This window comes from Polyodon spathula, chromosome 1, assembly GCF_017654505.1.
Source record: "Polyodon spathula isolate WHYD16114869_AA chromosome 1, ASM1765450v1, whole genome shotgun sequence".
NCBI lineage: Eukaryota > Metazoa > Chordata > Actinopteri > Acipenseriformes > Polyodontidae > Polyodon > Polyodon spathula.
This window is the reverse complement of record NC_054534.1, coordinates 17,187,042-17,331,220: the sequence shown is the minus strand read 5'-3', so window position 1 is coordinate 17,331,220 and position 144,179 is coordinate 17,187,042. Positions and strand designations below refer to the sequence as shown.

Below are 144,179 nucleotides of genomic sequence, written 5' to 3'. Positions count from 1 at the left end.
GCATAACTAATGAAGATTAAAGATTGTGACTATACTGATTCATCAGCATTCCAACTCGACTCATAAAAGTTTTTTCTTTTTACTTTTCACAGAACGATTCATCTCAACTGGGCGGGTTAATATTGGGCAATTAGAGTGCATCATTTTCCTAATTTGTAAAACAGTGCAGACTTTTAGATAACTTTACTGTTTTTTTTTTCAATGTAAACATCTGGGCCCGTAGACCCAGAGCCTGGACAGAGCTTCTAAGGATTTACTGTACAAGGTAAACATTCAACACTGAGCCTGCTGTTTCTAATGTAGTAGCTTCTTTTCCTCGGCCCTGGGTATGGGAACAACTTTGTTTCTACACTTAGGATATTAACTTAGAATCAGTACTCCTGAAAACACAATCATGGGTCAGTGTTCATCATTCTGCCTTTCAAAATTTGATTGACTTTTACTTTCATAAACACTGACAGGCAAAGACACAAGGGAAGGAGTATTTAAGTTGATCACCATGGGCACTATTTTTGTCCATACTGAACCGGTGGTATGTTTGGCGCAATTTGTTTTTGACAAGGAGAAAAACAATTTAAATGTAAGAAGGAATTTGAAATGTTAACTAAAAGTTTTTTTTTTTTTAATTGTTAATTGCTAGTTTGAGAACATTGACATTGCACTGGGGCAAACAGAACACAAAGTGGGCCCCATAACTTACATCACAGACACTAAACAGATGTTAATATCCTGTGTGCTGTTGAACTCCTTCACAATCTTGACCCTTTCTTTTGATTTTGTATTGCCATCTAGTCTCCATTATTCAATGCCTTCTGCCATTAAGTTTTTCTCTAGCACATCCAGGAGCTGTCGAAAGGAATATGCCAAGTAAATAAAAACTGTGAGATGGGGACAATATAATACTACAAATGTATTTTATCAGCAATCTACACTGTCAAAAGAACAACTGTAATTTAGATCTACCATAGTTTCCGCTAGCAGGATCTTACTTAATTTCTGTATTGTCACCTTAGAATTATTATTATTAGTACAAACTTCTTTGGGTTTGTATTCATTAAAAAAAAAAACAATATTGCAATAAACATGGAAACTCAAGCATGATATTTACCAATTTAAACAAGAACAAGACAGCACATTTTATTCTTGTATTGTGCGTCATTAAAGAGAGTCACTCTTTTTATGTGCTTCCAAACTGTGTCATTGCACATAGTCAAAATTGGTTCAGTCATTGCTAATGGACTCATATATATATATATATATATATATATATATATATATATATATATATATATATATATATATATATATATATATATAACATTTATTTTCACTTGTACAGACTGTGAAGAAGTTGCTCAGTTATACCATGACATGTGTTCAGATATTTTAATATATACATATATATTTCCTCACAAAAGCCCTTTCAGCTGGTATGCACATTTGCCAAGGTTTCCAGCACCTATGCTGAGCGGGATGAAATGAAGTGTTGTAGAAGAAATATATTTTGCACACCCTGGTCCACAGGGCCATTCTCCAGGTGGGACCTCACATCTCCCGCACAGGGTTCATTGTCTTCCAGCAGGGTGTGCTGCCAAATGTGCCGCCTATATACCCATAAAGTTGTTTAGCTTACAAATTACTTATTATAAAAGCACGAATTGAAAGAAAATAAGAATGAAAGATAAAAAACTATGAAAACTCAGCCGTGCTATCTCCTGTGTATGTTTCAGTTCAGTTGCTAAGCCCAGCACATCACACACATGCAAAGAGGGAACGCGGTCAACATCTGCGGATGCGATTGATGCTGCACTCTCAGTGAAGCAGGAATGATTTGGCAGCAAATCTGTATTTTCTCAGTGAAGGATAACTGAATTGGGGGTTAAAGGCAGCATCAATCATTGAGCGCTCACCTTAGTAGAGAGGGAGAAGAGAAGAACTTTGTCTTTGTTCTCCCTGCAGTGCTCCAGCAGTCGATGCAAAACCTGGGCAAGAAGCAGAGACTTTTATGAAATAAACATGGGGACTGATTTATCAAGGATTACACCAAAATGCAATCAGCACCATTTTTTTGAAAGAGAAAATAAAACTGTCAATGTTGCCAAAGAATAACAAAGAACTCTCCAAAGGTCCTTTAATTAATCTTCTTTAATTCTTAGATAAATCTGGCACATGGAGCTTTGTTTTGAAGCACGTGGAACTAAAAGGAATTAAACAGTTGTGATGGTAAAAACTAGAAGAAGCAACTTAGTTGAAGAAAACTGCAATTCAGTGTTTTTTTCTGAGTATATTCTTCCTATTTTTAGATTCATTCTATTATTCAGTTGATCAGTGTTTGTAAAGCACTGTGAGGTCTTGTGTGGGCAACATGCACTAAAATACATGTAAGCCTCAGGTTCAAAACTGAAAATAGTGAGAGAAAAAAAATGACACGGGTTGATCCATAAATAATGTTACAAGAAGCCAACAGAACATGCAATCACCCACAAGGTATTGGTTGTTTTACTGTAGTAATAGGAGACACAAATGAATCCTGCATATAGCTGGCATGTAATTGAATGAAATAATAAATAAATAAATAAATAATGCGATGGTTCACACATCTGTGGAATAATCTTACCCAAATAACCAGAGGATTGCATCTCTGCATTGCTCTGTTTATATACACCCCAGAATGTTTGCAGCTGTGTCCCTCAAGATGTTCCTCGGCAGGGGAAGCAAATAATCTTGGGTGGGTTTTATAATAGTGAGCCTGTTATTTCCATGAGAAGCATGTCCACATCTGGCAGTGGTGGCTTCAGCCCTCAGTGCTTAACCAATCCATTGCAGCAAAATGGGGAGTGTCTGTACACTGTCCAGAAACTGCAAACCTTTACTCACATAAACACCTTTACTCTTTTGTTAAGTTATACCATTTTAACTATAACACATGTAAAATGATTGTTTATCATAAAAATACATAAATCCATGATTTAAGTTGTTTTTTAATATGAATTTAAAAAAAAAGTTAAAATATTCCTGCATAATACAACCAGCATATGATTAAGTCAGCTATGATTCAGAAAAAAACTAGTTTCTGAATTCTGCTCAGTAGATACCCATGATTCAAACCCCTTGCTTCAAGTGTTATGCTTTTTTTTTTAGTGTGTTATGGGATTTTGGGGGAGCTCCCTAATAAAAGACGAATCTCAAAACAATAATAATATAATACAGTAATTGTTACAGCTGTATATAATGGTATTTAAAATTGGATTCATTTATCCGCTTTTTTACTCTGGTCCCATCGCAGACAGATATGCAAAGGATTACTAAGGTCTTTATTACATTCATAGGTTTTAATACATCTTTCTTAGTGTAATGAGTGTCTTAATAAAGATTTAACCGCATATATGCTTGTTTATTTTGTTTACTGTACTGTTGACTGGGGGACATTTTGAATGTCAGCTTATTGTGCGGGAATTTACACAGTCCATCACTTACTGAGGGCGAATCACATTAAAACAAACGTGGTGGTCACTGTATGCCATGAAAAACTATAATATAGAGCATGAACAGAAAATAGAATAAATGACTAGAAAAAGTAACCAATGTATTTGTTTTAAATTTATTTATTAAATTAGTGCCTAGTAAGCCTATAAATTACTAGCAATTACAAACATTGGTAGCGGTAGTTCAAAATCGCCATCAGGTTCCACTGCCTTATCCTGAAATACAAGAGAACTGTCTTCAGTGCAGTGACGTTATATGCCGCATTAAAATAAAAAATAGTATTTATTTTAATATAGTCCTTCACAAAATAACTAGTGCACCAATATGTTTTTAAAACTAAAATAAATCTACAATATACAGTATGATCTTATTGATGTAAGCATTTGCAGCATAAACAAGATACGTCATGGTTTTTCATAACATATCCTCTCTATATATTATTAATTTGTGTCGTTGTTCAAAAACAAAAACTGTATATGGCCTTGCTGTAACAACAGAGCAGGGGTGCCAAAACTTCCTGACCCTACGAGCCATATACCAACATTTTCATATTTCATCACAAAGACACAAACAATGCTAGTATTTTAAACACCCTTGAACTGCCTAGGAGCTGCTTGAGGCTCACGAGCTGTGGTTTGGCCACCTCTGCAAGCATGTCTGAAAACAAAGATTGATTCAGTACCAGCATATTAAAGTAACAGCCAAAGAATATTTATATAACTACAAAAGGCTCACAGCATACTGTAATATCAATGTCTGTTTTCAGTCATTTGTATCAAACATACCAGCTGGTGTGTATGATTTACTATACCTTCAATTTGTCACTATACTTGGGTCAGAAATAGTTTCAAAGGCAGCATGTTTGCTCTGTTGTACAAAGTCTGGAAATCTGTTGAATACTTGCATGCAGACATGGTTCACATAAACCTCCTTAAAAACAAACAAAAAAAAGACTGGTTTCTATAATGTTCTAGAAGAACACTGTAAATATTTGTCTCTTTTTAATTTCTGTAGTTGACCACATATTAATTTATTTAAACTGCCTATCCAAAGGTTAAAAACAATGAGACACTGACTGATACATTCATTGGACACCACCTGTAATGGAACTTTATTGAGACAATCTTAGAATTCAGCTGTGTACCAGCTAGGGGTGGGCATGTGTAAACTTTTATTTGAGTATTCGATTAGAAAATGACTAATCGTTTACTCTGTCTTGTTTTGCCACAAATATAAATGGTCTGAACAGACCATTAACCATGCTGAGCATGCTGCTGAAGATCAACGTATTATTATAAATAAATCATGACCTCTGTCCACGGCTGTAAATTACTCAAGCTTCTGACAGAAAATCAGGCGTTCTTAAAAGTGTAGGGTGATACCAACACTGCATCAATGAACGAGATTGCAACCAATGCAGTTTTTAAAAAATGTCAATGTCATTGTCATTAGAAAACATTTAATTAAAAAAAAAAAAAGTTTTGTTTGGGGAAATGTTACCAAAGTAGACACTAAAACAGTAAAATTCACAATTTGCAGTAAAATATTGAGCTATATAAACAGCATAGGGACAATAAGCCCCTATAATACAAACATGTGTCCACCAACTTGCAGAGAGAGGCCTAGTCGCAAGCCTGTTGACTGTGAGACAGAGTATGCTTTGCAGAAGCAGCAGAAGTACCACAAAATCACAATGAACCATTACAGCTTGCTCCACAAAATGCACTCCTCCAAGGAGCCAATAACAAACCCAATGAAATGATCACTAAAGATACAGTGACTACCAGCACTGTTGAAGGGTTAAAAATAGATAAATAAATAAAAATAATGTTTTGTAGTTTTAACTTGACTTTTAGTGAAACACATTCAAAGATCGAACTTCTACTCTGTGCCAGTACAGTACATTATTTATAAGGCTTCATTTACGCCAGGACCGGCAGGTATGTACCGCATTTATTAAGATGTGTTAATTAACGTGAACATTTATTTATATTTTATAGTTGTCCAATGAAGTTATCATTTATTGATTCCTTATAACCTGTATGTTATTATGTTGCCTTTAATTGCTATTTAGAAATGATGCATAAGTTGGGCTTTATGTATACTGTACTAGTATTACACTTCCTGTTAATAAAGAGCTACTTATTGAAGTAAATCAAATTGTAGAGATTATTTCTTTAGGTATTACTTCAACTTTGGTATTATGTAAGCATTATTTTTAGTTAGTGGCACGTTGCTGTAGAGTGTAACAGTGTCATCATTTAGTAAATGACGTGGATACGACTATTAAAATATAATAGTACAACAATAGTACAACTATAAAGACCCAATGTCACAGCATGTAGTCATTGACATGGTCAGGCCTTAAAGCAATGCTGCAGTGAAAAGGATTAATTTTTACTGGACAGCTTTGGTAGTGGAACTTGAATAAGAATTTTAGTAATGTCAATATCTAGAAGCATTAGGCATTTATCATTTGGACATCAAAAAGTCACAGGACCTCAATATTGCGGCCATCTTAGGTCAAAGAGAAGGGGGGAGCGGTTAGATATTGCAACAGAGGTTTCACAACACTGAAACAATGAAGTTGTCAGCTTCAATGGTTTGAGATATTAGCAGCAGCAGGTGCTGTGGTGGTACTTTGAAAAACTCATACAAGTGCCCCTTACAGGGATGCTTAATTAAGCAGAAGCCAATGAACACAAATAGTAAAGAGGCAACTCATTTGCTGGATACCAATGCAAACCATTGAGGGTTCCTTTTCTAGCAACAGCTGATTTTGTTGGAGCCATAACCCTGAAATTCTTTGCTATTTTAATTACTTCAATTTTGGATCAACATTCACAATCTCCAAGGAACATTTCTTTAAATAAATGTATTTAAGTACTGGCAACTAATAAGAGACTTGGTTCTCCTCAGGAACCAACAAGACAGTTTTCTTGCCAGCCTCCTGATAGCCTTCCTCCTCACTGCTAGGTTTATTTTAGTCACATCGTGCTTCTGCCCGTGCGCTACTGGATCAGAAACCTTTGCTTTAAAGAGATATAGGCTGCCCAAGCATCCTGGTATAGCCCTAGAAAATATAAAATAAATTTATTTCAGACAAGAAACGACAACTAAAAATTATGGTAAATAATGTATATTTTACGAATATACTGTATGTCAAACAGAAACAGACCATTTCTTAAAGTTCTAGGTGTAAACAAAGTTTTAAAGTGGACTAAGATGATTTATGCTAAAGTATGCAATTTATACAATAAATTTTGTCACTATGCATGCTTTTTCTTTCCAAACTGCAGAACACGTGTGAGACACTTACAAGTCCATTACGCACCACAGTTCTTCCATATTATTCTGAAGAATGGTTCCAGTCAATCCGACTCGAACGTTGCACTTTAGAGCTCTCATATCCTGTGTTATCTGAGAATTTGGATTTTTTATCTTATGAGCTTCATCAACAATGACAGCAGACCACTTGATGCTGCAGAAATAAAAATAATTCAGTCAGTAACACTGGATTTACAAGCTAATTTAACTTGAAGCAACACTAGGGCTACAAGAAACTCATATCATTTGATCCTGTCCATAATATTTCGTAAAAACCAAGGACAATATTGTAATAGGAATTTATTATTATAGTTATCAAAACACAAAAACAAAAATAAAACAACAAAAAAAACCATAAAAGTACTACAGCAAGTCTTTATTGTGTAGTTTAGTATTTTATAATGTTAAAGAATAACTCTTTACCACTGAACTAAAAACACCCAGGTGCTTATATGTCCTCTGGATATAAATCAGGTGCCACTATTTAATGTAAACGTCCCTTTGTACTTGTTATTTTGATTAACAAAGGCAAAGAGAAACTAATGCATATGTGATAAATACTCTTTAGATAGGTGGATAAAAAACAGGATACACTTGAAAGCTGCTAGACTAAAAAAAAACTTCTAGTGTTGTCATAATAATTCACATACATGTGTTTATAAAGGGTTGTGATGCCAACAACATGTAAAGAACTCTGAAATGGACACAGGTAACAGAATGGTTCCCATGTTTTAATTAGTTAATAGTTAATAGATGTACAACCTGTTAAAATCACTGAGGCAAAGGTGTAGAGTCTCGTAGGTTGTCAGGGCAAAGTCACACTTTCCTCTTTTCACGCAGGGAAATTCAGCTTCTTTCCTAGTGCCATGCAATATGGTACCTCTGAAATAACCCCTGGTGTCCAACTCATCTTTCCAGTTATATAGGACAGAGAGGGGCGCAACAATTCGAAATATCTGGAACACATAGACCGAAAAAAGCAGGAAATTAGAGAAGAAATTCTCAGATTTCATCAGACTGTATAATGTGTTTTACAGATGAGATGTATGGCCTAAAACAGCTTTCAACAAAACAAACAAACAAAAAAATCTCACTGATAGATTAGGAAATGTACATGTATAAATGTGTATGTACAACAGTTAGCATATTGTATACACATTAAAACATTCTGGTATCTTAAACAAACAAAAACAAAACACACACGGTTCTAAATCATAAATATGGCTTACCTTTTTGGCTTCAATTGGTCTAGATTCTTTTTTCTTGAGTAAGAATTCTGGCATGTTGTTCTCAATGTCCTCTCGAGTCCCTTTTTTATGCAGTACAGCTGCCAGAAAGGAAATATCCTGAAACCACAATGCAGGAAAGTCTGTTATACTGAAAAACATTGTCTTTAAAGGTCAATTTGTTTTAAGGTAAACAAAAAAAAAATTATCTGTAACCAAGTGGGCTACATACTATATTTGTGATTATTAAATGTATGTGTGATTTTCTCTAATGAGTTTGTTGCACACAATCATATTTATTGTGCTGTCCGACATAACTAATTTACAGAAAAAAACATCTTTAAAAAATGTGGGGTTTCAAAATAAATTTTAAACATACTGTATTACCCTCATTAGAATACATACTGACTTTACAGTGTAAAGATGCACATAGTGGTGAACCTGAAATAAATACATACTGTCACTGTGAATGGACCAGATGCAGTGGACGTAGATCTGTGCATATATTCTTACATGGTAGACTGGGTTTCACACCTGGGAATCGCTTTCAGCAGGATGTAAACCCAGTTCAGCTATTCTCAGCCCAGCTGTTCTTAGAAATAAGTCCATAAAACAAACATAAAGGCAATTGCAGCGTTGTAGTAGGCCTCAATGACGCACACCTTGTGCTTCCATATTGCTTAATGGCACAGTACTGACACTGCTCTCCTGTTGTTTTCTATGGTCGGCAACCGTTCTTTTATTACTCAGTACTAGAACTGCAGATAAAGCATGGCTGAAATAATTAAGCTGATTAAAGGCTTCACTGGGGCCCTCAAGTTCTACTCTCAAAAAGTTAACTCTTTGAATGAACTACAATGATTATTTCAGACAAACAGGTAAATAAATAACTTTAAAAAGCTGTAGTATAATAGTAAACATGTCGTTGCTGTGGCGTGTTCCTCAAGAAATCCCTAGTTCAAATAATGCTTTATTGACAGTTCCATTATTACCTACTCACACGCCATAGCAATGCCATCATCCCTTAATCGAATCACGACCAGCATATATGCATTGTACAGGGGATGTAATATACCATTATACTCTTATGGGTTACGCATGCCTTACCTGTACTGTTTTTCCAAGTCCCATATCATCTCCAAGAATGCAGCCTCTGCCTTTAACATAGTGACTGTAGATAAACATCACTCCTTCCCGCTGATAGTCTTGTAAGTATCTATTGATTGTGTATGGAATACATTCACCATGTTCAGATAACATACATGGCAGTGCAGGGCCTGGCGGTTTCCTGTCATGGAAAAATGGTTTCTCCAGATCTTCATAGTCAAATATGAAGCTTCTCTTGTGTGACTGAGGGCACTTGATCTTCTGAAGCTTTTTAACCGACACAGTCTCTTCATCAAACCCAACAAACTTCATGACAGCCACAGCTTTATCCTGTTCTTCTAAGACTAGCGTTTTTATTCTCGCTTCATTGAGCTTCCCATCACCCGAGGTATCTATTCCCTTCGCACCACCTCTCCTCTAGAAAGAAAAATACGTTTGAATGCAACAACTGGAAGCAGTACAGTAACAGGTACTGCCACTGTATTTTACAGTAGAATCAGTCAGTTACTTTCTTTAAAACATTACAACAACTCTCTAGGCTAGAAACTTTGGATTTTCCCATAAAATATCATAGCTTCCAAAGATTATGTTTAAATGTAGTACACATGTAAAAAAACAAAAAAATGGTGGTAGATACCTCTTGTTAAACTGAATGAAGTTTGTTTTGGAGATCGAAATATAAAATTCCAATGCTGGTCATGTACCAACGGAGTAATTATGATTTGTTTCCCACGACAAAGCTTAGTACAGCAATTGCACAACAGCAGCCCCCAAATACAGGGATAAAACAGTAGCTTTTTAAAAAGCAACTAATTCATAAGTTCAGTGTTAACTAAATGAGGAACATACGTCACCAGGGATGAGCAACGACATTTACCTATTCCGCTATTAGACTCGGATTGAGATTCTGACTTCGTCTGGGTCCGTTGATATAGTTTTACTACTCGACAGTTAATAATAGCGTGTTAAATAAAATCAAGCATGTAACAGACAAATCGTGTTTATATATATATATATATATATATATATATATATATATATATATATATATATATATATATATATATATATATATATATATATATATATATATATATATATATATATATATATATATATATATATATATATATGCGCGTGTGTGTGTGTGTCAGTTACGTTTTACCACCATTGTATTAAGAATAAAACCAATCCCTGTTTTAATATATATATATATATATATATATATATATATATATATATATATATATATATATATATATATATATATATATATACAAACAACACACACACACACACACACACACACACACACACACACACCACGTGTTGTGTCCTACTCTTGAACATCACTGAAACTTATTTGTTGCAGAATATTGTACTGCATCACTTTTGTAAATCAAATCCAAACATTTAACACGTTGCATTGTGTACAATTATTTATTTACCTTCATTGCAGAGTTGGAAAAGTCCTGCTTTCTATTGATGGCAAGACATCCCATTGAAGCAAGTACGCATGTCGCTGTTTTCCTTACTTTCGACAAAATGTTTCAACACATATTGGTTGTACGTTCACTGTGCACAAAAGTTATATATATATATTCACTATATATATATAGTATATATATATAGATATATATATATATCCCTTACGGAAATGTCCTGTAGGATCCTATAGTGGTACTATAGGACATTATGGGACTAAAAAGGTTTTTAGAGAAATACTAAAGGATTCTTTTAAAAAAAAATATCCTCCTATAGTACTCAAAAGGGTCTCCCTACAGTAGTACTATAGGACACTCTACAGGACTAAAAGGGTTTAAATAAATCTTATAGGATATTCTATAGGACTTGACCAATTTACTATAGGACTTTCTATAGGTTATTTCCGTAAGCGATTATTGAAATTAAATTACAAGAATGTTCTAAATAGTGTAATAAATATTGCAAAAACAAAACAAAACAAAAGGCCGGATGTGTTGTTGTACAATATCACTCACCTGTCATTGTTTTCCTTTCTAGTAAACGATGAGTTTTGCTGTGTTTTCTTGTAGCTATTTAGATGTTTTTTTTGTTTGTTTTTTGTATATCTTTAATGTTTTATGTTAATTAGAGAAGACATTATAATCGTTATCCCTTGGTCAACGAGAGATGCATCTACTTTGGCAATTTTTAAAAGGAGATTAAAAACACTTATAATATCGTTCACACTTGACTTGATCTTTTGTTAGGTTTTATTTTTTGTTTTATTCTTTTATTTAACAGTTTTTATTATACTTAATGTTTTATTGTACTTAAATGTGTGTCTTCTTAAGCGCCTTGAGATGGCTTGCAATGAAAGGCGCTCTATACATGATTTGATTTATGATGAGACGCTAAAACCATCTGTATACCCCATTGCACAATATTCTCTTATTTATATATTTTTTAAAAAGTATGTTAATAAATGCAAAGTTTCATTTAACATTTAACTTTCTACATGTGGTCACACTGATAATGTTTTCGTGACCCATCTATCTACCTTAATCTATCTATCTTTATCTAGCTATCTATCTATCTATATGCATTCTTTCTGAATAGCAGTGACAGTAGACTAAAACGATTGGGAAAATATAAGTTTATACATTTTTTGAAAATCGTACTGTATTTTATCATTCTAACTTTAACTGGGATCATGTATTTCAAATGATGTTTTACAAAGTGGTGGTTTTTAACAGTTAAACCACTTAAGCGAGTATGACCTACATCACAAGACAGACAGTTGTAGCAGCGAGTATTAACAACTTGTAATGGTGGTGTTGTATTTTAAAATGTGTCTGCATTATTGTGAAAACAACAAACAAACAAGTTCAGCACACGAAAGGGCCGTGATACTGTTGCTAGTAAGAGGTAATCAAATGGAGTTAAAGCCAATGCTATCACTTGCCTAATGTAGGTTGATAATAAACTGCTAGAGTGAGACACAAATCATTAAACTGTATGTGCTGCCAGAGGCACAACGATTTTAAAAGATAATTCTATACATACCTGTCAGTGAAGTTGAATGAATAGTTGCTTGCAAGCCCCTGGCAGTTCTTTAGTGGCTGCAATTGATGATATAATTATTCAAGGATTTATTTATTTATTTATTTATTTTAAAACACTGTTATTATTTGGTTGGGCATCTTTAATTAATTTAGAGAGGATCAGCGTGTTTTAAACACACCCTTTGCCATTCTAACGAGGCACCATTTAGTTCATGGCTGAATGATCAGCAACATTTCAACTACAAACAGTTTGTCTTTCAGATAAATACTGGGGTCAGAAATAGAAAGAATTAATATATACCGTCGTCCCTTTGAAAATATATTGCGTGTCTGATCTTCCCGCACACATACAGAAGATAAACTTATTAACACAGCAGGTCAGTGCAGATACTAAGACCGGACAGTTTAACAGCAGGATAACCTTTTTGGTGAGACATATGCGACAGCAACATGGTATGTTGTGAAAGATCAGAGTTCACAATACATCTTAACTCAAGTATTTTTCGTGTTTAGCACCCAGGTGGCCTCTCTAGTAGAGCTCTCAGATTCATGCCCAGTATCTTTCCCCTTAGTGGATGTAAGAAGTAGCCCATGTGGCATTTCTTAGTGGTGTATTTCCTACCTCTACTCCAGTGCTGAAGTAGAACAGGTTAATGGTTAAAGCTGGTGTACCAAATGTACTTGGAGTGGCTAGATATGATTCTGAAAGATTTAATGAGGCCATGGGTGTGTTTTAAACTTCAGCAATGTTAAATGCATTACTAAAATATAGCCTAATTTGTGGCAGCTTACTAACAGGGTTTGGCATTTAACTTTTGTTTACCCTAATCAGACCTTGTGGTTTGCATTGGAAACCCTTTGTCTCTTTAAACCTGCTTGAAACAAACAGTCATGCTCCTTATATAGCACTATAGTACTTCCAGTTTTATGGTACTGTACAGCTCTTTGTCATAGCTCTGAGAGTACAACAGAAATTAACAGGAGTAATATTGTTTTAACAGAAACTGTCAAAAAAAAAAGCTTTATTTACATAAAAGTATTGACTTCCATTTGAACTTAAGTCATATTCATACTGTCTGTGTGGTTCTGTTATTTAACAGTTTTAAAAAAAATGGAACATGTTTATATTCTTCTTTGTTTTATACTGAAGTTGTAAATTAAGTTCCCAGTAATGGATGCTTCAAGTCCCCTGCTGTCCCTGCTGATGTGAAATGGAAAATCATGGTGCACTTACTGACTTGTTTAGTAAAATATGGTATATTTTTTTTGATCAAACACTTTGAAAGAAAGAAATAAGTGCTAGTAATTTCTTTTGTTTACTCATATTTCATAGATAACAAAGCTGTTCAGTTTCTTCACCATGAGGAAACTGTAAAATGCAACAGAACACAAATGTATGTATATAGCATATGGCCTTAAAATTCTCACTTTTTATGTTGTCATTAAAAATATCAAACCCTACTATGTTGTAATGTCTGCCAGTTGAGTCATTGAGAAGGGCTTAATTAATAACAGCAATGGCTTTTCACAGCAACACTAGTGTAGCCCCCTTTTCCATTTCAAATTCAATGATCAGGTCTCCTTCTTCCAGGAAGTTTGTAGTAAAGATCTGCAGCTAGGACAGTTCAATATAATGACATAAAAGGAAAGTACATACTTACTAGCAACAAGTGCCAATGCAAAGCCATTTGAGGCTGGAGTCACATGACTGAGAATATGAGGCCCTTTTTATTGCTATAAAACTAGAGAAAGACAAGTTAGTTGTAGTTAGAAGGAAGTAATGCACTGTAGTTGTATACTGTTTAAATATGAGCATTATTTCATCTTGCACTTGTTGTTAAACTAGTCTGTTAGATCTACTATCTTGCCTATCATGACTAAAACAGACTTGCAACAGGGAGATACAGCTTTTAGATATTACAGAATACTTTCACTGACAGTCCTTAAAAATTAAGTGTCAAATAATTCCTAATAATGTAAAGTGATTTAAAAAACAGAAAAAAACCCTTTCCTTTTTAACAGCCGATTTATCAATATGCAAAACAGGGTGGACTTCAGATTCATCCATAACTTTAAAATCACTCAGTAATAAAATTAAGTAAAACAGACTAAGGTTTCACTGTTTTCTTAAAGTTTTACCATGTTGATAAAGATACCAAATTAAACAGTCAACTGTTCAATTAAAACTTGCAGGTACCAGTTAAGGAATTGTTTTCTTTTTGTCTGTGGCAGTTGTATGTTTTGGATGGAAAATGGTTTTAATCTCAATAAAATCCATGAGTGCATTAAGGAACAACTGTGCATCAAGAATGCGAAAATAAAGCCCCTATAAACCAGTCTCATCAGATGTTGATAACATGTACCCCACTCATTATGTCTCAGTACTGAACTTCAATACCATAGGGCTTTCAGCAGGCCTTATATTACCTTAATCCCCAGATTTCTGTTGAAATTAATAGCTCAGGAGTTTTTGACAACCATGAAAAATAACAACATTATTTAAAAAAGATAAGCCTTATTTACTATAGTGAAAAAAAAGAAAAAATGCAAACCACTTTTTTGTATATGCTTTTGTCAGTGGTGCAGAGATTAGCTTTGTTTTGCTTTTGCTGCCTTGGACACGTTTCAATAGAAACAAACTGTTATAGATGTTGATTTGATAAGTATTCGGTAAGTTGTCTTTCACCAAAAAACTTTCATCTTTCAATCTAACTTAGACAAAGTTTGGCTTCTCCTTTATGAATACATCTGTTGCAGCTGCTCGTTTTAACCCACTGTTTCTGAAAAACACATAAGGCTATCCTTTTATGTACCATATTGAGGTTTTGTTTTGGTGTGGTAAGAACATTAAAACAAAATGTATGCATGTCTACTATTTTAAAATGATGGGATTAAAGTTGATTTATTTTGAAGATATTTTCAGCAGTAATGGTTACCACAGAAGTTTGCTTAAAGTATTTATAAGAGTGTCTTGAATTTATGCATTGTCATATCCTGAAGCATCCCAATGGCTGAGTAAACAGTGGTCTGATTGTAGCCATGCAGTATACCCACAGCTCAGTTTAGTTTAAACAGGACATACCAATTTCAGCACAAAATGTCCACGTGCACCACCTCCTTCAACCCCAGTAGGCTACTGTAACAATGAAAGTTATCATTTATAAGAAAAGGTCATGTGCCAGTTTTTAATATTGCATCTATTTAAGGAAGCAGACTGCTAAATCCCATTTCATTCTAAAGGCGAAAAGAAATTGAAAGAAAAGAGAACATTTATACTAGCTGTGCTGACTTCTAGAAAACTATACTGTTCTGTCTTGAAATATTGTCTTTTAAAACAGGTATTAGTGTGAAACTGACCACAGGTCTATCGCCGCGTATATTGACCTGCTGCTCCATTCAATAGATAGAGTGAGACTTTCTTTCAAGTAAAGAAACATTTTTTACTATAACGAAATGTGGCTGATTTGTCATCAATTCAAGAACTTACACTGGTTGTTGAAATGGAAAAAAAGTGTGTTTTTTTCATCAGCTGCAGTTATATTTTTGTATTGCTTTTGTCATTCATATTTTGATAGTCTGCTTCTTGAGGGATGTTTAAATCTTCTTTCTAGACAAACCACAGATGTGACCTGTACCAGTGACCAGATGCACTTGCTTGTCATTTTACACATGATGTTCATTGACAATTTAATTTAAACATGGTTCAGATCATTGAGGTGGATTAAGTCAGCACTCATCTGCTGGACCCCAGATCAGACAGCTAGGAATTTATAAAAATGACCCTGAAAAATGATGTCGATTGTAAATCGAATATGGATAGAAAGTTTTGACAAATAGGTGAAAAAACCCTAGAAATACCTTCCTATTGATTATTGTTAGAAGTAATTTAAAGTTGCATACATTGACAAAAAGCATATCCCCGAAAAACAAGCTACATAAAGTTACAAAACTAGCAAGAATCAATTACATTTTTTAAAGAGGACTGGTTACAACAATGGGCGAAGGACCTAAATTAAAGGGATAGCATAAACTTTTGTTTGTACTTCAGATTCAAGTAAAATAAACATTTATAATGAACTACAGATTTCAAAACACTATTAAAAAATATTTATACATTTTGTTTAAACTGAACGTAAACGTTCTGATTGATCTGATTGGCTGCCATTAATTTACCATACCATGCTTAATACAAATTTGAACCAAACATAAACATAAACATAAAACTAATCCTTTATAAAAGAGGATCTATATTAAAAGAAACTAGTAAACTTATTTAACAAATGTTTAGAAAGAAAGTGAACATTATTAATTTTCATAACTTTTTAAAGAAATATTACCAACAAATCCTGATTTCAGGCAGTATTGTATATAACAATAATACAGTCACCACTCGGATCTATTTCTAAGTTACCCAGATACACATCAGTCACGTTTTACCACCCTTGTATTAAGAATAAAATCAATCACTGTTTTATATATATATATATATATATATATATATATATATATATATATATATATATATATATATATATATATATATATATATATATATGTGTGTGTGTGTGTGTGTGAGTAACATATTAATGGACTTACCCGTCACACGCAATTTCCGACTCTGTCACCAGTTTCTTGATACAAAGCCCATCTCTTCAATGTTACAGTATATTTGAATATCTGTCACAGCTCTCAGTTTTTGTTTTGTTTTTTTCTCTTGCATGCCAAATCAGTCTGTTTACATCCAAAAAAAAACCCTGGTAATGTAACAGTTAATCATTAAATAGTTCTAGATACTGTGATGTATTTTTTTAAATCTGTGATCTGTAGTTGTTTTTGTGCAATTTCATTTGCAAGTGAACTGACATTAAGGCCTTATCGAGAACTATATTCTGCAATTTTGAATACTGACTTTGCACTTTGTTTTAGTTCTGGAAGCTGTTTTTTTTTTTTTTTTAAATCTTTTTCTAAATTGCATTAGCTTTTACGTTTTATGCAATTCTGTCCAATGGATAACATTTGATTTCATTTTGCTGTTGGGATGTTAATGGAGAATTTTGCATACTGCTACAATACGTACCAGATTTAAAAGTATATACTGCATTACAGTCCACCTCTTGTCTCTTTTGGCAAGTGATATTTTCAGAATCATATCATTCTGAATTAAAATACTTCTTTGGTTGAAAATAAAGCCTACTTATTTTAAAACACAGTCCTTTCAGCTATGTATTTTTGACATTGTATCTTTTTTGTGTTCCCTGAAAAAACAGACAAGGGTTGGAACGGACCAAAACGAAACAATAAGATATGCGTCTCACTCGTTTAACCGTCACTGAAGTTAAGATTGCGGGTTGGATAGGCGAGTACTGCCTGTAATAATAATAATAATAATAATAATAATAATAATAAATAATAATAATAATAATAATAATAGATTCAATCTGTATGATCTAAACAGTGGCAGACCTAAATACTGGACCCTACCCGACCAAAAAAAAAAATGCACTGAGATGTTTAACCGTTTCCCTTAAGTTTTAATAATAATACAAAAACACCTCAAGTACTGTATTAATAATTTGTACTGACCTAGCAGCAATATATTAAATGATATATTAAAATGTGTATGTGCTACTTAAATAAATATAACACTTTTAATAGGGGAATGCTATTGCTTAGTTTTACTGTACTCTTTTAAAGTATACAACACTTTACAACTGTTCCGTACATACTAGCTGCTTTCAAAGAAGAAAAGATCATATTTGCCCTTTTTCTCCCTCCACAAACCAAATCAATCACTCAGGTCTAGTAATCTTGGTATCCTTAGGTGCCAACAAAAGTTAAAGCGTTGACAGGGTAGGATTTGTCTCTCATGAACTTCACCCTGTGAAAATGATTCAAAATCCTGAATGGTCTGGAATTCATGACGCTACTCAAACCTAAAAGCTATAAATCTAACACAGGAGCTCTACTCATTGTTTGTGTACAACAAACACATGTACAATCCTCCATATTGCGGACTACTGATGAAAACATGTCTATGACCTCAAAGTATGGAAATCCTGGCCACGCCACTGTTGTAAAAAATGGATAATGGTGAGCTCCTGTTTCAACTAAATGACAGCTCAGAATTTCCCAAGCCTTATTGAGCCTGAACTGCAGTATCGTCACTAGTGTACTTGGAAAACACATGGGACATCTCAGTACAAATGCTTACAATACCTAAACAACAACAGGAACAAAGTCCTCAGATCTTCAATTAAGAATGAAAAGGACAAGGGCAGACAATTTGCATCATCAGCCACATCAAAGCCATCGGAAAAGTCTTCTTCCCATGAAAAGGGAGACAACTGATGACACAAATTATTTGATCTAGTGAATGATGATGTTGCAGAGAGCTGACCTGAATTAAGATGCATCCTTTGTATTGCAGTGGGATGGAAACATTGAAAAAGTATTTACAACTCATTATACATTGACCCCATACAGAGACCTTTTGTTTTGCAGCCCAGGCGAAATAAGCATGTCAACCATGAAGTGTAACTGTAAGTTTCCTCTCTATTTATTAGAGGCTCGATGAGCCTCTTTTGGCTGCATTTGAAATTGTTGAAGCAGCAAAACAGAATGCAAACCCGGAGCGGAATGTGCTACTGTCCTTTCCCACATTTTATTAAAAGAAAAAAAATAACTCGGGAAAGTCCTGCTGGATTTATTTTTTTGTCTCTTTCCAAGAAGAGGTCCATTTAAATCCATGGGTGTATGGTTTATTCTAGGTACTGTCAAAAAGGCACCCCACCCCATTCCAATTCTTACATTTATATGTTTCAGTAGTTTTAGTAAACACCAATCACAAAATATTTTAGTACAAATATGTATTGAGAATACGGAGTATGTGATTTTACAGAGAAGTATGTTGTATATACACATTGATTTGGCATCAAACCTAACTTGGTTTGAGGGTTCGCTGCCTGGCTGACTGAACGAGGACAAAACATAGAAATTGTTTTTAAGAAAGGTGGAGATGGGGTGGTGGGTTACTATGAAATCGAAATGCAGCTGAGAGGTAAGTGAAGAGAGTACAATCTTAATTAGCTAATGTGTAAATTGAATGATTCAATTTGGTGACGCAAAGATTGGTGTCTGACCATCCTTCCAAACTTTCATTATACATTTATGCAATGTCTTAATGTCTATATGATGTTATTTCAAACACATTAAAATAAAAATATGTATAAAGGAGAAGGGGTACCCAGTGAGTGGGTGGTAATCCTGCAAGGAAGTGCGACAACAGGAGATCACAAGACAATGCTGTCCATTTTTTTCTTTAGCCATTTAAACAAAATAATCGGTGTAAAAACAGTAATATCTTTGTGGCAGTCCAGATGACCCCCTGCTGTAAGTAGTGTGTGTGGGGGGGAATGTGAGGTTGGAAGGGATGGGGCTAAATCTGTCCCTGCCAGCAATCACAGGTGTGGCCATTCCTCAGTTAGGTAATTGGTGCTAACTGGGGAGTGGCCACATGTATAAAATGAGCCAGAAAGCCTTTGCTGGGGAGAGGAGGGTTTGATTTTTGTAATGAAGGCTAATGCCCAGCCTACAAGTGATCTGTTCTTTTGTTTAAATCTTTTATTTTGGCCATCGTGCCCTGTTGGTTTGCTCCAGTTTTATTTTTGTTTGTTTAATAAAGAGTGGAACAGCACTTTTAAACTGCAGCTTTCTGTCTCTGGGTCTAATTCCTGCTGGCAGCCTGTTTGGGCCATGACGCTATCCTGTCACAATCTCATTGAGCTGTATCTTATTCAGAAAAATAAATAAATAAATAATGGTACAAATAGCTGAATATTTCTGTTGCATGCAAACTTCAGAAAACTAAACTAAAGGTAAACACACAGTACATGCAAGATCTAAGCTGAGCTTTCTGAGTTGTTGGCGGTGCAAGTTATACAAGAGCGATGAAATTATAACAATAGAATGCATGATACTTAATTATATGGTGCATTTAATGTGCCTGGATTATGCATATATTAATCTTCCTGTAACACCTTCATGAATATGGTAATGTGCCCTGGAATGCCTTGTTAATTAATATTTGCTGCATGCTCAGGATAGGGTCACATTAACAGAAATAAAATCTATCATAAAAAAAAACAAACATATTTTTGGCCAATTTATATAGCACCTGCCAATGCTGACTAATCTGTCTGTAAAGATTCTTATCGTGTTTCTCCATCAGATTAGATCACAATATAATGTATTGGTTTCAATAGAAAACCATAATTCATTTTGATTATTAATTGCTCAGTGTTTCCAGTACATTTAGGACTTTTGTACATGTACATTATTAATTTATCTTGTTATTTAACAGTAGGTGAACAGTTGGTGCAATACAGTATGTAGAGTGATGAGCATCTCATCCAAGTTTGTCCATGCACCATTTAGTACAGATTGGATTTTCCTTCCTTCCTGCAACCCTGTCTACAAAAGTATTGTTCAAAAGATTCAATTTATCAATTGAACTACACAAAGGACCTCACAAAATAAACAAAAAAAGTAGTATTCAGACTGACAGCTTTAACAAGTAAGAATGACCTCCAGCATTCATGTTTGTTCAGCAAAGATGGACCATCCTGCATTGAAGCCATTTTGAACATTTGCCAATTGTCTGCTTTGAAATAGCGGTAAAAGGGGACTTTGGAGAAAGAGTCACATGGACAGCAAAATGCAATGTTGCCGAGGAGTTTGAAACTGCAGTACAAATAAATGTGATGTGCTGACTGCAGGTCTTTGAGCTGCTGAGAATGGCTGTCTGGGACTAGGGAAGTGCCATCAAGATGGTTGAACAAGATGGCCTGAAGGTTACATGGTTTAATAAGCAATCTACTATTGTTCTAATATCTAGCCCATGTGATAGTAATCTTAATAGACACAGTCAAATAGTGGACTATTAGACAAACCCATAATATGAGTGAGAGATCATCAGAAATGTGGAGAAATAAAATGTAAAACGAATGCAGACAGAGATGATAAGAGGTTTAGAGATATTAAAACCTATTAACCAAATAGACCAATAGATTTGAATGCCAAACAGCAAAATTAATTAAACCAAATAGAGTAGCCAAGAAGGAAATAGCTACATTTAGAAACAGGTCTGATTATTTATACCTACAGAAACAGAGTAAAGAGAGAATATTTTGCCTCATTTTAAATTATGGGGAACTGTTAAGTTTTGATGAACCCAGAGCCCCAGACTACCCTGAGCGTGGCTTGAAGGGGATGAGAGGACAGAGAAGTGTACAATGAATCTACCCAACAAACTCCTGCGGACACTTGGAACAGGGAATTTCTTTATGTTGTTGGTGAAGAGGTGCTGGTTGCCTGTAATATGGTAGATTGCTGATGAGCTTGACCTAATAAACACATGGAAGGGGAAAAAAGAAGAATTAGGCAATTGATTAGAACCACTTCTGTGATTCAGAATCATGTCAGGCCTCCAACTAAATGAATTACAGTTTGTGACAGGATCGCCCTAAACCACATGAGAATCTGGGCTGAGACTAAGCACTCATATTCAAAGTACATGATTAATTAGCTTGTCTGCAACAAGCATGTAACAGTTCCGCAGCAAACTCGTCTCTTGGTAACCAAAACCAAAATAAATGGTGTTTTTCCCACTGACAAAATTTAGCTTCAATATTCAGAATGTAAATAGACACCAACTTAGTGAACATGCTCTCATTTGCTTATAATGACCACTGAAGAGGCTGCTTGGAAATGGTGTTTATAGACAGGTGTGGTTTATTTATTTATGCTGACGTAGGAAACGGTGGCTGGAGCACGCCTCCTCCAAAACATGCTCCTGCCAATCCTTCATTTTTTCCACTGCAGATCCACAGCGAGGCCACCAGACCTATAGTCCCGGACAACACAGATCTGGAGGCTCCACTGCAGAACCACAGATGCCCTAGCGACCACAGGGGTCACTGATGCACGGTGAGCTGTGGATTCCCCTGCCGACCTAAGCCTTCCCTACCTGGACAGCGCTGCCCCCTAAGAACTCCAGGGTTACGGTCGGCTTTGATATAGCCTGAATTCAAACTTGGCTATAGGGCACATCCTTCACTTCGTGTGGAGCGCCTTTACTGGATGCGCCACTCGGGAGCCCTACAGTTTTTATGTGCAGGTAGGAAAGGGATTCATCACAGGGGCTGGTATAGGTGGTGGTCCTAGACAGATCAGAGTTTATTCAATTGATCTAGACAGAGGTGCATCTAAATATCACCGTCATTCAAGTCACTAAAATACAACCTTCCTGATCTTTTTCATATGTTTATAGACAGAAATATACTAAAGATACTAACAGCGTATATGTGATTGATGTCACCAAAAAGCTGGATGGCTTAATAAATGTACAATGACAATGGCATTTAATTTAAACACAATTCAGTCTATATGCATTGGGCTGGATGCAGAAATGCAGCTGCTAAAAGTTTAGAGAGCAAAATAATCCCCAACCACTTCCACATCACACTTAAATTATTCCTTAAGATTTCTCTTGCTAGTAATTAGTTAATATTAAATCTTACCTCTGGCCTCACGAGAGGGGAAAACCAATTATCAAGAAGGGAAATAATGTGCAATGTTGACTTTTGTATAATAGGAGGTGATTGCCATAGTATTAAACATTTCATACTCACACATATGGGATCAGTTAGACTGCAGATTAATATTTATATTTGTTATTGTTTATGTCAATTAGCACACATACCAATGTGGTCTTTTTGACATTCCAATTATTATTATTTTTTTTTGTTAACTATGGCCCAGATTAAAGTATTTTAGGCGTGGAGTTTTGTAACGCTTTTTATAATGATTATCGGTGACTCAAACGCAATTGATTATTAACTAACCCATTTTCTCTTGAATTTGCATGAAATGCATTTAAAGTAAACATCCACTCATTGGTTATTCTACTCTTTAAAATGATGCAAAAATTTAGGTTAAAGGTCAAATCATGATCACTCCATGTGAACTTAACTTTAAATTCAAAAGGAAATCCTATTTTAGTTAATTATTGCACTCGATTTACCAACACTTATAGTTAAGTGTTACTCGAAAAATGTATCGACCAGAATCTACATTACTGGCATGGAATCAGTATTTTAAAGTTAGTATCTCGATGCCATGTAACAGTAATTTGTTTAATATTTAGTACCCAAGTTTAATATTAGATTAATTTGAAAGTTGACATATATGATACAACTGCATAACTTTATTAGTACCGTTATTAGATTGTATGTTAATGCGCAATATATAAAGCCCTCCTTTTTAAAAAAAAAAGCATGTTTAAATTATATTCCACACCAGCATGCCATAGCCTTGAAGTCAACATTATACTTTTATTTTAAAGGAACCAATGCTTTATGTGACATGCTTTATGTTGTTTATCTTGAGCTGGAAAGAATGTGTTCATATGAGCTCAGGACCAAGTTTTCATCTATATAGTCATCTCTATATAGATTTTTGGTTCTTGAAGCACAGGGTTTCCAATGTGTATACAGTCCTGTTGAAAACCCTGTTGGCTTTGGATTCATTCCTGTTTTTGCAATAGTTAAGGTACAGTACAACAGAAGAGCGCATTACTGTGAGTGCTGCACTAACCGTCCTTTATTTCACTGGGTTTAAGCAATAACTGCAGGTGTACAAGAAGAGTCTTCAGTGGAAAAAAAAGAAAAATAACCCTTTTTCTTCTTTCCTTCCTTTGGTCTGTAATGGATTTTTTTAAAGTCTAATAAAACACCCCAAGTCATTTTACCTGTCAGAACCCCCATTTGTTTGGCAGGAAATAGCACTGAGAGATATAATTACTTAACAAATATCGGTTTCACCTGGTACCATCATTTAGTTGAAAATAATCATTTTTGACATCCTGCAAACTGATACCTGTACTTTCAACACATGGGGTTGGTGCGAATTACAGGGTGCAGTGCACTGTTATTCTGGGGTTTGGTTTTAATGTACCTCCATGCCTCTGTATGCTCCTCCATGTGTAGTGAATGTTACCGTATTCTTTTAACAGGTGCTGAGAATGCAGAACTGCCCTGCATCTCAATGTGTGGTCTGCCTATTACAGAGTCCAATCCCACACACGAAGCTGCCTGTAAGGACCACTTATTGTATGAAATTAGCCTGCATTGTCTGTCCTATGTAAAGTAATACATAAATATACACTTTTGGCTTTGACACTATTCAAAATATGCCAGCTTGTCAAAAGCTTTTTGTTTACTATCACAAGCCTCACTAGTGACAGTAAAATTTGTGTTTGACAGAACCACAAAACAAACACAAAAAAAAGTGCACTTTGCAGGATGCATTATGTACAAAGAAAAAAAAAACATGTCAAATGAAACTCAGTAATAGAAACATTAGCTTCCTTGTGTGATAAAAGAGAATGTATTTGGTTCTACAATACACTGAAGTTGGAATGGTTCCAAGACAGTATAAGCAAAGGTCAGTTCTAAAAGAACCAGGACTGATTGAGAGAAAAACTAACGTGTGAATATTAAACAGTTTATTATTTTTCTTCTTTGCACTTAATTGTGTAACTACATTTGTACATAACTGAATATTTTACAGAAAATACAAGCAACGCCATCAATGTTCTGGGTGTGTTGTATTCATTCCTCAATTGAGTGAGGCAAGTGATTTGTTTACGGCCATCCTTATGAGTGGAATAACCACATAGCTCCTTAAATTTATCAACCCATTTGAAATAAAGGGACCAGCCATAACTTGGCTGCTTTTGTGATACCCACAAAAAAGGGACAAGTTGTTTACAAAAAAAAAATCAGCCCTGTAAAGATGTAATGTATAAATGCTTAAGTTAACAAGACACAATTGGGGCAAACTTGACACCCCCCCCCCCCCATTTAATAATAAATAAAATATAGATGTGTCACTGGGCCATGCTGTCTTCTCAAATTTCAGTTTTATTTAATTTCTCCAAACTTTGGATCATGTCGCTCTATAGCCCTTCTTTGTCATATGAGGTTATTACATATGTAAATCCAATAAATAAAAAAAGCATGGACATTTAAAAAAAAGAAATACAAGTGCTACAGAGTTTAAAGATTCACTAGTTCATCTCAATCTCTACAGGTATGCTGTTTCATGAAGAATTCATATGTTCAGATAGCTGTAAATATCCCATACCCCAATCAAGTTGCTGTTTCATACCAATAAAGTATTCCATGCACTATGCAATCATAAAAGCTACTTTTAACTCCTTCCACAAGTTCCAGTAGAGAGCTATATATTTAGAGGATGTAGCTAGCAGGGACATGTCTGAAAAAGCTTTAATTTTTATGTACCGGTATTCATGGACTTTGATATAGATATCAACAGAACTGTTCAAGGTGACATAGACTCCAACACGATGACACAATTTCACAGTAGGTGGGCTCAAAAAATAATATTTAGCAACAGGACCCCCAAAGGTCTTTTAGCTTGTAACAAAACTGGTAAACAAAGGCACTAGGGTCTATGTCCCGTAGCATTATATTTAGGAATAGTGTAAACCAAATGATGCCATGTGTGTGGTCTAAATACCTACAGGCCTTGTTTGGCTTGGAAATTATCAGTGTGCTTCCCAGAAATATAAAGCACAATAAATGAAGTGTTTGCCTTGACTTGCATAAGAAAGAAAGAAAGAAAGAAAGAAAGAAAGAAAGAAAGAAAGAAAGAAAGAAAGAAAGAAAACTCATTCATGTCTAGTAAGCAAACATTTAAACAAAGAGATAAGACGTTGCTTTTGCAACTATATTAGCTTTACAATAAGTAAGAGATGGAAAGATCTTTCTTTTCTTTTGCCCGACTTGTCTGATTATAATTTTCAAAGGGAACAAAGCTTACTGATCACGACACTGTTTATTTATTTTTTGGTTTATGAATGTTTCAATTAATGGTTACTGTTTTGTGTTTTCTCTTGTTAAGGCCATGCTCGGTTTTTCTTTTTATCCCATGTACATCCTTTATTTATTTATTATACCCTAACTTTGCCATTACCAGCACCCCTTCATGAATTTCCGTTGTTTGTAAAGTGTTGCTTGATTTATAGGGAAGAAACATACATCAGTTTGTTTCTCTCCCCATATAAACTTGTCTCTTCAAAGCAAGAGAGCCTTTTAGATGTATGGTGTTGGCTGGTCAAATTATTAAAACTATATATGCTTTGACCTCAAGGTTTCATCTGCTCATGTCATAGACAAAAACCCCTCAAAAGACCTCCTCAGGACCTTTCCTCACAGTCCCTATTAGTGATGCAGTGTATGCTTCAAAAAAGCCATAACACCCTGTAACAATTTTTTTTTTTTTTTTTTTTTGGGTTCCTGGATAGTAAGTGTTATTTCCTAATTGTTTATGGCTCAAACATATAGAAAATGGCTATTATTCCCCACAAACTTTGCTTTTGTGACCAGGACAGTGATATTTTGAAATGTACCTATTTTCCAGAACATTCCAGATAGATTCAGTGCTGAGTAAACCTGGAGTAACTTCTAGAACTTTCTAGAACTTTCCAGTAATATAAATAGTAATATAAATACAGGGGCCTTAAGCCCACCAGTTCAGTTTAGTTCCAGCTGCCTAAGTGGATACATATCTGCATTTTTCTGAGATGGCATCAAGAGGCTGCAATGGTGGCATTCCTGATGAGTTTCTAAGGCAGTTTTACCAAGTTTCTCTGCTATCTTTGCCTTTGGGACAGCAGGGACACCAAGGCGCACTACCACAGGCGGGACTGGCCACAGCGGACTGAGTTCTCTGTGGGAAGGAACAACGTCAAGTGGGAACCACTGGTGGACCCCCGGAAGGTGCTGATGCCACCACTGCACATCAAATTGGGCCTTATGAAACAATTTGTCAGAGCTCTAGCTCTAACCACAGATAAAGAAGATCCTGGAGTGCAATGAATTCCCCAAGAAGCTCACTAGTAAGGAGAAAGCGGCTTGGAACAGCTTTGTCACAGTGGTTGGGGGCTTCCTGGGCAATCACAAGGCCGAAAACTATATGGAGCTGGTTGAGACTCTGGTGAAGAACTACGGTACAATGTGCTGTAGGATGTCCCTCAAAGTCCATATCCTTGATGCTCATCTTGATAAATTCAAGGAGAACATGGGAGCGTACTCGGAGGAGCAAGGCGAGCGCTTCCACCAGGATATATTGGACTTTGAACGCCGCTACCAAGGACAGTATAACGAGAACATGATGGGAGACTACATTTGGGGGCTGATTCATGAAAGTGATTTACAGTATAATCGTAAATCCCAAAAAACTACTCACTTCTAAATCTTTTGTAGTCATTTTTGTATTACTTTAGTATAAATACATGTTAATTTGGATTCATATGTTGTTTTTTTCTGACTTTATGTGAACGAAAAGACATACATTTGCCCGTTTTCCCATTGGAAATAGTGATATTTTGAAATATCACTGTCCTGGTCACAAAAGCAAAGTTTGTGTGGAATAATAGCCATTTTTCTATACTTTTGAGGCATAAGCAATTAGGAAATAACACTTATTACCCAGGAACAAAAAAAAAAAAAAAAAATTTGTTACACGGTGTAATAAAACCTGTAGTTGTTCCAAGTGGTAAGAGAATTGAAAAAATAAAAATAAAAAACCAAACAGATAGATAGATACTGTAATTAAATATACAAAATGTACTATTTCAATTATTAAGTATCAATCAATCAATCAATTAATCTTTATTTTATATAACGCCTTTCATAGTGGACCACTATGACAAAGTGCTTTACAATATGCAGTAACAACAAGAAAATCTATATTAATTTAAATACGGAGAAATGCATAATACATGATACACAATAAAACAAAAACAAAAAAAAATGCATAATAGATTAAATGCAGTGTAAAGTGCATAATACTTGATAACATAATACATGAAATAATAGCAGCAACACAGCAGCTAATAGCAGATATCAGGCTTAAAGAGCATGGAAAGCAAGAGAGAACAGGTGGGTACATGTGTCTTGATATATTCCCTCTAAAATGTGTGCTGCTCTAGCAGCGGCAACAGAGGGTGCTTAGGGTTAGCATCGCATACTTAGGCTGTGTTCACACTGGGTCCGTTTAGAGGGTTTGGTTCGAACTTGGTACTGTTCGGTATGTTTGGTGTGAAGTGTGAACAACAAGATCTGCTTGGGAAACATACCGTACCAAGTCCACCTAAAGAGTAGTTCGCTTGCTAAACTTCAATGTGAACAATCATATTTTGGTTTGATTTTTTTGTTTCTCGAATTAAACTCAAGATAACCCTCGCAAAGTTTCGATCTTGCCAGTGACTTTTTGGTAATGAAACATGAATATAATTTCGAAACAAAGAAATGAAAACATCAGGTCTGGCAAGATTTTCTTTAATTTCAGATTAAATAATATACAATATACTGAAACTGTGATTATTTTCAGATGAGTGAGAAGGACAGCTGTTTACATGCAGTATATCAGATCTAACCTGAATCGTGGTGTGTGTGTGTCCTATTAAGCCAAACAACATGATTAACTGACATAAGCCATGGATTACAGCAGGCTTTTTATTTAGATCCTGCTATCTGACAGATCTTCATGTGGGGGTGGGGGTGGGATGTTGCACCTGTGTTTGCCTCTCACTCTGACCTGTGAGAGGTACTAGGTGGCATCTGTGATGCCCATCTGTTGTTAAAAATATCCCCATGCCTACTGTAGATGTGTCTGAAGTAGGCTGTACACACTCTTTTAATTTACCCCACATGCACACACACACATGATTCCATACACCCGGACAAACACACACAAAGGGATCCTAATAGAAGTTAATAATGCAGAATCTATTTTATGAATGCCAAGAATAAAGTAATTCAGCAGTTATTACATTTACTGCAATTTCTTATTTCCCTGTAGAAATTATGTCATGATTTTTGGATGGTGAGCCTTATTTCCTATTCTGCCTTGCATTGTTGGTGCTATCCTCTCTAATATGCTACAACAATACTTTTTATTCATACATTCCCCTCCACATGTATATTGTATAGCCTCCATTTCACTCAATTGGCTTTAACATCTTGTCTATTACCAGTTCCTAAAGAAATAAAACACAAACCCATGTGACCCTATACTGTAGAGGCAGTGACCATACATTTTTTTTTAGGCTACACAATGTTACCTTCATTTTTACCACCTTACATAAAGACCATTCGTCAATTGTTTTTTTTTTTTTTTTTTTTTAATTGTACTGTTATCAAGTAGTGACAAGGAATCTAATCAGTGAGTGTTGTAAATTATAATAATGACATCCTTAGATTCATTTTATGCACATACATCTTAGATACAGGACTCACTCTTTATGTTTCTATGTCCAAACCATTTTATAACCATGAATTACCAAACTCTGTAATAGTACTACACTGTGTAAAGCCCAGGTCTATTTTACCTTGAAAATCAGCAGGATATTTTCTGCTCTCTACAGAATGTATTCCATAGGTCAAGGTTGGCTCAGTTTATCATGAATAAAAAGTCAGCTGTAAAACGAAACAATCAATAATAAAGATAATACCCTCACTTCACTAGTTTTCTAGATGTTCATAAACTGCTCTCAGTCAAAGCTGTGGTTCATAAGATGACAACACCCTCCAAATCTAAAAAAAAAAAAAACTTGAGGCTATAATAATTTCTTACTTGTAACTCAGTTACAACAATATTTTACACAAATAAAGCATAGATTCTGCTTCTTAATGTAAGACGTATTTTAGAAAATGACTAAACTAGGAAGTCCACGGTTGGTTTAAATTAGATATCTTACACAAAATGTGAAAAATGGGCATGGTGCCTTTTTTCCCATGGCTGATTTCCTAATTGCCGGATGATATATTGTGTAGCTGAGTGACACATAGCAGGAATGCCTACAGTGACTGCTCTGGAAAGGTCACCGTGGAGTCAATCACTTAACGCTTAAGAGGGTCTCTCCATTAGCCTTAGTACAGCTGCAGCTTAAAACATGGAACTCCAATTACTTCTGGGTTCTATTTTATTGCTTTACACATTTTCTGAATATTAATGCAATTAGATTTGAATATATTCATTGTGTGTACATGGTTCATTCTTCTGTAAAGAACCTGAACCTGAATATGATGTTTCTTTTCAATAAAATAAACAAATACCATAAATTCACTCTTTGGTATTTTGTTGGTTCACAGTGGTGATTTGGAAGATTATGAAGACTGATGGTATACCACTAAACACAAATTTCACATTACTAACCTGACATTAAACATAAAAAAGAACGGTACACATACCCCCAAATCACACACACAAACTCTCCATCCTGCCCCCATAACGAAACCCCTCCTAATTATCATCTTTTCTGGATTCCTGCTCTACAGTTGATTAAAATATTTAAATAATTGTATATCAGAACCCAGAACTCTCAAAAGCTAGGGTAACTCATTATTTATACCTGATGCTTTACTTGTATCATAGGTAACTGAACATATAAAAACAGTATTTCTTATGCAATTACAACAGTCAGCAACTGGTTGAGAATGGCTACATTTACAAAGAAAGTTAACACACTATGATTGTCGTGCTATTAGCCCTAAAAAATATCTCTTGACCCTGTCCTTTTTTATTTTGACATAGGTTTACAACAAACTGCTCAGCGCCTCGCCAGTGTGTCATTTTATCATAAATAAAGAAGGGCTATGCTAATATCATTAGAAAGTACCAATAATTAAACATGCATTGCTTTAAAAAGGGTGTTTACAACGACTTTGTAAGATTTTAGAATGATTTTACAAAAATGTTCCAATTTTCCATAACGAATTGTGTCAAACTGGGTTTACAAAAGATGTAATGGGAGTGTTCTACTGGTCATGTCTGCTTTTTTATATCTCCAAGGATAGTTAAATGTAATTATTTGTTAAATGTTTCTATTAAGATTCCCTCATAGCACAAAGGGGATTGAATGTGCTGTGCTAATGTTATGTAAACCATGCTATTGCTACTATTAATTACATTAAGTTGATTCTTTAAACTATGCAAATGAATATGTGTTTTGCTTTTTGGTTACTCCAAATTGCGACTATCAGTATCATTAAACTGTAAATTCACACTGCTACGATTCTTAACTTCATAATCAATTAATTTGATTTTGATTTCCATTACATGAGGGTAGAAGTTAAAACTTCATGCTGATATTGGACTCAGCTCTCGCCAAGATAAGCACCAACTAAGACATAGCTTCTTTTATTGTAAACTAATGTGATCCATCTGTGTTTCCTTCCATCTGATGTTTCAGATGTCCTTCTGCCTGGTGTTGATGGCTGAAGTGTAATGCTGGCTCCAGGATCAGCCTGTTTTGCCTCCCTAGTGCATCTGCACACACAACGGCTGCAATGCTGGCTCCAGGGATCAACCACAGTGTGGCCTCCCTAGCGCATCAGCATGACAACTGTCTGGACTGAGCTAAGTAGGGTACTTCTCTGGGGACTTCAAGTGGGCACCTTCCATCTTTGGTGTTTTGTGGACTAGCCCGAGGCACCTTAAGAGGGCTTATAGGTGATTCTGGTATCACCAGCATCACCCCCCTCCGTCCCCCCACTGAGCTAAGTCCAGCTTTCTTACCTTCCTTTACATCGATGTTTCTTTCTTTCTCTTAACTTGAGGTCCACCCAGACACTTTTCGTCACAACCAGAGCCAGTTGCTGCTTCTCTCTGCTGCTTGTTGTTTTTCATGTGTCATATATTGCTGGCATTGGTGTCAACCTGTTGGTCATGCTGCACTTTTGTCTTCCAATGTTAAGGCCAAACATCACATGCACCTGGTCATGACGCCAACTAAACAGTGGCTAAGACCCACCTTACATCCTGTCAAAATATGTTTTAATTTAGCTGATGATTAACACAAAGGACACCATGGATCCTCTCCTACCCATGGATTAAGGTTCTGTGGTGATGGGGGAACATCATATGTTGACATGATGAGGAAACTGATCCTGCTCAGTTCCATTGTCCATAGATCTCGCTAGCCGATCTTGCATTGTTCCACACTCTCCCATCTCATCCATTTTCCCTGCTTGGCCTGGGAAACTAACTTTACTGTTGAGCTGGGGCTGCTTTGTGCCATTTAAGGGAAGCTGAATTGAGACCAAGGCCTCCTCTTCCAAGCTGTACTTGCCCCATGATATCATTGATACGAAGGGCAACCATTGCATCTTCCACAGCTTCCTTTGCCGCACACTTTCTTCCAGTTTTCAACACAGGTGCTGCTTCCTCACAAATTCGTTCCTCTACCAATGTAATTTCCAGTCGAACCTTGGTGCACTTAAGTGCCTCAGTTAGAGTTGAGACTGGTAGCTGCAGTATCCCTTTACCATACAGTCCCATTGCTGAGGCAGCTTGGAACTCCTAACCATTTCTTGACATATGAACTGATTAACGCTTCCAGCTTCTCTACTGTTGTCAAGGAAACCTCATACACAGTCAGTGGCCACAGAAGTCTATGCTATTCAACCCATCTGCTGCTTGTTGTCTCACTTCACCCACACTTCACCCATACGAACTGTGTCCTTTAGGTGTCCATCATACCATCTCCCAAGACTTTTCACAGGCTTCTTAGATACTGTTTGTATTACCACACCATTAATGAAGAACCTCTTATCCACTACTTTACCTTTAAGATGATCCTTGACTTAGTGGGCTTGAATTGCATTTGTGCTCATTCAATGTTATTGATTAGTTTGCCCAATAACGGATTAGTGGAGGCTACTGTTGTAGTCCTGATTGTTATGTCATCCATGTATGCTCTAATTGGTGGCAGTCGCATTCCAGAAGCCAAGCATTCTCCTCCCACTACCCATTTTGACGCCCTAATAATTACTTCCATTGCCATGGTAAAAGCCAGTGGAAAAATGATGCATCCTGCCATTATTCCAATTTCTAGACATTGCCATGTAGTGCTGAATTCTGAAGTTAAAAAAAAAACTCTGCAAATCCCCGAAGTAGGCTTTCACTAAGTTTGTTATTGTCCTCGGTACACTGAAAAAAATCAGTTGCTGCCCAAAAAAGTTCATGTGGTAGTGAACCGTATGCATTAGCTAAATCCAGGAATGTCACATGGAGCTCCTTCCTCTCCTTTTTAGTTGTTTAAATTTGCTGCCTGGTCACACTGATAAAAGAAACTACTATAATTATTATAAAAAAAATATTTTGTATTAAAAAGGTTTTATTGATTGATCTACTAGAGAGCAGGGCCAGAGTCAGCACCTGGGCAAGCACCCAGAGCCCCGACACCAATGTGTGTCCTCTGTCTGCTTATTTATCTATTGAACAAAGTAAGGAGCTTCACATATGACCTTTAGTGCTCTGAGTCTGTATTTTTTGCTAGGTCAAAGTACTGCTTTTTTTAGTTACTTTTTTTAGCTAATAAGATATTTCTATGTTGAGGGTTTTCTGGCTTTTTGCTGTGATCGAAACTACATGGCACTGCCAGATTTAATGAAAATGAAACTGTTGTTAGAGACAGCAATTAAAGCCATACCCTGTTTAAGCATCCAACTGCAGTACGCTTTTAATTGTATCTTTTCACCATTCTCATTTTATTTTTCCTCTACTCCAGCAGGCAAATTGCCAGAGCCTTCCAGTATGCCTAGTGGATTGTGTTTGAATTAGTGGTCTTTGCAGTTTTGCCAGCACTTCATTAATGTGTGTGTGTGTGTTATATATATATATATATATATATATATATATATATATATATATATATATATATATATATATATATGATGAATCAGATTCAATTTATCCACTTTGATACTTTTCTCTGAGTGACAATTCCAAGTTTACTTGGATCCGAACGAGAAGGATCCAGTTGCTTTTATGTTTATTTGCCAGGATGTGCCTAGTTTTGCAGAAGCATGTCAAGACCCACATCCACAGTTTACCCAGCGTGATGTTTCTTTGAAATGTTCCACAATTAAACAACCTTGCACTAGATGTGCATCAAAACAGAACATAACTTAATGTTTAACTTGTAATTTATGATAGAATTTAAGTATCCAACAAACATAAGGCAAAAAGGTTGATGACAATGATTTCTTAGCTTTGCATTTCCCTCTTGGTTGAGAAGAAAGTTAGTGCAAGTTAAATACCACGCCTTTCTGAACTGACACTGGTGTATTAAAAAAGAGGATGGGTTGTGTGTGAAATGTAGCTCCCTGGCTATCAGTTTCAAGGGTTCATGTCAGGGGATGCCATGAAAAGTTCTTAAATAGATGGTTGCTTCTGCTCTGCTCAACGATTTGCTTCCAGGGACTGATGTAAACCACACGATGCGACACCAAGGAATTCTGTTGTAGCTTGCTGATGATAATAGGCAGTGCACTGTGACAAATGGGGACCACTATGTTGAATTCTTAACAACAAGCTTTTTGTCAAAGAAGAAGCATGTTTAAAGAATGATATGTATACAAATATGGTTTGCCTGCAGGCTAATTCTCCCCCCCCACCCCGCTCCACCCCATCAATTTCATACTAGTACCGTCTACTTGTTCCAAACTCTATTCTTTGCTTGGTCAATCAACTATATATTTTTTATTAATATAAATTTTTGATGAACAGACTCTTGATCCAATCAATGAACTTTTAAAAAGGCAGTTCAGCTGATTTCAGTAGAAAAATGCGTTTCCTCCTCCTGCATTCTTTCATGCCTCATTATAGAGCAGATGCAGCCTGTCATTATCTATTGACTAGTGCCATACATCTATTTGATAGTCAAACCACTTCCACCCACTCCCTGCTCTGGCACCGCATAAGCATATATTAGGTTGTGGAAAAAAAGGAAAGAATTCTAATTTCCGTTTACTCATTTTACACAATAATCCCATTCGAAATAGAGCGTCGACCTAATTAGACCCACAGCACACACATACATCACAGCCAGATCACCTTATAATTTAGTAGGGTCAAACCTGTCAAAGTTTTTCCTGCTCAAACCCACATACAATTTTCCTGAAGCTGCTGCTAACTCAAAGAGAATCAACTGATAAAACCAGAGAATCAATGCCACTGAATCAGTGCACAGCCTAATGAAAAAGTAAGTCTTTATGAATAATCATAACACACTGATGTCTTCCCTGTATCCCTGTTTTAGGGGAAATTACATTTTAGGGAGCTCTGCAGGAGGGTTAGAGTTATGGATTCAAGATTATTATATTTTTTTTAAAGTGAGGGAACTCAATTGATTACATTGAGACTGCATACCTGTCAATTATCCCTTATTTGCCAGGATTCTCCAGTTTTTTGGACACTTTGGAGTTGTCTCACAGAGAACTCCTAGGACAGATTTTCTCCCATATATTGCTAAAAACTCTACTGTTAAACCACCTTATGTCAGCAAACCATTAATTTCTTCAAAAGTGATGGCTGGTCTGTGGTTACTGCAATACAGTCTGTACCTAGCAGGGTTTAGGACCTAGGGAAGCTCTGAGGCAGGCATGCATTCAATGCGTGAGGCACGCTCACATACTTGATCATCTACGATGGCTTACTTTATGAGGCTCACGGACTGCACCCTCCACCCGCTGTACAGGGAAAATAGTAAAAAAGATATCACACACTGCATATATATATAAAGTAATCAAATCTAAATAACCGTGTATGACATCATGCCATATGACTTCTTCAACTAGCAAACCCAGTGACTCTAGTCTTAATCATTACCACTTGTTAATATACCCTCAACATTTTATGGGGCACATGTAAACAGTTCAGCCAGACACACTAAAACTGTACAGCTAGCAGTCTACTTTCCCACATAATATTATTATTTTTAGAAGGCTCTGTTGAATGAATGGTTACATAATTGACAGGTTTTGGGAAATGTATAGATTTTTGTGTACAGTACAGTATAAAGTTAGTCTAATATATTCCCCTTTACTATCAATACATTCAGATTGTACTATACTTTACTATAGTTCCCTATATGGGTAGGGTTTCATCCTCCATTTTGAATTTGGATTTGGTTGAGAATGCATGCATATGTTCAAAGTGGCACCACGTGTTCAACAGCAAGATCCACACATAGTTTCAAGCAGGCTGACTCTTTATTTTTACCCCTCTAATATTGTAAAGAATAATATTGAAACAGTGAGGCTCAGTATGTTTTGAAAATCATATACCAGTAACAAGGGATTGGTTTTGCTTTCCCTGTTCTCATTTCAATTGTTTATTTTCTCATACATATAAATAGCAATGAATTCATAAAACATATAAATAACTTCTATAATATTCATATTTGTAATTTAATTAAAGCTGTTGCTGCTGCTATAATAATAATACAACATACAAAGTAGCATCCTTCGCTGGACTACAGCAGAGGCCAGAAGTTCAGAGTTTCCCCACAAATGGATGGAATGCAGATGTTGACAATGTGTCCTTGACGAGTTGAAGGCTCCATTAAATGTATACATTATAGGGGCTTCAGTACTGCTTCCTTGATCCTTTACTATATAAATATCAGTCGTCATCATAAAAATCGCCCACATGAGAATACATTATTAAATCTAACCAGACAGGTGGAACTTTTCTGGCTAATGACCTAAGGTTGGAAGTCGGGTTACACTGCAGAAAGTGCTTAAATGAGAACAAATTGTGTAAACCTTGTTTTATTAATGGTCTGTTTATGGGTTCATTTTTGCCCTGCACAATACCTCTAACATTTTGAAGTCTGGCTCTTTTTAAGCCTTTTTGCAAATAAACCTTGATTCCACATAGTAGCAGGTTTTTTTTATGTTGTTTTTGTTTTTGGCATTTGCTATTATAGGAATCAAACATCACTGCCTAAAAGATGCAGCTGTGCATTCACCCACATATCTGCATGCCAATGGCATAATCGGCACAGGAAATCTCAAATTCTATTTTACCTCTCTTGAGGCCAAAGACTTATTGAATGACAATGCCAATCAACATGTGATAGGATACTGATGGGATTACTGCACTTAAGCCAGGCTTCTATGAATCTAGATAGTCCCAGTTTTGTTATCGTGAAACCTGTGTACCCTTAGAAGTTGCTTCAATCTGGGCAGCACCAGGGTTTGATCCACAGGGGGATGAGGCTTAGGAACTGAATCACTGCACAAAAGAGCCAGGCATCCTTGTGGTTCTCTCATCATAGCTTAGCTCTAAGGGGTCACTCAACATAGCAATAGACACATTACATTTACCTTCACAACCTGACCCCAGGAACACTTCATGTCTCTCTGTAAACCATATGCATTTCTTGGGCAACTGGGCACCAGCAATCCTACCCTCCCAAAATAAGAATTTGCACAAAAGAACCAGCTCTCTAAAATGTCCTGCTCGATTTAGGAGTGCATGTAGATTTGGTATTACACCGGCTTCTAAAACAAGCAAACAGCGTGTGATAGAAGAACTGGGAATCTCCCAGGATGTATAAAGGAGATTTAATCTGTTGCATAGTTGCTTATTCAGACACTTCAGCAAACATTTGCCAGCTGTCATCTTAGAAAATTAAATGCTACTAGTGGATTTAAAGAATTTCAGGAATTTTGCAAAGGAGGAATATGAAAATTGACAAACAGGGGATGAAGGATGGGTTTTGCTTGAATATGAAGTTAACCACTAGGGTCAGCAAAAGTGCATTACCCAAGATTAATATGGGTTGTGTATGGTATAATTGTGGACAAACTGTGTGTATAATGAGAAACAAACATTTTCCTCACCAGCATTTTTTTTTTTTTTGTTCACTTACACTGTTCCAAGTGAGTTTCTAACACAGGGGGTTCACGCACAATGCACTTTCACATTAAATGGCACCTTCAGTCTCCTTCACAATACTTTTAGGGCCCTCATTCTAAAAAGTGGGGACCCTTGTGCACCTATCCTGTCCATCCACTTGTCTGTCACACTCTACTTGGTTAACACAATAACTACCTTGATCTTGCACCAAACTTCACCAAACCTTAATCATACACTGCTATCCTCCTATAGACGTTTCGAGTTGCAGTTGGCTCTAATCGCCCAAACTCTTAATTTTATTCAACTATTTTAACCTTTCAGGTACTGTTCGATCAGTATACAATTATGAGGACCTTCTGCATGTGTGTGCACTTTTTTCTGTATTTAAGATAATTTTATTAGAAAACCTTCACATTCCCAATAACTTACCTCTTACTAAGCTGGCAGCCTCTTATTTGTTCCTACAGAAACTTATCCAGGAATCATAAAAAGTTAATTACGAACAATAAAAAAAAATGGTATAAACTGTTGTTTAGCAAGGTCATTGTAACGATACAATTTGATTCTCTTAACCTCAGAACGTGGATTACTGTGGTACATTTTGTCTGACGCCAAAAGCTGTCATATCTTTGGAATGTTATGAAGCCTGTTAAACTAAATGGACATGATCGCCAATAAACAATGTTGTAAGTTATGTTTCTTTGCTGCCTAGAAAAAAATCACAAGTATACATTATTTACAGCAAAGACCATATCTTACAAGCGAATAATTCAACAGGAAGGGGCCAGTGATGGCTTTGCTGATTTTCTTCTGGTTTTTAAAATGTGTGCATTCAATAACACTATCACTTACCTGGCTGGGCACAGCAACTAATACTAAGATTTTACTATATATATATATATATATATATATATATATATATATATATATATATATATATATATATATATTATATATATATATATATGTATGTATGTAGAATCGTGAGAGAAGCCTGTACAATACAAATTAGGGATGTGCCAAGTACTTGGATCACATAAGTATCCATTAACATTATGGCAATGGTCTATAATAAACAACTTGGAAACCTATCACTAGATACTTTAGGAAAATTATTTTTCTATCTAAAAAGGTATTTAATCAGCTCCTGGGGTAAATTTTGGCTGTGATTCATCTCAAGTCTAAGGCTAGAGAGCCTTGCATTTCACAGAAAAATAAAGTAAAAAGAAACAAAACATTAAGACTTCATGATTAAAATGAATCTAAAATAATCAGTTTGACTTATTTTACTTTCTTTTGACTGCAGTGAAGTAAGTGCAACATTTTATTGTTATTATTATTATTATTATTATTATTATTATTATTATTATTATTATTATTATTATTTATTATTATTATTATTAATAATAGGTTATAATTAATAATACAAGATTAAATCAGTGAGAAATTAATATTTTTCTTTAAATGAGGAATATGCAAGTTGGATGTGGTATGGAGTGCATCCTTTTGCATTAGTTCTATTGTTTTTACTTTTGTGTTAAGGTGAGCACAGTAGTGGGGAAATGAAAAAAAAAAAACTTTATTATGCTTAATTTGTGGAAAACTAAAAAACATGCTAAACTTGATACTCCACGAACATTTCAGTTTTCACCAAAATTGTATTTAGTTTGTAAAATTAAGCAAGGATAGCTTCCCTATTGATTGTTATAAAGTACTTACTTAGTCTTTTAAGTCATGGTGAATGTTAAATTATAGACGTAACCCTGGTTCCCTGAAAGAGAAGATGCCCAACAACCATACTTTTGAGATATGCCTGCCACGGGTCAGGTATTCACTGAGCATTTTTTATAACAAAGCTACTGATAGGTCCCTCCGTGGAGTGACGTCCTCGGTCCCACCTCCCCGAGATAATAAATAGTCACTGCACAGAGAACTCTCTTTTGATTCGAACCTGCGAATGCGAGTGATGCCACCTCGCAAGGTTTGTTGGTCATCTTCTCTTTCAGGGAAGCAGGGTTACATCCATAACCTTACGTTCCCTTTCAATTCGAAGATTACCAAAAACTATACTTTTTGGAAAGTATACCAAAGCCACCGCGAGGGAGTATGAGCGGGCTGCATATAAGGGACTTCTCACTACCGCCGTCTAGTGTTGGTGGTGTGAGCGTGCAACCTCAAGGACTCTTTTGCCTAATGAAGGCATAGAAGGATCTATCACATTAAGTCGGTAGAACCTGGTAAATGTATGCAGAGTAGCCCTGCTACCCACCAATTTTGAAAATACTTCCACTTTTAGGCGTACAACGCTCTTATGGAAGAAGCCCTAGCAATCTGCAGTGTACTAGCGATTGCGTCTGAGAGCCCTTAGGTGGACAGATGGTTCCATTCAGGGGCCAGACCCACAGATGTAGTCTGCCCGGCTCTGAGTGCCAGAGGGTGCCTTTTGCCTGACTGAGGAGATATTTCCAGTGTTCTGGACGGATAGGAACATGAAAATACATGTCCTTCAGGTCCACGGTTGTAAACCAGTCGGACCTTGCCGGACAGACTGGAGGATGTGGCAACGTTTGACCATCTAGAACATCCTCTCCCTCAAGAACCTGTTGAGATGTCTCATGTATAGGATGGGGCGAAGGCCGCCATCTTTTGTTGGCACCAAGAAGTATTTCGAGTAGAACCCCTCTTTGAGCCTCAGCTGCAATTGCGCCAGTATTGTAGCTGGTGTTGTGCGAACAGGTGGGTCTGAGGCCGCAAGCTTTCAGGGCCCCTGCTTAGGCTGCTGTGAATGAGGTGTAGACTGTCTTGGAGGCTGCCTGGGGCAGTTCCGTTGGAACTGTCTCCCTGCTTGCTGGTGCTGTTCCACACCCAGCATTTCCCCCCTCCTTGCTGCCGGCCCCATGTATTATCTGCCGAAGAGGTCTGGAGGCAGTGCCTCAGATCGCCCGTGGTGCCGTGGGGATTGGAGCAGTACTAGTTACCGTAGTAGCTGCTGGATGCCATTGCCTCCCCGTTCCTCGTGCTGGGGTAGAGGGGGGGGGGGGGGGGGAGCATTGCAACCACCTGGTGAGATGCCTCTCGCTGTCTATGGGAGTGTTGCAGTATCTTCTCTACCGCTGGTCCAAAAGTATGGCCAGGGGAGATAGGCGCATCCAAAAAGGCGGACTTATCCGCATCCGGGACCCTCGTCTGAGACAGCCATAGCTGTCTATGCACCACCATCAAGTTTGCCAGGCTTCTACCCAGGGTTTCCCATTGGAAGCTGGAGATCTGTAACAAGGTACCCGAGATCAAGCGCAGCTTTGAAGCTAGCTAGTAATACCACGCCTACCAGGTCTAATGGAGGAAGCACATAGTTGTTGTTGTTGTTGTTGTTGTTTTTTTTGTTTGTTTTAAACTGCAATGCAGTAACACACTCAGACACTCAACAGCAAGCTGGAGTGTAAGAGTTTTTATTTTTTTTTGAAGCATTATTTCAATAGTAATCAGCAACCTCTAGAGGCAGACTAGGCCGAGCACAGGGAGTGTGCGCGACGAGGTAGCCCAGACTCCTTGAATCCACAACAGGTGCAGCAGAGTTGGGTCTGGCTGGAGGATAGCGGCTCTCTCTGATTATATATTTTTTCGAAAGTTGCTCAAGGCAGAGAAAAAAGAAAACACAGGCAGCAAGCTGCAAGGTTAGTGAAAGCAGACTACAAATCGGCAGACGATGTAGGCTGTTGGTAATAGTTATTTTTTATATTTTTAAATGGAGCGCCGTTGAGGACTTCCAGCAATAATTTACCAGGGAACTACAGAAAACTCGAAAACGAGCTCTTTTTAAGAAGAGCTGATCACACAACTGGAAGAGGCTAGTTATACCCACCTTACTTACTTGGTTGTGAGAAGCAAAAGAGACTGAGGTTTCCGTGCAGTGACTACCTCGGGGAGGACGTCTCTCCACGGAGGGGCCTATCGGCAGCTTTGATATAAAAATGTTCAGTGAATACGTGACCTTTGGCAGGCGTATATACCAAAACTATGGTTGTTGGTCATCTTCAAATTGAAAGAGAACCCGCTGCACACTTCTTGAAGAATATATTATGGTGTAGTGCTATGGGTTAAAAAAAAAATTAAAATATGAAACAACAACTTCCATTTATTCCTGTCACAGCATCAAGTAGAAGTATAGTCAGTGTTCCCAGATGTGCTGTTTATGTATTGCTGCGGGGCTAAAGCACACACAGCAATCTTTATACATCAACAATCATATATTAGCTCATCATACAACACTCACATAAACAATAACACTCATGGTGGTCTTTGCTAACTAGTTTATCCAAAATCAACTTGGAGATTTGACTGATAAATGTTATAAAATAAATTCTACTTTTAAAGATGTCCTTGGTTACATTTTTGCACAGCATCCAAATATTCAGCAACAATACAAATATCAAACATATGTGCAAAATTAAAGACAAGATCCAGGACATGATAATATGTATTATTTTAACCAGATAACTGTTATTTATTAAGTATGACACTCCCATTGTTAATATTTTTTTGTCATTTTTTGGCATAACACACATTTTCCAAATTAGTATAAAGTGTTTAAATTAGAAACAAATATGTAGCAACGCTATGAAAATTCCTGAGCTGTGATGAAAATTGTGTTTGGGCATGTTTTCAATGGGCGTTGGGGTGGTTTGAAGCTGGCTAGAATGTTTAATTTTCAAGTGCCAGAAACTTAGTGGCCCTTTGATCTTGAAAAAAATAGGTGAAGGTCACTCATGTGTGAACTTGTTTGATGTAATCTTTGAATACACTACAAATTAGATTAGCCTATCCCAAATCACTCAAGAGATATGCTTCTGACAGAGAGTTCCAAAAGGAAGGATGCATGCTTACTGGCAAGACTAACTTTTGTGATTAGGGTCAGAGCTGTTTTCACCTGTTTTTATTGTTAGATTTGTGGCTAGAACTCTTTAACAATAAAGGTTACAGGTACATGTCATACATGAAATTAATATGCACACACTAGGCTTCCATAAAAAAACAATCTGAGACTCACCCTATTTAATACAGATTACAAAAAACAGAGAAAGAGAAAAAGAGAGACACTTTTTAGAAAAAAAAAAACATTTATTGTTTGTAAAACTTATTTTAGCATAGCCAGCTCAAACCTGACAATGTACAATGAAACTTCAACACATATGGAACACATTGGATAACAAAGGAATTCTGGCCGTATATAAAAAATGAATTGAAAATGTGTAAAAGAAAACAAAAAGAAAAAAAATAATAATTAAAATTATTCGTCCCAGGGACCACGATCGTGCAGCATAAGATGGGGCTGTTCACTGTGGCTTGAATGGCCAGCACGGTGGTGACCATGGCAACATAACACTAACAGCTCCTGTCTTGTGCATCTGATCCACAAACATGAAAAACAAATATATATATATATATATATATATATATATATATATATATATATATATATATATATATATATATATATATATATATATGCTGTAAAGTAAGAATGCTTTCAAAAATAGACATGTTAATAGTTTATATTTATCAATTAACAAAATGCAGTGAGTGAACAGAAGAAAAATCTAAATCAAATCCATATTTGGTGTGACCACCCTTTGCCTTCAAAACAGCATCAATTCTTCTAGGTATACTTGCACACAGTTTATGAAGGAGCTCGGCAGGTAGGTTGGCCCAAACATCTTGGAGAACTAATCACAGTTCTTCTGTGGATGTAGGCAGCCTCAGTTGCTTCTCTCTCTTCATGTAATCCCATCCAGACTCGATGATGTTGAGATAAAGGCTCTGTGGGGGCCATACCATCACTTCCAGGACTCCTTGTTCTTCTTTACACTGAAGATAGTTTTAAAGCTCTGATTCTCCTCTTTTCAATGATATATCGTCAACAGATCTCTCCAAGTACCTGAGTAAAAATAGTTAAAGGGCCAGGTCGCCGGCAGGATATTTAACATTGGCAGGTCCTATAGAGTTAAAAACGTTTCACACATTTTAAAACACAAGGGTTATCTTATGTATGGATACACTGAAGCCTGTCAAAACATTTGTTTACAAACTTATTACAAGCAATAGAACACCTGAGTGTTGTTCTCCTCCACTGACAAGGTGGCAGTATTTGAATGAGAGGTTACTACTAGTGAGGTGAGCAGTTTAATCTTGATTCTTTCATTTGCGAGCACAGGTCCACTCTCACTGTTGCTTTTGAAAACAAGTTGGCATGATTACTCAGTACTTGAGAACATGCAGAATGTCATTTCCGGTTCTTAGATCGGAAATGTATTAAAATGTTTCTCACCTCACCTTGCAGGAGTCGAGTCTTCCTGGTATGGGGAAAACAAGAAATGCCAAAACTCAGCACAAAAACGCTTTCAATTAAGATTAAATCGTTCATAATCTAAAAAGAACACATGTACAACACTGCAAGGTTTAAACTATTAATCTGGCTCTTAATAGCTTAAAAGCTGCTGCTGCAAATGTAATCACAATTAAACACGCAGTTCTCTAGGTATGAATTCTAAAGTGTGACATATGTACGCCTGCCTCAGGTCCAGAAGGCAATGTCTTATCTGCAACCAGTGAAACAGCCATCTCTAAGCCCTGAGTGGGCCTTATGCTTGGCTTTATATTTGAGGGAACGTGTAAATTGATGATTTACTATTTATTCCCAATGTAGCTCTCATACTAAAATCATCATCTTGGCTGTTTAGACAATACTGTAAGTCAATGAAAATTTTTTAACCCTTTCAAAGCTGGGTTTAGAACTCTATGCTGGAATCCTGAGCTGGGCTTTTTTTGGGGTGGGATTTTTTTAAACAAAATGCACATGCTTTTTGAGTCATAAGCAATTCAAATTGTATTTAATCACCATAAAATCATAATTTAAAAGCTCAGAACTTGAAGGATATTATTTTCAAACTGTTTACAGAATTCAGAACATAGCAAAATATAATAAGGTACAAAAACTGGCAGAAAGAAGTTAAAAAAGTTTCTTAAAAAAAGTTTCCCCATAACACTTTATCCTCCTACTATCTCATCGCAGTGTTTTAGGTCCCAAGTGCTGGTGCTGCAGATAAAGGAATGTCCCCACAAAAGATACAGTAGTATTCTGTCTCCACATGAAGACCCTTTTTTCCCAGTAACTATTTACATAATTCAGAACATTCCAGAATATAAAAAGGCACAGACATTACAAATAAATTACAAAGTAAAATTAAAAACATACTTCAATAACTATTTATGTATTCACTCTTGAGGTCAAATAAGTAAATAACACAACAAATCCATCAAACTGTAATTTTTTAAAATAAATACGAAAAATAGTGCATAGTAATAGATCCTCCCCACCACTGGAGTAATCAAAATCACTCACTATCACTCTATCTTGCTTGGTCTCTAATTTTAAAATTAGCTGTCTCTGCTTTCATTCCTAACTACTATCTCATCCGGATTCAAAGTTCATCAAGCCTTCCCGTCAGTCTATGTGAACTGTTTTAAGCCACAAACCACAGTAAACACAGATCACATTTCAATGTCATTTTAAACTGTGGAATTGGAAAACAATACAGGCAGCGCTGTGAAACGGCAGGCCCAAAATATTTGGGATCGGCCCTGATGTAAATGTTCAGGGGCATGAAATATCGGCCTTGAAAGGGTTAAATAATTATTAAGTATTTCAAAAGTATGTACAGTAGATGCTGGTTATTAACAACCCTGATAAAGACAACTTTCAGTTATTAACAACATTTTCCCAGGAAACAGACTTTAATGTTAATGGAATTCTGATATTGGCAACAGCACACTGCTTATTGACAACTTTCATACTAGTTGCCAGGGCTACAGAGCGCACTCGCATGATTTATACACATACTTCATTCTTCACAACTGCGTACTTCTAGCAGACTGAGGCAGAATCATGACTTTGAAACTGGCTATGAAGGTGCACTTAAAACTGAGATGGATTTACAGCGGGATGTGGTACATTGTAAAAAGCAGGCAACGTTTAAAATTGTGTTCTTTAAAATTGATTGTAAGTACAACACATATTTTTTTATGTTTGCTTTACATCGTCGTGTTGTACTATTTAAGCCTACTCCCTTTTTTTTTTTGTTTTACACACGTGCAAATTAAATAGTTCTATGTTTGGGTATTTCGGGTTTCTCATGTTAATTTTTTAACACTGTAACATTTAAAACACATGAAATTCAGTGCCATATTTGAACAACTACAGTATATATCGTTGTTTCACATAACTACACTTGAAAACAGGGGCTTTTCTCTTATTGGCAACTTTTGGTTAAAGACAACTTTTTGCTGTTAATAAGTGGCATCTACTGTGTGTGTGTGTGTGTGTGTGTGTGTGTGTGTGTGTGTGTGTGTATGTGTATATATATGTATTGTTTATACAGTCTAAGGCACAAAATGTGGTAATTATTAGAATTGTTAGTTTATGGTGAGGCCTTGTCAAAGAATGTGGGACAAAAAACTACTTTTTATTGTAGTCATTCAAAAAAGGAAGACTGGAGAATCTATAAACAAGATTTCCATATGTATGTGTTTAGTGAAGAGGTTTACAGAAATGGCCTCTCGATAATCTGTGGTGCAAGGCTGTCTCTATTTTGAGCCATGTGTTTGTTACCACAAGCTAAGGAATGACAGTTTGATTACATTTATGACAGTCAGCCAGTTTGAGCCATGCCAACAGATCAAGGTACACATGCTGTTTGAAAGAAATTAGTTAGTTCATCTTTTGTTTGGGGCCTAATTAATGTGTGCTGTCGTTAACCTTTATTGTAGGCAATTAACTCATGCAAAAATCTTGTAATGCTCTAACATATTAAATTTATGGGTTGGGGTCTGTCTTTTAATATTTACATCCCAGCTACCTAGACTAAAACGGACACAGTGAATACAGTGCACAAGTCTTTCACAAGTACTCAATATCACAACTGTTTATGGATCAGAACAAACACTTTAAATATAAAACACAAATAATTAGCCTCTTTGTCATTTAAACATCCACTTACCATGGCATGCCTGTGAACTTCATTTAGACCATATATGGCATAGTTATTGTCATGCTCAGTACTTTAATTAAAATGGTTTCCCCCTTTCTGCAGATCACCCACATTTCCTTTCCCACGTAAAGGTGCAGCAAGTAATAAGAGAATGAATGAACGCCAAAACGATTTTCTCACAATCTGGAGTATCTTTCTTCTCAGTAGACAAGTTGAGCCCTTGAAGCAGACTAAAGCGATGTACTATTTCTCTTACAGATGCAAAACACTTCTAAGAAAGGAGGGTCTGTTTTACATTGATCCCATGGATGGACAAGTTTGGCATTTTTGGTCCTTTAAAATGCCAAAAGCAAAAGACAAACATTGCAGTGAGATTTAGAAAGATGGGTCCTAAAAAAAGCTTTGTATGCTCAAGTTTTGTTTAAATCTGAAATATTAAGCATGTAGAATGTGTAGAAAAGGCAAACCTGTGAATAAATAAATAAGTATTTATTCATTTTTTAGGATTGCATTATTATTTTTTAAAATAATACAAATGAATGCCTAAAACTAGAGTGAGTTAACAAAGTTGTTTAGCAGATTGTGTCGTACTGTGATCAAGTGAGTTTTTGCTTTGATTGAAATATTTTAGAATGACAGGTATATTTTATTTTAGTTGAGTTAAATGCATTTTAACTTCAAGTTTGATGAAAGCCCAGGTACCCGTCAGGTTTTAAATTACCCAATGCTACCCGGGTCTCTTTTTATTACCCGGGTATCGAATTATTAATTTGAGAATTTCAAGAAAATGTAGAAAATATGACAACGCAGTTGTAAGCATGGGTCTCTGGCCAGCGTAATAAAGACAATGTTAAAAACAAGCTTTTCATTAAGCCTTTTCTTAACTGACAGGATATCAGTGTTTTACTGAAAACAATAACACACAGTGTAAGCAGCACGTACACCTCAATAATAATAAGAACTGCAGCGGCTAGTCTTCTCAGGAACTAAATTAGAAAGAAAACAACAGAACAACATCCTGTTGGTTTATGTCAGAGTGGCAAAGTGGTTTGCAGTGCGCAGGTGTAGAGGTGATGCGGTGCTTAGTAATGATGGACACAAAGCCAGTTCACAGGGAAAAACAGCTCTTTAATAGGCTGGGTTGTGTGCCTGTAACACTTAAATAATAAACAATGTGTATCGCTCTGTTTGTAAACAGGAATTCAGTCCTGAATACAATGCATTGGTTGAATACAGTGGTGCACAGTAGTGAAGTGTAGTCCAGGTTTATTACTGGCGCCTCGTTACAGCTCCCAGATAGTTTAGCCATCTAACAATGACAAACAAAACAATTACTAGACTTGACAAAACAAACAAACACTTACACTACGCCCCCTATTTATACCCTCGTCCATGACCCCTGGGTTAACCAGCGCATCTGCTCCTCCAGTCCTCGGATGCCACGCCGTATCCCATCCGGGTCATTGAGCTTGGGTGCCATAGCTCCGCCCCCTTCCTAAAACCGACTTCCACCTACCCTAAGGAATAAATTGTTGTGCCATTTAGTTAAGGGTACTCCATTCCTTTTACATAATGCCCTCTCAGGTCGGGAGGGAGATCTAATACCAAGAAACATTCGATCTCTGTCACAATTTATAAGACAGACTAGTGGTCAGCAACAGCACTTTATTGTTATAACCAAACAGACGCATATGTCCCACTAACTCTTTTCTAACTAATTATTATTATTATTATTATTATTATTATTATTATTATTATTATTGCTTCCAAGCTGGCTTGGGAAGCTTATTGGTATTGTAAAGATTAATTATTATTTATTATTATTATTATTATTATTATTATTATTATTATTATTATTGTCGTTTTTTCCTCCTAAAACTTTAAACTGCTCCTGTTCACATGCAGTGTAACGAATCAACATGAAACTTGGCAAGTATCACCTGTGTGGATTACAGTTCAGATGCAAAATCGCACTTCTGTGTCAACCAAGATGGCGGCCTGACGCATTTTTTGGAAAAACCTTTCAAAATCTTCTCCTTGGAAACCAATGAAGCAATTGATCTGAAACTTTATACGTCATCAGTAACCAAACCCACTTAAAGTTTGTAAACCAGAAGTTGCTGCGATAAATTTTACTTTCAAAATGACTGCCACAAAATTTGCCAAAACAAGCCCCAAACATCAAACTGCTTCTGTTTGCAAACCGTTTGACCAACTAACTCTTAATTTAGTAGACATCATCCAGGGACAATGGAATTCAAATATTTAAAAATTGTGTTCTTTTGTAAAACAAGATGGCCGCCAGACCTACGGTTCATTCTTAAATTTAAAACCGCTTCAGTTGAACATGGTGTAGTTGAATAATTCCAAAGATGACAAGCAGCATCCACATGTCAATACAATTAACTTTTTCAAAAATGGTGTATGTGCATAAATCAAGATGATCGCCTGATGCATTTAAAAAAAAAAAAAATCAAAATCTTCTTCTTGGGAATTGGTGAACCAATTGATCTGAAACATTGCATATGTCATCAACAACCAAAGCATAAGTTGCAGCGATGCATTTTAATATCAGAATGTCTGCCAGCCAACTGAAATGCACCCCAAACATCAAACCGCTTCTATTTGAAAACTGTTTTGAAAACTGAAAACTCTGAACTTGGTAGGCATCGTCCTGTGAACAATGGAATTCAAATGGTGTTCTTATGTAAATCAAGCTGGCCAACAGACCTACATTTTCTTATTAAATTTAAAACCGCTTAGGTTGAAAAACTGTTTATTTGATTAACTCCAAAGTTGACAAGCATCATCCCTGTGTCAATGCAATTGACTTTTTCAGAAATGGTGTTTGTGCATAAACCAATATGGCCACCTGATGCATCTCTTTAAAAACCTTTCAAAATCTTCAGTCAAATGTAAAACTAGCTTATAATTCCTTACAAAGTGCAGATACGTTAATGGTTACTATAGAACACATGTAGGAACCCATATATGCTCTATCCAAAAATCAACTTGCTTGTGACCTTTGACCTCTCTATGGTTATGGTTACTATACAATACATTGACAAACCCCTATATGCTCTATTCAAAAATTACCTTGATCGTGACCTTTGACCTCTACTTAAGGTTAAATGTAAAATTAGCTTATAACTCCTTACAGTGTGTAGACAGGGTCATGCTTACTATGGTGTTTAAAGTTATAAAGCATCGTGAGATAATGAACTAATGCAGGATTTTGAATTGAAACTGCTCCATAAAACTGATTGTTGCTGACATGTGTGCTGCAATGGTACAGCTTGCCAAAGATTTCCAACTGGTACTGAGCTTGGAAGCTGTAAAACTGTCTGGCAGTTCTAGTTATTATTATCTTTATTTTGATGTTTGCAGTAATGAAAAAGGTTACACAAGTCGATAGATCTGAAGAGACTAAATGTATGTGCACTATATAGTATTTAAATATTATCATGAACTTAAAACATTAATATGAGATTTTTTTTTTTTTAAATCATTACCTGAAAAAGATCCAGGTGTACAGTGCCTATAGAAAGTCTACACCCCCTTTTAAAATATTCACCTTTTGTTGCCTTATAGCCTGGAATGAAAATGCATTATTTTATTTTTATTTTTTCATTTATCTACACATCCTACCCCACAACTTCATAGTGAAAAAAATATTATAGAAATTTGTAGAAAATTAACAAAAAATAAAAACTGAAATAGCTTGGTTGGATAAGTGTAACCCCCCCTTACAATAGCAATCCTAAATTAGCTCAGGTGTAACCAATCGCATTCAAAATCACACACCAAGTTAAGTGGCCTCTGTCTGTGTTAAATTATAGTGATTCACATGATTTCAGGATAAATTCAGCAGTTCCGGTAGGTTCCCTCTGCTGGGTAGTGGATTTCAAAGCAAAGACTCAACCATGAGCACCAAGGCGCTTTCAAAAGAACTCCGGGACAAAGTTGTTGAAAGGCACAGATCAGGGGATGGGTATAAAAAAAATATCAAAGGCTTTGAATATCTCTTGTAGAACGGTCAAGACAATTATTATGAAGTGGAAGGTGTTTGGCACCACCAAGACCCTGCTTAGATCAGGCCGTCCCTCCAAACTGGATGACCGAGCAAGGAAACTTATCAGAGAGGCTACCAAGAGGCCAATGGCAACTTTACAAGAGCTACAGGCTTTTATGGCCAAGACTGGTCAAGGTGTGCATGTGACAACAATATCCCAAGCACTTCACAAATCTGGCCTGTATGGTAGGGTGGCAAGAAGGAAGCCATTACTCAAAAAAGCCCACCTTGAATCCGTTTGAAGTATGCAAAAAAACACTCAGTAGATTCTGCAGCCGTGTGGTAAAAAGTGTTGTGGTCTGACGAAACTAAAATGGAACTTTTTGGCCTAAATGCAAAGTGTTATGTTTGGCACAAACCCAAAGCAGCGCATCACCCAAAGAACACCATCCCTACTGTGAAACATGGTGGTGGCAGCATCATGTTATGGGGATGTTTCTCATCGGCAGGGACTGGGGCACTTGTCAGGATAGAAGGGAAAATTAATGGATCAAAGTACAGAGAAGTCCTTGAGAAAAACCTGCTGCCCTCTGCAAGAAAGCTGAAACTGGGTCGGAAGTTAACCTTTCAGCATGACAACGACTCAAAGCACACAGCCAAAGCTACACTGGAGTGGCTAAGGAACAAACAGTTAAATGTCATGAGTGGCCCAGTCAGAGCCCTCGACCTAAATCCAATCAAAAATTTGTGGCATGACTTGAAAATTGCTGTCCATCAACACTCCCCAAGAAACTTGACAAAGCTTGAACAGTTTTGTAAAGAAGAATGCTCAAATATTGCCAAATCTAGGTATGCAAAGCTGGTAGAGACCTATCCCAACAGACTCACAACTGTAATTGCTGCCAAAAGTGCTTCCACCAAGCATTAACTCGGGGGGGGGGGGGGGGGGGGGGGGGGGTGGAGAACAGTGTAGACTATGCGGTGTAGATGTGGAAAGAAATCCTCATTTAAATGCATGAAACTCTGAGGCACTGACAAATCAAAATGTGAAAAAAAGTTCAAGGGGGTGTAGACTTTCTATAGGCACTGTATGTTATTTGGTTGGTCTAAAAATAACGAAAACCAAAGAAATATAATTTTATCGTGTTTCCATAGATTACCGGTATACATCTTATATGGATCCAGCATAAACATCAATTCCCCTGTAATATTTCCAAGTAAAATTCTTGTATGATTCCAAAAAATGATAACGTTTCTTATCTTTCCTTTAATATTTGAATTATGTATAAGTAGCCAGCCCATCTATAAGTGTGTGGAGAACATTTCACAGTCACAGTACCAGCAGCCCCAGTTCTTGCTCTATGGTCCTGGCTGTCAGCTCCTGAAACACTTCTGGAAGTGAAGACTGCATGGGATACACTACTAATTTATTAATGTATGATTTATGCCTAAATAGAACCACCCCTATTCCTTAACAAGACAGCTTAACTGCAAGGATAACCAATTCCATAACCTGTCACTGTATGAACATGATATGAACATCAATATCAAAGCAATACAATTAGCAACTAACTTCCCAGTAGTCAACAACAATAATAATAATAATAATAATAATAATAATAATAATAATAATAATAATAATAATAATAATAATAATAGCCATTATTATCGTCGCATAATATAATAAAGCATAACAGTGCAGTAAAGCATGGCAAATTAGTACACAGAAAACCTGAATCACAACAGCTTAAAGAAAGAACAAACACTACAAACAATACTGGCATGCAAATGTGATTATTAAAACTATTAAAATTATTAAAACAGATAGCTCATTCTTTTATTAAGTAGCTAGTGCATAATTGTCTGTTTCTTATTAGAAATGGGTATTCTGGATCCTACTATTTTTCTGTGAATAAAACTGACATTAATTAAACTTAGTTGAGTGTGAAAGAATGGATAAAACCTGTGTTTACAGAAGATGTGGGTGGGCAGCTCCAGCACTGTTTATGTATTCTGGCCAGGAGACAAACAAGGCACTGCATTCCAACTGCTGTGAACCAGATGAGTACGTATTTCAGATGGAGTTCAAGGTTGTGAAGGACTGAACAGTGTAAAGGAAAGAGGACACAGAAGAAAGTATAGGGCAGAACAACAGGAAAGGAATGGTTTGGGGAAATAAACACTAGTAAACTTTGGAAATGAGACAGGAAGTGCCCAAAAAGATTTAGAATATGTGCTTCACCTCCCAGCTGTGTTCTTTGGAAGAAAATAATAATAATAATAATAATAATAATAATAATAATAATAATAATATAATAATAATAAATAATATAAGAAAGAGTTTGGTCATCCGTATTTTCACAGATATTTGAGTGCATCACACATGTGAAACACACATAAACTTGACATTCCCACACCTGCTTTATCTCTCGTCTTGCCCACTGCATTGATGCAGAGTCAAACTCTCGATTGATGCTCGTATTTTCATCTCAGCACACGAAACAAACTGCAACAGAACTAAAAGTAGGTCCTCATTGAGATAACGTTCAGTTACAAACATAAAATTGTATATCCATCCTGCCTGAATATGAATAAAGTAGATACTGCATCATAGCTGGAGCCAGGATTAAGACTGGCCTAAAAACAAAACATACCTTGGCCAGAGAGCTAGAAGATTTCTTAATAAAAACAAGACCAACATTCACAAGTGTGTCAACCTGTCATAATTCAGGAGAGGAATATTGTTCAGCTTTCATGCAACAGATGTTGCAACATTTGTCGCTGACTTTTAAATAAGTTGTCTCACTCTTATGATTGGTAGTTTAACTCTAATGGAAAGCTGATTTAACGTGACATTGTTTATCATTAGTAATGCTTAGAGATGACACACTGCAGTATACTTCTTGGGACAGGCCCTTTCTTCCACATTAGGTGGATGCTTGTCATAAACTAAAGTCCAAAAAAATGACGTTCTTAAAAATAAATGATGTATTGTTTCCAATTTGAAATGCAGCACAGCACACAAATCATGTTTTCTTGTTTTCTTTCTGTCATAAACTCATGCAAACACAATCATAAATCACAACGCTGTACTCAAAACTGTAACACAGAATTGTACAGCAACCATTTTTGTGTAATGTAAAAACACCAAGAAAAGTATATAAACCTCAGCTTACTACTAACAAGCAACAGGAAGAGCTAAACCAGTTTCCAATTCTGAATACCTCTGGTCTAACAGCAGAAGCATTATTTATCATCATACGACACAACACAGCATAAGAACTCGTGTCTGCCTGTGCGAATGTTAAACAAATATCTATATAAACAGCACATGTACCCACACTGAAGTTAAAGAACATGTAATGCAATCATACAAAACATGATACATATTGGTGATCTTTTATTCTGTTACCACAGCCAGCCCCTGCTTTTTCTGACCTGGTTTGCTATATCATATCCAACGTGGCCAGAACGAGCTACAAAAAAACTACGTCATCAGGTAGCAGGGAGGCGTGCGCTGGATAAGAAGCCAACAGGGGCACAGCTATGCAGTTCAGGCTTTTTTCACTACTGCAATGGCTCTGGAGAAGAGTTTGGCCAAAAAATTATAATTGTGGCGACATGTGGGAGAACAAAGAAACAAAAGTGATTTTAACAATCTGGACTGACTCTGAACGGTTAACGGGTGCTGTGCGGAATAGACACGTGTTCGAGAAAATAGCCAAAGTCCTCGGGGAACACGGATTCCATCAAACACCACAACAGTGCTGGGACAAATTACAAAACTCTGGATGGAATACAAAAAAGTGATAGACTCCAGCAATCACTTTCAATTTGTCTTCTTTTAGAGGGTTTGAACAATTGTATTTTGAGATGACTGTCTAAAATCGTATATAGCCCAAAAATAAAAATAGCAATGAAGCGTCTTTCAAATGCAGCATCCATTGCTTGGGCAGTTTTTTTTTTCTGAACATAGAACTGCTATGGGTTCCTTGAAAACACAGCACAATACTATCCCACAATCCCCCAGTGACCTTTTCACACAGAGAAGAACTTCTTTGGTTGGCCACATTTAGAAAAAGCACTGAAATACAGTGGAAATTAGCATTTTATTTTTGTGTAATGTGTCCAGTTGCAGATTTGATTGTAGACAACAGATGGGAGCAGTAGCAGCCCCAGTTTAATAATGGAGCAGGAGATTGAATTTTTTTTTTTTTAAGTGTTATTTCCTAATTGCTTATGCCTCAAAAGTATAGAAAATGGCTATTATTCCCCACAAACTTTGCTTTTGTGACCAGGACAGTGATATTTCAAAATATCACTATTTCCAATGGGAAAACGGGCAAATGTGTGTCTTTTCGTTCACATAAAGTCAGAAAAAAACAACATATGAATCCAAATGAACATGTATTTATACTAAAGTAATACAAAAATGACTACAAAAGATTTAGAAGTGAGTAGTTTTTCGAGATTTATGATTATACTGTATTTACAGTATATGCATCTATGCATCCATTAAATGTTAGCTTTAAATTTGTTTAATGTAGGTTTTATAATATCTCTTAACTCTTACAGAAAAAGATAAGGGCAAATATTTTACTGTTATAAAATATTTATTTCTCTAAATATTTCCACACAAACTGCTTTTCAGTGTTTCAGAAATAATTACAAAGTTTGGAATACGTCATTTATAGCCCCAGCATTTTGCTGATAGCAGAGCAAGCTGGAGGTCTGTGAATGTTTAAGCAAAGAACTCCATAAATATTTCCTAACGGTCACTGCAGAAGGACATTAATCAATACTGTATGCCTCATATCCCATGTTTATGTACTGTGTGGAATCTGAATGCCCACAGCACTACCCTACGGCCTCCTGACAGGCCACACTGCAACTGTGCCACATGTTTTTTAAAGGGAGAATTCCACCACACTCCCCTAAAAAAAAATTTATACAACGTATGGGTGATTTTTTAGAATCTGTCTTTATCTGAACAAACATTCCACACATGGAATTGCAATTTGTACTACTTGACAAACATTTGTCAATGTTATTGGTGCACATATATATATATATATATATATATATATATATATATATATATATATATATATATATATATATATATATATATATATATAGTAATACAGCAGGGAAGGGGTTAGGTTTTCCCTGCCAAAAGACATTTGAGAATGCGCATTTGGGTGTTTAATAGTTTTATTACTGGTTATCCCCTGCACCTGGTGTTAATTGTAAACTAGAGCCAGGTGTAGGGTATTTAAAGCATGCAGCCAGTGTGCTCGAGGCTGTAGTGTAAAGAGCCCGGTTATGAGTGTGTGCAACCATCAAAAAGGTACTGTGTGTGAACTTTGGTGTGTGTTTTGTTTAACCGGTACAGAGCCTAGCTGCCCGGTGGTAGTTAGGGACCTGTTATTGTATAGTCAGAGCTCCAAAACAGAGCAAGGTGTTATTTTCTGTTTATTTTCTGTTTTTGTTTATTAAAAGTGCGCGCAAGCGCTACAAAATTCCATTTCCATGTCCTGGGTCTACGTTCTTAAAGGGGCTTGTTTACTATATATATAGTAAACCTATAGGAAATATATATAGTGCCTATAGGAAGTATTCACCCCCCCTTGGACGTTTTCACAGTTTGTTGTGTTACAACCTGAAATCTTGATGTATTTAAATGGGATTTTTTTCCTTTGATGTACACAACCTACTCAACACTTTCAATGTGTTAAAAATAAAAACCTGAAAAGTCTTATAAGTACACCTGTCTCTGTAAGGTCCTACAGTTGGGTAGTGCACTTAAAACAAATACACTACCATGAAGACCAAGGAGCTTTCAAAACAACTCTGGGATAAAGTTATGGAAAGGCATAGATCAGGAGAGGGGTATAAAAAGAGCCTTTGGAGCACAGTCAAGTTGATCATAAAGAAGTGGAAGGTATACGGCACCACCCAGAATCTGCTTAGAGCAGGCTGTCCAAACACACTGAGCAGCCGGGTAAGAAGGGCATTGGTCACAGAAGCCACCAAGAGGCCAATGACACCTCTGAAAGACCTACAATGTTCAATGACTGAGATGAGAGAAACTGTCCATGTGGAAAAAAGGCAAGAAGGAAGGTTTTTCTGAAAAAAGGCCATGTAAAATCCTGCTTGGAATTTGCAAAAAAGCATGTGGGAGACTCTGAAAAGATGTGGCAAAAAATTCTGTGGTCCGATGAAACAAAAATTGAACTATTTGGCCTAAATGCAAAACGTTATGTCTGGCGCAAACCCAACACAGCACATCACCATTCCTACTGTGAAGCATGGTGGTGGCAGCATCATGCTATGGGGATGCTTTTCATTGGCAGGGACTGGGAAGCTTGTCAGGGTAGAGGGCAAAATGGATGAAGCTAAACACAAGCAAATCCTTGAGGAAAACCTGCCTCAGTCTGCAAAAGACCTCAGACTGGGACGGTGATTCACCTTTCAGCAGGACAATGACCCCAAACACACAGCCAAAGCGACACTGGAGTGGCTTAAAAACAAAAAAGTGAATGTCCTAGAGTGGCCCAGTCAAAGCCCGGACTTGAATCTGATTGAGAATCTGTGTCAAGACTTGAAGAATGCTGTCCTCCAACGATCCCCATCCAACTTGACAGAGCTTGAACAATTTTTTCAAGAAGAATGGGCGAACATTGCACGATCCAGATGTGCAAACCTAGTAGAGACTCACCCCAAAAGACTCACAGCTCAGGGGGGTGAATACTTATCTAACCAAGACATTTCATTTTTTTTTTTTTTTTTTTTCATTAACGGTTGTTTCACAATAAAAAATTATCTTGCCTCTTAAGTGTTGAGTAAGTTGTGGAAAAAAAAATCCAATTTAAATGCATCAAGATTTCAGGCTGTAAAATAACAAACTGTGAAAATGTCCAAGAGGGGTGAATACCTTACACATATAATCCCTAAAACGTTTTTTTAGATATGGAGCAACATTTATGGACTTTATGAAAATGGTTGTGGTTGTTGGTGGACCGTATCTTTCTTCATTCTTGTACTTTATGGCACTTGATGCCAATATTTGGCCTGTTCAATATATCTTAGTTGAAGAGATATATCAAAGTGTAACGACAAGGTTGAAAGATCATCAGACAGTATGCCACAGATGTACCTGTCCAATGATCTTCAAATGTAAGAGGGCATTTATTTCATCATGGGAGGCTGTGTGGTCAAGTGGTTAAAGAAATAGCCTTGTAAACAGGAGGTTCGTGGTTCAAGTCCTAGCTCAGTCACTGACTATTTGCATGAGCCTGAGCAAGTCACTTGGGCTCTGTCTTTCGGTTGAGACGTTGTTGTAAGTGACTCTGCAACTGATGCATAGTTCACACACCCTAGTCTCATATCTTGTAAAAGTGCTTTGTGATGGTGGTCCACTATGAAAGGCATCATATAAAGATTATTATTATAGTATTTCTTGCTACATTCATTGCTTCAGTCTATCAGCACTGGAACAGATATTGTGAAACAGGGGACTGCAAGCAATAAAGGCAGTTGCAATCGTTTACCAAGGGGTCATTGGTGATAGCATATAGGGGCCGGAGAATTGTTAATCTTTTTGTTAGTTTTGATTACGAGATATAACCTGGAAGGACCCGTGCAGTAACCTATAAAATATTGTGAGTGTTTGTTTTGCTCGCCTTGTCTATAATTGTTACTTGTGTTTTATAGACGGCTTACATGTTCTGGAGCTAATGGCCAGCATTAAACCCGGGACAGCACTACACCATTGTCACTCTATAAACTGTATCACCCACCATGAGCACTACAGGGCGCACCCAGGACTGGTGACCGTGCTTGTTTATTGTGGGAGCGATACCCTTGTTTATTGTTTAGGACTGCAAAACCCTGTTACTGTCCTCCATGTTTTACGCATTATTTGGTCGTCAGACCTGGATTACAAAAATAAAATACCCTTTTCACAAAGACGGCTGCAGTGGGTGACGTCAAACCAGAAACCAGGAACCAGGAAATAAACAACAGAGGTGGAGTTTGGTGAAGCTGAGCGAATGGTCTCGCTCAGCATTTAATAATGAACAGACAGACAGAAAATAAAAGGTTGTAAGACAAACAAGACACAGGACACGGCACTCGTAGCCAAAACAAAAAGACAAACAAAACGGACTATACAGACAAAACACGGTGAGCTTCTATTATTATATCTATTACAATTACGTCCATCTCCAATCCCGTTCTCCACTCACCGAACACACAACCCCGAGTGAGTGAAAACATGTTGCTTTTATGCAGCTGTACTGAGTCTCGATTGCTAATCAATCATTCATTTGGAGTCATGGTACAACTGCACGTGAATTAATAAAGTGCAATTCCCTGTGCTCACATATTATTACATTTTACTTGCACGTGAAGTGCTGTGCAATACTCGTGCCTAAATACAAATATACATTTTAAAAACACTTGTGTTACACAGACCCGTTTATATCCCATGTACCAATGACTATACACCAACATTAACACACAACATACAACACAAAATATACACAGGGGCGGGGCACTTTGCCACACTCTCACATCAGTTTTGAGGAATTTTGGCCCATTCCTCCATAGAGAACTGCTTCAACTCAATGACATTTGAGGGCTTCCTTGCATGGAAGCTCGCTTCAGGTCCTGCCACAACATTTCGATGGGGTTTAGGTCTGGACTTTGACTAGGCCATTCTGGAATTTCTTCTTCTGTAGCCATTCTTTTATAGATCTGCTTATATGTTTAGGATCATTGTCTTGCTGAATGACCCATTTTCGGTTCAGCTTCAGCTCATGGATGGATGGCCTGACATTCTCCTCTAGAATCTTCTGATACAATACAGAATTCATGGTTGTGTCAAGGTTGTGATTTCTTTGATGATTTTCCCTTTTTTTTTTCTTGGAGATTTTGGTAGGACAACCACTCCTGACTAGAGTGACTGTGGTCTTGAACTTTCTCCATTTGTAGACTATCTGTCTAACAGTGGATTGGTGGCACCCCATATCCTTAGAAATTGTTTTGTAACCCTTTCTAGACTGATGAGCATCAATAACTGTTTTTCTGAGGTCCTTTGGGGTTTCTTTTGATTGTGGCATGACATGTTTCCACACACTTGTATGGTGAAGACCAAACTCACAAAGTTTCTGATTTTTATATAGGGTGGAGCCTCCCAATCTCACCACTGAAGATCTACCTAATTATTTAAACAGCTGATTCTAATTATCCTCATAATTGAGCTGATAAAACCAGAGGTTCACTTACTTTTTCACATATCCAGAATCTTAATTACTCATTGTTTACATATCATTTTGTTTCAAAAGACATGGAATTGGTTAACATAAACCCTATTGTATATTTAAGAAAAGATTTTGATTCAAGAAGACTATCATGGTAAAACTATGGAATTTCCATAATTATCATTGGCGTTCACAAACTTTTCATCGGTACTGTATGATATTTTAAAGACCAGCTTTTTAGGTAAAAAGGTTATACAAACAAGTTAAATCACAATATAAATCACTTTACCACTTGGCTTACAGCTGCTCATCTTAAACAGTCTGACAAGGAAACAAAGAACCATAAACTGAGGATAATAAAAAGCAAAAACTCAGGAGGCTGCTCTGCTCTGGTAGCAGAAAACAAACTGAGTCAAGAATATATTTGTGGCCAAGAAAATCAAAGCCAAACTTTTGATTCAGTAACCGTAGTAAGAAACAGCTGTTTCATGATGGCATAATAAAAACTCAATAGTTTGATTTCATTGAAACAGAGGACGGATTATTGGCAATTCATCGAAAGACGTATTAAAAAATATTTCTGTATTTTAAAATATTTTTTATTAGGAGCCAGCTATAAATTACCTATTTTAATATATGGGAGCCCAATACATTCCGCAGATAACAAAACAGGTAGATTATTCTTTCGACAGGGGATATCAAGCTGACACATTTGTTTATCAAATATCATAACATTTCTTTGCCTACTGTTATACCAATATGAGACCGTAATCCACAAAACCCCTGTATGGCAAAGTGGCTGATGATAGCGAACAGGTGCAGAGGTGATACAGTGCAGTAATAATCACAGGCAGACAATTATAATCCAGTTTAGAAAAGGGTGCTTTATTTTGTAAGCCCCCTGCAATACACACCAATGTGTAAAGCACAGAGGTAAATAATGCAAATGGTTTTACAAACCAAAATAATAACGCATGGTATCCGCCCCACAATAATACAATACACGGTCACCAGTCCGGGTGCGTGCTGTAGTGCTCGGGATGGGTGATAACAATTCTAAACATTGAGTGAAGTGCAGTGTTGATCCGGTTTAGTGCTGGCCCAAGGCAACAGCTCCAGATACATGCTTAGCTGTCTAGTGATATACAAACACAGACATTTACTTAAACAGACATGAACAAACAAACAAACAAAACACTCACGAATATTTCAAGTACACTTTTCTCTGCATCTCACATGGTCCTTCCAGTTTATAACCACAAAACCAAGCGAAGGAAAAGATTAACAATATTCCAGCCCTTTTATGCTATCACACATGACCCCTTGGTAAAAACGATTGCAGCTGCTTTTATTGCTTGCAGTTGCTACCTCGTTTACCTTCCAGGTCAATACATTCCTGCAACGGAGTCTTGCCTTCATCCAGTCTGACCGACTTCCCTACCCTGGAAATGTATTGTCAGGCCAGCCCGCCCAAAGACTTGCCCTTTCGCTACTTCATGCCCTCACAGGTCAGGAGGGAGATTTCCAACCAGAACTCATTATATTTCCATCACACCCTAGCAACAGGATTTTGTCTCAGAGGGTTTACCCAGTAAGTCAATTTAAATACAAAATGATCTATTTTGCAAGGTAGAAGCCCCATGTTTTAACATCCTTCAAAGCAGTAGTTGTCTACATTTGGTACACTGTTCTGTAATGATGAAACTTAAGAAGGACATTCTCTACAAATAGCTTATCTACAAGTAGTTACACTGTAGTTACTGTACCATTTACTACATGCACTTAGCACACAATACAATGATTGTGAGGAAAGAACTCTATACATTAGCAACATGTATTCAACTAAGATATTTTCCCAATAATTTAATTCTGCACATTTAATAATGTAATAGAAGTGTGAGTCAAGTGTAGCTATCCGCAGGGCTTCCCAACCCTGGTCCTGGAGACCTCATCTCTTCTGGTTTTAATTACAACTGAGCTCTCAATTACTTAACTTGTTCTCAGCTCTTGAACAGATTAAAAGTTAGCTATAACATTATATAAGTAGCTTGAAATCTTCAACGTTCTTGTAGCTGAGAACAATTACAAAGGTCTAATGAGGCAAATTATTAGTTCAAGTAAGGGTCTAGTTAAGTAACTGAGAGCTTAGTTAGAATGAAAACCAGAAGACACAGGGGTCCCCAGGACCAGGGTTGGGAAGCACTGAGCTAGGGTGTAGTGATGTGTCTTGTGGCAGGGCAAAAGTCCTGCTTGTAACCAGAAGGTCACCGGACCAAATCTCACCTTTGCCACTGTGTGACCCTCAGCAAGTCACTTAACTTCCTTGTGCTCCATCCTGCAGATGAGATGTTAAATCAATGTCTTATTGTAAGTGACTCTGCATATAATGCACAGTTCACAGCCTACCTCTGTAAAGCGCTTGTGATGGTAGTCCACTATGAAAGGTGCTACAGAAAGATGTTATTATATGTCCAATATTTTTACATACAGTGGATATTTGTCATGGTGTTCTGCTTTTTCATGTTACTGATAACAATTTGCCAACTTATGTCTGATGGCCGGTACTATGCTGAAGTTTGAGAGGGCAACTGGGTGGTAGCATCTCTTAATTATGACACTGGCAAGAGAAATCCAAAGACAGTTTGGGTGAATCTGGCAAGGTTTCTCAAGGCCTAACACATTGCAACACATTTTACTTTTAACTCACTTTAGAGCAATAATTTACAACTACTTCAAACCACTTATATAAAATATAAAAATCTTTAATGACGAATCTTTATAATCTAATGAAAGAAACACTGTGAGACCCAATTAGTGGGTCTTACATTTTCCCGTATGAACAGTAACACATAACAGCAAATTTAAATTTAATTTGCAACAGTATTTATTTTAAGCAGTTAGTGAATTTGCTGTGCTTTTGCACTGTCAGACAGAAGCCTGAATGAATGAACGCAGAGTCCCTGAAAACATGAGTCATTGGAAAAGCTGCAATTGGTAATCAGCCACTGCTTTTCATATGACTCACATGTTTCTCTGTGTTCCTTCATGTGACCTTTTCAATTAGAATGCAGGGAGGAGATGGAAGTACAGTTCTGAAATATCTACAAGGGCTGATTATTTAATCTGCATTACAGCTTTGAAAAAAATACCATTAAAAAATCAAATACAGGTTCAGCGGAAAGTCTGCATCGTCAATATAGGAAAATGTGAGACTTACAAAGTGATTGTATTAAAGCATCCTGGAATCCTTTTGTGTGTTTTATGTTCTTTAACTACTATGTGATTTGACTTCTCTGTTGTTTTGCTTTTACCAGGTTTTGCTACTTTCATAAGTGGTTGTGGCAGGAAACGGTGTTGCGGAGACCCAGACCAGAAGAAAGCACAACCAGAACAGAGGTAGGGTGCAGTGGCGCGTGCACCGTTTTATTAATGAGAACAAAAAATATAAATAAAATATTTGAATAAAAATAAATACTTGCTCGCAGAGCAGAAATAAAACAATTAAACAAAATAAATCACGACCACAAAAATAAACGCTAAGGTCCGGCTGGGCAGTAGCCTTCACGGATCCTTATTTTTTTAAAATAGCTCTCCCGCTCTCCCGCTCTCCCGCTCTCCCGCTCTCCCGCTCTCCACTTCTGAACACCCACCTCAACATGGAGAGAGCTGCAGGTATTTATACAGGTGGCTATCTCCCGATTAGCAATAAATTAATCACTTAATTCGGGAGATGGCCACCTTCTGCACAGGTTTTAATTATTAAACGTGGATGGGCTTCCCATCCACGCTGCAAAACAACACGCACGACGGTTCCCCGTCATTTATGAACACAAATATTTTTAAAACAATAACACAGAAATGCACGGCTCTGCCGTCATACAAAATAATGAACAAATACAAAACACACGGTGGTTTGCCGTCATCTATAAACACAAATATAAAATAAACAAATACAAAATAACACAGGGGCGGAAGGGGAGATCTCGTTCTAAAATAACCACTGTACAGGGCTGCTCGCCCTGCTACAGTGGTTATACAGTAACAACAGAATGGTATAAAGAACAAATCAGCATTTGTGATAAAAGCTAGGACACCGTAATGAAAAGATCTCTGCTTTTGTCTCATAGCATCTGACAACCGAAACATCTGACAATCTGCAAATAATACATTTATGTTCTATAAAATATGTCACAACTTTTTCCCATTCTGTGTGTTCTTTGAAATCTTGAATACTAATACATTGCACTTGTAAAGAGGACTATCATTTAGCATTACAACTGGAAATTGAATTTAAACATAAAGTAATTGTACTTGTATTGCATGCAGCCCCACATTGGAGGTTCTGGGTTATTAACCAAAAATAAAGGAATGTTTCTAGCAAATGCTGATTCTGAACCAGACGCTGGTGTCTGCTGAAGAGGAATTTGACAATGAATTCAGTGAGAGTCAGTAAATGCTTGCTTCATTATTGTTATCCCACAGTTAGTTTCAACCTAATTTTGCATCAGCAGGCAAATAATAAAAACATCTTAAGCTGGCTGTCCCCAACCCAGAGACAGGATAATCTCGTGGAAACATTTTACGGTGTGTCTTTTGATGAAAGGTGCATTAGTCTTTGCTGAAAAACATTAGCCTGACCTTGAAAATAAAAGCATTCATGAGAAGTATGAGCAGAAGCTTTCATTATTCCTCAAGCCCTCCCTTCAGAGACACAAATAATTCCACCCTCCATTGCAGCTGCACAATACCTTGTTGCCAAGCAACTGATCTTTTATGTTAGATTACCATGGATACTGATATAAACTTTTTTTTTTTTTTTTGCCGAGTGAAATTAAGTAAAATACAAAGGAAGATGGTAAACAGGGTGATACACTGAACACAATTAAAATGGGTCAATTCTGTTATTCTGTGTTAAACCCAAATTTCATGACGTTTTTTTAAAAATTAGATTGATTTAAACCGACTACTTTTTGTTTTCACAGTAGCAGCATCTTCATTTACATGTATCTACCCCAAAATAACAAATCCTTAACAGCATACATATGAAAAGTGTAATATATATATATAAACAAATAAAACAAACACAAACCACAGTACAGGGGCGGAGGGGGAAACTCCGTTCTAAAATAAATACTGAACAGGGCTGCTCGCCCTGTTACACTCTTATATATTGTTCAACCATGTCCTGTAACAAATATAGCCTTTCAGAATCGGTTGGTTGGTGAACGTGAACGTGAACGTGACAGTGTCATGGCAAATGTTGACTCCTAAACAAGTCACAATTCAGTTTTGCGATTAAGAGACAACAGTGAAAACAAAAACATATTTCTGCATTTTCTATTGGTATTGAATTGTAATGTTTATACTTGTATTGCTTTTGTAATTTATCATCTCTGGATGCTTTACAGTACATTGGTCTGCATGTGATTAAATACACATTAAGTTTGAGTACATTTTGACTCATTTTGTCTCTTTTTACCAATGGTGTCATTGTTTTGTAGTTTTTAACGTGTATTAATAACGTTTGTTAATATATATTATAGGAGGTGGGTGAAATTTGCCATAACATAACACACAAATGCTCTTTTCAGGTTCAGAAAATCCAGTGACTGTCTGGAATCACTTACTTACTTCCCTCTACCCACTATGGCTTGCAAGTTCGATTGCTAGAAATATCAACAGCATAATACCGTGTTTACTGAACTGATTTGTACCGAGATCTGGTGGTATTGTGTTAAACTGTATTACAGTATACTGCAGTTTTGATAGACCTAGGAGGACTGAGAAATATGTCCGGGTTTGGTCTGTGGAAAAGGTGACAACCCTACTGGGAGAGCAGACAAGAATAATGATTGGTTGGTATTAATCATTCATACAGAAAGAACATAACTAAATCAGGTGTTATTACATTGACAAACTGGCCATCTCTACTCATTACAAGCCTTTCATTTAAGTATTGGGTAGGTTTAAAATGGGCAACAATGAATCATGAATCCAATTGTATATCCTAATAGCAGTGACGGCTCTGGGCCTCCTGAACTGGAGTTTTTGTTTTGAGTGACACGTTGCGAGGGGGGGGGTTATTGAAAAACTTTTTGTAAAATTTACCTAAAACTGGAGTGTATCTGTTGCATTTTGGGAGCCAGTTACAATAAGTGTTGGTTGTGGGCAATGCACTGATACATTTAAGATCTGTTCCAGTCCTACCTCTAAACCTGTGATAAACTCAATGGTGTAACACTGGTAGCTTTATTATCATAAATTACCCAGTTGAACTTTTCATTTTGAATGTCTTCCTAATGGTGAAAAACTCAAATTCAGGCCCCACAGCCTCATCCAGGTGAAACACTGTTACCCTTGACGTCAGTCTGGGCTAGGTAGGGACAGTTGTCCAGAATGTTATATTTAATAAGACATTGTAAAAAATTGACAACAATTATATGAATCTGTTTAACATAGAATGTGTTCAAGTGGCTTAAAATAATGCATACAGGAAAGTAGGAGTAAAAGAGAACTGGCTTAAATTTGTATGCAATTGTTAGGCCTGTCAGGTTATTGGTGAACTGCTGATAATATCAACTGTGTTTATTGTCACAATTTAAATTCATTCTTGTTCAAGTCAGTCTTGTTGAAGCCTAAAGGGAAAAATACACCTCCTCACCAAGGTACTTTTTGCTTGACAGTGATCACTTATCACATCATTATTACTCACTTTTACTAGGTTGAGAATAGTTCAACATTAATTTAGCCAGAGCACTCCATATGAAAAATACACTTTTAGTTTTATACTTCTGTAGTTCTCCGAAGGAGCATTGTCTGGTTTACAAGAAAGGGAGGCCACATTTTCTGACCCTATGAGGCTATAACAGGGCCAGGAGCCCTGTACATAAAATGTATTTGTTTTGTATTATGATTTAAAAATGTATTTATTTTAGAACGGGGTACCCTTCCGCCCCTGTGCGATTTAATATTTTGTATTTGTTTTGTAGTACTGTATTATTATTATTATTATTATTATTATTATTATTATTATTATTATTATTATTATTATTTGTATATATATGACAGCATAGCCATCTTGTTTTGTTATAGTTTTATTAGATGTGAGCCGCATGTTTTGCAGCGTGGATGGGAAGCCCTATCCACATTAAAAAGACGGTGGCCATCTCCCAAATTAATTAAGTGATTAACTTGTTGCTAATCGGGAGATGGTCACGTGCATAAAAACCTGAAGCTCTCTGCACTCCGTGTGGGTGTTCAGAGGAGGAACAAGAGCGAGACCGATGGTGAAACGAAACAAAATGAAATGAATAGAATAGGAACAGTGACAGCAATTTGCCCAGCCTGACTTTTCAGTTTTGTGTTTGCGTTTGTATTTAAAACTTTTATTTTGCTGTGAGCAGTGTGTTTTTTGTAAAAACTTTTTATTTTATTGTTGTTTGAAAGCAGCACTTGTGTCTTTGTTTTTGTTACTGCTTCTGGTCTGACGTCACCACTCGGCTACCCTGTCACAGAGCCGCATACCAAAATTTTCATATGACCGAGAGCAGCAAGATACATACTGCAAAACATGAAATGTTTGCGAGCAAGACATTTTAAATACTAACATTCTTTTAAACATTATAACGGAGTCTTATACTTACTCTGTGCAGTAGTTGTTATCTCTTGATGGCTTCAAAATACACAAGAACAAGGGAAAACATTGCAAAGCCTTACAGAGTGTGATTTGTATTGTGCTGTAGAGCTACAGTGTATTCAACTTGAAATGTAACAATTTTTTTTTGTATGACTGCTGCGTGTACTATACTTTTGAGAGTTTTGTGGATAACAAATGCACCGTATCTATTTTGAAAGAAATTCCAGTACCTGCTCTTGACGAGACGTAAGATATGTAAATATAGTGTACATTTTAGACCTGCAATATAACATTTAAATATGCATTCTGTAGTCTAGCACCAACACTCCAATTTTATAAAAAGATTAATTCATCTGAATAAAGACATTTGGTACAAGCGATATTCCATGCGGCTCTTCGTTTTCGTTTTTTTATTTTTGATCATGTGATGTTCCCCCCTTTTTTTTTCAGCCGACTTCAATTAAATTCTTGTGGAAGTGTTGATTGTGAAACAAGTTCACTGTAGTTTTTTCTCCCATAACTTCACTGAGACTATGATTTTGTTACATAGACACTGTAAAAAAAAAAAAAAAAATGGCAGCTCCTTATTTTTAATTTAAACTGAACACAAACAGCAGGTGAAGTTAAACTGATTAAGAAAATTATTAATTTAAAGGTTAGTAAATTATCCAGCTGCTCCACTAGCCCTCTGAAGTTGGTCGTTTTTTATATACTGTATCACCTGGGCAGAAATAATCGGAAGGCAATAATTTGCTTCAAAGGTTCTTGAAAAAAAAAGTACATTATACTCCCAGGCAACATCCTGTCTTGAGTTCTGTAAGGTGGTAATGAGTTGGCTGATAGCATATCACGATGTGTTTTTACAAATATCAAATCTGAATTCATATCTGACAGGATGTAGCGTGATATTCTATCAAAAAGATAGCAAAATATATAGTAAGTGATATTCTATGTCATGCATTGTCTGTTGTCAAAGTTTACATTAAATGTGCATTGTTCCTAAATTATACAATTAAAAAGTATAATGATATAAAAAGCCCCACACAATTTATTCAGCTAGAATTCTTGGCTCCTCATTCACTGAAACTGTACACTGCTTTGCATGAAAATAACATTCCTTATGGATCATTAATTGTTTATTATTATTATTATTATTTATTGCATTTATATAGCGCCTTTAATACAAACATATTGCAAAGCACTGTGCAGTACATAGCAGAAAATAGAACAAACCACAGTACATTTTTATAGCATGTCACACATACAACTGCCATACTCGGACTATTTAAAGAACATATTTAAACAACAGTATACACAAAATACAAAAACAGCAATCTTAAAATTACATTAAAACCCAATAAGATAAGATAGCCATTTTATAAAAGTGCTTTTAGAGTTTTGACTTGAAGACTGTAACGGTCCCAGCTTCCCTGACAAACGAAGGCAGTGCATTCCATAATTCTGGAGCTCTGCAAGAAACAGCCCTCCCTCCCGCATTGCTTTTGTTGACCCTAGGAATAACCAGCAGCTCCGCATCCTGTCATCCTGTGCAGTTTGGAAGATACGGGGTCAGTTACTCCTGCAAATAACTAGGTGCTAATCCGTTCAGGTCCTTGGAAGTTAACAGCAACATCTTAAAATCAGTTCTATACTGCACAGAGAGCCAGCATACAGAGGTCAAAACAGGGGTAATATGTTCACTTTCCCTGGTTTCAGTCAGAATTCAAGCAGGAGTATTCTGAACAAGCTGCAAGTGGGATACCACACGTTTTAGAACACCAGAAAAAAGTGCATTACAATAATCAATCCTAGATGAAACAAAGGCACGCATTTGTCTCTTGGCATCAGATCCGGAAATAATTGGTCTAAGTTATATAACTGGTATAAATGAATGTTCTTGGCTAAACACCCTACCCCCAACACCCATTAATGCTAGGCTGAAACAATGGAAAATACAACAAAATCAATACAAAAAAACAATTATGTCTGTATTTAGCTACCTTTAGATGGCAAATTAACTTTAAACAATTACACTTTTTTTTTACAGGACACATGCTAAGTTGAATCAGCTTGTTTGCACCTTTATATATTTGTTATATGTTTTGATAATTATTATTCTTTGTGACAATCCAAGCAGTGCATAATACATAATGTTTGATCGCCACTAACAGTAAATGTGAAACAGGTAGAGCAGGTGGTATTCTTCATTGTGTAATTTACTCTTATGCTAATGTATGCTTATTTTTAATAGTGGTGGGCAATGATATGAAAATGGTCTATTGATACCGTCCACGTATTTCGATATCGATAATATAGGAGTCTTCCAAAACACAGAAAAATATAACAACACAATTGTAATATCAAACATATATAGACAGATATTTGCGCAGATATTTACATATGAAAAGCAATAACTTACTTTAACTTAGTGGTGCTTTTCTTCACAATATTCATGGAGAGAAACAAGGTCTTGCTAAATTGTTTTACTATTTCATCATCAGGGTTGTTATTGTACAAGCCATTCGGGGAGTAATTGAATCTTCAGCTGCTCTGCGTATAAATGCTGACTCTCGACACCCCTGAAAGTATTAAGTACAGTGTCTTGCCAAATTTTGCACTATTTTGAGATGTGTTTTGATTTTTAAAAGTGCATCTCATTTATAATACTGAAAGTTCACATATCAAAAATACATTAATAATAACGTAAGTAATCACACGAATAAAATGCAATGAACCGCTGTCGCATGCGCATATCTCAAAATAATGCAGCATGCAAAAAGCGTTTGTTACCTAAATTCCAATCAATGGAATAAAAAGGTTAAATAATACTTTAGTGTGTGGTGTTTGCCTTCGAGAATTACAATGATTTGTATATATAGGGTTTGTTGTATTTTAATATCAAATAAACTTGATTTATACTGCATTTGTATTTTCAGCAGTGGTAGCAATTAAAAGTATGTCTCTGTGAGCATACGTTATTTATTTTTTTAATCCTAGGATATCGCAATATAGAAATTATCTATCGAACAATATCAAATATCAATATTGGTGCCCATCACTAATTTATAATACTAGAATAACTATATTTCACAGGTACTCCATGTTTAGTTATGCTTAATACATTCAGCTATGCAGCTATATTTGCTAGTTTTCTTTTTATGCACACACAAATTCACTAATTTGTTCACAGTTAGCCATTTGTAGGTGGTAGACCTGGGATAAATATTGATTTTATTAAAATATTTCAGATGTCTTTGGTATGATTCTGAATAATTAAATATTTCAAATAATGTTGTGAATATTTATAAATATTCAAATATTTCGATTTCTGTTTCAGATATATTTATAAATGTGTTAGAATGATGTGGAACACAACACATTAAGTAAACACTAAGTTTTATTTGAACATCTATTTAGTTTTCTATCACAATATTTTCAAATAAATATTTGAGTGCGGACGGAATCTTGAAATATTTTATATTTATAAATTTAATCTCAAATATAAATATATTTATCCCAGGTCTGGTAGGTGGATGTGCAAAGGTTGGCCCAATATTAACTCAAGAATCAAATCTAAAGTTTGTCACAATGCTGTACTTACCACTTCCATGTACAGTTGTAGGAGAATTGTTAATATAATTCCTTTGAATCAATAAAATGGGACTCAAGATATGTCAAAGGGTAGCATATGGGAGTAAATATAATAGAACTAGTATTTTCTCACAGCAGTAGTACATCATCGCTGTACACAGGAGAAGCCCTGTGAATAAGGGCCTTGCAGAGTTGTCTCACACTAGGCACACTGTGTGAATAACTCCACTCCAGCTCACAATTGCAGCGCTGATTGAATTCTTTGATAGGACCGCCACATGAAAATGAATGCTACAAAAGAGCATTGAAAGCAAATCAAATCAACTAGAAACAGAGTCCTCCGACATTCACAAATTAATTCCCTATGCAGAGTTATTTCCTCCAGGCTTATTACCCTGCAAAATCCCTAAATCCACCATATAGGGAGCCAGAATAGAGAACAAATGGGCAGCGAGCCGAGGCTAAGCTGTTATTCACTCACACCTGTAAATATTGGTCACAGGTAGTAAACCTACTGAGATCCTACAAGGACAATAAAAAAAGGAATCTGCAGGCTAACTCAACGTGTGACAATTATTATGTGCTTTTTTATTACCCAACTAGGTATTGTGGAGCACACTGGTGTGTGCCAGGCAAAGTTTTTACTGGTCTCTTTAAATATGTGTCCAGCAAAGTTCCAGCTTATTTAACCACTGAATTAAAACAGGTTAGTGAAGTCTTTGAGATCTCATGTGACTCAAGTGTAGTATGTCCATGTAGAAACATATTATTGTGTCTGGGTTTATTTAAAAAGAAATGGTTTATTGTTGTAGTGTTATGATTTAAATGTACTGTTTAGGGTTTAGGTAAAACAAGTTATGTGTGTTTTGTTTGGCAGTGTGGATGGACTTAAAGCCCCATCCCTTGAAACGGGTGCAGAATGTGGCCACCTCCGAATTGATTAAGTGATAGCTAATTGGGAGATGGCCACGTGTATAAAAGCACGGCAGTTGCTCATAGCGGGGTGGGTGTTCAGAGGAGGAACGTGTGGGAGAGAGAGCAAAGGAGAAAGAAAACAAAATACTCTTGCAGCACAGTACTTGTTTTGGTTAAGAAGATTTTGCGTTCGGAACTGGTTTTGGTTTGAACTTATTTTTGGCTCTGCGAGCTGTCTTGTTTTGTAAACATGTTTCTGTTTATTTAATTTGAATAAATACGTGCTTAGGACTGCAACCCATTGTACTTGAGTGTCTGTGTCAACTTCCTGGTCTGTGGACCCTGCCACAATCCTGAAAATAATGCAAAAGCTGTGTACCAAATGATTGGAATGGTCTAGCAGATAGTGACAGTGCTCCGTAGCTTCTCTATGGCAAAACGCAACTGTGTGTGCTGTGCTATATGATTCTATATCATCACTATTCGTTCTGGGTGTTTTTAAGTGTATGTTATATATCTGTAAGTATGTGGTCGCTGGGATCAAAGTTTAGATGGTCAGTAGGTATTTTTTCAATTTTATGACGTTATGGATAACATTTTGATATACAGAAAAATAAACAGATCTTATTCTAAAAGCTTGTATGATACACCTTCATTAATAATATAATAACAAATCTATTTTTAATTGACATTATTTTATATATAGGCCAGCAAAAACAAATCTAATGGTGGCAACTAAGTAAATAGATTTGATGAAGTTACGATTTGAGTTCTCTGATTGGTTTAATGGGCAGCCCCACTTAGGTCAGTAACATTTGCCAGACATAAAGTGACTTTCTAGTTACAAGAATTTTGTGAAAAACAAGCAAGTTTTCTAGTATGGAAATCTTGTATTGCACTGTTGTCAGTCTGAGTAGCTGTATGCTGCACAATAAAAGTTGCCAATGTATGCTGGACTATTTATTTGCTACTGCCAATAAAAATGACCTTTTATTGTATTTTAAAGTTTCTTGTGAATGATTGTATGTTTGAGAATTGCATTTTTGTTTTGCATTCCCTGTCCTTTTTCAGAATGAAGAGTGGCGTTGTCAGGATCACTTCATGTTCTATTCTTTACAGTAATAAGGTTTGTCCTACGCATTGTATATGCATGCTATATACGTAGTGTACACTGTAGTATTTGTCAGATATTCCAATGCTAATTTTTTCATGAGACATGTACATTTATATAAATTAATGACATTGTCTGAATTTTTTTGACATGAATAAATAAAGCAGGTACAGTAATATGAAATACCAATGCAGTACCTGAGTCAGCTCAAGACAAACTCATTTCTATGAAAAGGGATCGATCAATAACTGGATTCTGAGCACTCCTCAGATATGAAATCCAAAAATCAAATCTCCTAATTATAATAAATTTGAATATAACATGCATTTATTCTCCAACGTGTCCTTTGGTTTTAGAATACTGCGTCAAAATTCCCTAACAGTAACAATTTAATTAAACACATTAATTAAGCAAACTGGGATGTATGGTTAAAACAGCTTTACAGTGGACATTTCTGACATGTGGCAGCTGATTTTCGCATGATGTTTAATAAACGTATATATGTTTGGTCAATGTAGTTACTCATCACATTGCCATCTATAAATAGTGCGACCCCCTGTACTAGAGCCAAGGCAATGCTTGTGTGACAGCACTATGAAACCTGACAGAGCTACAGTAACTGAACGTATATAATGTTTTTATAAATGACCATATGTGAAAACAGATTCATTTCTGAAAATTCTAATGCAATGTTCATATCTCTTTTGTAACTTGCTGTAAAATTCTTTGTAGTTTATGTATTTATTACTATTAAAATCATATGTAATTTGTGTTGTAATTTTAACTATTATGTTGAATTTGAACACATATTTTGAGAAAATATTTTAGGTATAAAAAATACATACCAATATCTTAGGAGAATAAAATACACACAGATATATATCAGGGTTTGAATTTCATTTTTGTGTGCTGGGGCGATTTCCCCCCTACGCTGCAGCCAATGGTTGGGGTGGGTGGGAGATTCCAAAATTTTAGGGGGAATGGCAAAAAAAGGCACTTTTACATATAAAAACATATATATATATATATATATATATATATATATATATATATATATTATATATATTACTGCATCAAGCTTTAAGCAGCTTTCAGGAGACCTAACAGCTGTTCATAACTGTGAGACAGAGCACTCTCCATTGCTTTTACCATTGCCTGACATGAATCTTTTGCATGCAGAAGAAGAAAAAGGTGCCTTTCTTTTTATTAACTCTTTAGACTCAGTCCTATTTCCACCTGTTTTTCACTGTTTTCATTTATATATGTTTAATTACTGGACAGTTTGTGCTACATGCATGTAACATATCAAATGAATCGCCACAAAAAGTCCTTTCATATTACTTAAGTTTCTACAGGATCAGGCATACTATATGTGGTAGAGATGAGAATATTTGTAATAAAAACAAAAAACCTTTTTCCAAAATAATCATGTTTGGTCACTGCTATGTATATTGTAATCACAACGGCTCCTCCCCTTCTGGCTGAGAAGGCGGCTCCTCTCCTTCTGGTGGTCAGGACAGCTCCTCTCTTTATAAATACCATATGGGAGATACTGAAATTGAAGAAGGAATCTATAAAAAAGAGTTTGCTGACTCAGAAATGTCTTCATCTAGACAATGTGGGGAAGCTATAAAAAGGCCAACAAGATGCTTGGATATATAGTGAAAAGTGTTGAATTTAAATCAAGGGAAGTAATGTTAAAACTTTACAATGCATTAGTTAGACCTCATCTAGAATACTATGTTCAGTTCTGGTCACCTCGCAACAAAAAGGATATTGCTGCTCTAGAAAGAGCGCAAAGAAGAGCATCTAGAAATATTCCGGGTTTAAAAGGCATATCATATGCAGAAAGGATAAAACAATTAAATCTATTCAGTCTTGATAAAAGAAGACTATGTGGTGATCCGATTCAAGCATTCAAAATTCTAAAAGGTATTGACAATATCGACCCGAGGGACTTTTTCGACCTGAAAAAAGAAACAAGGACCAGGGGTCACAAGTGGAGGTTAGATAAAGGGGCATTCAGAACAGAAAATAAGAGGCACTTTTTTACATGGAGAATCGTGGGAATCTGGTCAACTCCCCAGTAATGTTGTTGAAGCTGACATCCTGGGATCCTTCAAGAAACACCTTGATGAGATTCTGGGATCAATAAACTACTTACAACCAAACAAGCAAGATGGGCCGAATGACCTCCTCTCGTTTGTAAACTTTCTTATGTATAAGAACGGTTAAGCCAAGTCAAAACGCCAGCAGCCTTTTGATACAATCACATTTTTCTTATTTGTTTTTTCTTATCTGTAGTTTCTATTGAAACAAGAATGTATAAATATTGAAGAATAAGCATTTTTCATAATTTACCATTCTTGGTACTCCGTTATCAAAAATAACAGTTCACAAAATATGCAGTAATATATAATTGATCAATAAAACATGTAAATACATTATCAATTATTTATTAGTTGTCTAATATTGTATCTTAAACTGTGGTAAATTTGGTAAACATGTTTACCAAGTTTTTCCAACTCTGTATATGTTTTATCTTTCCCTTAGAAATCCTGAGATGTACCTAAATAATATGCAATCGCAAGCAAAAACAGAAAGAGATAAACAAATGAAATGTAACATTTGGACCTGTCAAACATGCCTTCGTGATTAAAGAGATGTTTCATACAGCAACATAAACAGCAATGATGTCATGTATAATTCAGCCAGGAAACAGAGAAAACGTCTCTCTTAAATCTTGAATTTGTCACTGAAAACGAGTTAATACTCGCATCAATAGGATTATAATGTTGGCATTTACCTTTACGGCCTTATTGTAAAATGTGCAATATATAGTAGATATAACGTAAAGCTTTTGAGACAAATTTATCAAGTGATCTGGATTGAATTAAATTCTAGGTATACTGACTTACATTACTGTATAGCATATTCCATTTTCATGATTTTAGATTTCTTAGCAATTACACAATAAGAAGAATAACACATTGTTTTTGTACATTATAAATATAGTATGAAGCAACTCAAAACAAAATTTTATATATTGTTTTGCTAGTTTCCTACATTACTGTCAGACGCAGCGATCATTCCAGCTAGAGAATTGATCGCGGTGACAGTTAGGAGTCCTGACCTGCAAGCAAGTGCTCTTACAATAGGCAAAGATTAATTATCCAGCTGTAATAGCCACTGTGGAGGATATTATTGCTATTACAAATTTTAATAATACTACTGAGCATTAGTTTGATGCAAAATTTGAACACTGCTGAGATATATATATATATATATATATATATATATATATATATATATATATATATATATATATATATATATATATATATTTTTTTTTTTTTTTTTTTTAATTAGTCATTTTTGTATAATGCCACTTTACCTACGAAGAATGCTTCTTTACATGTTGGTTTGCAGTTATTTTATTTAGTTGTTCAACCAAATTGGTTATGGTATTTTTCAGCAAGCCAGCATACTGTCATCCTTGAGGATTAATTTGCATGATGTGTTAAAATCAACAGTTGTGGTTTTTAGTTTTGTCAGTGTTTTTAATAATGTAGCAATACCTTCTTTTCTGGAGGCAGAGTACGCAAAAGGTCATGGAGGGTTCTGTCCAGGCCATAATGGACATCGAAGCCACCAAGTACAACCTGGTTAAGCAAGCCATCCTATGCCGGCTTAACATCACGGGGAAACACACAATTTCCAGGAGTACTGAAGATCCCCAGATGCATGCCCCAAGGTGGTTGCGCAGCAGTTGTGCGACCACATGGTGCACTGGCTAAGCCCCGTCAAAAAAATGGGCCCCCAAATGTGCGAGGCCATTGCAATGGAGCAATTTCACCATGTGGTCGGTACCACAACCCCGCCACCCTGTGAGCCGCAGTTACACTAGCTGAGGCCTTCGAGGACTCCCTGGTCTCAGCCAGCACCAGCCTGCTCACAGCTTCCGCCCACCGGAGCTGCTGTACACCACCACATCTCAAATTCTCCATCTGGTCACACTCTCCCCTGCTTAGTCAACATCCACAGTGACTATATTTCTGACCTCATCTGGTCATGAATGCATGTAAATGTAAGTAGGTGTGCACCAAGTTAAGGTGTGAAACCCAAAGTTGTATCTTTAGATATGCTATACTTCACGTTTTACTTCTGTCTCTTTGTCACTGTCTTTTTTTCCTCCTCGGTCTTAACTAAATGATTGTCCTAAACGAAAACGTTAATATGTGTCTCTAATCTGTTCCATTATGGTTATTAGACTATAATCCTATAAGGTTCTATGGATGGTTCAACTGTGAAAGAACCATCAGCTTCTCAATTGTATGTCACAAGGGGGCTGTTGAAAAGGACACCTATTATCCTTTCTTATGCATTCTATTTTTTGAAAAAGGTCATGTATAAAAAATGATACAGCTGCAGCATTTCAATGACAATTTAGTTGCCATTGTAGTGAGGTTTTTTTCAGATGGTAAGCAAAAGGACAATATACTTAATATAGAACTATTAAAAATGGAGTTTCCAACATGTATAATAAAAACTGAGGACATGTTTCTAAGCAACAAGTGGTAAAGGCTAAAACAAACTAGTATGTCATTATAAAGGAAGTTATAGAGTGAGGCCACATCATTTTCTGTCAAGTCACATTTCACTGTGATGTATTTGAACCCCTACAATTCCACAAAAAAAAAAAAAAAAAAAAACACTCTGCATGAAGAGAATAGAATGAAAGATATGATAAATTAATTCAGTATTCTATAAAATTGCTCTTCTTGACATAACTTTTTACTAAAGATGGAATGTTAGTAACAGGTCAATACTGTAATATATATATATATATATATATATATATATATATATATATATATATATATATATATATATTTCTTGTAAACGATGAGCTGGAGTTTTACCAGACATGAAACTCATCACAGACAAGAAGGAATGTTTGTTTTTTTAAAGCCAATAAGACAGGTGTGAGCTAATAGCCATGCTAAAAGAGACGCCTCTTCCAGAGAAAATGAAGCTGCCACATGAAAGTGTGTCTGTTTTTCAGTCACTAACTTCTTGTTAAAATGTATAGGGCGTGTCTAAGTGAGCTCATATAAAATGATAACAAAATAAGTTGCATGAATTCGAAGTAGGATGCCCATTGTTGTATATATGTGTTTGTTTTTCATTGTATTGCCTGTAACTTATGTAACTTATATTGCCTGTAACTTATGTACTTTTTAATATTTTGTTTATTGGATAAAAGCGTCTGCTAAATAATAATAGAATTATTATTGGCAGAACAAGCCTATTACATATCACTTATTTGTAGAATGGAAAAGCATTTTTTTTTCTACGTAACTTGTTCTATCTGTCTATATTTAAAGTTAGACTGTTGGATTTTGTTTCCATATTCAACTGTTTTTACATTTTTGAAACAGATTTATTTAAATGACCCTGCAGTTTATTTTAAATATATTATGAATCTTACATGTCTTGACATCTGCTCTATTTAAAGGTTGTTTGTGATTTTGTTTAAATGTTAATTGTCACGGTAGTCCTTCCTAGGAATCAGATCTTTTGAAAATGTGGGCCCAGCAGTTTTGTGTGCCTGTGTTCCATTATTTGCTGATGTGCTGTGAAACAATTTCAATGCACAAGTCTGTATTCCACTCACCCACAACCTCTTACAATATATGACTCCCCTGTTTGACAGTGTGATTTGACTGATTTATACCATCTTAAAGAAGTCATCTATAAATCTATATAACACCATAACAACCTGTACAATAAATGGTCTGTTTGGACGAGTCTCATCTTGGATTAATGTCTACCAATATAACGTACTTTGCCAATTACTAAAAAGAAAGTACATTTATTAAGTTTTACCAATTATTCTTTGTCTGATAAGTCACAAAGTTTTTTTTATGGTTTTCACGGCAAAAGCTGTTACAATAATACTGATACATTACTCAGTCTGCTTCCTTTTTTAATTTATAGCTGGTGAACCAAAGGTTAAAAAAAAAATAATAATAATAATAATGAAAGTATATAATTTTCAAAATGCTGTACTTATCTAGGCCCATACACAATCTATATCAAAAAACCCTTCTAAGAATGAAGAATCGTTTGCAAGTATTTCATAAATATGCAATTAACCGTTCATTGAAGTTCAGTATATCAATATACAGCCAAACAGATGGGGAAATGTAACAATATGAAAATACTACTAACATTTCCGTTGTGTCTCTAATTAAAATGTATTTACGCTGTTATAAAACAGTGATTAAACATGTTGTTTTGTAGTTACAGTGCAACACCATACTTAATAGCAACATGAAAAATGATGGCAGTTGCTTCTGTCTTGTTTAATTACTCTGTATACACAAGGTTGTGTTCTTACAGTGTAATTACTAAGTAACTACACATGCAATTACAGTGTAGTTAATGTGCATATAGAGACAATTTATTGAAATTGTTACCAGAATAAAACATTATCAGTTTATTTACAAACATAACAACCAATGCTTGATTAAGCTGTCTTTTCATGCCACTTAATTATTGTAGCAGGAAACTATCATTATTAGTTAATAAACAGTCTTAAATAACAAAAACATATATGGTGCACCATTTCACATAAAGAATGTGTTTTCCTTCAGAGAAAAATTGAATGATATGATCCATAAATGTACAATTACAAGTACATATTCAAACATAAAACATGTTGGTTGGTAGAAGAAACAATATAGGGTACTTTTTATTGAAAATTAACATTTGTAAACATAAGCAGCGTGATTCCATTTTGCTTAACTATTTCGCCAAATCAACAAATGCAAAATCTATAGCTTGAATCTGAACATAACTGTATATTAAATATTAAAGAATGATTCAAAACTAATTATTAGTAGGCTAGCATATTATGTTTGCACTACATTTCACACATTAGGTTGGCTGCTAGAATGCCCTTTATTGAAATTCCTAGTTTGTTTTAGACAAATCTGGTCAATTGTGTTACATTTTTGTAATGTTTTCAAGGCAAAACAATATTATGTCAAAAACAAGTAGAAAGTACAAAAGTGTTATACTGTACATATTTAGAGCAAACTGTGTAGGCCTGTGTGTTTTGGCAATATTAAGATACGTTATCATTCCTAGCATTAACTGTAATCATATTGATTCATAAATGTGTATAAAGAAAAATGTTGACTATAGCCTATCTGAACCGTATCTTTACTATATCTGTGTACAGTATAATATACTGTACGAAAATTATTATCTGAGTTATTTAGAAGACAGATTTTTTTTTTTTTTTAAAGAGATTTTATATTGATGAAAGCTATGTTTACTTAACAAGCTAATAACAAAGGCGCACTTTCATGTATTTGGTAATCTTTTATTCTATGTTTATGGTTTAAGTACAAAAAAAAACGTATAAAAGAAAAAAAAGAGCGACTTTAAACAGTCAAGACAGGTGGTCAAGGGAACATGCAATTAAACGTGTCATTACCTGATACTGCATATAAAGAATTGCAGAAATATTTATTGAAATATTTTCATCAACTTTGTGGTAATGCAGAACCCTATCCCATGTACAGTATAGACATATACAACGCATACCGCCTTTAAAGCACAGAAACAATGTATTCTTAGTTGCCGGTCACTTCTGAAACACTAAAGTGTATGTGTGATGTGTAAATATACTTAACAGCATAACATTATATAAGAATTTGTAAAACACAAACGCTTACATGAATGCTGTATGAATTGATAACATTTCTATTTAATAATAACGTGTACTTATTTTTACATCACTGAAAGCTATGTTATAAAATATTTTAACGTTATCAGACAACAGGCAGGAAAATGTTGCTTCTAGCTTCAGCTAGTGTAACATGCAGAATGTTTTGTGTGACCCAAGTGTGTTTACACAGTTCCGTAGAAATAACACAGTAGTTTGGTTTACTTTGCTTTTTTTTCCTTTTAATGTATGGGGGGGGGGTAAAGGTTTTTTTGGGGCGGTCACGACATTGACAGATCCTGCCTATTGAGATTCAGACCACCCACATGGACGGTGGAGCTGCAATAGAAACAGGCATGCAATTGTGAAACCTTCCAGCACTCTGCAGAATGCCTGCAACCAAGAAGGATTATTACTCGCCAAGTTCAAATTTTTCATTAAAAAAAATAAATGTGTAATCTTTAAAATAAGTGGCACGTCAAAACTGCTGGTGGGAGGAGGGAGGAGAAACAGAATATAACACTATTCCAGACGGTTTCCCAAACTTGGATAATGGTAAGTTACAGAGATGATTAACTTTGAGAGTATCGTTCCCTGGAGTGAAATCTTGGCAAATGACACTGCGTCTGTTGTGATACTGATATACTTAATTCAGTAACTGAGTACTGTAACTAATAGCAGGATTATTACGAACGAGGTGGTGGATCTATGTTGATGGCGCTTGTTAGGGGACATTTTGTAGGGGTGTGCAATTGGAGACCTGTCAAATGTATTATTATTATTATTATTATTATTATTATTATTATTATTATTATTGATCAACTCTTTGTTTGGGTCTCCAGGAGCCCTGTATCCAATTTTCACGCTCCAAATGGTCACCCACAGCTTCCGTTAAACCTCCTTCCTGAGGCACCACTGATCCCTCAAGTGAGCTTTCAAATCGTAGAAAACAAAACAAAAAAAAAAAAAAACAGATATCGAATTGTCACTATTGATTTTGGAGTAAATGCATTCATATAAAGTTGCAAACATTGAATAAAAAACCCACCTCCCATTATTATTATTATTAATAATAATAATAATAATAATAATAATAATAATAATAATAAATAATAATAATAATAATAATAATAATATACAGAATACCATTGGATGCACAGCAAGTAAATAAATGTATAGCCTAAATAACAATGCTCTTACTGTAGCACAAGGTTCCTATAGACCATGTGGCACACAAACAACCCAAAAGTGCCCATAACATTACCTACACAGATACATAAATTACACATTGTATTTATTTGATTTGATTGTAGTAAACTCCAGCAATGTCCACAGAATTCTAAATTATCTGCTTCAAAATCACAATTTTACTACTATATGTAAGTACCCCTATTTCTTTTGCTCAATGGGAATAAACATTCATTGGTGTTCTATTTTTGTTCATGTCTACCCAGTGGGTAGTTTTATTTCCCATTATTTCTCATGGCATATTTGTCTAATTAATGATTAGTTGCCCCAGCACTGTGTCCTGGACATCACATTACTCGTTCATGTTCTACAAGACCACACGGTGCCTATTATTCTTGTTCAACTGAATAGTCACCACATTTCTGGAACCAGGGTACGACAGGACAGTGCTCTGCAGCTACAAAGAAAGTAGCCTGTATCAGTTTCTATTCGCAGGGCTTAGCAGCTCCTTACACAAGAAAAAAAAAAAAAAAACTTTCACATTAAGATATAGCATATATTACTATAATCACATAAGTAGATTAGCATGGCTGTCATTCGCACTGCCATGCATTATATATTTGTATCTAACTCTAATGGGCTAATAGGCTGGGGCACATGCAGTAGAAACGTTATTTTTTCAAATTGTTAAAAAAAAAAAAAAAAAAAGAATGACCTTGAACCAAAAAATGTTTAGATGGCAATGCTTTACTACACCAACATAGTGTTAAATACGGCATACTGCTTCTGTATTGATCATCGCCAGTGGAACAGACTGTTGAGCTACAAACCCAGCTGTAAAATGTTCCATTATGGCAGTCTGTTTAAAAGTGTACGTCATATACTCCTTTGACATTAAAGTTAGCTAAAACTAAAAATAATGCATTACCATCTCGCTTTTATGCAAATATATCAATATATAGGGACCTACTCTAAATGGTATGCTGTAACACTACACACAGTTGTGTTAGTCGCAGTAGTAGTACAGTACCTAAAACTGTCCTTTGTGATAGGTGTGTAAATTGGACGCATTTCCAAGACTTTTAATCTCGACTCGTGTTTGAAATTGCTTAAAATAAGTGCTGTGGTGTGAAACAATATTAAATTTATACAGTGCATGGAACTTGAGTGGTCGAAATATACAGTATTGTACTGGTACCAAAAGATAGATAGATAGATAGATAGATAGATAGATAGATAGATAGATAGATAGATAGATAGATAGACAGACAGATATGAACTCAGAACTAATACATTTTGTTGATGGGGGTTATCTTTTGCATACATTGTTATTCTGAAACCTTTTATGTGATGATATCGTCATGATTTGCTGAAGTTAACAAACCCTAGTGTGGGGTGTGCCCTTTACACGAAGAAGGCATGCATATCAAAGGCAACAACGCTTACAAATGCAAATAAGGGCAGGTTGATAAGGAACACCATTACCGCTTGGGAATAAATAGTTCACTCGCCTGCATCGGCAATGAGGCAATTTGTCTGACCACCCAAGAAGAAGCGATCTTAATACCCACGCCTCTTGTACTTTTCTCAAAACACTGCAGAAACAAGGCGAATTAGATCCCTAACAAAATCAATCTCCTGTCTATCCAAAAGCAAAGCACAGGGAGCTAATGTAGCCACGCATCACATTTAAAACACCATTCAGCACCTCTGCAGTAATTTCCATTCACACACAGGTCCCGAAATTACAATTGATAAATGATGGTTTGTGACAGTAGTCAATATTTCAGCAGGACGTTTTTTTTTTTTTTTTTTTTTTTTTAGTTTTTTTTAGTTTTTTAGTTTTTTTAACCGTTTACACTGGCTTACGTATGTGTAGTCCTACAGTTTTTTTGTTTTGTTTTTTTGTATTTAAGGTAGAAATAAAGATTACTTGAATATTAAATCTAAATGATCTCGCAATAAAACACACATTTTTAAAAGGTAAACAATACAGATGTTTCGACAGTTTATGAAATCCATGGCAGCGTCTACACATATTTGTATTTGACTTAGACTCCACTACCACTTCACATTGTAGGTGGCGCTGTGTGGTCATTTTTCTTTACTGTATTCTTTTTTAAGTCGTGGTCTTCCCTTGACAGTAATAAACCGGTCTACGCAAGAAAAAAAAAAAAAAAAAAAAAACAAGCAAAAGGGGGAATGGTCACTGTCTACAGTAGGCGTTATTCTGCGTTTCTGGCAAATAAATATATTTCATTTAGGCTATACATTCTTTGCATAGAACAATTAAAGTAGGTAATGCATGATTTAGTTTTCCAGTAACATGTCAAAATGATAAAAAAAACTTGACTTACCCGAATACATATATGCTTCACACAACTGCATTTAGGTGTGTCCTGAAACATATACGAAATATAATGAATCGCAGACTCATTTAATTTAGGTAACTGTAACAGTTCGGTTTAAACTATGCGTTTGGACACAAAAAAAAAAAAAAAAAAAAAAAACAACAAAAAAACAAACATACAAAAAAGAACATAAAAAGGAGCCAGTCATTAACATATTTAATGCAATACCGGTACGCTTTTCTATCTTTATGTGCAGCAATATATCATTTATGGTCTGTGAATAAGCTTTTAACTTCGCCGCTTCCTTGCGTTGGAAAGTTGTGTTATGATACATGATTCATAATATAGTAAGTGGGCATGTCTGTTTGAAACTCACCATTGGCCGCTGCGTTGACAGCAATGAATGGTATTGGATAACGTAAGGGGTAGACTCTGCTCAGGAATGCACTACCACTTGCCTGGCATTGCTGTTTACGAGAAAAACTCCAAAGCTGTGCTGGAAGTAGCAGAGCGTCTTTTGGTGCGCGGTCACGTGACTTGCTCAACCCAACCCACCCCACCCTTAAATGAATAGGCTTCATAGCATTAAAATGAATGTCCATTCTGCTAAAGTGTCAAATGTTGTTAAAATGACATTCAAGCTAAGCTAATTCTGCACTACATATTTAAAAAAGTTTGTTGTTTTCAAAGAAAAATACTACATTTAATTTACATGTTCATTTAAAAAAATGCAACTACCAAATCCACTTAATCAAGTAAACACTATTTAAAAACAAAGTGAGATTATGTTGCGTACTAATTCATACACATTGCACTCAACAATTGTTGATACAAATATATATTTTTCAATGAGTGTGTTTGTTTGATTAGCATTTACACATTCAGGGTCACTATGCTGCCTCAAGAAACGAATACATAGGTACACCGCTATCAACTTCATTACATGAATACGGGGATATTGACTTGTTACCGACAAGTTCAACAGATGTTTTTCTCTGACAAAATTCTATGTATGTTGTGAAACCTCTTAATACAAAATTGCATAAAACTGTTTGATAAAACTAGAAAATCGCAGTTTTATAACGAGTTACTCTCTGCGGAAATGCTAATTATGTGTAACAAAAACCAAAAAAAAAACAAAAAAAAAAGTAAAACGTTTTGTAAAAAAACAAAAAACAAAACCCTGGCACATTCTACTACATTATCCACCAGTCTCATTATTTGTGTTAAGCCTGGGAATTCACCGGGGACCTCCCAGTAGTTACTGAAACACGAGGCGAAGAATTCTCTAAAATATTTTCTTTAAAAGCGCTTCCAAAAAAAAAAAAAACTTCTGCAGTTTAGCATCCTCACATAACATATATATTTTTTAACAATCATACGGACTGATCTCGGTCTGAAGAAAAACCCGTGGACCATATCACAAAAACACATTGGCCGTGTGTTGCATGCAAAAGAAGCGAAGGCTGGGTCTCTTTAAGGCTCCCCTGAAGTTGGAGAAGCACACAAGGGCTGTCTGCCTGGGTGGTCCCTCCACTTTGCTGAGCTGTTGCTAAGCAGCTAATAATAGTCGTGTTTGCGGAGTAATTTTTGCCCTTCTGGAACCAATCAGATCCAAGAAACTCCAGCCATATGACAGCCCCGGAGGCGGGATTTTGATTATTTCTACCTTACCCCTCCTCTCCTTTCTCCAAATGGAGAGAGTACTTTTTTTCTCATCTATTGAATCTAGGAGCCTGCACAGTCCCGGGGCCTGAGAACGAGTACTGCACAGAGAATGCAACAAGCAGCGAGCGATCGGAGTTGCTGTTTTGGGATAGGAAAGCTTCTTCACTGTCTCGTCTTTTAAAATAACAATAACAATAATAATAAAAAAAATAATAAAAAAATCTTGAGAGGACAGAAAACAGTGAATGTGGGAAATAGTGGAGACCTCCGGATCGCGAAATGTTGGAATGGAAGGCGCAAACTTTGACTTGCCGTCCTTACCAGGAGTATGAACAAGCTTGCCAGCCTGCGAGCAGTGGTAGTGAAACTTTGTTGCCCTGGATTATCAAAAAGCGCCTTCGTGGGAATTTAAGACCGTGGATCGCAAAAACAGCCCAGTCCCTACAACATGGCCTCGGCTGTTAATGTTTCAGAGCAAGAAAGCAGGGACCCTGATCTGCCGAGGATAACAAGGAGGACCAGGGGGAATCGCACAACAGCCACAGCAACTGATCTGGAGTATCTACAGCGGCCAAGCTACTGCGATGCAGCTTTTGCATTGGAACAGATATCAAAGGTGCATTTCTTTAAAATACGTAAATACAATGCATTGCTTCTTATCCTTTCGCGAGTTTTTTTTTCCAGTTTCTGGGAACTCATCGTGCAAGTAGATAACGGAAAAAAGCATGCATTTTTGGAAACTTGCGCCCTTCTGAAATGCTACTATTTATTGTGATGGATTTCTATCAAACATGCAAAGTAGTTTAGCTGTACTCATGCTTGATCGTTCTTCAGTTTATTTTTTACTGTAAGCAGTACTTAAAAAAAAAAAAAAAAACCTTGATGGTAAATTCTGCTCTTGCACTTGGTGCATGAAACATATACTGTACTGTAGTAAAAGAAAAACAAGTTTGACCACTGATGCTCCGTAGAGTATTAGCCCCTCGGTTATTCAAAGGAGACGAATTACAATGTGTTTATCTTCAGTCTTTAAGTGCAAGGTGTGCTTCTTTTATCGTTATATTATTATTTTTTAATTTAAAGTATGAAACACATTACAGTGCTAAAGCGATCGTATCTGTACAGTGACTCGTTTCCAGCTCTGTAAAAGAGGAAAAAAAAGAAAACCCATGCGGCTGCCCTCTTCCGTTCACAAATATTGTCGTAACTCAGCGATGGCTGCTCCACTTCCTAATTCAGATCACACAGCGTCGCCCAACTCTATGGAAATGCATTAGCTTCTGGCTTATGATTACAGCGTGCAAAACCACGTGGATCTAACTTTACTGCTGCTTGTTAATATTGCCGGACGCTGATACAGGAACTGGAGTCATTGATACAATTGTATTTTTGTTATTGTTTGGTTATAACCTGTGTCGTGCCGCTTTGTGAGGAATTAGAATCATATTGACCCGCACCGTTTAGCACTTTCTCAAACATTAAAGAAACAAATAAATCCATAAACACTGTCTGCATACTGTAAAAACCAGTTAATGTAGATACAGTCGCTCTATATTACTGATCTATGAACCACTGGTTAGGCTGAAATCCTTAAGGGCATAGTGGGCATCTGTGCATTATTGACAAGATCATGTGGACACCACGGTATATACTAAGTTATAACAATACGGTTTATGTTCATAATACTAAATCTCACTTACTATGTGTTTGGCTTTTTTTTTTTTGTGGTAGCTAATATGTAGTTAATATGCGGTATTGTTTGCATGGACTGTTTAGATATCCGATTTTTTTTTTTTTTTTAGTTAAACGTTCCTGTATTTAAAATGTATCATGCCATGACAAGCTGGTACATTTACCTCCCGAACAAGTAACATAGGCCATTTCTTGTTTCATTGCAGGGGAAAGCTACTGGAAGAAAAGCACCGTTGTGGCTGAGAGCAAAGTTTCAAAGACTCTTATTTAAACTCGGCTGTTACATTCAAAAGAACTGTGGAAAGTTTTTAGTTGTGGGCCTCTTAATATTTGGGGCGTTCGCTGTTGGATTAAGGGCAGCTAATCTTGAAACCAACGTGGAGAAACTGTGGGTGGAAGGTAAGGGCACCTTTTTAAAATTTTAACTATTTCAAAAATCTTATATATATATATATATAATATATATATCTATATATATATATATATATATATATATATATATATATATATATATATATATATCTATGACACACAATAATACTACAAACACTTTATAGAATGTGAGAATAATCTTAGCATGATGAAAAAAAAACAGCATCCCAGCAAACTGTTGGATTGTTTATTGTATATATGTTTGGCTAGGAGCCAATTTAAAGTTGAAAATAATTTACTGTGAATAATTATGTTGCAGTGTTTGTGCATTTAGTTTAAACTTTGATTTTTTTTATAAGGCGTGTTGATAGTGAGGTGGGAGTTTACTTACCTTTTAATAAATAATAAGTCTGGAAGAAATAAAAACGTCTAGAAAGTGCTGTCAATGCCGCCATTTTGTGTGTGTGTGTGTGCCCCCAGCTGTAGAATGCGATCAGTGCAGCTCTGAGAGTCTGTGTGTGGTCCTGTTTTGGATAGCTTTCAACTTTCAAAAAAACATTCGTATCTGGGTTGGGGGGGGGTGGGGGGAAGAAGTGAAAGATTGAAACGCATGTTTGTAAAATTGATGAATGTATTTTAGCAGACCAGGATTGTTTTAATGAGATTAAAGATGATATATTTTTATAAAACAATTATAGTAAAATAAACAGACTTCAGTAAGGATTGGAGATTAAGATTTTTCTGGCTCTGATCTACATTCTAGTCGTTAAAAACAAAGGGTATGTAAATGATGAATAGATCATTAAAGAGTGGCCACAATCGTTTAGAAGGGTTTATTTAGCAAGATAACTAATTACTGTAGCGTGTAATTTTTAAAATATTATGATGTATGTTTTAGTCGAGGGGGCAGCGGTTAGCCATCATCAGGAACTGTGACACCTGTTTTTATGTGTAAAAACCCTCGATCACAAGGATGTTAAAATAATTGAGGCCAATTAACAGATTAGGAAACTGGGATTAATTTCTCTGCTTTCCACCCTCTCTTTCCCTTGCTCCACCCCCACCGATGTTTTTTAGATTGAGTTTAGTGTATCTGTGTGTGTTCCCAGTGGAGTGTGTAAGGTTCTGTTCTTGAACATGGGCTCTGCACAAGTAAACCAAAGGTGCAGCAGTTGCTTATTTCTGTGGTTAAAATGTATAAACCGAAGACAGTGTGGAATGAAGGGCTGAGCAGAGATGAAATACTGTGAGGAACACTATGGGAGGAGCATTCTTTAGCACCATTTGCTAACACATGTATAACATGCAGTTTAGAAAAAATGTCTTTCTGAACCTAGTAAGTCTGGACATTATTTCTTTATTTATTACAATTTGCATAAACAGTTTGCAGTAAAAGCTTTTCAAGTTACTTATTGGTCAGGCACTGGTACCAAAGTGTTAAATATACAGTGTCGGTAGTGTAAATACATAGCCTTACATATTTTAAGAGGAATGACACTTTATTTTTTTAATTTTCATTTTGCTGAGCTGTTGTTTAATTACTTGCATTCATTAAGTTTTTTTTTTTTTTTTTAATTGTTTAAAACTTCCTTCTGATGCAAACAGCAAATCTGTTTGGCTTACTGATGTACACTGTGATGAGCAGGCTTTCGGCCTAGCTGTGTGGCATGTAAACAAAATCTGCTTTCTGAGTGCACAGAATATGTTATAGCAGGGGGGTCCAAGCCTGGTCCTGGAGAGCCAATGTCCATCCTGGTTTTTGTTCCAACTGTGTCCCAAATTACTTAATTGGACCAATTATTATCAATTGTTCTAATTAAGTAATTTAGTGTACAGTTGGAACAAAAACCAGGAGGGACACCGGTCCTCCAAGACCAGGATTGCACAACCCTGCATTATAGCATAACGTACTAACCTATTGGTGCACAACTCTGGTCATGGAGGGCCGGTGTCCTTCCTGGTTTTTGTTCTAACCATACCCTAAATTAGTTAATTGGACCAATTAAGCTTTTAATAAGGTCCAAGAAAGTACTTTAGGGTGCAGTTGGAATAAAAACCTGCAGGGACACCGGCCCTCCAGGACCGAGCTATGCACCACTGTACTAAACGGACACCAATGAATTGTATTTTGGTGTGAAACTGAATATGATTGCAGGACACCCCTGCTTTCGTCAAGTCTAAATCCAAAGTTGTGCTGATAAGGGCCAAATAATGTATGAGAAGAGAATGTACATTATAAAAAAAAGGATTATATGCAAAATAGGGCATATTGTTTAAAAAAAAAAAAAAAAAAAACCAGCATTCATACTTGCCTTACAAACATGCTTTAATGTGTTTTTGGAACTTTTACCTTCAAAAAATAAAGACAATCGCCCCCCCCCCCCCCCCCAACTCCTTGACCCTAACGCATGCTAAAAGCTTGTACACAGCTCTAAATGTTTGAACTGTACATACAGTCTCTCTCTATGACTGAAGGTTCTAGAATATGACAGCTTCCAGATGTATGAACAGACTTATTCATGTGTTTAGATTATGCTCCACAGCTGATGCTTAGATTAGTGCTGGCTGGACAAAGCTATGGGAGATTTGTCTGGTTTCCATGATATGTTTATATTTCATTTAGATTCTTCCTTCAAAGCTGACCTGTCAATGACCTACTGATGCTATGTCCACTAGAATGCTAGCTTGGCTTCATGTAATATCAAATTAGCAACCTTTCATTCTTCTGACTTAATTAGGATCAGCGGAAGTAACTGGCTCATTTCCTGTGGAAGTCCACTTGGGGGGGTAGGGGGGGGGGGGGGGGGGGGGGGTACTCAAAACAATTGCTTATGTAGAAATCTATATTGTAGAAGCCGCTAGAAGAAGTTTCCTGTTCATTTTAAAACTTTGCAATAGAAATAGAATGGGACTTACTTTTCCAGTAGCTTCAGAATTGTTACCTGTGATTCTGTTGGGTTTGTTTTCTGACTATTTTGGTTGTACTAATTGTTATTGCAGTTTACATAAAGGGGATTCTCTTTCGAAAGGGGCTGGCCTGCAGACTATTTGGTAATAAAAACACAGTTGGGAACATAAGAAATACCAGTGTAAATTTGAATTAATCATTTCGGATAGACATTTACCTGCCTGTAGGCTGCTATTCAGTTCAGGGGAGTGCCACAGTGAAATGATCAAGATATTGAAATACAGGACCTTGTTTTTGGAACGCTGTTTAGGAGTTTGACTAGTCTGGGGTACTAGGCTCCCAGGGCTTTCAGACACTTGAGTCAACCAGACGTTAAATGAGCTATTTTTAAACTGCACTTGGTGCCTTTTGCCCGACTCGCCATTCACGTTTACGTGTTAAATTTTGATTAACTGCCAGTGTTTTAAGTCGTGTGTATCTGTGACGAAGTGCTAACCCCTGTGTATTTTCTGTTATATGTTGTGTGTGGTGTGTTAAATGTTGGTGTATAGTCATTGGTACACGGGATATAAACGGGTCTGTGTAACACAAGTGTTTAAAATGTATATTTTTATTTAGGCACGAGGATTGCTCAGCATTTCACGTGCAAGTAAAAAGTAATAATATGTGAGCTCGGGGAATTGCACTTTATTAATTCACGTGCAGTTGTACCGAGTCTCCAATTGAATGATTGATTAGCAATCGAGTCTTGGTACAGCTGCATAAAAACAGCATGTTTTCACCCACTTGGGGTTGGGTGTTCGGTGAGTGGAGAATGGGAGAGAGAGTAGGAGCGTTATAATTTCAATTGCTATTGCGTGCTGGTGGGACCAGCACGATACTTGTATTTATCTGCTCACCGTGTTTGTTAGTGTGTCTGTCCGTGCACTGTGTTTTGTTAAGTATAGTCCATTTTTGTTTGTCTTTATTTTGGCATAAAGTGCCGTGTCCTGTTTCTGTTTGTTTGTAAACCCTTTTATTTTGCAATAAACCGGAGCAAGCACACGCCATCATCATTTCAATTCATCCGTCCTGTCTGTGTATTTCATTCCTTTTCCTGTTTCTGACGCCGCCCACTTTGACTGTATCTGTGACAGTATCATTAACAGATTAATTTCGACTGGTTGGAGGTTGTTTGAGCAATACGTGCAGGATTTATTGTAAGTCTACCGACTTTCATCCTTAAAAAGCAGAAGTAAAAGGAAGCTATCCGCCTATTCTGTTTATAGAGTACAGGGAGTGTGTGTGTGTGTATGTAGTTGGGAGTCAAGGTTATTACAAAGTAAACAAATATGCAAGAAAGTAAGAAAACATCAAGCAAAGGACTGATTTTATTGATTTATTTTCATTTTTACTCTTTTTAAATCGCTGCTTAAGGAGTTTTGGCCCCTGGCGCAGGAATCCTGCCCAAAAATGCCAGATGTATTACACAGTCAAGTATTGCAATGTAAACAGTACTCTTTGCCATGAGAGCAGGGTGGTCCATCCCCCATAAAAAAAAAAAAAAATCCTATGCTCTGCAGTGAGCACAGTAGTTGTAGTGTTATTTGTGTTTTGGCTACACAGCCAGGTTTTTGGAGCTGGGAGAGTACAGATGAATTAATACTCCAAACTGGCAGGGAATAGCAGCTGAAATTGAGATAATTGAAGCAAAATGTGGCTTGGATGTGGTTGTCTGACTGTTTTAAATGACATGTAAAGCTTAAAAAAAGTTTCATTTTGCTTTACTTTAATATGTACCATTGTCAGTTTATTTTTTTCCTGCGCATGTGGAGACATAGCTTGTGGTGTGGTAATTGCTTCCCACACTGAATATTAATATGTGGGCATATGTTTACTGACATGCTTTCATTAGTTTCTAGAAAACATGTCCAGCTTGTTACAATGAAGGTATCCCCTGAGTTGCATTGAAATTATTTGATCTGTGGACACATCTGTATCACAAATGTTATAATCTGTTCCGCTGCAAATTTGGTGCATTGCATGTTACAGTTAATTCAGTTATTAAATATTCTCTTGCAATGAATGTAGCAATCAATGGACAATGACGATTGCTGACACCAATCGCACCCCCACCTCCCCCTGAATGAATTGAAACGTTTTGAAGCAGATTACAGTAGCCTATAAAGGTATTCTGGAGATACTGGTAAACTGCCTGGAATTGCCCCCCTGCTGAGGGATGCGCCAGCAAGGGTAAGACTAAAGGATGGCAATATTTAGGTCCGCAATTGTTTAGATAAATCAAATCAATCTTATGGTTATAACTGCATCAAAAAATATCTGTGAAACTTTTTTCTAGTAGGTTGGTTGCATGGTAAGTAAGTGGTAAAAAAAAAAAAAAATTGTTTTGTTGCGGTACATGCAATAGGACAACTTGAGGAAAACAGCTTTAGGGTTGAATATTTAGCTGCTGTTTCTGGGGATGGAGGCGCGGTGGGAGTGGGCTGTAAGGACATTTCTTAAAAGAAAGCAACTGTTTCACATGACTTTTTTTGTTTCCTACACCAATTGATTTATCATATTGCTTTCAAGCAGACTTAGAATGTTAGGGCAGGAACACGCTCACTTTTTTCTCATCACTTTTTTTTGTTGCGGGCCGAAACCAGTTGACTTGAATACATTTTCCAGGTACCTGAATGAAGGCAGCAACGCGGAAAAACCTTGCCTTTTCAGAGCCATCTGAATGTACATTTCAGCCACACAGTGAGCTGTATTGGTAGGCACTGGACTGCTAAATGCAACCGTTTTTCGCAGTGTAGTTAGACAGGTGATTAGCATAATTAGCACAGAACAGGCTATACATATGGTAATGTTAAGGGTGTAAATGCCAGCTGCGGTGTAAAATTTATGTCAGGGGTCAAGGGGCTTTTTGAAAGTATTGTGTTACAGCTGCAGGTCAAAGCCTGCGTTGCTTACCCCCCTTTTCTGCTAAACGTGCTTAACGGAAGAAAAAGGCAAAAATACAACCGATAAGGCTTTGAAGAGCCAGTCCTGTTCAAGAGAAACACTTGTACATATTTCTGTCTTAAATGTATACATGAGTATTATAGTTTATGGTTAAAACATTAGTTACAAAAATTTCATATGGGGGAGGGTTTTGATAAAAGACTAGGGTGTTCAAATGTTTTCGTAAATGAGGGACATTAAAAGGGATCTTGGTGAATTACCGGTTTTGTAATGTGTGAAAAGATCATGTACCACTTAAGGGTTTTTTTTTTTTTTTTTTCCCCTGATTTCTTTAACCCAGACGAGAGAACAAAAAAAAAAGTATGACTTTTTATTGCTTTTTTGTCTTGCTTTCTTTTTGTCCCCCATGGGGTTTTTTCCTAATTGTTACCTGTTTTCCCAACATTTAAAATAAGTTTTAAAACAGTATGGTACCCATTATTTCAGGGTGGGGGACTTGTTTACTTTGGTAATTTCAAAAAAATTTAGGGGAATTCACTTCAGTCCAGCAAAAATTTGGTTTAACATCGATAAAAAAATCCCCTTTGTCTCCTTTCCTGATTTGGCTGTTATGTGTTTGTTGATATTCCAGCTGGGGGTGGTAGGTGGGTCTGTGGAGGTGGAATTCAATTGTTTCTTCAGAAAACACTAATTGTTCATTTAATGAGTATTATTAGTTATGTTAACTATAGTACAAATTTCATTTGAGGGTTTTGACTGGAAGTAATATTCAATGTTCAGTAATAGGACATTAAAGGATCTTGGTGAATGGCTTTCACGGTACTGTGTGAAGATCGTGTACCACTTAAGGTTTTTTTTTTTTTTTCCCCTTGATCTTAACCAGAGAGAGAAAAAAAAGTATTGACTTTTATGCTTTTGTTTGCTTCTTTTTTCCCCATGGGGTTTTCCATAATTGTAGATGTTTTCCAACATAAAATAAGGATATTTAACAGATGGATACATTATTTCAGACTGTTTATTGGTTAAACCAATCAAAATTTAGAATCACTTCAGTCCAGCAAATTGTTACATCAGATATCCCTGCTCTCTGATTGGCTGTTATGTGTGTGTGATATCCAGCTGGGGTTGGTAGGTGGTGTCTGTGGAGTGTAATTCACACCACACTGACCCCGTGATGAAACTTCCTTGCAGCCGCAGGGGGTCCCTATGAATCGGCCCCTAATCCAGCTAATCCTGATCGCAACAAAATCATGAAAGTGGCCCCCAGTGATGTGTGTTTCGCTGCACAGATGCTGGGAAGGAGCAGTGTTGGAAATAAATCAGCCTAACGTGATGTTCTATATAGGCAAAGGGAATATTGCGAGAAGCTGACAAAAAAAAAAAGCGGGGGGTGGTTGCTGTGGAGTTTAGAGAGGAGGGGAAACGACCATTGTGTTCTGTCCTATGCAGCCTCAAGTGTAAAACCAATGAAGAGACTTCCCTGCTTAATGGTGAGAATAGTTCTCTGAGCTTAGCGGTGATGTCAGCCCCACAGAATCTGAGAAAAGGGGACAGGGGTTAATGTTATGCAACAACCTGAATGCACTGAGAGGCTGAAGTTTGTTCCATACATCATATTACCACACATTTTATTTATATTAATGTTTTCCACATACCGAGCACCATAACATGTTAAATGCACTGGGGTGCAGGGATTATATATTGAAAAATCCAAGTGTATTTGGATTTAATCTTTTTTTTTTTTTTATTGGTTAATTTTTACTCTCTCTTTTTTTTTTTTAAGTGAAAAGTTGGATCTATTATACAAGCTGCTGTGTCTTTTTTTTAAAGTCATGGTTTGAAGTTTTATAGTGTTGCCCTTTTTTAGAGGTTCAGAAGTGCCAGACCTGGTGCCACTGCTGACTGAGAGCTGGTGGTCCTGTAAGAAGCATTGTGCTGGTGGGAGCCGTGACAGGCTGTGGCTCAATGCTGGGGGAGTGCTGACCTGACCAGGCTGTGCCCGATAAGGAGAGCAGATACGCTTCAGTGCTGCAGTGCATCAAAGCAAGTCTTCCTTCAGCAGCAGCAGATGTCACTATCAGCAGCTGGCAATTAGCTTTTTGAGAGGGGGTGGGGTACCTTTCTTCATAATATTTTCATTCCCTTCATTTTTGTCCATTCCTGTTGTCAGCACAAACTTAAAAATGAATACAAATAAATAATAAATCCGCCCCTGAAATGTCTGCAGTTAAGCCTTTCTTTTAAATATGCCTTCGATTTCCCCCCTCCCCTTCTGTTAAAGATATGTTTGGTTGTGTGGAGAAATGTTTAAATAGTCCAGCTCAGTACAGCTGAAAAGTCTTCCAAGTGTGCCTTTTAACATTGCAGGAAAACTACTGTAGAGTAGGCTTGAAGGAAATATCTTTAATAGGTTTTAACATGGTTAACCAATGTTGACATTGTCCTTGTTACTGATGCTGCAACTGTTTCTTCCAGATGTTTTTCCTGCTTGTATCTACAATGTACAATGCATGTAATTGCTGTTACAGTTACATCCACTTGTTCAGATTATTTCTGGAGACGCTTTTGGAAACAAGTCGCTACAACTGAAAGTCTACAGTGTATTAGTGTGTGAATTTTAACTAAATAAATAAAACTCTGTCGTGGTCGTTTTTTCAAAATTCAGTGGTTCTTCAGGTTTGTCTCATTTGGAAGTATTGACAACCTGAAGTATGCTATAACAATTAAGTTGAGGCAATTAGTTATTGTGAAATTATTTCACATCCATTCACAAAATATCTGTTGAGTCAGTCTGCAGTAATTACTTATCTTGCATTGTTTCCATGGGGGTGGGGGGTGGGCAAGTGGCCAATATTAAGGCTACTATTAATGATGAATATTATAGGCATATTGTAAAGCAAGATCAGATGGGAATGTTTTTTTGGTTCCAGAAAAAATAAAAAACCAAGTGAATTTCCTTAGTCATTTTTTTTTTTTTTTTTTTTTTTTTTTTAAACAAATGTATGAGCTGCACTTGGGTGGCCTTGGTAGAAAAGAATGATGATTTCCCAACATGATTACTAAGGTCTGAAAATATTCAACCATTTGTTAAATTCGATTAAGCATATTTAACTTTTGGAGACTTGTGCTTGTTAAAGCACGGCGGTACCCTCTGAATTTTTGGCATCAGGTTGGCTTCAGAAGCCTGAAAAGAATAGAGTGGTTACATCACATTGCCCAATGTGTTTTTTTTTTTGTTTGTTTGTTTGTTTTTCATAAATTTAGTCGACGCCAATTTATTTTTTTTATTAGTTTCTCCACAATTTAGTTGTATCCAATTATTTGTAGGCTCAGCTGACCGCTACCACCCCTGTGCTGACTCGGGAGGGGCGAAGACGAACACACGCTGTCCTCAAGTGTGTGCTGTCAGCTGCCCGCAAGCCCGCAGGAGCCTGGCCAGACCACAGGGGTCGCTGGTGCGCGGTGAGCTGAGGACACCCTGGCCGACTTAGCCCTCCCTCCTCCCGGGCGGCGCTCGGCCAATTGAGCGCTGCCCCCTGGGAACTGCCGGTCACGGTTGGTAGTGACTTGCGATCTCCAGGCAGAGCGCTTTTACCAGATGCGCCTCTCAGGAGCTCTCAAGTGATCATTTTTAAAATGTATTTATTTTACATTTTGGCGCAACCAACAATGAGAAAATGTGCCTATTGTTTCTCAGAATGTTTTTATTTTTTTTATTTTTATTGTGGTTCAATGACTGTTGGAAAGAGTCTCCTGTTACCTTATGGTTGCTGGAATTGACCTGTAACAGAACTTCCTTTAAAAAGACAACTGGATGTCTTAATGTTACCATTCAACTGGACTTACTTAGCTGTCTGTTACTTTGAGATTAAAGCATTTGCATTGTCACTGTAGGAAAATACACATTCTTTACTCAGACTGTAGTGCAGGTAGTGGCAATACAATATCAGTTTATTTATGATTCCCCAGAGTTCCTTCTAAGGCTGAAATGCGCACATTTTTCGCAGTAACTGGAAACAACCTTTGCACTCCGTTTACTAACTTTCTCAAGTTACTATCGTAAATAACAACCTCAATCGAGACTCCAGCCTCTTGAGGTAAACCTATTATTTGGAGACCATTCTTACAAAGAATTAACATAAGCATATTTGTGTCTGGCTTGCAGCTGACTCTCTGATTTCCCTCTGTGAAAATGCATGTCACATTACTGCAGAACTCGTTCGGGTACCGGCGAATCTACAAGCTGGGCGAAGCAGGCGTGGCGATTCTGCCTCTATAGAGGGTGCTGCTCGGAGGTGCTCAAGAACTTTACAGTTTTTAAGTCATATAATTGAATACTAAAATCAATGAAGCACTATCATCGTCTATTATTTAGAAGTATAAATACTCCGGTGAACATAAATATAAATCACGATACTCACACTGACGGTTTTTGTTTTATTTCCCTTTTAAAAAAAACAACCATTTCAGAACTCATCTCAAGCGTTTTGAAACTGGTAAAAAATGAAATCGGCACATTAGTCGAAAATACACATTTAAGTGTATAGTAATTAAATAAGATATACCATGCCCATTATTATTATTTTTTTTTTTTTTGCGAGTTTATTCATCATGTGACTTTACTCCAGGGCTCTGATGAAACTCAACATGGCGGCTGCACCAACGATTCTTAGTTTTGCTGTAAATTCGCGTAATCGTGTACGAGTCAATACCATTAAATATCATAATGCCAGTTGTAAACATGCAGAGAATAAGAAAGCAAATAAGACGGCAACAATGGCAAAGCACTGCATTCCGCTATGCTGAAAAACTAAGAGCTAAGGTACTGCGCTCAAGGCGGATCTTTCCCAAAGTAAGCTGAATTAATTGCGTATTTCATTATTGATTAGTTTATTTCTTTCCACGCTACCGGCCTTTAATAAAGCTATAATTAGCAATTTTAAACCATGGCCGTTTCTTAATTGAATTGCATTTCCTGATGACGAAATGAGCTCAAAACTATTTTTCTAGCTATACAGTCCAAAGGAAATTGATCACTTTACTGTGTAAAGGATATAGTCACTACACTACACACCGTTGGTTTCATAAAGACATTCTGTCTGGAGACAGACCTCTTTAAATCTTGCAAATAACACTGCAGAATTAGGAATGAAACAACTGAGAGGATTAATTATGCATTTACATTAAAAGGGGCGCTATTTAAATTACAATCGGGTAATACATAGCATTGAACCTGTTTTAGAGCAAGGAGTCAGTCAACGCGCCTTATCAATGTTTCATATTTTATCATCCTGGTTATTATTATAATGTCAGTAAAATGCTAAACTTAATGTGTGGAGTACTGTACAGGATTACTGTCACATGACATTGCTAGACTGTTACTAAGCTGTTTCATATTTTATTATTGTAAATGCCACCAAAGCTAAACAGGTCTTTTCAAAACACATTTATTTGTAGACTGAACTACAGTGTTAGTGGAAGACTGTAAATACGATTCTCACAACTGTGCTGGACATTTGGTTTTCTGAAGTGCTGTAATATAATTCTGAGGTTTTCCTGCTTATTTTAATGCCAGCAATGAGTCAGGTGATGTCTATAAACATTATGACAGGTCTGAAGTGTCTTCAGATGCTTTACTTCCTATTACAGCAACAAAAGTCTGATTGAAAAAAATATATTTATTAATACGTTGATAAAAAATGGGAACAAATGGAATTGGCCATTTTTGAAAAACAGAATTTGGGATTCCTAAGAATGGAACAATTAGTAGCCCTAAAGATGGTTACAATTGAAGGCAGTGCAGATGCCAGTGTTTTATGCAGTATAAAGCAATTTTATGCAGGCCACCAGTTAAGCATGCAGTCAGTGTCTATGATAACAACCGACAGCGCTGCATAGGATCAGGGGATGATAGAGCCACAATGAGTGGCTTGTTTAAATTTAGTAAATTGTAAAGTTGTTGAGATACTTGTGTTTGAATATTGTTTCAGAGTTGTATAATGCAACAAATATGGATTAAAAGGGTAATGCGTGGCCGAAGGTTTCTCGCTGATAATTTACTCTTTCTCAGTCAAAATGGCAAGTTTCCCAGTATCTAAGAAGCTTAGACAGAACGCTGATTCCTCAATGCATGACCCCTACAAGGTGATATACTGTAGTGGAGGCATCTGTACATATTACAGATTTGCTATTTTTAATTACATTAATTAAAAGTACTAACCAAAAAAATGTTACATAATAAGTGGGAACTGCACATTCATAAACTATTAACATGCCATTTTAACTGTAGGTTAATCTGTCTGTAATCATTAAGGGACATCTACTTAAACTTGTATCACAGAGTCCTTCTTGTCATTCAAGCAGTCCTTGGTTTCAGAACTACCCTTAATTAAGTATATTAATTCTACAATGTAGGTGAGACTTCTTGCTGTGACCAGCATAATAAGCTCAGAAAGGTAGAGGTCTGGTTGCTCAAATTCCTAGCATTTGGCCATTTCAATACCTTCACAAGTTCTGAAGCCCTTGGTGCACGACTTCTGTTAGTTTCTAACCCTGACGATTATTACAATTTAGAGTCTTAATGCTGTTCATATCTTTTAAACCACACTATTTGGTGTGATTGACCTTAACAATGTAATTTTTCTTCTTCAGTTGGAGGAAGGGTGAACCAGGAGTTAAGGTACACGCGGCAGAAGATGGGAGAAGAGGCCATGTTCAATCCACAGCTTATGATACAGACTCCTCAGGAAGAAGGTGCTAATGTGTTAACAGCTGAAGCGCTGAGACAGCACCTGGACTCTGCAATTCAAGCAAGCAGAGTGCATGTTTACATGTATAATAGGTAAGAGAACTAGAGAGCAGCCTTAAAGAACAGTTGCCATGAACAAGTCTCTGTAAGTTGCTATGGAGAAAAGCATCTGCTAATAAACAAATATTAATAACAAGTCTTGAAGACACACTGATAAAGGTCCTGCCCTTATTTACTGTGTTGCTGGATCTTGTATATGGGACGAATCCATATAAAACAAATTTTTTGAATGTCACCCTGCATTTCTTAAACACAAAGCTACTGAGAAAGTGTTGTAAATGGTATAATCAAGTAGCAGCCATACCTGGTCGCTGAGAGAGTGTTTACAACTGGCCAGCATTAGTAAACACAAGCTGAAGGTTGAAAACGGCAGGTTACAGTAATGGAAGTGAGATGTACTGTGTTTGGAATCTGGAACCTCTGAGTTCACAGCACTTAAAAGAAATCATCGCAGTTTTATACACCATTACTTTCTAAAAAGAAAATACCCAAAACTGTTTTCTTTCTTTCACTTTTTTATTTTTTATTCTCATATCCTTCTTCAGTACATCTAGACATTTTTTTAAGCTTAAACTCGTTCCATTTCATACAGTACACAAATCAAGAGCTGTAGTGTATTGTGACATCCTTTAGTAACAGAGCAGTCTGATTGGTTGGAAAGGATGTGATGGTGTAAAATTGCATATAATTACATGTATACCAGTTTACAGTAAGCACATGGTAGAGGCTATGTATTCTAATGTATACAAGGCTGTTAGGCTGGATTTATTATTATTATTATTATTATTATTATTATTCATACTGTTGCAGTGTAGTGGATTAAGCTATGTGTGCTGCAGTTGGTTGACACCATCGTAAGCGTTGTATAAATGATAATAATGTACGGAATTAACTAAATGTTTTCAATTAAATACAAAGCCATTTTTTATATCTTGATACCTTATACTGTACATTTTATGGAAACCAATGCACAGTATGCTGTAACAATAGATGTTTTTTGTTAGCTTTTTATTAAATTGTCTTTATTTTGTAGGCAATGGAAATTGGAACATCTGTGCTACAAATCAGGAGAACTAATTACTGAAGCTGGTTACATGGAGCTGGTAAGTATCAGTCATAAGTAGAAAGATATGCATTTGAGGCAGGTGAAAATGCAGACCTCAGCTTGAACTAATTTACTTGTTCTCCACTTCCCCTTAGATTATTGAAAACCTGTATCCTTGTTTAATAATCACACCATTGGACTGCTTCTGGGAAGGTGCTAAATTACAGTCCGGAATTGCCTATTTACCGTGAGTAAAATTCAGTTGTGTGTTTTTTTGTTTCTTGTTTTTTATTTTGTTTTTCTTTCCTGCAGACCTAAAAAAGGAGTGTAAAATAATCTTTGGGTTTGTTTTCAGCAAAACCCTTTTCCTTCCTTTTTTTCATTTTTCTTTTTACAAATTGATCTGAAACCATGTCACTTAACTATGTCCAATTGAATAGTTTGCAGCCTTCTGTAACTGGTACCTACCTTTTTGCTGGTGATCAGAGTAAAAAATGAAGCAAAAATTCTATATATAAAGCAAATAAAAAAAGTATTTTGCCAGTAGCTCACAAACTTAAAATATTTTGAATAGTATTTCAATTGAGCAACAAAAAACTCCCAAAACATTTCATAATTTAGTGATCTGATGAAGGACTGCCTACTTTCTAATAGTCTGTCCCAGTAAATCTGTCTTTTCTCGGTCTGATTTATTTTTCCATTGTGCATGCAAACTCCCGCCATCCCCCCAAATGAGTCCATTGTTGCCCTTGCTGGCATATGCAAACATTTGAGATAATTATGCACAAGTCAGGATTTGAGCTATTTTGTTTTTCCTCACAAGAGTTTGTATGCCTCTGACAGTAATTTGCAGTGGCCATCTTCGACCGTACAGGGAGCAGTTTTAGATGATAAGGATAGATTTTAGGTTTTCTGGTTGGAAGACTTGGAATAATGACTCAAGCCTGGTTAAGCAGATACAATGTGGTTTGAACCACAAAGTAAGCCAGCCAAAAGCCTCTCTGGTCTGACGGCATCGAGGAAAGAGAAAGGGGGGGGGCGGGGGGGAGCTTGTTGGTTGATTGCCAGCCTGTCAGAGAGTAAGCTGGGGTAAGGTATCATTAGTGGTAATAAAGGTCAGCTATTTTGATTGATTTCATTTGCAAAACAGTTATTAACCTGATACTATGTTAAACTTTTTTTTATGTTACAGAGAGACATGCTGTTTGACAGATCGCTTTATCAGTTAAATCTGTGTACTTATCTGCGCAGTATATTTGTACAGTGTGTATGTGTGTGGGTGTGTATGTGTATGTGTGTGTGTGTGTGTGTGTGTGTGTGTGTGTGTGTGTATATATATATATATATATATATATATATATATATATATATATATATATATATATATATATATATATATATATATTATACTGTATGTCTATCAATATAAAGTTAATTGCTGCCATTCTATTTGTATAATATCTAAAGTGATATAGAAATTGTTAAATACGTAGAAATTTTGCTCATTACTCAAAAACGGCATTGGCTAACTTAAGCCAGCAAGCATTGTCTATATTTACTGACACACCCAGCAACAGAACTAATCTGGAATACGAGTTTTTATCAGGGACTGTGTGGGATTACGTACATGACTGTCTGTCTGGAGATGCATCACATGTACATTTCTACACACTACATATATTCTACAAACTAAGGTTAGTGTGAGCTTGGTATTAAAAGTGTTTTTTTAATCATTTCAGTCCTGATTCCTTTGACAGAGGTAAACCACATTTGCAGTGGACAAACTTTGACCCTTTGGAATTCCTAGGGGAGCTGAAGAACCTCCATCATGGAGTGGAGAGCTGGGAGATGATGCTGAACAAAGCGGAGGTTGGACATGGCTACATGGACCGTCCCTGCCTTAACCCTTCAGACCCTGACTGTCCAGTCACAGCCCCAAACAAGAACGCCACTGGAGTGAGTGCTGCATCCATTGCATACGAAAGCACTGGTCTGCTTAGTTTCTTATTCATTTTACTTTATAATCGCATGTATCTGCTGTATAAATGGGACCTATTCTTTAAAAAAAAAAAAAAAAAACGGTCAGCAGCGTTACATTATTTATTATTATTATTGCCTGCATGGACTGCCGGGCAGTGAAGTTGATTTGATGCTGCCTGTTTTCTAAATGGCTTCCGTACTGTGTCTTGCAGCCTCTTGAAGTTTCCCAGATTCTGAGCGGTGGTTGTCATGGCCTGTCCAAGAAGTACATGCATTGGCAGGAGGAGCTGGTTGTTGGGGGAACAACAAAGAATGGCAGTGGAAGACTTCTAAGGTAACCATCAAAGTCATCTGTTCAGATGGGTATTCTACTAATAAACCCTTGGGTGAAATTTTCAATAATGATTGTTTATGTTGGTTCAAACAGGTAATATTCATGAATTGTGCATCAGTAATCATTGTAATATTCCTATTGAAGTTGCTTTGTAGTAATGTGTTAATGGACAGTAGACCAGCCAATGTTCAGGTGCAGAGAATGGCTAACCAGGTGAAGGAGAAACACCTAAAACACTAGGCTAATTAACCCTTTCAGGACCAAGTATTGTTCAGTGGGATGCTCCCCCAGGACCAGACGTACTTTGACTCTCTTCCTATAAAAATTCACTAAAAATCTGTTTTTTTTAAGAACACTTTAGGGGACATTATAAAGTTCTTCAGAAACCGTACAACTCATGTTTTGTTTTAATGTATTTATTATTATGTATTCTGCTTAGAGAGAGGTGTATAAAAATACATTATTCTATATCCAGAGTGGGCTACATAGTGGGCGTCATGACTGTATCACTCACATAGGTACAAAGAAACACCAGCAATAAGCAAAGTCTGACACTCCCCATTACTGTATGTTTGTGCAAATGGGTTCTGAGGTTTAACTCACTTTAAATAATGAATGAATTACTGGACTACACAGCATTTTGTACTTTTGATAGTTGCAGAGTACTAAAAATGTAAATAAAAAACATTGTTAAATCTTTCTTGAGGTGTTATTTTGATAGTTATTATAAGGTTTTGAGGTTGAATATTTGTCTAGGGGTGATAGCACTTATGAAATCCTAAAACGGTCTTCAATACCAGTATTTAAATCCAGAATAAATAGAATTTCAAATAATAAAAAAAAAAAAAAAAAAAAATCAGTGTTGAAGTATTTTTATTGTGTTGTTTGTTTTGTTTTTTGATTTTTAAGTGCTGGGTTTACAATTACCAAAATTATAGGTCGGCACAAGCTACCGTTTTCTCCTTTCATAAGCTGACATCTCTACTACCAAATAATATTAATTTTCTTCAATATTTTTAAGAGTATGACTTGTTTTGAGACAATGAATTTCATCCTACCTGTTTTGCCTCTCCCTTCTCCTTGTCTCTTTTTCAGTGCCCAGGCTTTACAGACCATGTTTCAGTTAATGACCCCCAAGCAGATGTATGAACATTTGAAGGGTCATAATGATGTTTTGCATATCAACTGGAATGAGGACAAAGCTTCTGCAATTCTGGAGGCTTGGCAAAGGAGATATGTTGAGGTAAAGCTCAATAGCGTTACTTCAGAGACTTTGATAAAGTTGGATTAGTCATTTCTATATATTGAGCTTGTATATGAGGTCACAGCACCAGGTAAAATATCAAAATTCACGAGCCATTTGTCTACCATTTCTATGCAACATTTCAGTTGACTATACTCGATTATAAAATGTCTCTGTGTTTAGGATGCCTGGAGGCCCAAGATGTAGGTTACAGGGCTCAAGGGATGGTATAGGAAGAGAGCTTAAAGAAACCCTTTCAACCAAAACATTCTTACACCCTAGAATGCACACAGAGGCCACGTTTTGTCCTGTCAGCTCATTCAGAAGTCATGACAATCCCCTAATGTCATTCCTATATTTTATTCCTTACGTTTTTTTTTGTTTTTTTTTAAATTAAGTGTTGGCAATAAAATGCAATGCAGTGTGTAGAAAGCAATATATTTTGTGCATGTGTAATAGAAAGGATGCGTCTGTCAAATGGTCAATTTAGCCTCCAGATGTGGCTTCCTGCAGCGAAGCCTGCTTTTGTGTCGTCTTCCTCGTACGAATTTCAGGGGGTATAAAAAACTGCTTTTTCTGCGAAGGCCCTGCTGCTTAAAAGCAGAGGGGACTTGGAACTGTTTGTGTTTTTGGAATCCTATGTGTAGCAATTTAGCTTTTCGATGTAGACATTGAGGGGTCAGCTCAATTGACGGTGGTGTAGTTTTCTATGGTTCCTTTTTCCAGGCCTGACCGAAAGTAAGTGCAGGGACGAATAAGGCTGAGGCAAAGTGAAGCCACAGTCGGTCAGTGATGGTCAGTAGTTGGTTAACTCACTGAGAAAAGGTGCCTGGAAAACATTAGCTAGGCGTTGAATCTGTCTCACAGCTGCAGTCCCATTGGTCGGTGTGTGTGACATCATTTGGACTTTGTTTTCAAGGCAATGACCTCTGTAGAGCTCCCTCTGACCTCATGCGCCTGGCTAGCCAGTCAGCAGAACTCTGAAGAATGTGTTTGTCTGTAGTGAGAATTCCTGGCCTTATTGTAGAAAGAGATAGATAACTGTGGCAAATAGGAAATCCAAGGAGGCTGGAAGTTTGTCAAAAAAATGAGGTCTTGGTAAACATTGATTAAAACCTTCCAGTCTGCCAAGCCAGTCTCTTCTTAATAATAATAATAATAATAATAATAATAATAATAATATTATTATTATTATTATTATTATTATTATTATTATTATTATTATTATTATTATTATTATTTCTTTTTAAAAGTGCCGCACCCCCCCCCCCCCCCCCCCCCCCCCACACACACACCCTAATTAGATAAACCATTTTGTGTCGACACACGTAACAAAAGAAAACAATACTGAACACACAAACACACACACACATACACAGTTGTAACAGTTAATACTTTTCTAGATCAAAGGTCGTTCACATGAGTTTGAAAATTGACCACGACATGTCAAAAGACAGTGTGTGTCACACAAAACTTTTGGAGGTAACCTCCATTAATTTTCCGAAAAACTACGGTACATTTATGTCTAAATAAAGAGAATTTTTTGCTGTGATGTCACTACAGTAAGTGCTACAACGATGTAACAATGTTAGATAATAAGGAAAGAATATATTTATATTATATGACTATATATATATATATATATATATATATATATATATATATATATATAAAACAACGCACAGAAATGCATGTGGTCAGCTGGCTTGAATTATCTTCCTTCAAACTTGATTATTTCGACCTACAGCCACAAACACGCGTGCATTAGTTTGTAGTGCTTTAGGGGCAAAAACGGTGTAATTAACCCTTTCCAGGAATCGGGTAACCCCATATATATATATATATATATATATATATATATATATATATATATATATATATATATATATATATATATATATATATATATATATATATAAAAATGAAAGGACCTTCCATAGGATCTGGAGACATGTTTGTTATATCAGGGTGTTCATTATAATGGGGTTTGGCAATTTGCTGCATCAGAATAATGATGAAACACCCAATTTGAATTGAACTTCAGTGTATTATACTTTTATGAAGGTGATTTTTATTACCTGCAGGCTGTTCAACACAGTGTTGCACTGAACTCCACTCAGAAGGTGCTTACATTCACGACTACTACTTTGGACGACATCCTCAAGTCATTCTCGGATGTCAGTGTTATCCGAGTGGCCAGTGGTTACCTGTTAATGGTGAGAAATCTTACCTTTCCATTTTTTGTTCGGTTTAAAAAAAAAAAAAAAAAAATTTTTTTTTTTTTTCTTCCATAGCATGTGCACCCTTAACATGGAAGTAAAATTCACGGCATGCACCGTGTATTAGATGCAAAGTTCAGCAATATGTATCTGCCTTGTTGGAATTGTTTATCTGGCAGTATGGGCAGTTGACATGAAATACCTGGAAAAATGTGTTTTTGAATGAGTTTCGTTTGCAGAAAACATTAGAGCGGTGTGTGTTCTAATGTTTTTGCCTTTTTGTTCAGTTGTTTTCTCTTTGTTCTGCTTGCAGCTTGCCTATGCCTGTTTAACCATGCTACGATGGGACTGCGCCAAGTCCCAAGGTGCCGTGGGGCTGGCAGGAGTCTTGTTGGTTGCATTGTCAGTGGCTGCAGGATTGGGCCTGTGTTCTTTGATTGGAATTTCATTTAATGCTGCAACAACTCAGGTAGTAAAGAGTCACTAATCCATTGTTGAGAGGATGGAATGTTTAATTTAACCTCAATTTAACCTCTTCTGCTGTTTATATATTTTATTTTATTGTATATTTTATGGAGTTAATGGAATCTCCCCATCTTTTCAGACACTGTACTGCGCAGGCTACTGTTATACTATCCAGTTTGACAGGCAAAGGGTGATCCTCAGATTTGAACATTATATTTTAAATGTGTAAATGATAACAGCAGTGTGTTATTCTGTTGATTGAACAATACTACACTTGAATGAAAAGCTGATTCTTTTTTGCTTATTATTTCTTATATAATCATATCATGGGAATGTACCCGTTTCGAAATCAATGTTACTACTCCTTAGAACTGAAGAACTTTGCATTCTTCTGCCGAGAGTTTAAAAAAAAAAAAAAAAAACTTCAGTAGTGAGACACAGATTAAACACCCAAGGGACAGTTTTGAAGTGTGTCCTTTCTAAACATTCTTTGTGTTTTTTATTTGCTTCTTTCTGTAGGTTTTGCCATTTCTTGCTCTTGGAGTTGGAGTGGATGATGTCTTCCTTTTGGCACATGCATTTAGTGAGACGGGACAGAATAAAAGAATTCCTTTCGAGGTAAAGGCAGAGTAATTGTAGGTTATTTAAGACACTGGGCCCAATTTTCCAATGTAGGAAAATTGCCCTTGTAATATTGTACATTTACTGTTCTGGGGGCAATTTGCCTATAGGGGAAATTATAGTCCACTATTTTAAATCAGTTAAACAACTGCCTGCAAGACTTCAGCATGTTCACAAGGTTTTACTGGAGACATAGGCTGAGACACACAGTTCACAGTGTTAAAAAGTATGTTCGGTATATTTTTTGCAGTCGTACCCTTTTGAATCAGGCTGCTTTCATTTGCTAGCACCTTTTTGTTTCATTTGCACTGATCAGTGGAGACTTGCACAAAGCCTCAAAATAAATAGATGGATTTTCATATTTTAATTTAATTTAAGAGTGACATATTTGGAGAAGTGAATAGTGCTGGAGAGCACAAAGGAGCAAGTCTTCCTCCAGATGAGAGAGACATTGGCATCTTCTGCTGAGGCTATGCATGATTGGGATCCAGTATCTCCCTTTATCTGGAGGTGAGCTCAAGCCTGGACTGAATTGGCAGCATTGGGATTTTAACTCCTGACCTCCACTCATAGAGGGTCAGTGCACCAACACACTGCTGCATTCAGAACACACTCCAGCCTCTCTGGTTTGGAAGCTGATGCAGAAAAGGAACACTTTCTTGGATGTTAACAGTACCTCTTCCCTCAGTGGACTAGCTATGTTCTTACTCATGCAACATACTTTACAGGCTTTGTTACTTCTGCTATTAAAACCATTTCCTTTTGTTTCTGTAACTATTTACTTCCTCCGTTATCTGTTTTGTTTTGTTTTCATTTTTATTTTAATGCTACACAAACGTGAGAGACAATGGCCTTGGCTACAGCCAGACATATCTCTGTCCAACAAGTATTGCATGAGAACCTAATGTGTGTGAAACTACAGCATTCAGCTGTGTAATGATAATGAGAGGATTAAAAAAAGGTTCTGGTGCTAATAAAGAGCAAGGAAGTGGACCTCTTTCTCAGAGAGCTGATAATGATCAGCATTACAGTTCTTAATAGTTGGATCAATACAGTTTAACATTACCTAGTGCAGTGCTGATTTAGACTTTATTTGCTCTCTCTACTCTTTCTTCATTTCACATAGCTTTTGACTGACTCCCAGCACTAAGTGTGAGGTTTCAGATCAGAATAGCAAAATGTCTGTCAGCTTAAGAGGGGGGGGGATTCAAGCAACATGTATTCGCTTGTTTTGTTTTCACAAGACTGGGCCTACCACAGCGACTTTTGTTAGCAAGAGCCAAGCAGTTTAATTGCCTTATCCTACTGTAGCCTTTATGTGGTTGAAATCCAAAGTAAACAGTACCTTTTGGTAGGAAAACATGATCCCTCCTGTTTGTGAACAAAAGTCGAAACTTGTTGTGTGGTCCTTTTGTTTTATTGCAGTTTTATTAACAAGAAGAAAATGGGGGGGGGGGGGGGGGGGGGGGGTCTTGTCATACAGTCTTCCTGACCTCCAGGATAAATTACAGAGAAAGTATGTATGTATGTATGTATGTATGTGTATATATATATATATATATATATATATATATATATAGATAGATAGATAGATAGATAGATAGATAGATAGATAGATAGATAGATAGATAATATAATTAGTGGGCTTCAGGTTTTCAGTGAACGTACTCATGATTGTTTTTTTAATAAAACTGTCATGTTGACAATGATTATGAGTTGCATTGTCTTTTTAATAAGTCGGGTGTAATTAAATTGATGGTTACTGCCCAAGGATTTGGTGCGCTGTTTAAATAATTACGTTTTTTCCACACAAACAAAGGGCAGGGGAAGGGGCAGGATCAAGAAAGCTTAATGACTAAACACAAATTCTGGCTGTGGATTTCGTGCTCCATACTCATTTAATCCAGGGAGAGTCTCTTATTTCGTCTTCTACCTGCGTAAGCTTAAGGGAGTTTGCCTTCTTAACCAATTCCTTGGAATGGTAACCCAAGATGAAGGCAATCTGTTGCCCTCCACCCCCACACATAAATAGTTAAATTGGTTTTACAAGCTTATTTATTTATTTTTTTCTAACCCTTCAAGACTTTTGAGGCCTCCCGTTTCAACGTTTTATTTACTAAATGTCTTCCTTTTTAAAAGCATTCGGTGTGTTCCAGTTATTGCGACTTAATATGTGGAGCTGAAGTACAGTAGGCTTGACTGAGCCTGTTTAACTGTTTCAACACTGCAGACTAGAAAGATGAACTCCACTCAAAATGTCTTCAAACTGTCGCAGTCTAGGAAGGTATTTTCCATACTACAGTAAGATACACTAGTCTTGGGGTACAGTCTTTATGCGTCAGTGTAAGACAGTGTAAGAAACGATGCCCCTCTATTGGTATTGTAGGTGTCTAGTACTTGGATTGTAAATGCTAATATAAATCTGTTTTTATCCCTTTAGGACCGAACAGGAGAATGTTTGAAGAGAACTGGAGCTAGTGTGGCTCTTACCTCTATTAGCAATGTGACTGCTTTTTTCATGGCTGCCCTCATCCCTATTCCTGCTCTTCGTGCATTTTCCCTCCAGGTAAGTGGCAGAAATGCTTTGGTCGGTTTTTGTTTAGTTTTGTTCCCCTCTGTTATCGATTCTGACATGCACTTTTTTTCTGATTGATGAGCAAATGCAGTTAAGCTTATGTTACTGTGGGAAAGAAACGGCCTGATTGCTTTAAAAACGTATTACCAGTGGGCCTGATTTCAGTTGCAGATTGCTATGCTAGCTCAGGTAATTCTACCCCTGCGATTACAAGGGGTTATCTCGGCATGTTTTGCATCTGCTGTTAATTTGGTATGTTACCGCACATGCTTACTTGAAAGGAGATACACATTCTCCTTTCAGAATTTTTCTGCTGCCTGTAATTGAACAGGCAAGTATGAGTACCAGTGTTGTAAAAGTCAGCTGTCAAAATACTACATGAATGCTTAAAACCGTGAAGTAAATGATTTTAAAGTTGGAGGAGAGAATGTTGCTAAAGGCAACGTATCCTTCATTAGCTCATCGTGGAAATCCTGATAAGATACCTTGTTCATACATAAAAGAATGATTTGAATCACTATTTAGGTTTGTGTGAGAGCTTATGAAAGCTTGTAGGATCAGCGCTAGAATGTAATCACCCCCTTAAAAAAAAAAAAAAAAAAAAAAAGATAATAATAAATATTATAATGTCCTGCACAGCTTAAGGAAAATAATGCTTAATTGAAGCTACTGTACTAAAAAACTGGCTGTGCACATTCAGTTTTTGTTTGTCAGACTTTATCAAGTTAGCATTTGGTTCTCGAGTTTCAAACAGGGTTATATAAATGTTACTGGCAAGGCTCCTGCACTCTTATCTTCACAGTGTGTCAGACCAAACAAGAACTATTAAGGTCAGGAGCCGGTTCATCTCCCAGCCTCCCTAAAGTGTGCTGCGAGTCTAGCAAACCTGCCTTTCCTTATCAAGCTTATTTTATTGGAACTTGCTACCCATCTCAATGAGATAACCTCTAGCTTGGTACTGTGTTTAATACCAAAGCATATGCTCTTAATAGCGTATATCCACTTGTTTCTTTCTCATTGTTAATTTAGCAGGATCCCACCATTGTTACCCACAAACCCGCAATGTTCTGTCGTCCCTCTGCGGAAACGCTGAAAGATGGCTTCTGGAATATCACAGTGAAGCTTAACATTAAAGTGTATGTCCTGTGAAGAGGTTCTTGGTAGAGTAGTTGGTTAAGTTGTTAGTCACATGTCTTTCCTTTCAAAATCTGCTGTTAACAATGCATGCATTGACAACACTTCTGGGAAAGATTTGTTTACTACAGTCTAGTTTGGGAAAGCTATGAATCTTCTGTAAGGGACATTGCCAACAACACAAGCCTATAAAATGAAAGCGATACTTGATGCCTGTAAAGATTTAAATCTGAGAAGCCTGCAGAATGGATATTTCTTCTTTAAGTATGACAGGCTCTTAGTGGTGACTGTTTGCATTGGAGGAGATCAAGGGAGGATCTTTCTCGTTTTCATTTCACTCGCTGGAGACTCAAGTGCCTCGGTCTAACATGAAAACAATTTATGGGGTTAGCTGACCTGGGAACTTTTGCAGATAAACCGTACTACTTCAGCAGAGTCGATTTGCTTTTGGTAACCTGTGCCTTCGCTCCTTTTTCATGCTGCTTGACCCCCGACCCCCTCAGAGGAAATGAAGGCTGTCCTATTCACATCTTCCAAATCCAAGAGTTAAGGCAAGGGGTTTGGGGGGGGGCGGGATTAGCAGTGATCCCGTGCTGGAGCAGTTGGACTGTCTTTGGAGTGAATCATCTGCAGTTCCATACGGTCAATGTGCCACTAAAAAAAAAAAAAAGAAAAACTAACATAACCCGGTTGTACCAGATATTGGCTTCTCTGCATAGTTTATGTGGTTCCCTACTCAGTCTAGCTGGCTATTTCACAGAACCTATTTCATTAATAAATTCCAGTTTTAGTTGCTAACTAATAATTCCAACATACTGTGGCCGATTGACAAAGGTCTAAGTTGTAAGTTATTTACAGTTAATTTATATATATATAAAATAAAAAAAAAAAATTGGCAAAGAACTTTTTTATAAAGAAAATACAATGCAGTTAAAGAAAAACAGTGTAGAACAGTGTCTTGAGTATCAAATAGTAGCCTGTATTACTGGAAGATCAAATCACGCTTGCTTCCTAATTCGGCATATTCAGTTTAAATGTGGAAAAAGATGTGGCAGTCCAGGTCCTTTTTTTTTTTTTCTTTATAGTTTTCTTTTTTTCTTTTCTTTAGAAACAGCCTTCTGTTATTTTGCAATTTTTATCAAGGTTGCGAGCCTCTAACTGATGCAGATCGAAGAGGGAGTTGGCTCTGACCTCTGTTTTTTTTCTTCCCCTCCCCGGGACAGTGGGAGATAGCTATCAGAGCGTCCATGGCTATGGAGGCCCGGTATCTGTAAAGTAATCCAGCTGCTGAAGGAGAATAAATGGTTTCCTGATTAGGCTTTACAAACGCGAAGCAGGCTCTCAGTCTTGCGTGTCGAAGGCTTCTCCTATGCTGAACGGCTGCTGTTCTGACGCAGATGCCTCACAGTTTTCCACTCCCAAATTGTTCATCAAATAAAGAAATCAGTCCTGATCAGCTAACTGTGCCTAAGTTAACAAACAGTGCTAAATGTGTTTTTATCCTTGTTCAGTTTTCCATGTTTGCATTTTTTTGAATGATTCATTTTTTGTTGTTTGTTTCAATTACACTCTAACCCTAAAAATCAGTGAGAAAACATTGTAGAGATTTGCGGATATCAGTAGCAGTGGCTACATTTAATCTCAGAAGACACTGGGGCTTATTTTTAGTGATTTACAGTGGCAGATCTTAAGATCCAAAGTGTATAAACTATTTGTGAACCTCATTCCAAAGAACTGATTTAGGGGTACCGTAAAAAAAAAAAAAAAAAAAAAAAAGTATAATTGTACCGTTTCTCAGTAAAGCAGTAGCATATAAGAGACTTAAACAGTGATTACACCTCTTGTTTCTAAGTAGCTTAAATGAAGTGAAACTCATTTAAACCTAATTACTGATTAATTTCAAGAAACCGTATGTAACAATTAAGTACTATGAAGAGCATTTATCCCATCCTTCTGACTTTTTTGTGCCAGGAGCACTACATAAAAACCAAAGGGATCTTTTTCAAATTCCTTAAATTAGGTAGGTGTACATTGTACATATTAATCAGAAACATTAAAAACATGAAAGGACCTGAAGCGTCATGAACACACCTGGCTACGTGAGAAAGATTAGCTTATTATAGGAACGAGTGGGTAAGTAGCTTGCATAGAAATATTCAGTTCAGCTAGCTTTTGCTGCACCTTAATTTAGGTTGTTCGATAATACAGATCAATAGTTGCTCTGGATAATAGTGTTCTCTCATTAGATTTTTTTTTGTCTTTTTTTTTTTTTAATCCTCTTTTCAGCAGAACAAACGAGTTTCAACAGAAATCTTCCCAGAGTATTGTATGAAAATCCTTTGCGTAGCTGCATTCTATTGAGCGTTGCCCCCTTTCCCCTCTATCCAGTCCCTATCCTTTCTGGAGGCCTGTCTTGATTGCTTGAAGAGTTGTAGAATGAGAGGCTGTGAAGAGGAGGAAAGAAAGCAGCAGCTACGGTAGCTGTGAGAGTTAAAAATATAGCAACCACAAAATAAGAGACAACAAAATGAAGTATCTGGCAGAGAGCTGCTGCAGGCTGACAGGAGAAAGGTGGAAACGCTGCTGACAGGCCTCATCATACGTTCATCACCTTTAGGCTATGCAGTACACCCTCACTGCCTGGGTGGTCTGGCAGAACGGGAGGATACAGCTTTTACCTTGGGCAGGGCCCCAACCTACCAGTTCTGCTGGCTTCTCCCACAGCGCCTCCAGTACAGGCTTTCTTTCTTTCATTCGTTCTTTTTTTCTTTTTACAACAACAAATACTGAAAGGAGTAAGATTACCGATTTCTTTACAATAATTGATTAATAGAGGGAAATAGAATTACACAAACTGACCCTATAAATCTTTCACTAGAGCGGCAAAGACATCAAGAGTACAAGAAAAGGCTTTTTCTTCTTTGTTTTTTTACTTTCAGCTGCTTTCATTCCTGAGTTTCCGTTAGAGATTAAGCATATTGATTTCAGAGATTTATTGATAGAGCTCTTATTAACTGTGTATTGATTGTGTAAAATATACTTTTTAGCAATAAATAAAATAGAAATGCACAATACTAGCATTTTTGTTTTACCTTTTAATTAAATGTGAATCCGTGACCAAACAAACATCTGAACTAGCATCTCAATTTAAAGCTACAGTTGAACAACATTTTTTGTTGGAGAGATGTGTCTGGAATACAGTAGTTTAGGTTCAGTGTACACTAGATAAGATACAAGGCAGTTTTTCACAAGCCCTCTTCAATCATTCTTATCCTAAAAACTACAGCTTTTAGTTTTAAAGACTATAATTCTGTCATTCAAATGTGACTTTCCATGCTCAAACCTGTTAGGGCTCCAGTCATGTAGTAACAGACCAGCTAAAGACCCGTTTGGTTTGGTATCATTCCTCGTTAAATGTACCCCTCTTGCAACAAATGAATAACATTGATCTCCTGAAGAGGTTTTTTTTTGTTTGTTTTTTGCCTGGTTTGCCATACCCATTCTGACCTCCCACAGTGGAATTATTTTATTCTTTAGCCTGCAATATCTTTATAAAAGAAACCACATGCAAAGCATTGCTATCTTTTAAAAACAAGAAAAGGCCCATATTCTGGAAAGCCAATCTCTCTCTCTCTCTCTCTCTCAAACTAATGTTCAGATGCCAACACTAATTAACACTTAACATGCCACGAAAACAACCCTCGATTGCCTGGGGGATGAAAAATTTGAAAAGCCATGTTTTTTTTTTTTTCTGCCTGGATATGTTTTTCTTCTTTTTTATCCTTTTATCTTGTGGAGATTGCTCTCGTGATCTCACGTGTTCCTCTTAATGTTTCATAACAGTCTTACTTTAATTGGAGCTTTCTTTCTTTGCCGTTTTATTGTTGGTGTCAAGACTGATTTCTACACAGATCGGCAGTCCCAGTCATTGTGGTTTTGGCAAACGCTGTGTAACTTGCAGCTGGTGAAGCCTTGAAGAGTGTTTAATAGCGATGTGGGAAGATTATTAAGTATGCAAGTGGTGTGAGTAGCCTGGAGGGGTTTAACCCTTTGGTATACTAGAGACAGGCAATCTGTTTGTTGTTTTTAACTGCTAACTGTTGGCGCTTTTCATGTAAAAAATTGATAATCTGTAAGTGGTTTGGGAGATGTACATTTTGTTTTGCTCCTGTGGAAGTTCTGAAGCTAATTAAGACATTATGAAGTGAAGGATAAAATGCACACAGTAGTGTGACTTTTACAAAATGCCTTTGTTCTCGAAGGAGTCTTAGCAGAGTCTGTAACTCAGGGCTGAACTGCTGATTGGGATTAAGTAAGTTTACTAGACTGCTGCCAGCACCCACCTACTGGACACTGTGTTAAATACAGGACCCTGTGGAAATGTGTTTTTCAAACTGAGCAGGATTGTTTGCCTATTTGTCCTACATTGTACAGGATTGCCTTCTAAATAGGCAGACACTAGTGAAAACATTTAATTTTTTTTACTCTGTCTGAGAGAAAACAATTATTTTCATAATGGGGGGGGGAGTTCAAAGACCAAAGACATAACTTTTTTAAATACAATGTTCAGTTGTTTATTATTATTATTATTATTATTATACTGCAGGTAATGCTTGTCTGTGTATGTCCCCTCCCCATTCAGCCTATTTAATTGGACGATATATGACCTACCCCACAGGGATTAGCTCTACATTTTTGCAATTCAAGCCGGCAACTTCAAAGTTAATTCAAACTATAAGTATACAAATATCTTTTTTTTTTTTTTCTATAATGAAGGAGCTGGAGTCGCAACATCAAAGGGTTGAAGTTCTAAAAAAAACCTCAACATGTACAAGTACTGAGGTCCCTAATTAGTTGAACGCAAAGCCCTGTGTGCACAGATTGCAGAATGGAATGTCACACAGAGTATTCCGTTTGTTTTCCGTAGGCCGCTGTTGTAGTGGTGTTCAACTTTGCCATGGTTCTGCTCATCTTCCCAGCAATTCTCAGCATGGACCTTTACCGACGGGAAGACAGGAGGCTTGACATTTTCTGCTGTTTCATAAGGTAAGATGACCTGTGTTTTTGGTCATTGTTTGTTCCCTGCAGTTTTAAAGCCATGTACTTTGTGTAACTCTTGAATGTACATTTTTTAAAAAGCTACACCTTGTGAAATGTTTGGTTCCCAGTGTTAATTATCTACGTACTGCATCAGATTTCACTCCATCGCATTCACATTTTCAAAGCTCTTCACTCCAAGTTGTAATTTTTTTGTCCAAAATGAGAAATACCCCTGGTAGAGAAGCAAAGCTAGAAGTGAACACATCAGGTAATTGTTAAGTTATTTTATACAGCACAGTTAGGCTGTTTTATTTATTTTTCATTTTGTTAAAAATAAAAAAAATAAAAAAATAAGAGCGTAATTTACACTTTTGGTGTAAAAAAAAAAAAAGCATTGAAAATTGCCCCAAATATTTCCTTTTAATAAATGTTTTTTTTTTTTTTTTTTACACAAGGGTTTCAATTGAGATCATTACTAATATTTAGCAGTAAAACACGTGTTCAAATGCGAGTTGCTTAAGGCTAAGGCTTTACCGGGTCTGTAATGTGTGATTTTGAATTATTTTTCCCCCCAGCCCTTGTGCAAACAGGGTGATTCAGATTGAACCCCAGGCCTACACAGATAACAGTGATGCCAATCGCTACAGTCCCCCGCCTGCCTACAGCAGCCACAGCTTCGCACACGAGACCCAGATCACCATGCAGTCCACTGTCCAGCTCCGCACTGAGTACGACCCACGCACCCAGGCCTACTACACCACTGCAGAGCCCCGCTCCGAGGTTTCCATTCAACCCGTCACCACCACCAACAACAACAATACAAACAGCACCAGCAGCAACAGCACTGCACCAGAGAACCTCAACTGTCAGAGCCCAGAGAGCACCAGCTCTACCCGAGACCTGGTCTCCCAGTTCTCAGACTCCACTTTTAACTGTATAGAGCCAACATGCACTAAGTGGTCACTTTCTTCCTTCGCTGAAAATCACTATGCCCCCTTTCTGTTAAAACCAACCACAAAGGTGAGTCACTCCAGCATTTTAAGAAACAGCAGCAAAGCTCCAATATATTATCAAAGGCCTATATTAGAGCCTAAGAGTATAGCCGGGTTTAGTGTGCTGGATCACTAACTTCTGGATGCATTTCAGAGAGGCACTACATAAGATGCCAACGAGCCTCTGGCTCAGAATGGTTCAAGGTTGTAAAGACAACCTTTCCTTACTTGTTTTGTAGATTGAACGAATACCAGTTATGCAAGTTTGCATAGCTAGAAAAAGTATTATTTCTGGTTTGGATAAGTAGGGCTTTAATTTCTTCTCTACACACACACTTTATAAATATTAACCTCACTGAGAAGTGACAGTAATGGTAGGGAAGTATTTGAATGGTAAGCGTAGAGGTTTAACTAAAAGGATGGCAAGAATCCATATTAGTTTAAAAAATGGTAACAAAAATTTGAAAGCAGTTTTCTTACAGCGTTCTTTGCCTGCAGGTTTTGGTGGTATTTCTTTTTCTGGGTTTACTCGGAATCAGCCTGTATGGAACCACTTGCGTGCGAGACGGGCTGGAGCTGACGGACATTGTGCCTCGTGAAACAAGGGAGTACGACTTCCTTGCAGCTCAGTTCAAGTACTTTTCTTTCTACAACATGTACGTTGTAACACAAAAGGCAGACTATGCGAACGCTCAAGCCCTGCTCTATGACCTGCACAAACGCTTCGGCACTGTGAAATACATCTTACGGGAGGATAATGGACAGCTTCCCAGAATGTGGCTGCATTACTTTCGAGACTGGCTACAAGGTAAGACAATCTCCAGCCATTTTTCTTGTAACTCTTTGTCAGCAGAGTGTGCATTGTGGTCTAACATGTATTGGTTCATCACAACTGATTTGAAAAACATAAGTGACGATCTTGAAGGGGTCGTTTGTCTTCAGATAGCAACATCATTATATATGGTGTTTCTCCTATTTTGCATCTTGTGTCTGCTCTGAAATTACCATTGGTTAATAATCAAGTAATCCTGTACTGATATAGCCCCGAGTTAATATCAGTTAGGTTTGAACATTGACCCAAAATCATTTAGAAAAAACAGAGAATTTTCTTATACCATTATATAAACTGTTAGGATACTAGAGTTAATTCATAGCACATTTGCATCCCTGGCAGCCATTGTAAATAAGACTCCTGTTGTATAGCAGTTTCACCCATTCCAGGTTTTAATACAAGCTTGATATGCAACATTGAATAGGTAACAAGCTCAGGGGTATCTTATTAAACTCATAGGAAAACCAGGAATGGATCAAACTGCTTTGCAATGGAAGTCTTATTTCCGTCCCTGCTTTAACAACACAACTCCTCACAGGAATATCTAAAGCAGCTTTTGGGAAACAATGCCCATTCAAGAACTAAATACAAATATTTCTAAGTGATTTCATGTGAAAATTTGAAAGTGGTGATTATGCCGTTTATAGTTAGAGCTCCACCTGTCAGTGTCTTTATTTTCGTCTTCAAACACTTTAGCCTTTGTGCTGCCAGATGTGCCTTCAGAGAGGGTTTTAATATTGTGGTTAGAAACAGTTTGATGAATGAGACACAGGGGTTGATGAGAGGGTAAAGCATCTTGTCTCAGAAAAGGACCACAGGCACAGAAAGAATACTGTTTTGGGGGGGGCCAAGTCATCTATATTTCAAAAACTATTAAATCTTTCCATAATCTTAATGAAAAGGCAGTCCCTTCTCCTCATGCGATTTGTGGTTTTGTCTAAAACAGTGTGTTTGCGGTTCAGTGGCTTCAAAAGGTGCTTCTGGAAAAGAGTTAACTAGATTGAGGGGAGACAAGACTTTATGAAGGAAATTCCCTACATGGAAGCAGGCTGCTAAAACTGAAACAGCTGTCTGCATTATACCAAGCTGGAGGTGACTGTGATACGTCCCAGGCACGGCACTGATGTCCAACTGTAATTTATACAAATTTTCAACTGACATTTAGACCTCTTGAAAAAGTTGAATAATTAATTGGTGGTCAGAGGGGTGAGTCAGTGGAACAACATTTTGAGATTGCCCTCAAAGATTTAACTCCTCAAATAGGCCCTATGACATTTCTGACTATGGAGAATGGTATCAACAGTTGGGTTTCATTCTCAAATATGACCCTCACAGAGGGCACTTCACATTTCCTCAGATGGAAAATGGAAGACGTGGTCTTAATCTTTTAATAACAACAGTGTAAGCCACCCTGATATTTAATTGGCTTGAACATTTGAGATGTTTGTGTCCATATTTTCTATATGGTCCTTGTGCTGCATATTTATTTATTTATTTACTTACTTACTTACTTACTATGCATCCAATGGTATTCTGTAGACTGATATTTTTCAAAAATGTGAATTCTGCGAGAGGTGATTATTTTGACAATTTACATTCTGTACCTCACTGAAATGCTAAATCATTGGAAACCTCAGCTGCATTGCAGGGCACTACCACATGGTAGTTAGCCATAGAACTTTCAGACAGCATGTCTGGCTCTAGATTCTACTGCTTCATTACTTCTGAATAGCTGTCTCTGCTTCATTCACATTTTTTTCTGTTTACACTTCAGTTGTATTCGTTAGATTAGTAGTTCTTTATTCTTTTCATTTCTTTCTAAGTATCCATACTGTGACAAGACATTTTTGCATTGTTTCCCTTTTTAAAATGGAACTTTAGATCTATTTTTGATATAAGATAAATCAAGGTAGGAGATCATAGTAGCCAAATGCAAGTGTTGGTATTAAATCAGAACTGTAGAGTGCAAAAAGTTTAAAGCAAATGGTTGGAACAGTAGTTCTTTCTAAAATAAACGCTGGAACTGGACTGCTTTATAGATTGAGGGTTCTTTGGATGTGCATTTATGGCAGGTGTTTGAATTAAGGATGCGCTGTACTTGTGTTGGATGTCCTGCCTAGTCCAGGATCATGAAGTATTATTCTAAAGACTTTCTCCCTGCCTGCAAGCTTATGGGACAAGAATAAGCGGGTTACGTGACTACTTTTGCCAGTTAAAATCAATCCTGTCCTGCTTCAGCACTGCTGGCCAGGAACCACTGAGCCATTCGAGCAGCGGTGGTGAACTAATTTTATTAACCCCCTAACCCCCGCTTTAATAACATTCTTATACTTTTATTCTGCTCTAGTCCATAAAGAGTGGAAGCATTCCTGCCAGAGGCCACACTGAAAATTGGGTTTGGGAAGAGGGAGGAAGGGAGCTTAGGGAAGATTTGAGGGAGGGAGCTTTGTAATTCCCGTAAGTGTCATTAACCTACTACCTCTTCTAGTTAGCTCACTCACTCGCTCAGTCACTCGCAGGCAAACGGGCAGTCCTGAGAATTTGATGTAGGTTTGACAGGTGTGTTCCCTGTGCTTTTAAAGAAGCAAATCTGTTTGCTGAAGTGTTTATCTCGCAGGTCGATAGTGGGAGGACAGACTGGAGTTATGAAGAAGGTCCTGAAGGTCTAGCTTTTTCTAGTTTCTCTTATCTCTTTACAGCAAGTAGTTAACCAATGAGATGTGTGCGAGTGATGGTTTTGGTTACAGTGCTGGCGCAGCTGTGAGGTGGGCCGATAACTTTTCTTTCCCCCTCAGAGCATGCGGTTTGTCATCTGCTCTTACAGAGGCTCGTTGTGCCTGGGACACCGTTTCCAGTTCCAAATCTGATTTAAATTACCTGCTTGGAACAGCCCTGCACACCACTGCGCTCCACTCTTACAGTTTTGTTTTTGTAAAGGGGGGGAGGTTGGTAAGGAGGAAAGGAGCAGTTAAGACTGAATAGGTGTTGGCAGTGATCTTTACACACGCTGGCAACAAATCTCACAACATGTATTAGCTCCACCGGTCGGAACAGATGGAATAAATTGATGAAATTCTATTCACCCACACTGCTCTCTGTAAGAAGCAGAGTTGTGATGTAAAATAAATATTACAGAGAACTTTTTATTTATTTTTTTATTTTTTTAAAAAAGCACAGTTAAGCACACCCCTGCTCAGGAATATTTTAGTTTTAAAATAGTCTATTTAAGTTTTCCCCCTTCCCCCTTAAGGTTTGCAAGATGCCTTTGACAGTGACTGGCAAGCTGGCAAAATTACCTATAACAACTACAACAATGGATCTGATGATGGCGTACTGGCTTACAAGCTGCTGGTACAAACGGGCAACAGGGACAAACCGATCAACTTCAACCAGGTAAGACGCTGTAGTCTATTTCTAGTCCACAGCCAGATGGTGACTATTGTTATTATTATTGTTATTATTATTATTATTATTATTATTATTAATAATACAACTATAATAATAATAATAATAATAATGTATATTTCAAATTCAACTAAAACTGGATTTGTGAAAGAAAACATAGAGTAAAGTGTTACCAGTAAATTAAATTGCTATTCGACAATGGCTGTTTGAATGGATATCAGTTGAATCAGAAATGTTTGGAATGGGATAAACAGCTTAAGTGGTGGATCGGCTCTACAACAGTGGATTATTTCCACTGATTTATGAGAGGAAACAGGCAAAAAGTTGCGCACCTCACCTGGCTTATAAATTAACATTTTATTGATTGTTTTACCAAATTTAGGAATTTTAAGCTCTCGTCAGGGCTGCTATACCACTCTGAAAAAGCAATTCACTTTTCATTCAAACCATTTGTTGCATTTGGTTCCTTCAGGCTAAGAACTTCAATCTAATGATCCTCACAGAGTCTCTGCTCATTTTCTACTCCTTTTCTAACATTGAAGATGACAGCTTTACACCGTGCATTGTTCAGAGTTATTACTCAATGTAAAACACGGGGCTTTATGGCAGAATACCACGCATCACTTGGGTCTGGGAAAGAAGTCTTGGAGAGGAATGCTAAAAATTGTGTCTCTTTGCTGTCGGGTTGAGATAACTCAGCATGCGCCAGGTAAAGAGCATAACAACTGTGCTGGACCGCAGATCCTGATGTAATTTCCTGTGCCTGGGAGGGAGAGAGAGTGCTTTGCCCATAGGGGCTTCAAGCTGCACTGTGTGCTTCCAAAGACAGCTTGAAGACATACAGTTGTTGCGTATCCTGCCAGTTAATTGAATCCAGATCTTTGGAATCCAGCTTTTTTTTCTGTACTGCTGTCACTGTTGCGTTTCATTTTATTAAATTGAAAAGACCTGAACTTGGAGTAAAGCCAGGGTTCCGAATTAAAAGAAGGAAAAAAAACTCAATCAATGTGTAAATAGTAGCTTTACTGGTAGTAATAAATAAATAAATAAAATGCTATGAAGCTATTTAATTAAGATTTGAGAGAATTGTTTGCGTTGCCAGTCTTGGTGACTCCTGAATTTTAATAACATACAACAAACGAGTTAAGGCTTATGATTGCTTTATCACTTCTGGCTGGCTGGAACCCCCACTAAACCGATACACACATGCACACACATTTAGAAACTTGTTCCCTAGTGATCCAGGTAAATGGAGCACAACTGTGCTTTCATGGTGCTGGGGATTTTCTGAATCCACAGGTCAGGAGAAGCAAGTGTAAGTAAAATATGTACAGATGTTGTTTTATTTTTGTAGCTCTCCTCCATTTGCTGGGTGGCATTTCCGTCAGTGTTAACAACAGAGGTTAACTGCATACAGACGTGCACAGGGACCCTTGCCAATTTTTTTTTTTTTTTATTGTAGCGCTAACTTAAGCCATTTTTCTCCTGAACTCCCAACTTTCCGAATGCAGGATTTATTGTTTATTTTAGTGGTATTTCTTTGATGGTACTACCTTATTTCAAGTGCGCAATGCTAGCGGCACAGGGCAGCTGTGTGTTGTGCTGTGTAAGACTATTGTTAGGAGAGCGTGAGGGTGCTGAGAGAGAACCAGTCCTGTCTGTCGTTCACTACTCTGAGACACAACCCTATTAGACTGGCCTGGAATGCTGCAGTGAGTATTGCTTACTTCTAATCAGGACTGGATATTTAGGGCTTGTTCTTCAGATAAGCCAACTGGGATACAGTGTTGCCTCCAGCACAGTGTGTAGTGCACCCTTTGTTTAGACTAAATAAATCTACACACACAGATAATGGACCTACATCGTTTTTATTAGCTTTCTTACTGTGAATGGGATTTGCTTTTTTTTTTTTTTTTTTTTTTTTTTTTTATTTGAGTCTTTGATTGAAGCTCTGTGTTTTTTGTTTTTTCTGTTTTTGCAGTTGACGAAACAGCGGCTTGTAGATGCTGATGGAATCATAAACCCCAATTCCTTCTACAGCTACCTGACTGCCTGGGTCAGCAATGATCCCGTGGCCTACGCTACCTCACAGGCCAACATCCGTCCACATCCTCCAGAGTGGTTTCACGAAAAGGCCGACTATGTGCCTCAGACCAGACTGAACAGTAAGTGAACTTTTAACCCTTCACTCAAGCTTTCTGCTGGTACCTGGGGCAACCTTTACACTTATTAGATATAAAACATATAGGCGAATGCTACTGTACTTCCCTTTTCTGCCAGTATACTGTATTTTTGTGTTTGTTCTTTGAAGTATTATTACATTTTTCAGTATTCAAACCCAATATATGAATACGTATCATTTGTATGATGAGTTAGCGCTTTATTTGAGTTGTTTGGACTGTGTGAGCTAGGATGAAAAGGGACATTTTTGTGCTGTTAGGTAATTAAGACAATACCAGTGTGTGGGCTTCCACACACACACACACACACACCTGTGCTTAAACCAGACTTGTTTATGTGTATGTGGGTGTGTGTGCAGTGGGACGGGGCAGGGGTTGTTGGTTGTGGAGGGTGGGGGAGCAGAAGGAATTGCCCCTTGCCCTATTAGAGAGACCCCGGATTGATTTAATTTGAGTTATCTGGCCGAGTGCTTGTTGTGGTTATTGGGCTGCAGCAGGGGGTCTCTGGAAATGCGATTGGATAACAAGCAAAAAGTGTTTCACTGTATTTGAACCCCGGAGCCTTGTGGCAGCCTTCCAAGTCTTGTCTTAATGGAAATTTATAGTTGAGATTATAATAGGGCAAATCATGTTTTGTAAGTTGGCTGAATGACCCAGCAGGGGCTGGAACACACAGAGGCAGCAGCTAAACACTGGCTTGCTTGGGATTTTAGACTGATCACACTGGACTTAACACAGTGGTTCAAGATTTTTACATATGTATTTCTTTTCTTTCAGGCAGGCCAGTTGGTGTTGCCGCAAGCATTTAGTAAGCTTGTAACTTTAGGTGTAATTATAGGGGTTTAATGTCAGGAGATACGCCCAGCTGTGTCATTTTATTTAATAAATGATGATTTTTCTGTCAGACATTTTACTTTGGAAAGTGCTTAAGATATTAGGGTGTGTTTTGTTTGGATTAAAGTTGTTTTTTATACAAGGTCTTTCCGTGTGTCTGCTCAGTAGTATTGCTGTGTTCCAAAACAGACAGCACTTCTGTACAGTTGTGGAATAGGAACTGTATTGAAAGGGCTTTATTATAAAGCATTGTATGAACCATGGATGTTGCTGGCATTTAATTGAAGAGCTGAATATTGTTGTAGTGACAACCTAAATCTAAATTTAAATAAAGCACCAACTCAGAACAAACCCAGAATAAAGAAGACCCCCCCCCCCCCTTTGAAAAGCCAGCTGTTTACAGTTGCTCTTCAACAAAAACCAATATGAGCTTCTTTTTTGCAAAGGGGTTTAACAGTTTTGTTCTGTTTTTGTTTCTCTTAGTTCCTGTTGCAGAGCCTATCGAATATGCTCAGTTTCCTTTCTACCTCAATGGACTACAGGAGACACCCCAGTTTGTGGAAGCGATCGAGAGGGTCAGGGCAATCTGTAACAACTACAGTGACCAGGGGGTGCCCAACTATCCCAACGGCTACCCCTTCCTGTTCTGGGAGCAGTACATCGGCCTGCGCCACTGGCTGCTCCTCTCTATCAGTGTGGTGCTGGCCTGCACCTTCCTGGTGTGTGCCCTCTTCCTGCTCAACCCCTGGACTGCTGGTATCATTGTAAGTTCAGATATTTTTTTGAAAGTTTGTGCTGCAGTCGGGAAGGATTTGCGGTGGTGAATGAGCGTTTATGTTTATGCTCACTGAAGAACTGCTGTAGCTTTCTCGCTCATTTCCAGACCGTTTTAGTTGTTTTTTTTCCCTTTTGACATTGTACAGCCTGAGCTTATGCTCTAGAAGACAATTCAATTGATCTTTGGTTTCAGCAGTATGCCTCAAGTTGAGTTTTATTGGTCTAAGACAATTTGCCTGGCCTTTCTGCTCTTTAACAGAAGACCAACTGTTCCCTGTGGGTTTTCTGTTTTGTTTTTTTAAGCTCCAAGCTATACAGTCAGTCAGGCAGCACCCCTCCCTGCCCGCTTAAGTAGCACACAAGGCTGGTGGGTTGGTAGTCTTGGGGCTATGTCTGTGCTTCCTGTGAGGAAGGAAAAGAAATCAAGCTTTCCATTAAACCAAAGGCGCTGTCGCATGCCAGTATGCTGTTGATGCAGAAAGCTGGCAGTATCCAGTACCAGGTTCTTCCACCAGGATGCAGTGTCATTGCTATTCTGCAGAGTATCTGCTACAGTGATTTCAGTGGAATTGCAGTTAAATAAATAAATAAAACTTTCATTGAGTTAATGGAGTCAGTTTAGCAAAGTTTGCACAAGATTAAGTATTTTATCATTTAACTACTGTAGGTTTATTTATTTATTTATTTATTCCAGTCTATGATCAAAGCTCATTGCAGATTTTAACAGTCTTAATTTTTTAGACAAAGCTGCTGCTGCAGCTAAAAAAGAAAGAATAAAAAGAGTGAGCTGTAGTTTTCTAGCTGGGAACCTCATGTATACAGTAAGGGTGTCTTGTTAAGTTTAAGGTAGTTGTTTAGTCTAGAGGAGCTTTAAGAGACAGTTGTTTAAAGTGAATTAGGATGTAATTGAAGTTACCCGGGCAACAGTTGCCTATTTGACTGAGTTTTTTTTTTTCTTTTTCTCGTTTTGTCTGGAAACACTGTAAGACCGGGTTCAAAGTTATTTCGCTTTGTCTCGTCTCCTTTTCAGTGTTTTACTACATGGAATGTTTTAGTTACCAGATTCCTCTAAAGCCATGCCTTGGATTTCTTGTTCATCCTTACAGTTTACAAGCTAGTTGAAAGAAAGTTATAGCTCTGCCTCAAATTTAAACACCCCCCCCCCCACACACACACACACACACACAATGAACCCTGTTCAAAGGCAGGAGGCCCCCCAGTAACTTGACACTCATCATCTGATAATGGCATTTACTCTGGTACTGGCTTTGGGCTTACCCAGAGTCATCTTTAATGAACTCTGATTTCTACGAGAGACCCCAAACAGAGAGCAAGAGAGAGAAACCCTATACCCACCAACTTTTCCATCTTGCCTCTGAGGCAGTTTACTGATTCAGTGGATGTGCCTTAAGTAAAGAAACAAAATTCACGGGCAGAGAATGTTTTTTCCTCCTTGTCAGACCCTAATCAAGAGAAAATTCATTTCAGTGCCTCTCCTTGTGGAACTGTTTGAAATTTATATTTGTAAGGTTCACTGCCTTTTTTGTTCTGAGAAACAAGAGGGGGGGATTTGGGGGGCGGGGGGTGTTTTTGTTTTGATTTCTATGAAAGACATGATCTGACTGTGGTGCTCCTAAAATGCAAATAGAAAAAAGGGGGGTGAAAAAGGGGTCAGAAATTATTCCGTGTGTGAGATTGGCTGACTGAGGGTGTTTCTGATCCTTAGGTGCTGGTCTTGTCCCTGATGACTGTAGAGCTGTTTGGAATGATGGGGCTGATTGGAATCAAGCTGAGTGCTGTGCCAGTGGTCATCCTCATTGCTTCTGTGGGAATCGGGGTGGAGTTTACAGTTCATGTTGCTCTGGTATGTACACTGGCAGCACAGCACCACATTTCCCAGATTAGCCCTGCTTTTGTAGGCCCTCCCCCTCCTTAAAGTAAAAATGGAAGTTTGCCCATGGTGGCCTAAATGTTATGCAGCATCTCCTTTCCTTTCTCCTTTTTCTGTTTTTACCCTGTTTTGCAGCCAGGAGGATTTAATGAATCAGATAGCTATCATCATGTCTGTAACAGAGGTGATCTTCCTACATTCATTCAAGAGTTGCAACTTGTTGAAGGATGGTAGAATTTTTCCATGGTCCAAAAAAAAGATTAGTTACATAAATATTGTGAAATAGCATTGGCAATACACATAGTTAATATTTACCTATGATAGAATGTTATTATCCAAAAAACATTCTATCATAGGTAAATATGGATAATATTTACCTATACTGTAATATTTACATGTGCTGGTACACACGTGCAGTTTAAAAAAAAAAAAAAAGAAACCTCAGGCAGAGCATGTGGGATTCTCACCAGAAACATGGGGCTTTCATTACAGTGATCTTATCTGTTGCAGGCCTTCCTAACCGCCATTGGGGACCAGAACCGCAGAGCTGTTCTAGCACTAGAGCACATGTTTGCCCCTGTGCTGGACGGCGCTGTATCTACACTGCTTGGGGTGCTGATGCTTGCTGGCTCTGAATTCGACTTTATTGTCAGGTACAACTTGCTGCCGGCTCCTCCTCCTCCTCCGTCAGTGACATGCTTGTTTTCTCAGATGCGTTTCAGGGTGCCACAAGCATTGCAGACTATTGCTGCGTACACTTTACTGGTTGCTGAATGTTTCCTGTTTTACCTTGCGTTACGAGTTAGCTAAGAATTGCTCGTTTGGGCTCCTGTTAAAGATGTGCTCTTGCTCTGGCTTCTGTTAGCAAAGGCCCTTACCTGAGAGACCACGGAGTGGGGTAGCACTTTGTCTCGCGCTCACTGCTTCTTTTGTTCTTGCTTTTTTGAGAAAGCTTTGCCTTTCTTCTGCTCACGCGTGGCACTTTTTTTCAGTGCTTGAGTATTTGTAAAAGGAAGTGCCTTGCAAGATAAGTTTCTTCTGGTGGTTGACACAGTCCTAACCCATGACAGGGAACAATAGTAGTGGAAGAGAAAGTATGAAAGGAAAGGTGTACAGAAAGGTTGAATGGAAAGTTTTTAAATCTTTTTTTTTTTTTTTTTTTTTTTGTAAAACCTTGCTTGTTTAACCATTTGTAGCTCTTTGAAAGAAAAATAATCTGAGTGGTTGAAACTCAAAAGAGATCTTATATTTTTTTTGTATGAAAGACCCACCAGTTGAATTGCCTTTGTTAGCTGGATTGTTTTTACAGTATGAGATCAATGTAGGGCAATACAAGACGATGAGAAAATGTATGAAGGTCACCATAGGTGTTTTATTATAAATATACATATGCCAGCAAGTCCAAAGCTGTTCTCTGATAGTTACAATGTAATCTTCCCAGTGGAAGAACATTAAGTTGAGGGGTTTACTGTTTGAGCTGAAGGCAGCCAGTTGTTAGTGGGTTTAATTAAGATTCAGGAGTTCATCAGCCCAGACAAGGGAGCAGGGTTTTTTGGGGGAATTTGAGAAGAGCTGTGAAACAGATGCCTTTCCTACACCAAACAACCTGTGGAGTTCTGCAAAGGAAAAAAAAAAGCGGCTCATGTTCGCTGTAACACTGGCTCTTTGACAGGCGCTTGTGGCTGCTGGAGGAGGGTGGAGAGGGGAATCTGAAGTAAGCTAGAGGTAGGGCAGAACAAATAAATATATCAGCCTGGAGCTCAGGTACAAGCCTGGCAGTGCCCTAACCCTCACGGCTGGGGATAGAGTGAGCGTGTTTCTCCCCATCCACCTAACATAAATAGTGTCAGGTCATAGGTGAATTGAGGCACACAAGGGAGGTGGCTATTGCTGCCTCTTTATCTCATCAAGAGTTGTTTAGACAGGGGGCCTCTGTTTAATCAACGTTTGTGACTGCTCTCTTTAAGCTGTGTGTTTTTAAAAATCATTTCTGTTCCAACACTGATTTGCTGTTCACTGCAATTAACGTTTGCATCCATTTTAAAATACCTATAATGATGTTGTGATTTTAAAAACTGATTTATCAAAGAGACGTTTACTCAGAGTGGATTATGAGCTCGCTCTGTTTCCATTTTTTGCAATGGTATTTATTTAGCTAATAAAGAAGCAACTGTTTGGCTTTTTGACTTTTTCTCCCTCCTCTTGTTTCCGGGCAGAATCTGGCCTCGACTGTTCTTGTTTTTCTAAGACAAATAGTAAAACAAACTCTGCTGACTGCACTGACTTCCTCTGTTGTAGTGATTTTAGAGAAATGTAGAACAGCTGGTAAGCTAACGAGATTGATGAATGAACTGTCCATTCGGCATTCGCAGAAATCAAATCCTGAGTGTGTGCTAAAGAGTTGGACAAACAAAATACTGCGATTCCCTCCAGCCATTTCACAGCTTCATACTAAAAGAACCTTTGAAATTCAACGACAAACATTTCAGCTAGAAGCCTTTCAACTGCGTGTTCTTTATGTAGCAGCACATGTTTGTACGAGTACAATTAAAAAAAAAAAAATAAAGACTTGTGGATTTAGTCAACTTATTAGATATTCAGAGTTGTTACTAAAACGCTGTAAATAAAATTTAAAGGCCACCTTCTTTTTGAACACAGATCATATTAAATAAGGCCTTTTGTGGTTGCTGAGTCCCGCTGAATAAAAAGCAGAAGCCAGTGTGTATGTTGCCACACTGTCAGGAGAGCCTATTACTTTGGAAAATCCAATAAAAAAATGTCTCCTTCGGAGTCATTAGTTATGAGTATGTCGTGAGTTTAGTCTGAACTCCAACTGTGCGGCATACCAGCCGGCAAGACCCGTCCTCCCATTGACAGGCTTACCTTGGGCCTGCCAAAGGATCCTAGACCTTAACCCTAAATGGTGGGAAAGGACGACGACTTTCTTTTTTTCTTTCACTTCTGCAACTCCTTGCCCAGCACTTCAGCTCTCTTTGCTTTCTTTCTTCTTTTCTGTTTTACGTCTGAATTGGCAAAGGCAAAACAAGAGCATTCAGAAATTCTAAATTGTCCAACAAAAGATTAGATTTCAGTGCATCTACACCATTGTGAAATGCTCTTACAGTAAATGCTTTAGGCTGCTACAGAATGGACAGAGTTTTTTTGCAGAACTCTGGTCCCCATGTTCTTTAAAAAAAACAAAAGAAAGTGCAATTTGAGCTATTTAGTCTGAAAGAAACATAGAATTGTAAGCGGGAAAGTTATGCTTAATAAAAAGGGCGGGGGGGGGGGGGGGGATGTGTCCTTACCTGAAACACTAGAGATTTAATTAGGGATTCAGCTGTAAAATGCAGGAGCATTTCACAGTGGATTAGCTGCTGAGAGAGCAGTCCCTCTCTTCCTCCTAGACTAAATTGTTTAAATTCTACACCCTTCACTTCATTTGTTTGCTTCTGCTGGGTTTTCATTAGTGAGGCCCCCTCATTGTACTTGTGCTTTGAGTCTCTTCAGCCGTTATTGACTCCACATTCCGTCATTTTTTTTTTCTGTTTGCTGAACACAGTTATAACCGACACTGCCACACAGCGTTTTTCTGTGAATCGACCAACTAACTTTGTTCTCTTTCTTTTCTTTTGTTTTTTTGTTTTACTAACACTCTTGCTCTTTGGGGACATAGCCTCACAGAAGGTAAACACATTTACACTATCTTCAAACTAAAAACATGTTGTATGTGCTTGTGTGGAAAGCAATTTCAGATCAGTAATTCAAGATTCTCTGTTTTAATAGGTATTTCTTTGCTGTACTGGCAATCCTTACTGTGTTAGGTGTTCTGAACGGATTGGTGCTACTTCCTGTTCTGTTGTCATATCTTGGGCCGTATCCTGAGGTAAGACCGAAATTTCTTTCGAAGTGACTGTGTATGCGGTTTGTTTTAGCTGTATGTTCCTATTATTAGTTAGCTCTTTCAACATTGCAAGACTGTATACAGGTCAAGGAAGAATAACACCACTCAAAACGGCAGATTGCACAGGTTATATAAGAAAAATACTGTAATTCAAAGCAGCAGACTAGTAAACTATTTAACTTGTACTGTATGTCAATTTTGTTGTTTTTCGGTGAAAGAAACAAACTGCTTAATCAGTTATGCTAGTTAAAAGAAGTTAATTCATTACCTCCAACATCAAAAGAAATGAAAGTAACCCCAGTAGTTTAAATCTTAGAAAACACACATCAGCACATGGAAAAGTAAATCACCATGACCTACATTGTGAGTTTATACATTTTAAAATGCTAGTGTTACAGATGGACAGGTTCCTTGATACAGTATATCACTGAATTCTGATATGCTCAAATATTTTGTACCAAAAAATGTAATTGCCAAGTTTCATCACAAATGAACCAGCAGTTCTTAACCTGTGTAAGTACAAATGTAAGTTAAATACATGTAGACAGACAGACCCCTTCTCATCACCAGATTCTCATAACAATGTTGTTCATACTTATGCTGGGGATATAGGGGAGACCATAAGCATGCTGTACTTTTATCTCTGTAATATGGTGTATCGCTGTTCCAGGTTTCTCCGACTGACGGAAGGAGCCGACTGCCCACCCCATCTCCTGAGCCGCCCCATCGCATCGTGAGGTTCGCGGTCCACCCCAGCCACATTGCCAGTGGCTCAGATTCGTCGGACTCAGAGTACAGTTCTCAGAACACGGAATCAGGGGTCAGTGATGAGCTCCACCTGTACGGGGGAGGCCAGAGCACTGCTCATCCCACACACCAGATCATGCTGGAAGCCACAGAGAACTGTGGCTACCCCAGGTCCAGTGTAAGTCCTCAGAAGCTCAACGCTAATTCTACTTAGTATAGCGTGGACTCTGTTGCCTTTTTTTTTTTTTTTTTTTTTGTTTGTTTGTTTTAGGTAAAAATTCCAGGACCACCTTTCCATTGGCTTCCATTGACCCAGAGAGTTTATACAACAGGAAATGAACACATGTCTAGATTTTACTTGACATTTTGCTTGACGTGTTATTGTTTTAACAATCTGGACGTTGCTGCTCATTGTGGCTTAAAATCACAAGGGCATTGTGCTAGTTTTAAAGTAGATTTAGTATTCAAGATTTTACGCCTTTAAGAAAAATACAAATAAAAAAGGTCTATTTAACAACATTCTTTTAATAAAGACATTTCAGGTGCCAACATGTATTTTCAGGGAAGTATAATTCTACTTTAATTAAATCAGTTATTTTTATGTTTAATAATGCCTGTAAGGCTTATCAAAATTGCTTGAATCTTCAGATTAAACATTGCTGTACTTGCTTATTGCAAACTGCAGTAAAAGATTCTGCCATAATTAAAAAAAAAAAAAAAATCCACATAATGGTGGCTTTAAACATATTTTATTGTTCTCAGTCAATTAATGTTTATTTTATATAGTGCCTTACCGAAAAGCAAGGCAAGAAACTGTACTCCAAATCCAGTGACACCAAATGTAATGGCCAATATATTTGCAAGCTTCTTTATGAACAGTTCCTCGACATGACGCTTTTTCTAACTGCAGGTTGTTCAGCCGATGTATCACCAGCCCAGAACCAGACTTCAGCCTCATCCTCCAGAAAATCGACCCCAGCAAGCCTGGAGAAGCAGCAGGGACCCAAGGAGGGAGTCGACAAGGGACAGCCAGCAGCATCATCAACAACATCAACATCAGACGCCTCCTCACCGGCCGCGCATGGACGCTTTTGAAACTTCTACTGGCCATTCTGGTTCTAGCAATAGGGACCACTCGGGACATCGCACCCGCTCTTACAACACTAGACACCCACTTTTCACTGCCACAGGTGCTTCCTTGCCAGCGTACTGCCAGCCTATCACTACTGTGACTGCCTCAGCCTCGGTCACCGTGGCTGTGCACTCGTCCCTGCCCGGACAGAACCCACCTTACATGGGGTTTCCGTCACGTGAGGGATACCACGAGACTGACCAGGCACCATTTGAGGACCCCCATGTGCCTTTTAATGTCCGCAGCGAGAGAAGGGGATCTAAAGTGGAGGTTATGGAGCTGCAGGACGTGGAATGTGAAACGAGGAATGGTGGCGGCGGCAGCATGACGAGATAAGGTGAGCTCCCGTGGACTGAAAACGTACCGGGTCCCAGATGGTTTTGAAAATTTGCACCAGAGGTTGACAGTATGGTCACCAAACAATTTAATATATTGAGTGCCAAGCGGTTTTACCTCAAAGGCCAGTGTATGTCACATTAATTGAAAATGAAGGGGGTTGGGGGAAGTTTGATTTTTCTATTGTATGTGAGGTGCTGTGCTCTCGGGGAGTAACCCTAATATTAACAGAGCATAGGTTTTGGGCTTATTAATGACATGCTTTAGCAACTTAAGCATGTTGTTAACTAGGTATATACTTTATGGTGTTCAGTTTTGGTCTGTTAACTTTTCCAGCATCCATGCTGGAGTCCATGGGTGGTTAGTCATTCAGACACACTGCTCTGTGGTCATTCTGTCAGAGCAGTTTGAGCACCTGAACCTTTACGGCCCATTGGTTCCAACAGCAACCCTCTGTTCTTTTATTCCACTGGTCTGCAGCGTCATGTGACGCGAGTCCTGCCTCCTGGAGCCCAGTCATACACATTCAAACTCGTCAGTGGAACTACACTTTTTTTGCACACACACATGTTGGTGCCTCCTTGGTCAACAGTGTCTGAATGCAGTGACCACTGAATTCCACCCTTTTCTCAATGTCATATGATCACACTAGCTTGTGTACCACGCACAGCTTGGTGGTGCCACGTGCACATAACTGCAATCATTTACATAGAAGACATTCCCCAACTTTATATTTCTTCTAGTTTAAACTGTGTGGGGAGTGCAATTATTCTATCTTTTGACTGTCTCCAAATTTATTTGTAACGAGTGAGCTTTAGTTCTATGCTGTTCTGAACCGTTTCTATTTCTTTCTTTTTTTCAAAAGGCCAAAGATAGGACATCCTTCTGTTCTGAACCTTGAAGAGAACTCTTTGAAGTTACGTAAATGCAAGGACATTCTGGATCAGGAAGACGTTTCACTGTTACTGTAACCCTAGTGTAATATTTTGTTCAATATTTCTATAAATATTTAAAAGATGTACACATGTGTATAATAAAAATGTACAATGTAAAGTAGTATCATTTAGGAGCTGCAAAACTCCTGTTAATAGACCGGGGACATTTTTCTGTGATCTGTACATTGATCTGTGTATCTGTGTACCAATTAAGCTTAATCTAGACATTACATTTCAGCATACATTGTTGCTGCTTAAATATTGTATAATTTACTTGTATAATTCTATGCAAATATTGTTTATAGGAATTAATTTGTGTGTGTGTGTGTATAAAGGTACACATTTAGTTTTAAATATGTTAATTTGCATATCACATCCCTGTGGTAGTATGCAATGTTATATTTAACTTTCATACACGCTATGCGTGATATTTAAAATGAGCAGATATGAAGAATAAGCACGTTAATCTTTGAGACTGTGGCTGTAGCTCTTCCTGTTTTTTTTCCCTTTTCGTTTCTTTTTGCTCTGATGCTGTACCATTTTTATCAGTGTTATTTTACTGTATGACAGCCCTTAGTGTGCTAACACTCAAATTAAAACTCAACTGCTACATGTTAACTTTCTGATATGTGAAGATATCTTTTGAGCTTGCTCATGCCTTTTGTCAGGTGCACAACTTGGTTTCATGACCTAATCACACAAACTCATACTTTTCCAAAGTCCATTTTAGTATTAGTTACAACCAATTCAGTTAAAATTTGTCACTTGATTGCAGTAAATGTTGTACTATGACAAAAAAAAAAATGAGTAGGCCTCTTTTTTTTTTTCTCCGTTTCAAATAAGCTACTCTGACAAGCACACTAAGGGTTAAGCAACACGTGGCTTTCCTAGACAAGCACACGATCAGTTACACTTACTTTAAGTGACAACAGTGGGCTTCAATTTAGCTCAAGCAGTGGATTGACCTAAAATCATTAAAATCCACAACCACATTGTATTACACTAATTTGAAGCTGACCTCAACTGTCAAATGTACACGTGATTGTGTCAGAGGTCGGAATGGCTTCCTGCTGCTGCTAAGTTGTTGTCTGTCTGTTTGTCTGTCGTAAATATCAGCATTTCCCTCTCAAGTTTGACATTTGTATTTCTCTGTCAAACACAGCTGTATAATGTTGTTGTTGTTCTTTTTCTTCTTTGTTCTTTTCTCTTGTACTGTCTGCTGGTTCTACAGTGTAGTCGTTTTCTCCTGAAGTCACATTGGCCAAAGGAGAGCTCAGTGGCTGGCAACTATTATGTTTTTTATTGTTCATTTAAAAAAAAAAAAAAAACTGTTGTATTTTTTGTAATATTTATATTTTTGCATCATAAGAATTGTTTTTTGTTTGTTGTTTTTTTCTTTAAGTATTGGTCATATGCCAGTTTATAACAAAAATGCAGGGATTTTTTACTTCTATTGAAAAAACACTTACAGTTATGTTTTTACTTTGTAATGGAATTTTATCTGTATAAAGTGCTTACTAATGTTAAATAGGAAAGAAAGAGTATATAACATTTACATTAAGGACTCAATGTAGCTATTAGAGTGAGGTGTAAACGAAAAAAAATATTCAAACTGGGTCTTACTGACTGCCATTTGTTTGGCAGGGGTGGGTTTGTGTCATTTCAGTTACAAAGATAAATTTATGCCATATAATTTATTTATATGAATTTATTTTTGTAGTGTACATAGTAGTTGTCAAGTCTTTTGACAGAAGTATATTTTTAAAGAGTTTATATGTATTGATACCATTATGTTGGAACATAACAGAAATAGATACAGTGCACACTTTCATTGTTAACTTGCTCTCAGACAAAAGTGGCTCTTAACAGTATTAAAAGAGTGCATTTTCATACAGATGCCAGTTCTTTTTTGGGTTTATGAAAGTGGAAACTGTACAAGCTCTCTAAATAATATTGTTCAAACACTGATAGAATTCTAACATAAAAAATATAACTTATTTGTGTCTGTTTATAACTCAAATAAAAATGAAACTTAAAATATGTAAACTGCTGTGCAATGTTGTTTGTACATATGGATTTGTTTTGTTTGTTTGGCAGTACAGTGTTACAATGCAAGATTCATATTTAAATACTATACAGTTTAGTCACTGCAAATAATACTACTAAAATACAATATGAACTAGGATGCAACAAGTAAGGATTTCAAGATGTATCCACAATGACATAATACTAGTGCAAGGATAGTGCATTAGCTGAAGATCCACGAAGTCCAGTGTGTAGTAGGAAGGGTAGATTAAGAGATCCACAAGTGCAGTCTAAACAGGTTGGTCTTGAGGCGGCAGACAGCAGTGATAGACGGAGCAGTCCTGAAGTTCTCTGGTAGCTGGTTCCACCACAGAGGGGCTAAGGAAGTGAAGGAGCGGTCACAGGAGGATGGAGTGGTGGAGAGGGGGTGTACAGCGATGTGAGGGATTGGAGGTAGGAGGAGGTAGTGTGGTGAAGAGAGCGGTAGTCAAGAACAAGGGTCTTGAGTAAGAGCAGAGATAGGTAGCCAGTGACGAGTGTGAAGCAGAGGGGTAGCATGAGAGTACCAAGGTTGGGAGAATTCAAGACAAGCAGCAGAAATTTGAATGAGCTGAAGGGAGCGGATAGCTGAAGCAGGGAGACCAGCAAGGAGAGAGTTACAATAGTCTAATCTGGAGTACAAGCGTTTCGACCAGGAGTTGAGTGGAATAAGTAGAGACGACTGATTCGGTAGGTGTTGCTACAGGGAGTGACAGTGTTGAAAGGAGAGGGAGGGATCAAGAATAACACCTAGGCTTTTAGCAGGAGATGGAGATAGTGATAGTCACGGGATATTGAGATGGGGAGGTCAGATATAAAGAGGTGGTGAGAATGTGTCCAAGTTGAGATAGCCAAGAGGCATTCTCAGATGAGTCAAAGAAGGGAAAGGAGAGTAAGATCTAGACATCAACAGCGTAAAGGTGGCAGGAAAAGCTAAAAGAGATGCGAGTACCTAGCGAGCATATGTAGAGTGAGAAGGCGAGGGGTCCCAGGACAGATTATTGAGGTACATCTGTAAAGAGGGGACAAAGAAAAGAGAGAGCCACCCCAGGAAACCTGGAAGGAACCGTTAGAGATGGGAGAAAAACCAGGCAAGAGCAGTGCCTGAGATCCCCAGGTCAGAGAGAAGAGAGGAGAATAGCATGATCGACAGTGTCAAAGGTAGAGGAGAGGTCAAGGAGAATTTTAATGGAGGAGAGGGAGGCTGCCCAAACATCGTGGAGAGAGGTTTTCGTGGAATGTGTAGGACGGAACCCGGATTGAAGGGGGCTAAGCAAAGAGTACTCGGTGAGGAAGGATGACATCTTCCTCGAGAGTTTTAGAGAGGAACAGAAGGAGAGCGAGAGACAGGACAATAGTTCTGGGTGGAGGAAGGGTCAAGAGCACAATGTGACTACCCAAAACTTTGGAGAGGAGTGGTGTTGTTTTTAATTAACTAGGTTTGTTAGATCAAGAAGATCAATGTACAACCAGTTATCGGTAGCCACGTGTTGCACTGCATAGCAGTCTGCCCGTCTGTCTATCCTACTTTCCTACACCATATCACACAAGTTAAGTAGGTTGTGGTGGTTCTCTTTTAAGTATGAAATGTAACCATTACCTAATGGGTGTTTACCTCCTAAAGACCCTGAAACCTGAATAGATATATTAAAGCTGCTCCGCCGAGCCTGTGATATAGTCATGCCAGCCCCCAAGGACATATAAGGACTGCACACACAGATGTAATTTTTCCTTTCAGAGAACTGAACCTGATGGGAGAGCCTGTATAGATAAGTACTTGTTGCTTTTATCTTCTATATTATTCGCTAACTTTTGTGTATTATCACTATGGTCACGTCCAGCCTCGGCTGGTGCGCTGTGTAGAAAACGTGTGGTTTGTTAAATGTTGGTGTATAGTCATTGGTGCACGGAATATAAACAGGTCTGTAACACGAATGTTTAAAATGTACATTTGTCTTTAGGCATGAGGATTGCAAAGCACTTCACGTGCAAGTAAAAAGTAATAATATATAAGCACGGGGAATTGCACTTTATTAATTCACATGCAGTTGTACCGCGACTCCAATTGAATGATTGATTAGCAATCGAGTCTTGGTACAGCTGCATAAAAACAGCATGTTTTCACCCACTCGTGGTTGGGTATTCGGTGAGTGGAGAACGGGATAGGAGACGGAGGTAAAAGTAATCATAAGAATAATAATAATAGTAGTTAAAGTATCTGCTCACCGCGTTTGTCTCTCTAGTCCGTTTTGTTTGTCTTTTTTGTTTTGGCGACGTGTGCCATGTCCTGTGTTTGTGTTTGTTTGTACAACCTTTTTATTTTCTGTTCTGTTTATTAAACCACCAAACCACACCTCTCTGTCGTTCATTCCTTTTCCTGGTTCTGACGCCGCCCGTCTCTGTGACACCCTGAAATAGAAATGTAACCATTAACCTTCAAGGTTGCTGAGTCCATGATTGCAGCAGGCTTGAAGGACATCTGTGTGTGCAGTCCATTTATGCCCTCTGGGGTGGGCATGACTGCATCACAGGCATGGCGGAGCAGCTTTGATATATCTATTCACGTTTTGGGGTCTTAGGAGGTAAACACTGATTAGGTAATGGTTACATTTCTATTTCAGGGAAACAGGGTTATGATAATAACCTAACGTCAATGTAACAGGTAAACTTGCTCACATACAAAAATAAGACATTTAACTATTAACCTCCTAGCTCAACAGAATATTAGGCTAACTATGCCTTTTTGACTTCCTCATAATATTAGTGGAATTGAGAATCCAGTATGGATAAACCTTTGTGCAGTTGCTGAGATAGGTGCACTATTGTTTCTTATTGATTTTCAAGGAGATTTGTTAAAAAGAAGTACTGTAGTGTTGGTCATGCTCACCAGCTTTTGCAAGGTACAGTGCAGATTATGTTGTTGTCTGTATGAATGCAGATACCAGACATTATCTTAGTAATGACTAGTTTAGGTTAGGTATTTTGGCAGTCTCCAGAGCCTTCCCTAATGTTTGTTATTTTTCTTATTTATTTTTGTGGGAAAAAAAAAAAATCTGCAGTTTGAAAAGTCTTAACGTTTTTAACTTATGCTACCCCCTTGATTTCTGCCCATGGATTTGGCCTCAAACACAGACATCCCGACTCCAGTCAAATCAGATGGCTATTTTGTGAGGTGTAAATACAGTTGATGGCACTTTAGTTACTCAATATGTAGTGCATTATGCAGTTTTAACAGTGTTATACTGAATTCCTTATCACTAAATGTTGCTTAGGAAATGCTCAAACGCCTCTGATTGAAGCTCTACTCAAGATGTAAAGTGAACAGGAGAGACCATTTATGCTTTAAATCAGGTTCATGCCCGTCTCTAAATTATTTTAGAAGGTATATTTTTGAAACTACAGATGGAATTACCAGGGATTATGATCAACAATCAGTGTCATTCAGATGTCAAACAGTTTCGGCACCAGTTCTGTTATGATTTGTTTAGTAACTTAACCTAACATTACTTCTAGTTCGTTTTCAAATATTAACAGGTATTATTTGTGTGTAAAAAAAAAAAAAACAAAAAAAACAAACTTGATCCGTGGCCCATTCAATTAGTCTGAATCGTAAGCATTTTTTATACAAAACTTTTTATAGTGACTGATGAACGATGTCTAAAACATGCCTGCCTGTAAAACTCTCTAAGTGTACATAACCACTGAGAGAATGATTACTCTGTTGACATGAGCATAATGGATTATATTTCTGCTGCCAACGACTGCAAGATTTACTAATATTTTATTAGAATTTAAAAAAAAGATCTGCAAGAAACATTAGACAGAAATGTTTTACAGTCTGTTTTCAAAGCCTTCAGGAATGATAGATATATATATATATATATATATATATATATATATATATATATATATATATATATATATATATATATATATATTTAACTTATATACCTTAAAAAACACTTAATACAAAGTGTAATGCACACATTTTAAGCAAAGTGACTTAAATGCATTAGAATTTAATTTTTAAAACTACGTTACACAACAACTGTGCCTTATTTATTACATGGGTGAGTGGAACAGTCACTTACAGTTAGGTCTAGCTGAGTATACTATATGTACTTGGCTAAAACAAAGTCCTTCTAACTGCCTCACAACCGTTATTTTACAAGAAAGTGAGAACAATTGCTGTAGAATACATACAGTTAACCAAATTTCTATTTCCGTATGAGATAGTGTCTGTAGTAGTGTATTGCAATAAATCATGGGCAAGGCATATTGCTAGCGGGCACTACTAAGAATGTTAAAGTATTTTAACATGCGTTAGTCAGCAGGTTTGAAAATGGAAGCATCGATGTCGAGCTTTTTCACTACAAACACTTTCGCAGTGTTCATTGTGAAAAAGCTTGACACACAGATGAGCGGAAATTTTAAGTAACAGTGTCATTACTGTAACAACACTGTCAACATAGAGATGTTACAGAGATGACAATCTAAACATTTTAAGTATTTTTTTTTTAGGTGTGTAGCTGATACAAGAATTACACAGCCATATACTTACAACACAGTCATTTATGGGGCTTATAGCAGCACAAGACAATGTACAGCCTGTTAATTATGCCATAGAAAGTTTAATTTTCATAAAGAAAATACTGTATAGAGACTGGAAGTGGTAACACTTAATTTAATAAGACAACAGCCTTATGTGTTTTAATTCTAAAATAATTCCCAAGCACATTTATTCCTTTTCAAAGACATAGTGCAAGACACACATGTATCCAAGAGCAAGAAAAACATGTTTAACTTTTTCGCACTTTTGAAATCTTAATTAAACCTTTTTCTTACTAATACTTTACAATTTGTAGTTTAAATGGCATACATTGTCAGACCTGACTCCATTTTGTTTGTTCACAAGACAGCCTAGGACCAGTGGTGAATACGGTACCAGTTTTGTCACATCTCTAAGGATTAACATTTTTTTATTATTATTTGAGTGGAATTTCTAAAATACAGTTACAAAAAAAAAAAAAGCAGTTGTGTGACAAAATGTATTTTAAAACACTGGTTAGCATTCATTCAGTACTACCCCTCTGCTATGAAAAATAATACTTCAATTTAACCCTTTTGTACAACAGACTAACTGTTTAGTGTTTTCACGTGTGTGCTGCGATAGGGTTGACCCATTTAGGTATCACTTTGCTTCTATTTAGAAGCCAGTTTTTTCATCTTTTATTTAGACTGTGTGGGAGCCCCATGAGTACATTGTTTCATTTATTTTGTTTAATCATTTTTGTTTTATATAATAGTCCCATTGTTTTATATAATAGTCCCATTCCACTGTCAAGTGTGTGTGTGTGTGTTGCCCTGGGAGGCTGACTTCAGCAGACAAATGTCCTTGATGTGTGTGCTGCTTGGGACTGGATCATCCTGGATCATCCACATTTTCTGGCATCTCACAGGTCTGGAGAACAGAGAAGTGCTGCGTCAGCCATCAGGTGGATAAAATGGCATTTAAAAACACCAATTATAATGTATGTTCTTGGTTAAAACCTAATAAATGAAAATAAAACAAATGTCAACAGCGTATTTACCCTACCGGCTCAATAAATAATTTTTAACAAATTCTCAAACTGAGACTAATGAACCCTATGGTTCAGCAGTACAAGAAAAAAAAAAAAGTTTGAACCACTAATGGTGCATGAAAATCAAACAGCTGAGATCAGACCATGAGCAAATACAATGAACTGTGGGAATAAGGGAAAGGTGTTTTTTTATTATTGTTTAACTTCAGACACTAAAGTCCAGCTGTTTGGCAACAATAGGTGCACAAGACCCAGAGGAAAATTATGATGACTTGTTATTAGCCAGAAGTGAAACAAAGGTGGAAGCTCTCAATTATTTTGGAATAGTTATGGGCAATGTTTTATGCATTTAAAATAACAAGAAAAGAAAATAATCATATTTTAGCATTAAATAAACTTAGTGTAACATCTGTCTTGACAAATATAGTACCATATTTCACAGCATGAATTATATGGGTGGATCTACAATCACAGACAAGGTTAACAATACAAATATTGTATGGGGCATGCTTGTCTCTTTAGTGTATTTCTGTCTGAAAAGAAATATAAAAAACACCAGGGATGGTCCTATTTTAACCAGTTAAATGACAGCAGTATTTTGATCTACCACTAATATCCTTCAGTGTTGCTGAGCTTTGATCTAAGCCGTGTTCACACTGGGTGTGTTTAGAGGGTTTGGTCCACACTCTGTACATTT

At 37.0% G+C, this 144,179-nt stretch overlaps 2 protein-coding genes across 5 annotated transcripts in view; one reads left to right on the top strand and one right to left on the bottom strand.

Annotated features, from left to right (window-relative positions):
* LOC121316341 (DNA excision repair protein ERCC-6-like 2) overlaps positions 1-10,019 on the bottom strand; it is a 10,692-nt gene extending 673 nt beyond the window's left edge. Inside the window, exons 1-8 of the mRNA XM_041251440.1 lie at positions 9,996-10,019; positions 9,147-9,563; positions 8,043-8,159; positions 7,576-7,769; positions 6,806-6,967; positions 6,374-6,559; positions 1,911-1,982; positions 1,513-1,604 (exon numbers count right to left, since the gene is read on the bottom strand). Of these exons, the coding sequence (XP_041107374.1) occupies positions 1,513-1,604; positions 1,911-1,982; positions 6,374-6,559; positions 6,806-6,967; positions 7,576-7,769; positions 8,043-8,159; positions 9,147-9,563; positions 9,996-10,019 (1,264 nt within the window). The remainder of the gene's footprint in view (positions 1-1,512; positions 1,605-1,910; positions 1,983-6,373; positions 6,560-6,805; positions 6,968-7,575; positions 7,770-8,042; positions 8,160-9,146; positions 9,564-9,995) is intronic.
* Positions 10,020-81,724: 71,705 nt separating this feature from the next.
* On the top strand, positions 81,725-137,849 carry LOC121314947 (protein patched homolog 1-like). Of its 4 annotated transcripts, none has more exons than XM_041248763.1 (24): positions 81,725-81,837; positions 88,388-88,580; positions 101,059-101,248; positions 102,249-102,318; positions 102,416-102,507; positions 104,000-104,216; positions 104,453-104,574; positions 105,670-105,817; positions 107,902-108,033; positions 108,350-108,505; positions 109,021-109,119; positions 111,563-111,688; positions 117,759-117,877; positions 118,447-118,891; positions 119,362-119,671; positions 122,946-123,088; positions 125,082-125,265; positions 126,598-126,878; positions 128,618-128,755; positions 129,293-129,435; positions 132,569-132,668; positions 133,357-133,611; positions 134,344-134,902; positions 135,767-137,849. In XM_041248763.1, exons 1-23 carry the CDS (start codon positions 81,835-81,837, stop codon positions 134,899-134,901), a joined length of 4,224 nt encoding a protein of 1,407 aa, XP_041104697.1. In that variant the 5' UTR covers positions 81,725-81,834; the 3' UTR covers position 134,902; positions 135,767-137,849. The 4 variants fall into 4 exon arrangements, 3 of the variants coding, with proteins under 3 accessions (XP_041104697.1, XP_041104689.1, XP_041104680.1); XM_041248755.1 differs by lacking the exon at positions 81,725-81,837 and adding an exon at positions 86,378-87,105 and having other exon boundaries at positions 104,018-104,216; XM_041248746.1 differs by lacking the exon at positions 81,725-81,837 and adding an exon at positions 86,378-87,105.
* Positions 137,850-144,179: the final 6,330 nt, after the last annotated feature.

Bases quoted from the DNA above. Each gene is read 5' to 3' on its own strand.
- LOC121314947 (XM_041248746.1), top strand. From the start codon at position 86,938: ATGGCCTCGGCTGTTAATGTTTCAGAGCAAGAAAGCAGGGACCCTGAT. The intron at 88,581-101,058 runs GTAAGGGCACCT...TTTCTTCTTCAG, and splicing joins GGAGAAACTGTGGGTGGAAG to TTGGAGGAAGGGTGAACCAG. The intron at 133,612-134,343 runs GTAAGTCCTCAG...TTCTAACTGCAG, and splicing joins GTGGCTACCCCAGGTCCAGT to GTTGTTCAGCCGATGTATCA.